Here is a 112,647-nt window from a genome sequence, read left to right as displayed (position 1 = left end):
CTTTACTACAGAAACAGCAGCAAAGGGTTAAACTTTAAACAGCATGCCCCGGAAGGACAACCCCCTCCAGGTCTGCTCCAATCATCACACAATGTCACCAATAAAAGTCCCAGAAGTTCTCGTCACTTCCTCTTTCTTTGCTGCTGCAGCAGCGAGATAAGTGACTTTATATTTCTTGTTTTTATTGTATGCTTATTAATTGATGTTTATGTTGTAATGTACAGCGCGCTGCGCTGAATTTGTTGTGCTTCGGTTCGCGCGTTAGCTTCACTGGGGTTTGCGGCTTTGCTGCCCTCCCGACATGCGCGCTTGACTTTTTCCTTTCCCAACGCGCGCTGCACTGTATTTACTGTATTTGTGCATGCGCGACCTACCGTAAGGAGCTTGAGGCTTCGGTGCCCCTCAGCCGTGTATTTTGCTTTGGGGGCGCTGGTGAGGGAGCGGAGCTTCGCACTTCGGTGAGCGAGGGGAGCAGGCATTTTTTCAAAGCCCCACGTTCTTCACTGTGCGCATGCGCGGAGAGCCAGTTTCGTTTTCAGTCACCGGCTCTTCGAGCATGTTGCCAGTTTTGCCTGTCAAATCCCCGGCTCGTATATAACGCTTACCGGAGCGCATTCCGCAGCAGTGCTTGGCACTAGGGGAGTTACAGGGCGAGCTCCTGCCACCAGTTTAAGATTACCATTATAATATTTAGATATATTTAGATATTTTATTTTACAGACACTTGCTGAGACCAAGGTTATTCTGTACTCAGATAAACCTATAGGGGGTCTTTTTGCCCTTGGGTTACTCCCCCCCCCCAGAATCTCCTTATTTATTTATTTATTTATTTTAGTCTTATATAGCGCACGGTTACCCTTGAGCATCCCGGCGCTTGTCAAGGAATCCATCAGACCAAAGCAAAGCTGTTCAGCGTATTTAAGATGGAAAGAGATGAGTTTTCAGAAGCTTCCGAAAACGAAGAAAGCAAGTCTCACGACGCAACTGCAAAGGAAGTGAATTCCACAGGGTGGCTGTGTGCACCGAAAATCTTCTACCTCCAGTGCGCGCCTTATGAACTCTGGGGACCTGTAACAAAAGTTTTTGGTCAGAGCGAAGAGCTCTATTAGGTTTATAAGGCACCACAAGCTTCCTTAAAGAGGGGGGTCCTTTCCCTTGAAGAATCTTATGAGCCGTACAGAGAGCCTTAAATTTAACCCTCTCTCTTACCGGGAGCCAATGCAATGCTTTTAAGGCGGGCTTAGCTGATTGTCGCCTTGATGTATTAGTCAGCAACCTAGCCGCAGCATTTTGCACCTGCTGCAGCTTACTGAGTGTGGCTTCCGGGGCACCAAGGAAAATAGCATTGCAGTAATCAAGCCTGGAGATAATTAACCCCTGGATGAGTAACCTCCTTGATGGGAAAGGGAGGAGGGGCAAGATTTTACGGGCTGAGCGAAGAAGCCCGAAGCACACCCCCGCTGTTTTCTTGGCCTGAGTTTTAAAAGAGAGATCCTGCTCCAGCCAAACTCCCAAGCTCTTGATCTCCTGCTTGGGGCTGGGGCGCTCCCCCAGGCAGCTGGGCCAGACGGACATGGGGAGAGAGGGAGTCTTATGCCCTAACAGCATAATCTCCGTCTTAGCACCATTAAGCTTAAGCGACGATTCACTCATCCAGGTATGTACGTTTGTCAGGCATAGGCGCAGCACGTCTGGATTCTTCTCCAGTTGGGATAAAGCAACCACCAGCTGGGTGTCATCAGCATAGCTTATAATTTTTATCCCAAAAGGGGCCACCACATCCTCCAGGGGGGCCATATAGACGTTAAAGTAGGGCTCAACGAAGAGCCCTGTGGCACACCACACTGGAGGGGGATAGATGGAGACTTCTCGCTGCCTTCCCAGACCTGATAAGTACGGCCGTGCAGAAACGACCTGAGCCATTGCAACGCAACTCCTGTGACCCCCACATTGGACAGCCGTTGGATCAGCACTTGGTGGTTTACAGTGTCAAAGGCAGCACTGAGGTCCAGGAGGATCACTGCCACTGACCCTCCTGAGTCCAAAATGCTCCTTGCTTCCTCCACGACTGCCAAGAGGGCGGTGTCTGTGCCCTGCCCTGGCCGGAAGCCAGTTTGAGAATCCCTCAGCAAGCCATTGGATTCCAGAAAGACGGATAGTTGTCGATTAACCAGTCTTTCAGCGATCTTACCCAAGCCCGGCAACAGAGAGATAGGCCTGAAGTTGGCCAGATCTGACGAATCTAAATTGGGTTTCTTCAGAAGCGCCTTTACAACCGCTCTTTTCCAGCTTGGCGGCACCACACCCTGAGTGAGTGATGTATTAATCAAATTCGCTATAGGAGCTGCAACAACAGATGTAGCTTGTTTCAAAAATCTCATTGGGGCTGGGTCCTCTGGTGAACCACTCTTCATGGATCCCAGCTCCTTTGCGACTTCATCTACAGAGATTGGACCGAAGGTATCCAAGCGGAGGCCTTCTCCTGCTGTCTGATTTCCTATCTGTACAACCTGTGCGACTTGTGGCAGGGCAGCTATGATGTTCTCAATTTTTAGATGAAAAAATTCTGCTAGCTCTCTACACTTCACCGTAGGATTATCCTGTGATGGTGGAGGCTCCGGAATTTTGAGGAGTTCCTTTACCACTGCAAAGGTCTCTCTCGAGGAATTAGAGGCACTTTTTATCCTTTCTTCAAAGAATTGCGTCTTAGCACTGCGAAGAGCGTTTTTATATGATCTTATTGCAGTGCGATAATCATCCCGGCTTGCCACCTCCCAATTTTTCCTCCAGGTTCTCTCCAGTCTCTTGCATCCTTTCCTAAGGCTGCGTAAGTCCGGTGAATACCAAGGGGCGGAACCCATCCTTTTACCCCTCTTTGCTACTCTTTTTTTGGGGAGAATAGCATCCAGGGAGTTGGTTATCCACAACTCAAAGTCTGTATCGGCTGTAGCCGGATCAGCTGCTACCGGGGGGCATGAGCTCTCAAGTCTCGCAGTCCAATTATCTACTGATAGCCTGGACCAGGCCCTCTCCAGAGTGCATACTCTCGGAACGGGGGCCACTCTCGGGTCAACCTGCAGGCTAACCTGGACCAGAAAGTGGTCGGTCCAAGGCAGCGGACAAGCGGGCAGAACTGTGAGATATGACATATTCGTGAAAATGGGATCAAGAAGGTGGCCCTTGGAATGGGAAGGTCCCAGGTTTTTTAGGGTAAGATTATAGGCTTTCAGATCACTCAGCAAATCCGCCGCCACAGAATCCGTTTGGTCATTAAAATGGAGATTTAAATCTCCTAACAACATAAAATTAGTTGTCGCGGAATCCAACTGCGTAACTGTTTCCATCAAAGAGCCAATAAAGCTCCCTAACACTCCTGGAGGGCGATAGATCAGGATGCCTGACACAGTCACCGTAGGGGACACCTGGATAGAGAACTGGCAACTCTCACAATCCAATACGTCGCTGTTCTGCGCCTTACACACCAATGTGTCTCTATATATAATGGCAATACCGCCAACCCGCCCCTTAGGTCTATCGAGATGGTATATCAAAAAGCCTGGGGGAAGGGCTTGCACCATGTCTACGCCTGAGCTGGCAACAATCCAGGTCTCCGTCAAGAACAGGATGTCCAGTTCGTGATCTTGTATCAGGAAATTAATTTCCAGAGCATGACACGGAAGAGATCTACAATTAAGCAGCGCCATTGAGAGGGAGCTTTTTCCCTTAGATGGTTGCATAGTAAGGCATGTCCTACAGGCAGTGTAGGGTGATGAACCCTTATAGGTGTACTTACATGAAGGCTTTTTTGGAGCTCGTAGCGACAAAATGTCCTCTCGGGAATACGTTATCGGTGTTTCGGATGAAACAACCAGCGAATCAGGCCCTAGGCCCGTCTGGGCCCGGACGGACACAGACGGGCTGGACTCTGGTGTGACTCCGGCGCAATTACGGCGTGCCCGCTGCGCGTCACCGCTGCGCGTTTCCATGTGAGGATTACGTAGGGAGCTCGTGTGTCCAGGCGAACACTAGACTGCTGCCTCGAATGGCCAGTCACGTCCCAACCTCCACCCAAGATGGCCGACACGCTTTCCCCAAGACCAGCAACCCGCTAATGGCCCGCCAAACAGCGGTGAGGATCACCAAGTTAGAGTGCAGGTAGGCGCTCTAATAGCAGTACAAAAACGGCGATTATGGCAGCAAATACAGCGCGTTAAAAACTGGGGCAAAAAAAAACAATACAACTTAAGATACAAAACAAGGGGAACAATTTAAAAGCGCAAGCGCCTAAAATGCAGTAGCTATACTAAGAAACGCTGGGAAGAGCAGGGCAGCGTCATGCAGGGAGCCTTGACCAAGGCCGACTCAGAGCACTAGCTCGCCTTAAGTAGGGGGCTCGTGTGTCCAGGCGAACACTAGACTGCTGCCTCGAATGGCCAGTCACGTCCCAACCTCCACCCAAGATGGCCGACACGCATTCCCCAAGACCAGCAACCCGCTAATGGCCCGCCAAACAGCGGTGAGGATCACCAAGTTAGAGTGCAGGTAGGCGCTCTAATAGCAGTACAAAAACGGCGATTATGGCAGCAAATACGGCGCGTTAAAAACTGGGGCAAAAAAAAACAATACAACTTAAGATACAAAACAAGGGGAACAATTTAAAAGCGCAAGCGCCTAAAATGCAGTAGCTATGCTAAGAAACGCTGGGAAGAGCAGGGCAGCGTCATGCAGGGAGCCTTCAGACCTCCTATACTGCTCAATGGCGTACTACGCCGAGGAGGATGATAAGTGGGTAGAGTTTAATGAAAATGAGGAATATCAGGAGCCTTATGAGGATGAATTGGAGGAGAACCTTGTGGAAGCCCAGGATACCCACATCCGGGGTTTGGTGAATAAGGCGCTTATCAGGGCCTTGAAGCCCCTGGCGAAACCCCTTAAATCTTATGGGAAAAGAAAGTTTGGGTCATCTCGTAAGGACACTTCTGCCCCACAGGCTTCGGCTGAAGTCCTGGCGAAAATGGCGAGGAATGTTCTGATGGACCATGGCTCCCTGGCAGGCAGGGATACGCAAGGAGAGTCTTCTCCGGCTACTCTAGATACAACAGATTCCGATGAAGGTTCCGTGCAGCCCAAGAAGAGGGTCAAGAAGACCAAACTTATGTTTTATGATGCACAGGAGGATATGGCACCAAAGAATCTACTCTTTAATCCACAGAACTTGATTCACCCTAGGTCCACTGAATGGGTTCCCTGTGTTGAGGTGACGCACTACGTGCAACATAATTTGCGACATAGCTTTGAAAGTCAAGTCAGGGCCACCTTGCGATCGAAATGTCCCCGACCATCGCTGTTGGGGAAGGTGGCGGATACGCCAGAATTGGATCCAAACATGGCGACATTCATGCAAAAATTCACCAAAGATCCCAAAAAAGGTTTGGATAGGGCCTGGAAAGGGTGCCAGGACAAATTGTTAGATATCTCGGGTCCGCTAACTAAGATCTTAGATGCCGCGGTCACAGCCAAGGACAAGGGTGTCCCCTGGATTCCTCCGACATTATGGAATGGGCGCAACGTGCCATGTGCTTTCTGGGCAATGCCAACGTGGCGTTATCCACGGAGAGGAGGAGGTCTTTTCTCATGCGAATTGACCCCCAACTGGCCGAGATGGCTACTACGGAACCGGGTTACATGGCAAATGGCATGCTGTTTAGCGATCAGTTCGTCAAAGAGATGGGCAAATATGTGGCCACCTTTTCTGCCTTGGATAAGGCACAGGTCAACATCAAACGGCTATTTCATTCAGGTGTTTTTAACAGGGCCGGCCGTTACAGAGGTCGAGGGTCCGGCCGAGGTGGCAATCAGACCTCTAGAGGTGCAGAACAACGGGGCAGAGGAGGTCCCCAGAGATCAAAGTTCTACCCGTCCCGCAACAGAGGTGACAGGGGTCATGGAGAACGAGGAGGTTACAGAGGCCAGCAGTTCCAGTCTGGAGATTCCTCCTATGCAGGTACCCATTTTACATTGTGGAGATCATATGGTGGGAGGTCGTATTGCGCAGTTCCTTCCCAGATGGGAGGCCCTGACTCCCGACCCGTGGATAGGACAGACGGTACGGGGTTTTCACATCGAATTTTATGCGACTCCCAGGCAATCGGTGACTCCCAGACCCCTACGTTTTTCCCCAGTAGAAATGAGTTTCATCGACGAGGAAGTTCAATCGTTACTGAGCAAAGGGGCGATAGTGCAGACGGATCCACATCCGCACGGTTTTGTGAGTACGATCTTCTTGGTGCCCAAGAAAGATCAAGGTTTTCGTCTGGTTCTGAACTTGAAAGAGTTCAATGTGGGAGTAGTATACCGCCATTTCAAAATGGAGGGAATTCATCTCTTGAGAGACATGTTGTTAAGTCAGGATTGGATGGTCCGGTTGGACCTGATAGACGCCTACCTGGCGGTCGCCATTTTTCCGCCTCACCGGCGCTTTCTACAATTTCAATGGCGCAATCGATGGTTCGAGTTTTCGGCTATGCCCTTCGGTCTCTCATTGGCTCCATGGTGTTTCACGAAACTCATGAGACCGGTAGTTCAGTGGTTAAGGGAGAGAGGAGTCAGACTCATAATCTAACTGGACGATATTCTGATCATGGGTCAGTCGGTCGAGGTGGTGGAACTCCATCTATCTTGGACTATCCAACTCCTCCAGGAGTTGGGATTTCTCCTCAACGTTCCGAAATCTCTTCTGGTACCTTTGCAAGTAATCAATTTCTTAGGCTTTCAGGTGAATTCCTTGACCTCTCAACTACTTTTGCCTCTCAAAAAGAGGATAGCGATCAAGAAAGAATTGAGGAGAGCGCTTGCCTCTCAGACAAGATCATTAAGGACGTTAGCCCGCCTCGTGGGTTTGTTGGCGGCGTCCATACAAGCGATTTTTACCGGCCCGTAACATTACAGGGCCTTACAGAGGTTGAAGATTCTGCATCTCCGCAGAGGATTACACTATGCAGAGCAGTTAACGATCTCGCGGGAGGCGCGCTTGGAGATGAATTGGTGGTTAGTGCACATGGATGCTTGGAATGGCAGGGCCATCTTTGCGGCGAGTCCGGATGCCATCATAGAGTCCGATGCCAGCCGGTGGGGCTGGGGAGCTCGTTGTGGGACAATGGAGACCGGGGGACGATGGTCCCAAGAGGAACTGCAACTGCGACTCCATATCAACTGCCTGGAACTCTTGGCAGGGTCCTTTGCGATTCGAAGTCTGTCTCCACAGCGGGCGAGTTGTTGTATTCTACTGCATCTAGACAATGTGTCCGCGGTACGTTATATCAGCCGCCTGGGCGGTACCAGATCCCGACTTCTAGCGGAAATAGCCAAGGACTTTTGGCACTACAGCCTGGCTCACCACATTTCAGTGACGGCGGAATACATTCCGGGTTCGTCGAATGTGTTGGCAGATTGGAACTCCAGATTTCTGAGGGACTCAACCGATTGGAGACTTCATCCCAGTGTGTTTCAGGCATTGAATTCCAAATGGGGACCGTGTGCGCTGGATCTGTTTGCGTCCAGACTCAACAGACAACTTCCCCTGTTTTACAGTTGGCGTCCGGATCCGTTAGAGATCAGCTCGGACGAATTTCTTCAATTATGGATGACGGGCATTCTGTATGCCTTTCCCCCTTCGTCATGATTCCGAGGTTGTTAGCGCAGACGCACAGGCAAGGGGCGGAAATAATCTTAGTATCCCCATGTTGGAAGGCGCAAGCTTGGTTTCCGGTGGCAATGAGCTTATGTGTGCACCACTGGTTCGGATCAGGTCATTCCTAGAGTAGTTGACGGATCCGGTGGGCCTTCATCATCCCTTAGTCCTGTAGGGTCAGTTACCTCTCATGGCGTGGAGACTTTCTGGCGACGCTGGCAAGTGCCGGGAGTTTCACAGGACACTCTTTTTTCTCTCTCAGTCTTGGGCACCTTCCACGCACAAACGATACGAGTCCGCTTGGCGACGATGGATGCGTTGTTGTGGTGAACAACAGAGTGGTCCTTTGGGATCGGGTATCCCTGTGATCGTAAATTTTTTATCCAAATTGGCTAAATCAGGCATGGCCTACAGGATGGTGAACAGTTTTAGATCGGCCATTTCGGCGGGACATCCACATGTGGATGGTAGACCAGTGGGGGAACATCCCCTGGTCTGTAAGATAGTACGGGGTATCAGGTTGGTGAATCCTCATCAACCTAGATACCAGGCGTTATGGGATGTTTCCATAGTTCTGAGGTATTTGAAAACATAGCCAGTCAATGAAGGGTTGTCGCGCAAACAATTGTCTGCCAAATTGACACTTTTATTATGCCTTATTTCATGCAGACGTGTGTCGGACGTCCGTGCTCTGGATATAGCAGGTAGAGTGTTTACTCCGTCTGGAGTTTCTTTCACGATTTCACTTCGTACTAAGACTCATTCTAAATGCATTTCTTATCCTGCCTTTCCTCATCATAGCAAACTGTGTGTTGTGTTTAAAAGTCTATGAGGATTGTACCAGAGAGTTCAGGAATGATGTGGCAGGTCAACTGTTGATATCGCTTCAGTGACCTTTCCACCCAGTCTCTTCCGCTACTCTGGCCAGGTGGATAACCTGGTTATTTGGTGCTCACTCGGTGAGAGGGTCCATGGCCTCGAATGCCTTGGCGGCTGGGTCCAGGTTATAAAATATTATGGCTGCCGCGGACTATTCCTCTGAATCAACTTTTAAGACCTTTTACCACAAACCTATTGTGGATGTTGCGTCTGTGGTGGTGGAGCAACTTTAAACTAGCATAATTTGAGCCTCCGTGGACTGACATAGAATGTAAAATTTTCTAGCTAACGCGACAAACAATTTTCAATTCTATTAAGGACACGGAGGCGAGAATTATCCCACCCAGGATTGATTACTTACCGTAGTACATGTTTTTCATGATCAATATAATGATAATTGACTGTATATTTAAATGTTAATGTTTTGACTTCTTATTTTTCCCACCCGATTTGTCAAATTATGACTGTTATATTCAGTCTGAGATTGGTTGTTATGGGTGTGTTTCTTGTTTCAGGCGACCAAGGAAAGCAGCCCTGAAGTGTGAGCTGTTTCTGCCGATACTTTGGACCGGTCTGCTACGGTTAGAAGAGGATGGTCGCTAACGCGGTTCTGCGTCAAGTTTGGGTTCAGTCATGTTACAGTTGATGGACATTCGCAAAGAAAGAGGAAGTGCCGAGAACTTCTGGGACTTTTATTGGTGACATTGTGTGATGATTGGAGCAGACCTGGAAGGGCTTGTCCTTCCAGGGCATGCTGTTTAAAGTTTAACCCTTTGTTGCTGTTTCTGTAGTAAAGATTGAGCAGCATAATTCTCGCCTTTGTGTCCTTAATAGAATTGAAAATTCTTTGTTGCGTTAGCTAGAAAATGTTACATTCGACGGAACATATGGCCAACATTGAATGTAAGGGGTTGTTGGTGTATTGGATGAATTAAGGTGCAGCTATGGCAAGGGGGGACTTCCTGGCAGTGTAAGCTCCCAGTAAGGCTTGGCGGTACATAGAAAGCGATCCTACATAAACATAACATTTGCTGATGGGAAACAGGCCACAAACAGATAAAAAAGCCGTCCATGCTATGGCCCCGTACAAGAGAACTAGGGGGTACTTGACGCTAACAATTGTCAACGGAAGGGTAGGTAATTCAAATGGGTATACATTTGTTTAATTATCAAATAGTAGGAGGTATTCTCTGATATTAGGTCATGGGAATAAGTGGCCTGTATAAATGATATGTATCACTTCCCCCGCAGAACATATCTAGTTCAAAGAGTCGAGACCAGGACATGATCAACACCCCGTAGACAGAGGGAAACCACGGGGAAAGAGGTGCCTTGATTAATACGAGGTATGTATAAGAGAGTGGAGGGTTTGAGACACAATAGAGGCTTAAAACTAGAAACACATCGTAAGGAGTCCTCTCATATTTATCCTCATTAGGGGCCCTTAAATGAGATAAGCGACCTACTCCATAGAGTTTATAAAACAGCCAGCATTCGAAAAGGAAATTAGAAATAAAAGAAAAGAACTACTCATCCATCCGCTTTCAAGTAAAACGGTAATGTAAGACCCTCCAGTCTTTTGATCATGTTCAAAAAGAGAGCTAAAGACGTTCACTAATGTAAAACAACTGTTACCCATATATCAACTTATCCCATTATTAGATCCAACTCCAAATCTGAAGATTACCCTGATTTGTCTACTGCAGTGTATGGTTAAAAGTGAAGAATTAACCAATACAAAAACTGGAAGGATTAAAATCCTCATATAAGAGGTCAGTATAAAAATGGGAGTGGTACGAATGATACACTGAAAAATTGGTCATTGACTAAAATATAACGGAGGGACCAGCCACCCAGAACGTTAGATGAACATTGAGAAATCATATGGAATGGGGAATGTGAGACATATAGAACAGATGGTATTAGTGCCATTATGTAATGGTACATGAATACGGGCGGGGATATTTATGCCCCAATATATGCATCATTGTCAGTAAGCGATATAATATTATAATATTATGCTGAATTGTTGACAGTAATTTTATAGTATGACGTCAATATACATACATCGAAATGTATTGATTGATATTTCTCTAACACACAGATAGAACACCGGTCTAACGAACCAGATGACCTAAAGTAAATCTATCTTGTCCTGATGAAGGTGTGACCACATCTACGGGTTTTAACACCGAAACGCGTTGACGCACTTTTTTCATAATAGAATTCAAACAAAGCCATAGAGACTCTAGATGTATTGTATTCTGATAGATATACTAGAAGTCTGAACTAAATTGTACAAAGGCTATTGAATCTGATAATCTGTAGCAACAATAGGTGCTCTATTTATAGTAGGGGGTTTCGTTTGTTTATTCACTTGTAATTGATTGTATGACTATTTCTGATGATTTATAAGAATGTATTTTTCTCTTTTTTCTCATATGCTGTACAAATGTAATGTTATCATTTTTTTTTATTATCTTCCTTTTACTATCAAATGTTTTTATACCTTATGTTTTCAGTAGAATCTGACTGACTCCATACTGAAATTTTAATCATTTCCTTAACTCCTTGGGAGCTTCGTAAACATACCTCCCCAGTGCTGCGCTGTCCATTATCCGGTGCTGAACTGGACGTCCAGCGGTCGTACGCAGCACTGGGGAGGTAGTGCCCGTGACGACCGTTGGCCGACGGCAGCACTTAAGGGGTTAAATAAAAAGACTATAAACGTTATAATTTAGTTCATGACCAGTGATTTGAGTAATAGATTGAATACATGCGGTGAGTGAGTGAGATAGAATTATTGTAAGTTGGGTGTCAGTATTCTGTGATACAAACCTTTCCAGGGATAGTCCTTTGACTTTTTAGTGTTTTGAGTACCCTGTTCCCTGGAACCAGTGGGGTCTTCTCTCAAACCTTTACACAAACAGATAACAGTCAGGACACAGAGGGTACTGCCAGGCTACCGCAATGGCCTTGGGGGTTGAACCGGAAGAAAAAAGTCAAGGGCAGCGCCCGTGGCCCGAAAGAAGTTTTGAGGTGTGTTAGCACCGGAAGTGTAAGGTCACCCAGTCGGGTTGGAAGCAGACACTTACCCGGAAGGAAAGGCATGGCAGTACCGGAAGTGAGAGGTCACTTGGTCGGGTTGGAAGCAGGCGCTTAACTGGAATTAAAGTTGTGGCTGCACAGGGAGTGAAAGGTTACCTGGTTAGGTTGGAAGCCTGCGATTACCCGGAATGGAATGTGTAGTGGCACCGGATGTGCAAGGTCACCTGGTCGGGTTGGAAGCAGACGCTTACCCGGATTGAAAGGTGTGGTTGCACCGGAATTGAAAGGTCACCAGGTTGGGTTGGAAGCAGACCCTTACCCGGAATGGAATGTGTGGTGGCACAGGAAGTGAAAGGTCACCCGGTCGGATTGGAAGCAGACACTTACCCAGAACGAAAAGGTGTGGTTGCATCAGAAATGAAAGGTCACCCGGTCGGAGCTGGAAGCGGACTCTTGCTCGGAATGGAAGTGAATGACAGCCGGCGCTGAATGTAGGGCACAGTGCTTCTGGCTATGGTACAGAGGTCACAGGCTTGCCGAACAAATAAAGTAATGGATGTTCAAGGATCACTTGTAAGTTTAAAACTGCCTTAACTGCGGCCTCAATTCTGCCAAAGCGTGAAATTGGTTGGGTATGAGTTTTGGGGGGATCTGGGGGAGGGGCAGGTGGGGGTGCCTCCTCTGTGAAGATTACCGACAAGTAATTGACCATTTCAGTACCTTTTACACAATATGTAAGAGTCAAACAAAACAGTAAGGTGCAATACTCTAGAGTGGAGGTCCTAAAGAGGCCTGTGCTGGGAGCATCAGTGTTTGCTCCCAGAAACCTACGCCAATGCGTATTTATTTATGCATTTTTATATAGCGCGGACTTTACCCGAAGGTGTCAGAGCGCTTCACAATAGGAACAGAACTGATACATGAGAACATTACAAGTGAGCAAAATACAAAGGCAAACGTTACATTAAATGAAGCAAAATTACAATTGTGCTCCAACAAAGTATAAGAGGTAGTAAACGGTGCATTACAAAAGTGACAATCGTGAGTCAACAAAATACAAGAGGTAGCAAACGGTGCATTGCAGGAGGAAAAAGTGACGTGTGTAGGTTATAAAAAGCGTACAAAATAAATATAGAGGTATAAAACTGCAATATATGGAGGACACTCCAGCACAAGAACAAACGTTACGTAGGCACTGGTGGCACTTGTGCAGGTGTCGAAACAAACAAATGTAGGAGGTAGAAAACAGTGTGTTACCGGAGAGAGTGACGGGTGCAAGTCACCCACGAGTCCCAGACACAGGAGGAAGGACAATACTGCAATAAGAGGCAGATTGCTTGTCCCACAGATCCACCAGGGCACAGAGGAAGGTACAAGCCCCGCCCATGATGGCTCCCAGGCTGCTGCTATCAATTGAGCAAGAGTGCGTTCCAGTCGTTCTATGATGTAATGTTTGACAGCGTCATCTGCACGTAAACATTAAACGCACCGTACTGCCTCGAACGACAGCGTCAGAGCGGCGGCCATGCCAGAGTCAGGCGAAAAGGCAATGCTGCTCTACGGACGCGCGAGGCAGGGAAACGCGCAGGACTCTGACGGTTTTGCCTGTCCGTGGACGCTTGCGGCTTCGACGTCAGTCGCTCCATCCACGCACAAGACGCCGTGCCGTCACGTCACGCCGCGGCGTCGCATCGGTTGCTCGGCGCTCCCTCCCTCCCTGGCTCTCTTTAGCTCCTGCGCCGTCGCTCGCTCGGCGCTCGATTCTGTCCAACTGAATCAAAATGTCGGACGGCGGCAGACGCGGCGGCTCCTCGGCCCGGGGGGAGGCCGCCAAGGGGGCCGCGCCGGAGGCCAAGCCGGAGCCGGCCGCCGCCAAGGTGAGCAGCGCTGGCAAGCGCACGCTGAGCAAGAAGGAGCAGGAGGAGCTGAAGCGCAAGGAGGACGAGGAGGCGGCCGCCGAGATCTACGAGGAGTTCCTGGCCGCCTTCGAGGGGGGCGACGCCAGCAAAGTCAAGACCTTCGTGCGGGGGGGCGTCGTGAACGCGGCCAAGGAGGAGCTGGAGGCGGACCTGAGGCGGGGGAAGCTGTACACGCCCCCGTCCCGCCCCGCGGAGGCCAAGGCCCCGCCCCCGAGCAGCGACAGGCCCCTCCCACCCCTGGCGGTGCCCCCGGGGGGCTCCTCCAAGAAGCCCCCCCTCAAGAAGGGCGAGAAGGAGAAGGAGAAGAGCAACCTGGAGCTCTTCAAGGAGGAGCTGAAGCAGATCCAGGAGGAGAGGGACGAGCGGTGGAAGACCAAGGGGCGCACCAGCCGCTTCGAGCCGCCCCCGGGGGCCGAGGCCGACGGGCAGCGCCCCTCCCGCAAGAACAAGGGGGCCTCGGGGGTGCTGGACATCTACTCCCCGGGCACGCACGACGCCGTCGACTCCACCACCACCAACCTCTACCTGGGCAACATCAACCCCCAGATGAACGAGAAGATGCTGTGCCAGGAGTTCGGGCGCTTCGGGCCCCTGGCCAGCGTCAAGATCATGTGGCCCAGAACAGACCAGGAGAGGGCCAGGGACAGGCACTGCGGCTTTGTGGCCTTCATGAACAGGAAAGACGCGGAGAGGGCGCTGAAGAACCTCAACGGGAAGCTGATCCAAAACTTCGAAATGAAACTGGGCTGGGGGAAGGCCATACATATCCCTCCGCATCCGTACTACATCCCACCGTCAATGATGGAGCACACGCTCCCACCGCCGCCTTCAGGATTGCCGTTTAATGCCCAACCCCGGGAGAGGTTGAAGAATCCCAGCGCGCCCTTACTGCCACCGCCCAAGAACAAGGAGGATTTTGAGAAGACTCTGTCGCAGGCCATTGTCAAAGTAGTCATCCCAACGAAAAGGAATTTACTTGCTCTCATTCACCGAATGATCGAGTTTGTGGTACGCGAAGGGCCCATGTTTGAAGCCATGATCATGAATAGAGAGTTAAACAATCCCATGTTCAGCTTTCTGTTTGAAAACCAAACACCAGCCCACGTGTATTATAGATGGAAACTCTTTACGATTTTGCAGGGAGATACTGCAACCAAATGGCGGACCGATGACTTTCGCATGTTCAAAAATGGTTCCTTATGGAGGCCTCCGCCTTTACACCCATACCTTCGTGGGGCATCTGAGGAGAAGGAGGAAGCCGAGGAGTTTATTGAAGAGCCCAACAAAAAGGGGGCTCTTAGAGAAGATCAAAGGGACAAGTTGGAGGAAATTCTGCGTGGATTGGCACCACGGAAAAAGGATATTGGCGAAGCCATGGTTTTTTGCCTTAATCATGCAGAAGCTGCTGAAGAAATTGTAGATTGTATCACTGAATCGTTGTCCATTCTTAAGACTCCACTTCCTAAAAAGATAGCTAGACTGTATTTGGTCTCAGATGTGCTATACAACTCTTGCGCTAAAGTTGCCAATGCTTCATACTTTAGAAGATTTTTTGAAGCAAAACTCTGTCAGATATTTGCTGATCTTCATGCTGCTTATCGAGCAATACCAGGTCATTTACAATCTGAAAACTTTAAACAGCGGGTAATGACTTGTTTTAGAGCATGGGAAGACTGGACTATTTACCCTGAGCCTTACCTGATAAAGTTGCAGAATGTTTTCTTAGGCCTTGTAAATGTTGTAGATGGTAAAGAACCAGAGGAATTGCCGGATGACATTGATGGTGCTCCTATTGAGGATGAGTTAGATGGGGCACCATTGGACGATGTGGACGGTATCCCCATTGATGATATTGACGGTGTTCCTATTAAGATGCTTGATGATGATCTGGATGGAATGCCTTTGGATATTCCAGAGGAGCCCAAGAAGAATGAGTCCATGTTCAAAGTTGCACCATCAAAGTGGGAAGCTGTTGATGAAACGGAATTGGAATCGCAAGCTGTGACAACATCGAAGTGGGAACTATTTGACCAGCAGGAAGAGTCTGAAGAAGAAAAAGAAAATCATAAACAAAAAGAAGAAAGTGAAGAAGATGATGATGAGGATGACTCTCAGAGCTCGAAGTCTGATGAGCAATACTATTCCAATCCGGTGAAGGATGATGTGAATGAAACCAAATCCTATATCAAGTTTACCGAAATGATTGAAGAGAAGCGTGCCAAACTGCGGGAAATTGAACTGAAAGTGATAAAGTTTCAGGACGAGTTAGAATCTGGAAAGCGTCCTAAGAAATCTGGTCTGAGCATACAGGAGCAAGTTGAGCACTATAGAGACAAACTGCTTCAGAGGGAAAAGGAGTTGGAAAGAGAAAGGGATCAGAAGGAGAAAGAGAAACTGGAAGCCAGATTTAAAGACAAGAAGGAAAAGGATGACACCCCACCTCCAAGGAAAGAAAAGAAAAGGAGACACAGTTTATCTCCTAGCCCTTCTCGTAGCAGCAGTGGTAGGCGAGCAAAATCCCCCTCACCAAAATCAGAGCGCTCTGAGAGATCTCACAAAGAGAGTTCCCGTTCCAGGTCCTCTCACAAAGACTCTCCAAGAGATGTCAGTAAAAAACTCACAAGATCACCATCTTGTTCCAGAACGCCCAAAAGATCGCGGCGGTCACGGTCCCGATCCCCTAAAAAGTCCAGGTCCCCATCACGATCTCCACACAGACCTCACAAGAAGTCAAAGAAAAGCAAACACTGACAAAACATTGACTTTTTTAAAAACAAGGCTGTCTTACTGGAAATGTTTTTTTTCTTTTTTCCTTTTTTGTACCTTAAGAGTGCATTAAAAAACAATTAAAAGCATTCCAGACACTTTTGGGTGAATGCACTTCCATACTTGTCAGTAACTATTGTACATCTGTACAACCGTCATATTAATATTGATTATTTAGATTGATTTATATTTGTGAAAATACCTTTAGTAAAATATGTCATGTTAGAAATATCACTGTGCTTTAACTGAGTCCTATTTTTTTTAACGTGTCATACAAAACAATACCTAATAGTATTTGTGAATCATTAACCATGGTGTTAGTGTGGCATTAGATCCTAAAATAATAGCTTTCCAAGACCGTGAGGTAAAGTTGTAATTTTGAGGCATTTGACCGTGCAAGTTTGCTTGTGTTGGGTGCAGCTCAACAGCATTTTGGCTTGAATGTATTTAGTTTGTTATAAACATTAATTGGTGGTATGGTAGAAGTATATGCCAAACTACAGATCTAGTGAAATACAAACCGTTTGCAGTAACTTTGTTTTGTCTGCCTTTTACAATATCAGTACTTGATAGGATTGTTGAGATGGGCAGACTGCTTTATCTTCACAAATTATCTTCACTATAACATGTACACTGTTGTACCTTATATAGTCTTCGTGCCTTATTGTTCAGTTGATGTACTTGACTTCAGATTCGTTGCTTTTCAAAGCATAGTAAGTGTTTAAACAAGCGAATTACTTTTATTGTAGCTACTTATCGACTCTTTATACACCCAACCAACGATTGAGCATTCATTCATATATTACACCTGCGTGACATTCCTTTTGTAACTGCATTATTGGCATTTGAGTGCCAGGAATGGACATACATTGCATATCTAAATGGGCATATGGAGTGAGTGTGAAAGTATAGCTATCACCTCGGAGTCGAATGTGTCACTGATTTCTAAGACGTGCTGCAGTGCATCATTCTATTTCAGGTAAAACGTGAATAGTTTGGTTTTTCGGTGGTGTCGGATGTAGTGCTGAGGTTGATGTAACGGGGGCACGGTTGGCGACGAGAACAAAGTGGAGTGAAGAAAGGATCCCCTGGATAGGCCGCCGCCTGAGTGAGCAGCGCTCCGTTCCAAGATGGCCGCCGTATTTGCGCCCGACAGTCTCCAGCCTGCTGAGTGAGTCCCTCTTTTCTTTCGTTGCGCTGTCCCGAGATGCTGCGCGGGTGCGTCCTGCGGCGTGGCGCATGCGCAGAGTCCCGGCGGAGCTGTGGAGCTGGAGCGCGCCCTGCACGGTAAGGAGCGGGGGTGCCCCGGCGGGGGCACGGGCGGGTCCGTGTCCCTCGGGCCCGCACCCGCCGCATTCAATGCGCGCCCTCCCTGCCACCGTAGCCCCAGCCCGCCCAGACCCGGGGCGAGGGGCGCTGGGGCCGTGCACCGGCGGCCATCGTCGCCTCAAGTACTATAGCAGTGCGTCCATTGTAAGCCTGGCCGGCCCATGGACTCGACGCTGCCACTAACTGACAGGGTTTCTAGATGTAGGCTGCTCTCGAGTGTGCTTTGTACTTGGACCATGTATGGCACCAGTGCAAGCTTCTTTATCCTTAAAAGGAGCAGGCAGCATTGGTGCAAGCTTCAACCACAGAAGGAGCAGGCAGCATTGGTGCAAGCTTCTTCAATCACAGAAGGAGCTTGCAGCACCAATGCAAGCTTCTTTATCCATAAAAGGAGCAGGCAGCACCAATGCAAGCTTCAACCACAGAAGGAGCAGGCAGCATTGGTGCAAGCTTCTTCAATCACAGAAGAAGCTTGCAGCACCAATGCAAGCTTCTTTATCCATAAAAGGAGCAGGCAGCATTGGTGCAAGCTTCAACCACAGAAGGAGCAGGCAGCATTGGTGCAAGCTTCTTCAATCACAGAAGGAGCTTGCAGCACCAATGCAAGCTTCTTTATCCATAAAAGGAGCAGGCAGCACCAATGCAAGCTTCAACCACAGAAGGAGCAGGCGGCATTAGTGCCAAGCTTCCTTCATCCACAGAAGGAGCAGGTAGCACCAATGCAAGCTTCCTTCATCCACAGAAGGAGCAGGTAGCACCAATGCAAGCTTCCTTCATCCACAGAAGGAGCTTGCAGCACCAATGCAAGCTTCTTTATCCATAAAAGGAGCAGGCAGCACCAATGCAAGCTTCAACCACAGAAGGAGCAGGCGGCATTAGTGCCAAGCTTCCTTCATCCACAGAAGGAGCAGGTAGCACCAATGCAAGCTTCCTTCATCCACAGAAGGAGCAGGTAGCACCAATGCAAGCTTCCTTCATCCACAGAAGGAGCTTGCAGCACCAATGCAAGCTTCTTTATCCATAAAAGGAGCAGGCAGCACCAATGCAAGCTTCAACCACAGAAGGAGCAGGCGGCATTAGTGCCAAGCTTCCTTCATCCACAGAAGGAGCAGGTAGCACCAATGCAAGCTTCCTTCATCCACAGAAGGAGCAGGTAGCACCAATGCAAGCTTCCTTCATCCACAGAAGGAGCTTGCAGCACCAATGCAAGCTTCTTTATCCATAAAAGGAGTAGGCAGCACCAATGCAAGCTTCAACCACAGAAGGAGCAGGCGGCATTAGTGCCAAGCTTCCTTCATCCATAGAAGGAGCAGGTAGCACCAATGCAAGCTTCCTTCATTCACAGAAGAAGCTTGCAGCACCAATGCAAGCTTCTTTATCCATAAAAGGAGCCGGCAGCACCAATGCAAGCTTCAACCACAGAAGGAGCAGGCGGCATTAGTGCCAAGCTTCCTTCATCCATAGAAGGAGCAGGTAGCACCAATGCAAGCTTCCTTCATTCACAGAAGGGGCATGCAGCAGCAGTGCAAGCTTCCTCCTGCCACAGAAGGGGCAGGCAGAGCAAGCTTCCATCGTCGGCAGAAGGGGTAGGCAGCAGCAGTGCAAGCTTCCTCCATCCATAGAAGGAGCAGGCAGCACCAATGCAAGCTTCCTTCATTCACAGAAGGGGCAGTCAGCAGAGCAAGCTTCCATCGTCGGCAGAAGGGGCAGGCAGCAGCAGTGCAAGCTTCCTCCTGCCACAGAAGGGGCAGACGGCAGCAGAACATACAGAACAGTCATGCCAGGTGTACACACACACAATGCTGCTGCTGCTGAACCCCCCCCAGGCAGCAGAGCCCCAGAGTGTTGGCTTATTGAGGTTTAACTTTGACTGAGTGGTGGAGCAAGGAAGTACAAGTACAGTTTTGTGTATGTCACAGATCCAGCCTGTCCTTCTCCGACTCTTTCTTCCTGTTTTAGAAATACCTTCAATCACTGTTTAATTCATATACTGAGCCTCCCTTGCATGAAATAAATTGCATGAGTATATCTGGAAACAATTACTAAAAGCCTAACTTTCAAAGTAATATTTCTGATATGTTGGTGCTTTAGAGTTTTCAGTTGTATTATTTATGGTTGTACTCGGTTATGCTTGCAAGACTCACAGGATGAATCTAGTGCCTACTTTAATGTTGGTACTTTTTTGACTAAATGCCACTGTTTCTTGCCTTTTCTTTTCATGTGCGTTTCTCTGTATATTTTAGCCAGTCGTGCACGTTGTTTAGGATTTCTAGTTTTTCCGCTCATCAGCGTCCACAAAGTAGTAACGGCCAAGATTACTCTCAGACACTTAAGTATATTTCCCCTTTGTTTTACAATACATTGAAAATGTTTAAGTTTCCCAAAAATATTGGAGAACTGGGTTTGGTGTCAATCTACTCCCTGCACTGTTTGAGGGAAGGTTTCCCTTTCCCCAGACATTTCAGGAATGGAGTTCTATTAGTTAATTGCGTGCCCCAGTGTTCACAAAACCTTTGCAGTACAAGGGCGCTGTTATAGCCAGGAAACTGAGTCTTTCATGCAGGATGTCTTGCCTTTTAAGCATCCTTCAGCTACGTTTGTCCAACATACAAACTGAAACTTCTTATGCTTTGGACTACAGAGGTAGTTCTTCTGAAAATCCACTGCTGGAAAATAAAGGTTCTTTGAACGACCAATGTATTATCCAATCCTGAGTGACTAATCTTATTTACATTGAAAGAAGTAACATGATACTCCTTGTCTACTCCTCACCTTTAAAGTATAATCTTCAAGACTTTTTGTGTATTTTTTGGGGGGCAACATTACAATAGCAAAGAATACTATGACCTCAGCAAATGGAATGGGAGGAGTGCAGTAATTGCAGTTTGATCTGTTTTGAGTGTTCATTTGACTGGACAGTATTTTGCTTTCAGTGGTATTTTCATTGGTGGATTCATAAAATATATAGCGGTTTTGTTAGAAAAACTGTTGAGGCCTTGATATGATTACACAACTTGGTTCATAATTTATGATGGGCGGCCTTTTCGATAATTTCTCTTTTCACTATTTTTTTGTATTGATGGTGTTTTTTTTCTTTAACTATCAATGATTTATTATAGTTACTGTGAAACAAAAAAGCTCTTGAATAATTAACTTAAGGTTTTGCAGTGTTTCTCCATAATGCAAGTTACAACCTATTTGCATGCACAAGTTCTCCTGTAAGAATCATTATAGTGACACTGACTGTATCAGTCAGTCATGACAATGGGACTCTTAAAACACTGGTGTGCTGTTGTATAATGTAAATAGAAAAAGGGAAGCTTTGCAAGTAGAGCATAAAGCAGATCATGCATGTGTGCGCGTGTTCATGGTCACATTTTCCATGTCATAACTAATGTAAATTTTTTAAACTGATACACAGAATGGAAAAGTTTTTTTGTTGTAGATTACTTTCTATACCGGCAAGAACCATTAGCCCTTTTCTTTAAATAGGTTTTGTAAAATCATATATATGTTACCAGATCTGCAAGTCTAGTGACTTGATTAATCTACTCGACCTAACTGTAGCGTACGTAACCCGTAAACTGGTCTCAAATGGTGTGATCCTAGGTACATTTGTGTTCATTATCACATATGAGAGTACCTTTAAATATGAGTTCATATGCACATAAAGGGTACACATGGCTCCTGACTTGCCTCATAGTTCGCTATTACTTTACCATTGTCGTCAGAGCGGGGCTCCGTTCATGTTTAAAAACTCACCTTCACTAAATATTATTAAAGCTTGATATGGTAGCACACTGTCATTTATAGACGGCACCTTTTCTATTGAAATGGGCATAGACTTTCCCACTAACATACAGTTTCACTGATAAAACTATATAGTGCACAAATGATGTGTGGAAATCAGGTTTCTATGTTTCGTTTGCACATCCCCAAGGAAAGTGTTTTGATTTGTTTTCGTCTTAATAAACTTTTTTTTTTTCATCGCAAAGAATTTCAAAAAATTCAGAACTACTGAAATATATTTTTAAATGTTTGTAGAGTTCACTTACAAACTATTTCAATATTGTGTTTGCAAAAAACCTGACATCCTACAGCCTTTCATTTCACTCTTTGTACAGGACGGTTGTCAGACAGTTCACTATATAAAATCCTCTACCTTTGCAGTCAGAGCAAGAAAACTAAACCCCAACCGTCAGGATAAAATAAGGAGCAAATTGTTAGAAGACGCAAGGCGACATTTCGCTTCTGTCTCTGAATGTGGAGCAAATATGACAAGATAAAAACAGGATTTAAATTAATCTGTATTGCTTATTTACTTTCTGGGTGAACAAAATCTCTGTTCCATATCAGCTCAGCAGAACGGGCCAGTAGGTCTTAAAAGCAGGTTGTCCTGAAAAATCGAACTCGTCAAAGCAAGTGGATGATTTAGGTTTCTCAAGGCTTGTATCTTGCCACCACAAATTTCTTTGAATTGTATCTCCTGTATTGTCAGCAATTTACAACTAGCATGTTAGTCTCAAATCGAGTTCCCTGCTCGCTCCATGCCAGGCTCAATTGCTCTCGAGCTAGACCTGTAATTTCTCATGTGATTTGTGATGTCAATGGTTTCCTGAGCAGCTATTTAGACAGTTTATGGTGAAGGCTGGAACTGGATGGGCAGCCATTGGCTCAATTTGAATTCCTTTAAAACTGAAGCAATGGACCTCGGCCCGAGTGTGAACCTCTGTGGCTTAAGTCCTGGGCAAAAAAGTTAAGCATCTGTCGTAAGCCTGTACATTCAGTTAAAAACTTGCGTTTAGACTAACATTGATCTTAAATTGATGTCTGTGAACTGTGCCATCTTCCCAGCTTCTTTATTTCAACTAGAACTGTTCACAGGATTATGTTGGGACTTGGGGGCATTCTGCAGTCTGTTATTGGCTTGGGAGAGATTGCAGTAATAGGATAGATCATGTTATTGCTAAGGGCTTCTGTTGGGCCTTCTGGTGTGACAAATCTTCTGCTCAAATTGTGGTGGGTGCTAACACATTTGTTCTGGACATCCCCATTCTACAAAAGCTCCACTGACTTGGGGTCACAGCTTTCATTTGTTTTAATGTACTTTGGATTGCGTATTGGGTTAGTTTAAATTGGACTGATAAGTTATACGCCCAGACATACCTTGTGTTCAGCCAAACAGGTTTTATTCCTGGCATTGTATTTTTGTATTCAAAGGAGTAAATGGTGATCCTTTATTATCCTAACTAATTTTTAGTAGAACAGTTTTCCTTCTCCGCTTAACCAGTCTTTTCTCCTGCTGGGAGCAGTTGAAACATTGGCTTGCCCTTTCTTGCTATAAGAATTAGGGCTTCCTTTCTCTGCATACCAAGTGCCAGGAAACCTTGGGTGTAGGTGAAATCAATGAAGGTCGGCTGTAAAATAACATTAGCTAAAATGTTATTTTAAAAAGATGGATAAACTCAAGATATACAGATAAAGAAGAACCACTGTACTAAATTGTTGACCATTCACTCCTGAATAAAGGATGTTAGCAGAATATAATACTGGTTTTTGGTTAATTTGGTAAAATAAGTTCCTGCATTATTTCATACCAAGATTGTTGGTGTTGCGGTTTTAGTTTTTTTTTTTCTCGTCACAATCTATACTAAAATGATCATTGGTCAACAGTACCATGAAGATGGTGCTAATCTGCTTTTCGACTTGCGTACCCTAGCATTTTTTTAGCCCCGCCCTCCCATTTTGCTCATCTACCAGTGAATACTATACCTGCTTCGAAAGTAGCATTCTATCTTTTTGAGATAACAAATGTTTTGTTTTTCTTGACCCTTTGGTCATTTTGTGCTCATTAGTCTTTTTCTTCCTAAATACATACCACTATGGTGCTTGAAGTCACATTTAATCCTTCCTAGATTCTTCCTTCCTAGACGTAGGGCATCGAAAGACAGCCAAACAAACTAACATATACTCATATTTTAATTGTGGCCTCCTTTTTTTCTTTTCTTTTATGACCCATGCCAGATCTTCCTCGATGGTGTCAAGACAAATCAAATGCTCATAACAATAGTATTGTGTTACAAGTTCTTTCACACTGCAGACAGACTTTCCAGAGAAACACACACACCCTACAGACGTTTATGTGTAGTTGTAGACACTGCAAACAAACAAACAGTCCCTGCTGACACCTGCGCTCTGCAAACACACATTCTCATTTTGCGGGCATGTCATTTGCAGTGGTGCAGGTTGCTGCTTGGATGTGGGGATGACACAGGTCAGTCACTATGACTAACAGCCAGCCCGAGGGTCGACAGGCCTGGCATATTTAGAATTTTTTATTTAGGTCCCCACAGCCAAAATCAGAGGTATGAAACACCATCTGTGCAACTACAGTGCAATGAAATCTGCTTTGCAACCATCCCCTATTGTTGTAGGGAGGCTTCTTACTAAGTTATTGCTGTTTCAGTGCAGGTTTTCACCGGATGGATGCTCCTCAGTAGTCTCTATAAATAAGGCTACAAGCATTGGCAGTGCCAAAAGGCCTGGTTTAAAACTGGAAGTGCCTTTTCAGTCAATTAATTTAGGAATTCAATAAGGCAAAATACATGCAATCTCTCACTGATCCTTGCATTGATACACCCATTAACCAGCCACAGACTTAATCACCCAATTATCCATCTGCAATAAAAGACACACAAACTCAGAAAGCATATGGAAGATACATTTGAATCAAAGTAGAAAAGGGAAACAAGTCGCACTCAAACGTGCCTGGCATTGCTTGCATATAAAAAAAAAAGTTATCCCTAGTAGTGGGTGCCCCTTTTCTTGTGGTGCTGTAGCAAGTGTATTGTTTTAAAGTTCCAAATACCTGCTACCTTTGGAGTACTGCATTGGCCATCTTGGAATGGTAAAACAAGCATTAGCAAAGGCCATAGGTCCCACCTTTGAAACCTACTGGTTTTGGCAGTGCTTTCTGGTAATGCTGAGCAGTTTCACTAAATAAGAACAATGCTTTTTGCTGATGCTACTCAGCATCCGCAAAAAAGAAAGACACGATGGTGCAGCATGCGTTCTCCTGTAATGAGGCTGATGCCATTTTCTTTTTTGTTGACCAGTCTAAGAAGGCAAGCATCACTTGATCCTTCAATATAAAAAAGTGCACAAAATGCTTTTGTGGCTTGACAGCAATTTGACTGCCTCCCCCGAAAAAATATATAATACATTAGCTGTAGCCACTGTGTAGTTACATGCAATACAGAGTTTCCATAGGAAGAGTTGTTTGCTTTACTAATAACTTTGGGTCCATTCGACAAATCTTCACAAAAAAAAAATCAGGTCATCCACCTATCCTGCCTGGAAAGTTTCGGGGTGATCTGTCAAGCAGAGCTGAGAAAAAGGGGGTGGCACAAAACCATTTTCCCCATGCATTTTGGATGGGAAAAAATAAGACCATGGTACAGAAAAAACAGCTGAAAAGAATTGCACCAAATTTTACAGAAATCCTAATATTTAGCCCGAACAAGTGCTTTTAGTGATGTGGTGTACCTCTGTGCAAGCATTGTAGAGAAATTAAAGTTGGATATCTGTTGCAGGCCTGCGGGGGGAAAACTTCATCACGTGCAATCTGATTGGTCAGGCCTGTGGGACAGCACAATGTGATTGGTGGCTGCAACATGAGGACAAATATTGCAGCCTGCAGCCACAATGAAAAGACTCAGTCCCCCTAGTCCTGAACAAACACATATAAGGGGCCATGGTAGGGATAACCTGCCCTCATAGACCTTTGGGTGGGGGTCCTAGAGGGACTTGGGGCTTGCTGTGGGCCTGCGGGAGGCCGCCAGCCCCAGTGGGAGTCCTACAGCACCCAACAAACATTAAGAAATGAAAATTAGGGGGTTGGACTTGTTGCTCGTTGGCTGCTTACAGGGAGTTCCGGCCTGGGGGGAGGTCGGAGGGGAGGTGTTATGAGGCTTGAGGGGGTTTGACTGCCTATAAGGGCTTGCACTGCTGTGCTACTCTACTTATGACCTCACATGTTACATCATTGATAACATCTAAAATCTATGGCAGAGCAAGTAATGCTTATGTCAGTTACGTATGACTGACAAATGTCACTATTTTTTCTTTATTTTAAAATGGTGCTTTTTAATTGCATTTCTAAAGCTCCCCTTGAGACACATCCTATTGGCCCTTAGAACTCAGACCTACTCCTACCCCCACTACGCATGCTGGGAACCTGGGCATCATTTTAGACAAGCGAACTGACACAACTCAGGTTAACACCATCCCCTGCTTCTTCATCCTCCGTATGCTTTGCAAGATATTCAAATGTTTACCCCAAAGCTCAAGATGCACCATCACTCAGGCCCTCCTCTCCAGCTAACTGGACTATGGCAATGCTCTCTTCGCTGGGATTGCAGCTCACCTCTGATGACTACAGACTGCCACAGCCAGACTCGTACTGGATCTACCTACACAAGCCTACATCACCCCCTAACTCGGGGAGCTCCACTGACTCCATGTACAGAAAAGATGCCAGTTCAAGCTCCTGACCCATGCATACAAGGCCCTACACAACTGCGGACCCACCTTCTTTAACCACCACCTGAACTGCCATCAGCCCACCAGGCACCTCATTTCTGTAACCCCCTCCCTGGCATCCAATGTACCAGATGCATAACGTTGCCCTTTCTACTAGCAACGAAAACCTAGAACAAGCTACCCTTTCATAAACGGACTTCCTTATCTCTTCCAGAGTTCCGGAAGTCCCCGAAGACCTGGCTATTTAGCAAATCAACTGAACCCTGTCAGTGCCTGGATGCCTTCACGGGTGACAGGAAGTGCTCTTCAACTCTACTGGTAGATAAAAGGTTCTTTTAAACATAAGTTAAAATCTTTCTACGTTCCTCACTTATAACTCCACTTTAACCTTTGTTATTTTCAGTAAATATATATGTATATGTAACGTAATGCAGTCTCAATTTGTGCTACGCTTTCTCAGCTGGTGCCGGCTCAAGGCAGAACGTTACCTTCATTTTCCAAGAAAGTTCGCAAGGATCAGCACTGCCAAGAGTCCGCAAAGAAAAAGATGTCCACTTTATTTGGTGCAAAACGGAGATATAACAAAAAGCTGATGCGTTTCTACCCTATAGGTCTTGTCTTGGTCATTGCCAAATTAGTCCCCTTTTTAGTTTTTTCATCTACGTGTCCCATCATGTCTATTTGTGAAACAAAGTACCAAAATTACGATCAATAGCAAACCCTGATGCCACTTTCATACTGGCAGCAGACCCGTTTTTATGGCAATTGCACTTGTGCAATACAATGTTTTTCATATTGCAACCGACGAGAGAGAAAAATATTTTGGAAAGAGCTAGCAGATACTCCCAAAACTCACTCCAGTAACGGTATATTGTATTTGGATAAAAACCAAAAAGATTTACAGCGCTGAGAATATTGACTGAAAACAACAGCTTACCATCATTTTAAAATAATAGTTAACCCTTTCCATGTGCCCGTCAGTCAACGGCCGTCGCGAGCACTACCTCCGTAGTGCTGCGCATGTCCATTGGCTGACGTGGCCCCGCCCACTCAAACCGCCGCACCGCAGCAGAATTGCCGCCGCAGTTAATACGGCTGTATGGGGCTTTTGTTTAGGAAAAACCTAGAGGCTCTTGCAAAGCTATCGAGAGCTCAGCTACTACTCGTATCCTTCACTTTGTTGGCTCCACAACCAAATCTGTTTACACAAAACAAATTCATAAGAGGTAGATTTCAGTTGCTACCCTTGAAGTCTCTCTACCTTGGACAGGAATTGTTCTCAGTTCACATTTCAAAACTCTCACTTTGAATAAATATATTACTAAAGCATGATGTGGTGGTGCACTGTTATTTACAGACAGCACACTCCCATTGAAATGGCCACAAGCTTTCCCGTTGACATGCAGTTTTACTGACATCTGTCTTTGATACCATCAAATGTAGCACAATATTTAAAGGTATCTCACTTTCTGAATGAACAGAACACTTGTTCTTTGTCAGCTGGAGTCTCTTGCCAGACCGGTCCAATAGTCCCAAAAAATAGATCACCTTGATTAAATCTGACTCGCCATAGTGAGTAGATTTCTCGAGGCTTGGTTTGCCAGGGTTTTTTGGTCCAATGAAGGTTAGTTAAGGAGAGGTAGGATGGTGGTATATGGCAGCGGTGAAAGAGTTGTTCAATATCATGGTGTGGAACTCCATGTGGCCCACTCTGCCATCCATTCCACTGGTGCATATTAACCCTTGGTGAACTCCATGTGGCCCACTCTGCCATCCATTCCGCTAGTGCACATGAACATTTTCTGAGCACTCTGCCGCCCACCCATCCATCCATTCCAGTGGTGCACATGAACACTTGGTGAACGCCATGTAGCTCAATCTGCCATCCATTCCGCTGACGCACATGATTTAATTTTGAACGTCATGTGGTCCACTCTGCCATCCATTCCATCAGTGCGCACAAACACTCGGTGAACGCCATGTGGCTCACTCTGCCATCCATTCCACTGGTGCACGTGGACTGTTGGTGAACTCCATGCGGCCCACCTTGCCGTCCATTCAACTGGTACACATGAACTCTTGGTGAAGTTGTTCTATCTTGTTTCCTTTCTTAATTTACTGCCATGTACTCTATTTTTGGAATATTATCTTGTATATTTGCAAACATATATATTGCTAGTGGTGCATCATGTGTGTCCCCCCCTTTTGTTCTAACCTTTTCTGTCGCCCATTGGAATGTTGAATATCTCATATGACAGTTTGGGTTATCTGTTGAGATTGGATATGGATGTTGTTCTGGATTAATATCTTGTGTTCGCTACCAGCTTGTTCCTGTTTAAACACTGGCGATGACAACTTAATAACAACATTCCCTGCTGAGGCATCTTGCCTTTCATCTAATCCCCAAGATGCATGAAGAGGAAACGCCCTGGTCGACGTTGGCTAAGGGGATTTATCACTTGAATCGTGGTGCCCGACTTTAATTTCATCTGCTCGTCCTGCTGACGTTGTGGAGTTTTTATATTTCAGCACTCTCCACACAATATTGTCATATAACGAATGAAAAGCCTACTCTTTGCATGGTTTTCAGTAAGCGGCTTTTCAGAATTTTGGCACATTATACAATATTGTGGCATCTGAAGGAAAACATACTTGTTGCAAGCGTTCTTGGTTGCAGTTCCGAGCCGTGGCGGGGTGTCAGAGTCCTTCTCACTGACACTCCTTTTAGTCAGGCATTGAGAATCATCAGGCACTGACAACTGCCACTTTCCAATCAAACTCCTTGCCTTTTTATTTATTTATTTATAAATTTTATTGAATATATCACAGTTTGTCATGGCAGTATCAACATAAAATAATACATTCAGCTTTGTGTTGTCTTAATTAATATATAGTTATAACAGACAAGAAAGAAGAAACAAAAGGGATGTCAAGACAATGCAAAATGCAATTCCGGAAGGCTAGTGGCAAAACCATAAGAGATAAAAGAAGAAAAAAAAAGGAATAAAGGAATAAAAAGGGTGAAAAGAATAGGACAAAAACAACAGGTGATGGACAGAATGCAGAACATTGTCATACATTCACCCCAGTACAGAGTTCTGGGCCTAAATCCATCGTTTTTTTGCACTCCCCACCATCCCAGGATATGGAAACATAAGAGAAGAGGAAAAGCCTTTGATAGGCTTTTCCCAATTACCTGACCCTATTTACTCAAACCATCTAATAATTGGAGCCCATATTTTTTTGTCCCAATTCCCGTCTCCTATGCCCTCTCAGACGATACAAACTCCTTGCCTTTCTGTTGTGATCGCCCGCAGCGGAGTTGCTGTGAGTCCCTCAGCAGTTTTTTCCGACGTGTGAAGTATCTGGACCATCGTACATTGGACACTTTTCCTGTTCCCTGCCACCTCACCGTTTTGCTACGCTAGTTTAGAAGAAAGTTGTTCACTTGAACCTTCTCCACTGAATTTGGACAAATAGCGAGTGCTGATGATATTCACATTTACAGTATTTCATTCAGAATTATCATGAGTCAGCAATCCTGTGTTTTGTGTATAGTGATGAATGATATTCATAGAACTATTATTTATTGCTACTTTCTAAAAAGTTGAGAATAGTAGAATAGTGATTCATATACTGTTTTATTTCATTTATTTGTATCTTCTTTTGATTTCTCTCAGTCTATATGATTACTCTTTCATGTCTACGGCAAGTATGAATCCACCTCCTTTATTTCTATCTGACACGTGAACCTATATTACTGTGGAAAAGATGGATACAATAATTTGAGTCTTATTTAATTGCTATTGGTGGAGCTAACGTTTCGGCTGTCAGGAAACAACAAATTATTACACAACCATGGTGTTGAGGTTAGGAAAGTTTTTTAAAGTTTTCCTGAACCTGATGACAATGGTGGTGGTTCTGGGTATACTAATGTAAATATTTGTACCATTAACAAGTTAGAGCAACAATTTGGAGAAAAGGTAAATGTCCTTGAGAGACATACTTTTTGGCAGGTCTCAAGGGAATACATAATGAGACAGTAGCTAATTATATTGCTGTACTAAGAGGTGTAGCCAATAACTTGTGATTCCATGAATTAACTGACTACCTTATTAGAGATCAATTGGTGCGCTGAAAGAATAATTCTAAGATTCAGGAGAAACGTTTAAATTTAAAAGACGCCATAGATCTAGCAAAAGATGTAACACACGCAGCAGATTGTATTAAGGAGATAGTTATCTAATGAGAAATCCTAAATCAAGTCCGAGATTATAATAAAGTTTTTAGAAGTTAAGAAAGGGAGACTCAAAGAGATTCACAAAGGTAAATATAATCAAGAGTACAAAATGAAATGTTTCAGGTGTGGAAGTGCAGGGCTTTTAGCTAATAGTATGAATTGTATAGCAAAAAACAGCTATGTGTAGGAAGTGTAATCGCAGAGGTCTTTTTGCACGAGTGTGTAGAGACCTAGGTAATAAGTCGGTCAGTAGTGTTGTAGATAGTGAGGAAGATCAGAAGAAGTATTTTTTCCGATTGAATGACAAAATTGAGGACTGTGATACTCTCCATGCCGATTTTGATATACATCTGTAATTCAGAAACCTAATGTAGTGCCTGTGGGTTACAATAAATATCCCATTCCTCTTGAGGGACTGGTAACCATGAAGATTTCCTTTAAAAATTGAAGTACTGTAGAAAGGATATATGTGGGAAAAAGGGGTTCCAACCTTTTGGGATGGAAGCATCAAAGGGATCTAGGAATCCAATTAGATTCCACATCAGCTGAAACCGTTATGTTTTTGGAGAGATCAGTATGTGGCATGAAATTGTGTGATAAATTCCCGGGGGTGTTGACGAACAAGCTAGAGCATTTAAAAAACTTTCAGCATAAAATAAAACTAAAAGATAATGCCAAGCCTGTGGTACTTCAATGCAGAACAATACCCCTGATAATGGAGGAACCTTTAGTTCAAGAACTGGAAAAGTTGACAATATAAATAGTGATTGAACCTATAGAGTGTGCAGAATTGGTCTCCCCTACAGTCAATAACATCCAAATCAAAAGGCAGCTCTATTCCCCTAAGGGACCTTAATGCTAACATTTGGGTAGATCGTCATCCTCTACCAAATATTAACGAAATGCTAAGTGTGATAGGTGAGGCAGAACTCTTCACTGTAATTGATCTCTCTTCTTCATACCACCAGGTTGAGGTACATCCACATAGTAGATCCTTGACTTTGTTTGAAACAGTTTTTGGAGTGTATAGGTTCTGCTGGATATCTTTTGCTCTGCACCTACTGTTACAGTATTCCAAAGGGTGATGCAGCAAATTTTTTTAGGAGTTGAAAATGTATTCTGTTTCCAGGATGATCTGTTGATTAATGGAGAAACGAAAGAGAAGCACAATACAGTACTTTGAACGGTATTCAATAAATGAAAAGAAGCTGGGCTTACTTTGAAGAAGGAGAAGTGCCAAATTGGGGTGGGATCAGTTTCATAATCTGGACATTTGCTATCAAAGATAGAGATAAACCCTGTAGGAAGGTAGATCCCTGACTATGGTTGCCCCCAACTTTTTGCCTGGTGTTTTGCTGGTTTTCTGACTTAGTTGACCTGGGGCCCTGCTATTCAGGACCCCAGGCCTACTGCTCTCTCTGTAAAATGGATTCCATGTACCTTAGGTACATATCTAATTGGATACTGAGTCACCTTATCAGTCCCTGTACAGTGTACCTTAGGTACCCAGGGCATAGGTGTACCCAGGGCCTACCAGGGGCTGCAGCATGTATTATGCCACCCCTGGCTGGCCATCCAAATCTGACACAACTGGCTGCACGACAGCTGGGGCAAGGTGGTGTAAACACCCCTTGCTTTAGATATAGTATTCCTATATCTAACCCTAAAAATGGACACATATATTCCTATCAGTCACTCCTATGGCAGGCCTTATCAATCCTGAAGGCAGAGTGCTTGGAATAATGTGAAATGGTGCTCTGGCATGAGCTGAGCCCGTTTGCAGCTTGCGGAACCAAGTCCTAATAGCTGTTCCATGATAACGCATACCATATACTCTTAAGTGCATTATAATCCTCGCGGTTATATGCCAACTCTGGTATCGCTTTATCAAAACATGTCGAGTAAGGTGTCATACGAATTAGAATACTAACCCCTCGCCAATTCTGGCGACGGGGTTAGCATTCCACCCTTCTAGAGGGACACGACATGTATGTAACCTGTAACCCCGGTTAAAGTCAGACATAGCCTCAGCTCCACAAGATGGATGCTGCCACCGAGACCCAAGTCTGCCCTCCTGCTGCTGGGAGTCCTCCCAGCACAGGAGGCAAGGACAAAGGGTTTCCTGCCAGGGGCGGTGCCAGCACCGTCCCAGACAGGGTTTTGTGTATCGTAGGTAGGCAGGGCTGTAGAGGAAGGTGACTGCAAGTGGCACCCCGGTGCTCACTGTGCATAGGCCGGCTTGAACCAGTTCCAGGGGCACTCCAGCCCCTGATCTGGGGAAAGCCCGCCAAAGGAGAGGGGTGTAACCACCCCCCTCCTAGTCCCACCCATAGGGCAGGACTTAGTCGCGTGCCAGCCCCCTTTTGCAGGATAAAGGTAGGAGCAGGCCCCCTTCCAAATTAGATCAATCTTTGAATCCTGAACCGACTTTCTACGAGAGGAACTCAAGACTCTTCCTAAGATTTCTCCCTTGTGACTAAGGAGTAGTCACCCTGCAGCAGCAGGCACCAACCAAGCATCGCGGTCTGCTGTAAGTCTCTCCTCCGGATCAAGACTGCCCAGCACGACGAGAACCGGCTTCCCTGGCACCTCTGACCTCAACCTACATCATCAGCCCAGCTGTGATCCGTGGGTGTGACGAGACCTCGAGGGACCGGCCATCTTTGAAGACTGCACGACGCTTGTCCAGCACGACCACCGAGTGACCCTCGACTGAGTGCTTTGGGGTAAGAGAAGCCCCGACCCTGAGCAGCTCCAGCACCGAAGTTCAGCCCCCCTGCATCCACGAGATCTGCGTGGGGCCCTTCTGCTCTTTGCTGCTCACCGCGTTGTCCAGGTCACTTGCCCGTTGGCTAGTGACCCTCTTACGACGCTCCACGACGACAAACACCGCTGGTCTGGTTGCTCCAGACTGGCCCTTGCTTCCCTCCATCAGAGAAGCACCCTGGACCCTCCTGGTCCACTCCAGACGCCATTTTAGGTCCACCGCGTGGGCCTTGCATTTGCCAAGACTTGTTGCCCCAATCCTGGGTCCAGCGACGTCGACAGCAGAAACCTTCGTGGGACAGCTCGCACCTCCATCCTGGTCGCCGACAACGCCTCCTGGTCCGAGAGACTGCAGAGCCCAGCAGCGCCCACTCACCTGGTCGAGGTGACTTCGTCCGGTGCCACCCTGGTGCCCATCTAAATCACTGGCTAGTGATTCAAACTTGGTCCCCTCTGCTTTCAGGTCTTCTTCTTCCCTGATCCAGGCTTGGATCACCACGAACTTCTTCACTGGCCGCCTGCCAGCAACTTCTTTCTTCAGGCTCCTGGTTCTTCAACGAGGGTTTCCGACGCAACTTGAACCCTATGCAGCCGCAGCCCCTGGGCTAGGTAAACCGAGTACTCCGGTGCTCCAGCATAGTCCAACACCCTAAGTGTTCGGATCCACCCTTGTTTTCGACCCACCTAGTCGGGTTCGCCCGAGAACAGTAACTTTGCAATTGCTAGTATCCATAGACTTGTTCCCGCATCACGCGTGAGAGTTCCCACTCTGCACACGGCGTCCCTAGGCCTCCTGCTTCTAATCCAAGGGTTCAGCATTGTAGGCCTAGCGTTTCTACAGTCTAGAAAAGTATTACTTACCTGCTAGTAATTTCGCATTCCACTTCTTGTGTATATGGTTTTTCGTGCCCCTCGGGCACTTGTGTAAATTGTGCGACTTTTAGTATTTTCTTAAGAGTATTGTTGTGTGCTTAGCTCCCTGTCTCATAAAGAGCCAGGGTAGTCCTGTTATAAATAAATATACTTTATTTTTGATAACAACTTGTGTGGTGTCCTTTCACTTGGTGTTCAAGGGGTAATGTGATGGTAAAACAGCTGGCTTAACACGCCCTCTAGAGTCTTAGCCTTAGACTGCTCGTATCCATGCTACTAGGATAGCTGGTCTATAAGGTTGACTTACAACCAATCATCAATAAGGGTTGTTTGGACTGATACATAGTGATCACTAGAATAGTGAGCACTGCATATCAGGCCAACTTCTCACAAACCCTAACCATGATTTCTTTGATGCCATAAGATAAGCTCCGTCTCCCAATGACAAGGAGGAAGTCAAATCATTTTTAGGACTCAGAATATTATTTGAAATGTGTAAAGAATTTTGCTGATCTTATTTATTCCTTCAGAAGATTGTTTAAAACATTTGAAATTGGGTGTCAAGAAGCCTTTGCTTTGTTTGGATTTTGATACCAAGAGAAATATTAAACTGATAACTGATGCTAGCACCAAAGGGACAGGAGCCACCCTCAGTCAAATAGTGGATGGGAAAGAAAGAATTGTTGCATTTGCCTCCCGAGCATTGTCTGATGCAGAGTATAGGTATTTGGTTGTTGAAAGAAAGGCCCTGCCGTGTTATCGTGCAGTGCATCATTTAAAAAAAACATTCTTTGGGGCATCCTTTTTATCTTAAGGGCAGACCACAAACCATGGATTTCTGCCTTTTCTATTAAAAGCATTGAAAGAACCACACTAAGGATTTCCAGATGGTTCCAAGGGTTAGAAGGATTTAATTTAAAAATATTATACATTCCTCCTGTATAAATATAGCAGCAAGACTGTCTTTCTAGTTTGCCCCTTTCCAATAAGGGTGGAGAGAAAGACTGCAGAAGAATTTGTAGTGACACCTATCACTGATGGGCCTAATCTAAACAAGTGGAAGGTAAAATATGTAATCAGATGAGGTATTACACAGGGTCATAAAGCTGATAATAAAAGAATGGCCTAAAATAGGTTCAGAACTAGACAACTCTGTGAAGGAATTTTAGGGGGTTCTTCATGAACTGTACATTAATGACGGAAATCTGTATAGAGGGGAAAAGTTAATTCCACTAGTAAAGTTGTAAGGAAAATTATCAGCGTAGCACACGAAGGTCACGTAGGCTGCAGTTTGACCAAGAACAAGACGAGATTCCATTATTGGTGGCACCGCATGGATTCCATGATTAAAAACAGCGTAAAGGAGTGTATAAGCTTTGCATACTCTGACAAAAGTAAACAAGTCAAGAAAAATCCTATATTGGTAGTAGAAGCACCATCTACCCCTTGGAATAAGATTGCCTTAGATATCATTGGACCAATGAATTGAGTTAGTCTAGGAGGAAGGTTTATCTTGAGCTTAATTGATCATCTTTCCAAGTGGGTTGTGACCAAAGTAGTGGACACCATGAACACTAGTGCACTTATCAAATTTCTGCTCCTCTTTTGGGCAAATCTGAGCTTTGACCACCTGAGGTTGCCTGACGTTATAAAGCTCCAATGTTTATTTATGCCTTTTTCAATGATGTTGAAGGCTGTACAATACATGGTAACATACGTTAGGATGTTGTCATCCGTGATCTTTGCATGTTCCAGGAGGTTTTCTCGAATCTGGTTCCTGGCTCTCAATTTCCTGAGCAGTCAAGAATTTGCAAACTGCCCTAGAGCAAATGGTTTGACCGAGAGCATTAACAGATTGAGCAAGGAGTGTTTTCAGCTCAATCTGGCCAATGGTACCACTATTAAGAAAGCATTAGATTTCATGATATGGTTGTATCGTGTTACACCCGACTCAGCCACTGGGGTTTCTCCATTGTATCCTCAAATTAAATCCAGGAACACAATTTGCCTCTCAGTGGTTAGCTGGAAGTAAAGCAAATGTCAATAGAGAGAGTATTATGGACAATGTACACACTTATCAAGAATAGTATGGGGATTAATATAATAAAGTGTGTAGAAATCGAGCATTTTGGAAAGTAGGAGATGTAGTGAGAGTCAAGTTGCCTAGATCCGCTCAAGCTGAGTTTTCTTTTCCCAGGAAAGTCTGAAAAGTCATGAGAAATTTTATTTTCTACAATGATCACATTTTGAGTATGGACAAAATTGTAAGAGATAAGTATGTTGAAAGGGAACATTTAATTGCAGAAGAAATGTATGACAAACCTAATTGTAAGAAATCTGTTTTATTTAAACGATGCAAAATACCTGTGTGGCACAAGGATTATATGTGGAGCTAGCTGTTTACATAATTTCAGCTTTTTTGCCAATCCATTTATTATTTTAAATGTAGAGTCTTATGTTAGTGTCATTGTTCCTATATCGTTATAGCATGTTTGTTTGTTTCTATGGAAGGAGATGTGTTGTATCTTGTTTTCTTTCTGAATTAATTGCCATGTTCTCTATTTTTGGTATATTATATTGTAAATTTGTTATATACATATGTATATATTCCTAGTGGTACATTGTGTGTTCCCGCCCTCTTTCTTCTTACCCTTTCTCTCTCATTGGAATGCTGATGGTTGAATGGACCCGTTGAGGTTGGATATGAATGTTGTTCTGGAATAAAATCTTATGTTCGCTACCAGCCTGTTCCTGTTTATTTCGTAAACAATAGAAGTCCACGCGGCCCACCCTGCCATCTCTCCGTCTGCCGCTCATGAACTCAAGGCGATTTCTAAGTGGCTCAATCTTGTGTCCCTCCGTTGGATGAACTCCTGGTGGTTCCAACTGACTCACAATGCTGCCCCTGCACAGACTGCGCAAGAATACCTGGTAGCCTTCCAGTGGCCCGCTCTGCATGAGAGACCCCCATCACCCACGCTGTCGCCTCTCCAGAGGCTGCTTGTAGACTGCTGGGGAGGTCTGTACGGCCCTCTCTGACATTAGTCCAGTGTCTGACTGTGGACTCTTGCCGGTCTCCAGATCATCCATATAGACACCTCTCCACTGGCTGCCCATGGACTCGTGGGGTCTGTGTGGGCCTCTCTTCCCTGGCTGCCCGTGGACTCGTGGGGTCTGTGTGGGCCTCTCTTCCCTGGCTGCCCATGGACTCGTGGGGTCTGTGTGGGCCTCTCTTCCCTGGCTGCCCATGGACTCGTGGGGTCTGTGTGTGGGCCTCTCTTCCCTGGCTGCCCGTGGACTCGTGGGGTCTGTGTGGGCCTCTCTTCCCTGGCTGCCCATGGACTCGTGGGGTCTGTGTGGGCCTCTCTTCCCTGGCTGCCCATGGACTCGTGGGGCTTGTGTGTGGGCCTCTCTTCCCTGGCTGCCCATGGACTCGGGGGTCTGTGTGGGCCTCTCTTCCCTGGCTGCCCATGGACTCGTGGGGTCTGTGTGGGCCTCTCTTCCCTGGCTGCTTGTGGACTCGTGGGGTCTCTGTGGGCCTCTCTTCCCTGGCTGCCCGTGGACTCGTGGGGTCTGTGTGGGCCTCTCTTCCCTGGCTGCCCGTGGACTCGTGGGGTCTGTGTGGGCCTCTCTTCCCTGGCTGCCCGTGGACTCGTGGGGTCTGTGTGGGCCTCTCTTCCCTGGCTGCCCATGGACTCGTGGGGTCTGTGTGGGCCTCTCTTCCCTGGCTGCCCATGGGCTCGTGGGGTCTGTGTGGGCCTCTCTTCCCTGGCTGCCCGTGGACTCGTGGGGTCTGTGTGGGCCTCTCTTCCCTGGCTGCCCATGGACTCGTGGGGTCTGTGTGGGCCTCTCTTCCCTGGCTGCCCGTGGACTCGTGGGGTCTGTGTGGGCCTCTCTCCACTGGCTGACCGTGGACTCGTGGGGTCTGTGTGGGCCTCTCTTCCCTGGCTGACCGTGGACTCGTGGGGTCTGTGTGGGCCTCTCTTCCCTGGCTGCCCATGGACTCGTGGGGTCTGTGTGGGCCTCTCTTCCCTGGCTGACCGTGGACTCGTGGGGTCTGTGTGGGCCTCTCTTCCCTGGCTGCCCATGGACTCGTGGGGTCTGTGTGGGCCTCTCTTCCCTGGCTGCCCGTGGACTCGTGGGGTCTGTGTGGGCCTCTCTTCCCTGGCTGCCCATGGGCTCGTGGGGTCTGTGTGGGCCTCTCTTCCCTGGCTGCCCGTGGACTCGTGGGGTCTGTGTGGGCCTCTCTCCACTGGCTGCCCGTGGACTCGTGGGGTCTCTGTGTGTGGGCCTCTCTTCCCTGGCTGCCCATGGACTCGGGGGGTCTGTGTGTGGGCCTCTCTTCCCTGGCTGCCCGTGGGGTCTGTGTGGGCCTCTCTTCCCTGGCTGCCCATGGACTCGTGGGGTCTGTGTGTGGGCCTCTCTTCCCTGGCTGCCCGTGGGGTCTGTGTGGGCCTCTCTTCCCTGGCTGCCCATGGACTCGTGGGGTCTGTGTGGGCCTCTCTTCCCTGGCTGCCCATGGACTCGTGGGGTCTGTGTGGGCCTCTCTCCACTGGCTGCCCATGGACTCGTGGGGTCTCTGTGGGCCTCTCTTCCCTGGCTGCCCATGGACTCGTGGGGTCTGTGTGGGCCTCTCTTCCCTGGCTGCCTGTGGGGTCTGTGTGGGCCTCTCTTCCCTGGCTGCCCATGGACTCGTGGGGTCTGTGTGGGCCTCTCTTCCCTGGCTGCCCATGGACTCGTGGGGTCTGTGTGGGCCTCTCTTCCCTGGCTGCCCATGGACTCGTGGGGTCTGTGTGGGCCTCTCTTCCCTGGCTGCCCGTGGACTCGTGGGGTCTGTGTGGGCCTCTCTTCCCTGGCTGCCCATGGGCTCGTGGGGTCTGTGTGGGCCTCTCTTCCCTGGCTGCCCGTGGACTCGTGGGGTCTGTGTGGGCCTCTCTCCACTGGCTGCCCGTGGACTCGTGGGGTCTCTGTGTGTGGGCCTCTCTTCCCTGGCTGCCCATGGACTCGGGGGGTCTGTGTGTGGGCCTCTCTTCCCTGGCTGCCCGTGGGGTCTGTGTGGGCCTCTCTTCCCTGGCTGCCCATGGACTCGTGGGGTCTGTGTGTGGGCCTCTCTTCCCTGGCTGCCCGTGGGGTCTGTGTGGGCCTCTCTTCCCTGGCTGCCCATGGACTCGTGGGGTCTGTGTGGGCCTCTCTTCCCTGGCTGCCCATGGACTCGTGGGGTCTGTGTGGGCCTCTCTCCACTGGCTGCCCATGGACTCGTGGGGTCTCTGTGGGCCTCTCTTCCCTGGCTGCCCATGGACTCGTGGGGTCTGTGTGGGCCTCTCTTCCCTGGCTGCCCGTGGGGTCTGTGTGGGCCTCTCTTCCCTGGCTGCCCATGGACTCGTGGGGTCTGTGTGGGCCTCTCTTCCCTGGCTGCCCATGGACTCGTGGGGTCTGTGTGGGCCTCTCTTCCCTGGCTGCCCATGGACTCGTGGGGTCTGTGTGGGCCTCTCTTCCCTGGCTGCTTGTGGACTCTGGGAGGTCTCTTTGGGTTCCTCTATTATTGCTCCATGGGTTGCTCGTGGACACTGAGTGTTCTGTGGGGCCTGCCCTTCCATCGCTCCAGTGGCTGCTTGGGGTCTCCTGCAGTCTATGGTTCGCCCACCTAGACTTCTCTCCAGTGGCTCCTCTGGGTCTCTGCCCCCCCCCCCCCAATCTCTCAGCCAGCTACCTTTGGACTCCTAGTGCTGTGTGTGTGTCTCTTCCTGTCATCTCTCAGCTGGCTGCTCATGGACTCCATGTATGTGTGTCTCTCTCTCTCTTCCTTCCATTTCTCCAGTGTTCATTTCGCGTTCAGTTTTTGGTTCAACTCAACAATTGATAGAACAGACACAAACATTTTAAGACGTCTATGAAAAGCCCTGTAGTGTTAATTCTTTCATTACCCGACCCACTAGATGGCGCTGTAACATAACAAAATGTACCATTCGCTGCATCTCAGTAGAATAACACCATTTGTGTCTCCAGTTTTCATTGTGGACGCACTTGCTCATATGAATAGAGGACAGGCCTAAACTCCCCTCTGTCCACACCTTTGAGGAGCATTTGCTGACGGGGAATGAACAGCCAGGCAGAGCCCAGCAGTGGAATGGAATGTTTAAAGCTCAGCTGAGCAGTGTTCTGTTGTGATTGGAAAGTTGGGTGTGCTGTGAAAGCAGGCTGTAGCGCCTCGAGCATTGCTGTCAGGGGTTTGTGAAGTTACACAGCCATGGCTAGACCTTTGACCTCCGCTGCCCCCTGGGAGGAAGCGGGGTATCTGTAACGAGGCATTGATGGTTGTGCCCGTGGCAGCCTCGGGGCCTATAACACCCAGTGCAGCCCTGGGCCGAGGGCTGTAAGGCCACATTAGAACACTGGAATGTTGAGAGCTCCATTGAAGACAAAGAAGTGGCTGCAGGCCAGTAACCCTTGGCAGAGACCTTCGGCTCTCATGTTTTTTTAAACACCTTTATTTCTCATTTTGGTTTAAAGAAACGCTCATTGCATAGTCCTCACACACATCGTTGAAGACCAGTATCGGGAGGAGATTGGCACACGTCATTCCCATAGATCGGATAAAAGGGTTCAGCCAGCAAGCACCAACTTTGTTCCCCAATTCATGAAGTTTCATAAACCCTCCCTCACGGCCAGATTTGAACATCTGCTCCTAGTTTTAGTGCATGCCTTCCATTGTTAATGTTTATGATGAGGTGCTGAAGTTGGGTAAACTTCCCCCATCTGTAAGAAAGGCAGGTATCACAGAACTGCTGAACCAGGAACGCCTAAAATGATTTCACGCTATACCTTCTGTTATCGTAAACGAATCTTGATAATAAAATCCTTGCAAAAACGATAGCTGAAGGAATCCAACCCCACATGAGAGGTATGGTCTCACCCGAGCAGGCAGGCCTCATACGCAGCGGGTCAACATTAGCTCACCTCTGCGCCTTCTTTGCACCCTTTCAACAGATGCTTCTGGTTGCCCAGGAGGCGACTGTTTCCCTATCCTGGGCATGTATCTTTGAAACACTCTGGGTGGGGGTGGGCGGCGGCCTCCTTGGATGGATAAGGTTTCTTTAAACTGAACATACTACTAGGCTACCAATCACTGGCTGGCTCTCCTCTCCTACTGTAGTGGGAGGATAGGAAAGGTGCTCCCTGTTGCTTTTGCAATGGGACTGGGGAGAGGTTGTAGCCTTACGTCTAGGGCGGTCGACTTTGGACCTGGGGAACCGGGTTCGAGTTTCTGCAACAGCGCTACACATCCTGTGATTCTGGGCAAATGTTATGTTATGTTATGTTAGGTTGGTCTTCTATAGCACACGGCTACTCCAAAAGAGTGTCCCGGCGCTTTTTATTAGTGACCAGAAAGACAAACGGCACAATGAACAAACAGGACAGCTACAAAAAGAATAAAGGAAATCCAGCAATGGAGAAAAAGCACTCTACCGGGCAAAGAGCCATGTTTTAAGGCCCTTCCTAAAAGCCAGTAGATTAGATGTGCTGCGTAGTGTCAAGGGAAGAGAGTTCCAGAGCTGCGGAGCTCGCAACCTGAAAGAGCGGCCTCCAATGCGGACCTTTTTGGGTTTCGCCTGCCGAAGGCTGCGCTCTGCGCAGCTTTTCGGCGCAGGTGAAATCCTATGTTGACCATAAGGACTTCGGGAACGTCCCCCGGCTCTCATTGGCTAGCTCCATAAATGGAGGCTAGCCATTGAGTGCCGGATCTGTCCGTCAAGGCCGGACCAGATTCGGGGGCGTTCCTGAGATTTTTTCCCTGGGCGGAGTTACGGTTTTTCCGTTCCCTCCCCTTTCACTGAAAGTGATTTCAGATGCGCTGTCCATTCCCGCCCCCTCCGTGTGCCTTTCCGACCCCCCTCGCTGTCCTGTGCACGTTTCCCGCCGTCCGTGTCCTCTCCCGCCCCCTCCCGCCGTCCGTGTCCTCTCCAGCCCCCCTCCCGCCGTTCGTGTCCTCTCCCGCCCCCCTCCCGCCGTTCGTGTCCTCTCCCGCCCCCTCCCGCCGTTTGTGTCCTCTACCGCCCCCCTCCCGCCGTTCGTGTCCTCTCCCGCCCCCCTCCCGCCGTTCGTGTCCTCTCCAGCCCCCCCTCCCGCCGTTCGTGTCCTCTCCCGCCCCCGTGTCCGTTCCCGCCGCGCCCCCCCCCCCCCACGGAGGAAGCCTTCCCGACCCCACCACTCCCGCTGTCCGTTCCCGCCGCCCCCCCCCCCCCAAAGGAGGAAGCCTCCCCGACCCCACCACTCCCGCTGTCCGTTCCCGCCGGTGGGAGGGGGAGGGGCAGAGATGCGGGCAGAGAGGGCAGCGCTGGGAGCAGCGAGAGATGCCCAGAGCTGCCAGTGTGCACCGAGGGTCCAAAGCGCCCTGAAGCCGCCCCTCTCTGAGGATTGCACTGATGGGCACGAGCATGGCGCACGGTATGGGACAGGAGGAGGCCTCTCGGCTGGGACAGCAAGGGGAGCCCGCATCTCCCGCACACAGGTACGCCTATGATTAATAACTTTTACATCACTTGTACAGCGCGCGCCCCCCCCCACGGAGGAAGCCTTCCCGACCCCACCACTCCCGCTGTCCGTTCCCGGCGCCCCCCCTCCCCCCCCCCCCAAGGAGGAAGCCTCCCCGACCCCACCACTCCCGCTGTCCGTTCCCGCCGGTGGGAGGGGGAGGGGCAGAGATGCGGGCAGAGAGGGCAGCGCTGGGAGCAGCGAGAGATGCCCAGAGCTGCCAGTGTGCACCGAGGGTCCAAAGCGCCCTGAAGCCGCCCCTCTCTGAGGATTGCACTGATGGGCACGAGCATGGCGCACGGTATGGGACAGGAGGAGGCCTCTCGGCTGGGACAGCAAGGGGAGCCCGCATCTCCCGCACACAGGTACGCCTATGATTAATAACTTTTACATCACTTGTACAGCGCGCCCCCCCCCCCCCCCACGGAGGAAGCCTTCCCGACCCCACCACTCCCACTGTCCGTTCCCGCCGCCCCCCCCCCACCCCCCCAAAGAAGGAAGCCTCCCCGACCCCACCACTCCCGCTGTCCGTTCCCGCCGGTGGGAGGGGGAGGGGCAGAGATGCGGGCAGAGAGGGCAGCGCTGGGAGCAGCGAGAGATGCCCAGAGCTGCCAGTGTGCACCGAGGGTCCAAAGCGCCCTGAAGCCGCCCCTCTCTGAGGATTGCACTGATGGGCACGAGCATGGCGCACGGTATGGGACAGGAGGAGGCCTCTCGGCTGGGACAGCAAGGGGAGCCCGCATCTCCCGCACACAGGTACGCCTATGATTAATAACTTTTACATCACTTGTACAGCTCTTTTCTGCCTCATGATGCGAGTGCACGCGTGCTCCTGGGCGACGATTGTTTCCGTGCACGAGGGACGATGCAAAGGCCAGTATCCTAATTTAATTCACGCCCTCTGTATTATCTGAAGGAAGTCCTCCCATTATAGGAAATTCTGTTCTCCATGACTATAGGAGTGCCTTCCCAGTGTGTTCTTGTAGTCTGAGTGCCTGCCATTTAGTGCAGTGTTATACTTCTACTTGCATTGTGCACTTTTTGTGACATGCACACGTCACTTTTCCTCGTGTAATGTATCCTTTGCTACCTCTTGTATTGTGTTTGCCTCTGATACATGCACAATTGCCACCGTTGCCTCATGTAACGTCTTTTTTTTGAGTATCTACCTTTTATTGCAGTTTTATACCTCTACTTGTACTTTGTACGCTTTTGTAACATGCACACAGGTCACTTTTTTTCCACGTGTAACGTATCGTTTGTCACCTCTTGTATTTTGTTTGCTCTTGATACACGCACAATTGTCTCTATTGCCTCATGTAACGTAACGTAACGTTTGCCGCAGTGTGAACACATTACTTTTTGTGGTCCAGCCCACGTAGTTTAACTTGTCTGATTGCAAAAGGCCTACTGTGTGCCTACAACCTGTCCATTGCTTACCATTGGTTGTGTTTTTTGTCAATCTCATTTATTTGCTTCTTATTCGATGACTTTTTTTGTCTCGGATTGTACTCCGTGAGAGTGCATAGGTTTATCAGCTCTTTTCTTCTTTCCCCAGTGTGATCCCCATAAAATTTCCACCCCCCCCCTATGTTCAATGTTTCTCTCTCAGAGCTGTTGGCAATGTAAATAACAATGCCATTTATTTATAAGTAAAAAAAAAAAAGGAATTTCATGAGCAATGCCAATAGCTCTAACTTTTCCAAAGGCGAAACCATTGCATTGTAAATGCTTGTTTACTCGGGGGACCACAGCCAGAAACAAAGACTCAGATCTCAGGGAGCGGGCCGGGTGATAAAAGGCTAGCCTCCTTTGGAGATATTGAGCTCCTGAGGCATGCAAAGCCTTGTGGGCCAGTGTCAAGGCCTTAAACACTATCCGCTTCCGGATAGGCAGCCAATGGAGCGACTGCAAAAGGCTAGAGGTTCTGGTCCGCCTATGGAGGCCAAAGATGGCCCGCGCGGCCGCGTTCTGGACCACCTGCATACGTTGTAGGAGATACTCCGGCAGGCCAAGATATAGTATGTTGGAGTAATCTAATCTTGAGCTGATTAAGGCCTGAACCGTGGTCCTCCTATGCTCCTCAGAAAGCAGAGGTAGGAACTCCCGGAGCATCTTGAGAAGGCCAAAACAGGTTCCCGAAAGCGCCAGAACCTGGGATCTTAAAGTCAGCCCATTGTCAATCCTAATTCCCAGATTCTTAGCTAACTGGGACGCGTGCGCTGGAGGGAACATATCAGCAGGCCACCATTCATGCCACTCTGGGTCAAGTGAGCAACCGAAGAAGAGTATCTCAGATTTATCGGAGTTGCACTTGAGGCTGTTAAGCTGGAACCATTTAAAAACAGCCCCAAGGCACTCACGGATACTCTCTCCGTCGAAATCTTCTCCTTTCCGGCAAGTAAAGAGGAGCTGGTATCATCGGCATAGGATATGATCTGGGCCCCAAAGGACTCCGCCAATGTCGCCAGAGGGGTCATGAAGATGTTAAAGAGAGTCGGGCTCAACACGGAGCTCTGGGGGACTCCGACTCCCAATCAGACCCTCCTGGATATCGCGATTTGCCGCGAAATCGGCACTTTCGTGAAAATGCCGCGATTTTTTCAAAAGTGCCCGCGAAATCGGCACTTTTGTAAAAATGGCGGGATTTTTACTAAAGTGCCCGCGAAATCTTGACATCCAGACCCCTTTCAAGGGGGCGGGGCCGGCTGCGGAGGGGTGAGGGCTCTAGTGGAAAGAGCCATCTGGGGAGGGGCCGCTCTGTGAGACCCTCCTGGGGTGCTCTCTGCTGATCCCATGATCGAGGGGAGAGGGCCGAGTTGCTCAATAAACTTTCCAGTCCCTGTATATAGTGGTCGGTGGATAAATAGAAGCTGTGGTGGTTTCCATGCGGCAGTGAAGTGAAAGCAGATTAAAGTCTGTAAGCTAAAGAAATGGAAAACACACCGCCATAAAAATATCCCGATTCCTGCAGATGCGAAAACCTAAAACCCCGCCTTTGTCCATAAAAAAACTCGCTGACCACAGGCATTAGAGTTTTGCTGTCTACGGAGGCGAGACACAATTAGAAGCCTGGGAAAATGACACTTTCACTGCCGCTGGAGATCAGCAGGGGGCGCCATGTGCCTGGTGTGTAATTTCTGGCGCACTTTGGGGCAGTAGCACTGTAATAACGCCAAACAGTACTTATACAGATGCAGATTAGGCCGTTGGCACCATTTTTTTATTATTGAAAATGTGCTTCAGTTCTTTCTTCTGGGTTGGCGCCAGGAACAATATGTTTAATGTTGTGATCCATGCTAATTCTTTTTTCACATCCTTTTAGAGCATTTTCGATGACCGCTTCAAAAGGAAGTAATTCCCTTTTTTACTCCTGCAAGTAAATATGACGATTTCCACTTGGCATCTGTTATTACTTGCATAAATAAAAACCTGCATTGCATGCTAGGAATATTATTTGTATTTACCTGGCGAAAGTGAAACATGGTTCGTACATTTGCCAAGCTAAAACTATTTGCCAAAGTGATCACAAAGCATCAACCCAACAATCTCAGGTGCCATCTGAAGCCCTTGTTAGGAACTGCAGGATGGAAACTCCACACCCGTAATTATCACACACAGACCACAAACACACTGGAGCCCAGCACACACAGACCACAAACACACCAGGGACCAACACACACAAACCACAAACACACCAGCGACCAACACACACAGACCACAAACACACCAGCGACTAACACACACAGACCACAAACACACCAGGGACCAAAATACACAGACCACAAACACACTGGAGCCCAGCACACACAGACCATAAACACACTGGGAACAACACACACAGACCATAAAACACACCAGGGACCAACACACACAGACCACAGACACACCAGGGACCAACACACACAGATATCTGTGTTTGTTGTAGGAAAAACCGCCAAATAAAATGCCGCTAAATTGCCGCTAAATTTCCATATTTGTGCCGCTAAATTTCCATTTTTGTGCCGCAAAATTTGCTAATCCATGCCGCTATATCCTGGGGGGTCTGCCCAATGGCGGCATCTCGGCGGAACTAGAAGAGGCCCAGATCGTTTGTCGTCGGTCAGCTAGGAAAGATCTGAACCAGCTGAGCACCGTCCCCCTCAGACCGATCTCATAAAGTCTGGCGAGGAGACCCTCATGGGGGACGGTGTCAAAAGCCGCCGACAGATCAAGCATGACAAGCATGGCTTTGTCTCATGAATCCAGCGACTCTTTAATGGCTTCAGACACCTCCAACAGCGCCGTCTCGGTGCTTAAATTGGGGCGGAAGCCAGATTGGGAGGAATGTAACAGATCGTGGGACTCCAAAAAATTGGCGAGCACGATATGTACATGTTTCTCCAAGATCTTAACCAGTGCGGGAAGGAGCGAGATAGGCCTGTAATTGGCAGGATCCTCAGGGGCAAGGCCGGGCTTCTTAAGGAGGGGAATGGCCATTGCCTGCTTCCAAGCCTGCGGGACCACCCCTCGACTCAGAGAAAGATTCAGAAGCGGGTTTGCCAAAGGATTTACGATAACCGCCATTTTCGCCAAGAATTTGGCCGGGCAAGGATCAAGGGGCGATCCAGATTTCAGATTAGCCATAAGTGCCAAAGACGAGGATGTTGAAAATGGCGGAAACACCGCCAGGACTGGACCTGAGGGAATCAATGGTGCTGGCCCATCCACGAGGCTGGGAAAAACATCAATCAGCCTCTTGGGAAAAGAGTCCTGGATCAGCTTTATCTTAGTAGTGAAAAAATTACTCCCGTGCCTAACAAAAAACTTTTTTTGAAATGGTGTTCATCTGTAACGAAACGGGCGCTCATGTAAAGCGCTCTGATACCCGATGCCTCGGGTCTAGTTCGCGCTAGATAAAACTATAAAAATAAATAAATAAACCCTCACTAGCACACTAAAGATACACGCCATCATCGTGGCCCATATAATGCAGGAAGAGTTCTCTTCTCTCCCTTTATGCGGACGATATTGTGCTCTACATTAACAAGCTGTATGTCAGCCCTACCATGGGGGAAATATTATGATTGGCTACTTACTCTGGACTGCACATTAACTGGAGGCAATCCCAGGCTATCCCTCTCCTTACTCCGTGGGACACACAGACCCATTGTTGAATATCCACCGCTGCAGCGTGATGCTTCAACAAGATACCCGGCTCCATGGTTCCCAGTGGCCCGGCTTCAGTGGTCCAGGCAAAGTAGGACCCGGACGTCTGGACAATGAAAGACCAAGCGGAGTGTTTGAGAACACTCCCCCAATGACATCAGCAGGATGAATCGCTGCTCTGAAGATGGTATTCCTACCTGGCTACTTTATTAAAAAATGTATCCTTACTCCTCAGTAGAGCTTCTATCAACACTACACTTTATTTCCTTGAGCTTTGAGTAAGCCATATAACATCCTAGGGTTAGGTGCGCAACACTGACGCTCCCTTATGCCAGAGCAGGATTTTCTGCGCTTTATCTAGAACACCATGACTGGTAGCCCAAGCCGTATACCTATTTAAGTGAATACATCCTGAATTCAAACTTTAGCATATCAAATTGAACAAGATATAGCTGGGAATGCGTCATTGACCATTTTTTTTGCTGGGAAAGCAGCATGGCCCGTAGCGCTCAGATGTAGTTACAGGCACAACAAACGCTTGCACTAACTGGCCTGCAGCGGTAATTCAGGATTTTTTTCACCCTGGCTCTCCAAGTGCAGCAACCCTGTACCCCCTCTTTCCTATGAAAGGACGGCCCAGAGGCAAAGGCCAAGATGGGGCGTAAGATCTTGTGTGATTTTTGATTTTATATAGATGGCCAATTTATCTTGCAGAGTTAAGAAACTCTAAAGGCACAATTTCCTAATTTTCCAGCCACATCCCACACTCTTCTGCCACTCAGCCTAACGTCGGTCTCTACACTCCCTCGGGGACTGATATAGTTCAATGCACTGTCAGTGGCGTCAAAAACCCACGAGCTGCAAGCCAGAAATAAATGGGACCAGAGGTATGGGAAGCGCTAGCAGATGGCAGCGGGAGATGTAGCATGCACACCCCAAAGGTATCCTGCAACAGCGGGCACAGCTTACTACAAGTGACCACACCCCAACTGTCCTGAGAGCCAGAGACTTGCAGTCCCCTCCGCGTGTCCTAGATTCCCATCCCCCACAAGGCTATTTCCATCGAGCATGGACCTGCATCCTCAAGCAATCAGGGATTTGTGAAGCGCACTACTCACCCGTGAGGGTCTCAAGGCGCTGGGGGCAGAGAAAGAATCCCTAGCATCCTGTTTGAGATGTGGATACAGATGACCCCGTCTCTGAATCAAGCCTCGTTGAGTTGTATTAAAGAGATCCCATTAACTTGGGTAGATCCAGCGCCTCGGCTCGCCTCCTCGCGAAGGAGTCTTGCTCTAAGGCGGGCCTTTTCTTTCAGAGAAAGAGTGGACGGAGGATCCTATATACTGCAGCGACAGGATGGATATGCATGCGTCTACTTTACCCCAGTTCATGTCCTAGGGACATCTGACGCCCGCGTCCATGTCTGCATGGACAACAGCCCCTGTCCCGTTGAATGCTCCTTCTTGTAATATTTGTTTTACGACTCCACCTCTGTATAGAACCTAAGGGCCAATGGGCTTGCTTTCTGTATTACTTTTCCTCATTGACGCCCTCAAGTGCCATCCTATTCTCTGCCTCTGATGTTGGTGCATCTTGTAATTGTTGACTATCTCTACTGCACTAACATTTTATAAACAAAAATTTACACCAACTAATAAAGCATATTAGAATTACTCTTTCGGTGGTAGTCTCTGTAGCAATAACTGGAAAAATGCTTCTGCCTAGATGTCATTATCGTGTCTGCCAATGTCTTCCTTATAAAAGTGATCATTGTTCTCAAAATAATCACAGGTCTCCCCGACAAACCTGCGTGGCTTTCTGTTCCTGTCTGTTTATTTTACACCCTGCCTGGATGGGGGGCTCTGTCAGCACCGTGGCCCTTTGGCCTCCAGCTATAAAGGTTGTTAAAAGCCCTGAACCCGAGTTATTGGACCGACCCGCGGATGAGGACCTGGATTGAGGGAAAAGGCACTCATTCACTGAGCTCTCAGTAGCCAAGCTGTCTTGCCTCCCGAAGCCTTCTCCCTTGGCACACCAGTGGCGCGTGTCCTTGTGTCCCTACTCCTATGTTACCCTTTCCCTACACAAATGATCTCGCAGTAACTTGGACACGACTTATAAATTCAGACTTTGGGTGAGGCAAAGAGAACCCTCTTACTTCTAGAAAAGCGCCTCCGATTAGTCACTTCTGATTGGATCATAGTGACGCCTGTCATTCACGGAACTTGAATTGTCCAAGAGTTGTTTTAGAAGAATCACCTCAGTGGTCCAAAGCACAGGAAGCAGTTTCATAGCTGAAGAAAGCTTTAAAGGCAGGAAGTGCTCTATGAAAGCACAACCATGTGCAGAGAGTGATGACCCCCCCCCCTCTCTCCAGGGGCCCATCTCTTACAGATATTCATTGGCCTTGGACTGACCGTGGGCATCCTGAATGTTTGGGGGTCCCCCTGCACCGCATTGTCCACTTACGTCCCTGTGAAAGATCTCCCCTGATGTTCCTGGCCTTATCAGCCTAAAAATGGAGGCCACCAGGGCAGGTCATTGACTAAACATTTGGAGAAAAGGCAACTTTCTCAACATTAGTGCCGGGGGCTCATTTACTCTTCTAACCCCACTCATGCATTATTTTTGAAGAAGATAAGCATTTTCGAAATATTGTAAAACGGGATAGGATTGTGTTTTAGGGTCTGGAAGCAATCGCCATGTTTGCTGCCCCGGGGCACTGTGGAGGGCAAGCGGAAGAAACACCTAACAGTACTTTTGAGGAAATAATGAAAAGACCGTTTTTTCTGGTAAAAAATACATTATATTTTAGTGTTGCGAGAAAAAAAAATGTTCAGTTTCATCAAAATGAAATAAATATATGTTAATGTTTCTGCACTAATGCACATAATGTGAGAATGGGTGGGACGGGGTTTTCTCTACACGACATGTAGATTACTGTAGCTTTTACTCCCATGGACCAATAGATTATTTTAAAAAATCCACTTCTCTTCAGAAGGATTTAGAGATTTGAACAGAGAAGACTGTGTAGGTGGCCTGTAGCTCATGCGTAAAAGCCTGATCAGGGGAGTACCCACCGAATAAACTGAATTCTAATTAGAAATAAACATGGGACTGGTTCTAGACAGCAAAGAAATACTGGCCCAATCTCGTCAAGGCATCCAATCCATTTTTATATTTAGCAATGATGCAACTGAGTTCCCGCTGAAGCCTTGGTGCTCCCTCAGTTTTCACTAAAACAATATTATCGGCCAGCTTTTTTAAAACTAAGTCTAAATGATATCTCTTGGGTGACTCGACAATGATGCCCAGGTATAATGCTGGCTTTTGCTCGTCACAGGGAAGACATGATTGTCAGGCTTGAAAAGAAGCACCTACGTTGAGTTAATCTGGAAAAACTCCAGAAGTATTACATATCTCATTTCAAGGAATACATCACTTTATATCAGGGTGGTTGGGGGGGTGTGTATTGTAGTTAAAAAAAATCCATTTCCATGGAGCTATGAGGGTTCCCCACTGCTCTCTGATTACACTTGCAATCAATCCTTGCTGTAGATTAAACTACCTGGCAAGACCTGAAGTATTTCTGCCTAAGTTTTGAGAGAGAACAAGAACTCTCAGAGCTGCAGCGAGAAAAGACTCGCTTGATGGGGTTTCGAGAGCACCTCATAATAAACTGTAAGGAAACAGGCATTTTACCAGCTGTGGCCGCTGCAGGTGATGGCAGTGGGGCCGACTGGGGAGGATTTCGAGAGACGTCCATAAGAGAACAAGCATTTACAATGCAATGGTCTCGTCTTTGTTAAAGTTAGAGCTATTGGCATTGCAAAGGTCATTTTTTAGGTCTCGCGACCTATCAATGCGCGCAAGCGCATTGAGCGGAGCGAGAATTCAAGTGCTCGAAATCCTCGTCAAACCAAGGGCTTCTTGGTGAGGTTTTCTTTAAGTTCACGTGAATCACGTGATTAAACAAGCACGCGCATCAGCCTCCCTCCTAGTTGCATTTTTTCACGGCCGCACAGCACATCAAAGGGCTTCTCCCAGCGTGTGCTGTGCGGCTTCTCCTCCCCTAATTATTCATGGCTGGCCGGCCGGCCGTACTTTCAGTTTCCAGGCCGCTCATCTTCTCGCTTGTTTTTTTTATTTTCATTCCCGTTCGCCAATGCTTGTTTATTTTTATGTATGCTTTATAGAATTTGCGAACACATGCATAACTTTTCTCTGGTGCCGTGCTCCATGTTTCAGCACAGCGCCTGCTCCGTCGTCAGCTTTATGTGACTCCATCAATTAACTGCTGATAAGAATGCTTGTCGATTCTTTAGCTTCCATTCCCCACCCTCTCATTCTCCATGTTGCTTTCATTGCCGCTGCCTCTGCAGGTCACATTTTTGCTTGCAGAATGGCAAAGAACTGGCCAGCCGATCTCATGAAATCCACTCGAGCATACTGCCCACTAGCCTTGCAGGCCAGCGCACCTTTTCGACCGTACAAGCCATACCTCACCCCACTGCCTGCGTCTCACCAGCTGAGCTACTCTTTATTATATCTCTTTTGCCGTACACAAGTCAGACCTGTCGCTGCTGAAGCATGAATCTCTCCACCGCTGAGCAAGAATGAAAGTGCTGCCTGAGAAATATGTTCTTTATAAAAAAGCCTTTAGGTCTGTAGAGCAGGCCAAAGTATGTCGGAGAAACCACGTCCAGTTTCTTCTTTCAGCGCGATGCTATTTTATACAGCCTCATCCGAGTCACAATAAAAATTTGAGTGATTTTGAAATCCTGGTTTAGTAATATTAAATTATATGCATCCCAATCTTTAATTCCTGCTTGATAGGCTTTTAACTGTACGTGCCATTGAGTGTGGGTAGCAACTCTTTCCATTACTAACGATATTGAAACACCTCCCTCTTTCCAACAGTCTCGCCACATGATGTCTCCCTGCCCTCCGACTCCCAATCATCATCTCTCCACACCTGAAGCTCTCTCGACATCTACCCCCTCCTCTCCCTCTGTGCACGTGGTGTTCCCCTCTCTTCCTGCCCATTCTGCCTTCTCACTAGGATTTGTTTTCCTCTCGTTTAGGTTGCCCGTTTGCTCGAGCGAATGTACCCTTAATTCAGCTGTAAAGAATATCACACAATGCTTTGTTTTCGTCATTGTATTTTTACCGCGGCTCCTTTGATGTGCGTACATTTGCCATCAGCCACTTAGCCACTTTGTGTGCGCGCGCCGCCTCTGCTGCCAGGCTTCAGCACACCAGGCTGCACACCCCCTCACCCCCAGTCACTTCATCCGCGCCCACTTCGCACGCGCTCTGCAGGTCATAAACAGGACCATCTGCTCCACTCCCAGCGCTGCATGACCGTCTTCAAAGCAAGCTTGTAACACGAGCTGCCCTCAGACGTTCCAAGACACACACTTTTCATGCTTCTTAGGTCCATAACATGAGCCCCGTTGCATTGACACACACTGCCCTCACACACACACAAGTTACTGTCACACACACAATGCTCTCAGACACACAGGCTGCTCACACACACAGGCACTGTTCACACACAGGCACTGTTCACACACACACAGACACTGCTCACACACACAGACGATGCTCACACACACAGGCACTGCGCACACACACCAGCACTGAGCGCACACACAGCCAAGGTTGCCAGGGAAAACGTATAAATAGGGATGGTTTTAAAAGAAATTTGCACTTGTTGTGCCTTTCTGTCCTCTGCATCACCAAATCATCACTCAGCACCACCACATTATCACTCAGCACCACCACATCATCACTCAGCGCTACCCCAGCATCATTCAGCACCATCCCAGTATCACTCAGCACCACAACAGCACCACTCAGCATCACCACAGCACCATTCAGCACCACCACAGCACCACTCAGCCCACCCCAGCATCAATCTGCGCAACCATTCAACAAAAACTGGTTCAAATATGTTCTCTCAATGTTTCAAGCTTTATTACAAATGTCACAAAAAGATGTTAATATTTCACTTCTGTTCTTGTTAATATAGCTCCATACTCAGCTGGTCTAAAAAGAAAACATTACTTTTTATTCTTGCTCGCAGAAAAACCACACACACAACCACACACCCAACCACACACACAACCACACCACACACACAATCTCACACACAACCACACACCCAACCACACACACAACTACACACACAACCACACACAACTACACACACAACTACACACACGCAACCCCACACACACAACCCCACACACAACCCCAAACACCCACACACCCCCCCAAACACCCACACAACCCCACCACCATACACGCATACAACCACTCACACATACAACCACTCACACAAACAACCACTCACACATACAACCACTCACACATACAACCACTCACACATACAACCACTCACACATACAACCACTCACACATACAACCACTCACATATACAACCACTCACACACAACCACTCACACATACAACCACTCAAACTACACACACAACCACATACAACCGCACACACACATACAACTCTACCACCTACCACACTGCTTTGCTCGCGCTGCATTAGCGCTGTGTATTTTTAAGCTTCCCTCGTTTTGTATCTGGGTTACTTTTGTGTTTACTTACCCCTGCTTTTAACCTTGTTGCCTGCAGCCCGCGCACCGCTCCCCACACCGCATTTAAAAAGGGCACCTTGTGCCTCTAAAGCACCACCACTTTGGTGGGTTTGGGTCCTGGGGGTCAACTTCGGGCGCCATCTTTGTTTGGGGCTTCTCATCCGGCGGCGGCCGCCATCTTGGAGCGGACTCGCGCGCCAAGGGCTCACTGGAGAGCCTATTTAAAGTCGCTCCCCACGCGCAGCGGGACGCGCAGGTGGACGCCCTCGCTTAGCCTGAGTCGTGCCGGAGTCCTGCCCGTCTGCGCCCGTCCGCGTCCCGGAGGCGGCGGGGCGGCGGAGAACGACGGTCCGGCCAGGCGTGGGTGAGGATGATCCACTACACTTCGGCGACGTTACGCGCCATGCGTACTTTATCTTGCTCGTGTCGCTCAGTATTTCCGGGGCGCCACAAGGGCAAACGACGCTGTCCCGCCTGCGGCTGGGCGCCTACTGGGATTCCGGTCGGCGTCCATAGGCCAGCCGAGGCGCGTGTGAAACATCTTTGCCTGCTGCTCAATACGAGGTCAGTAGGAAGCCATGCCCAGCACATTTATGACCTTCTTGTCAGGGAAAATCCTCTATGTCTCCTTTTGACCGAGACTTGGTTGGGAGAGGCGTCCAACCCGGACATCTTTACTGCCATCCCTTCTACATATAACATTTTTCGGCAGGACAGAGCTAAGGGAAGGGGGGGTGGAGTCGCTGTGGTGGTGAAGAAGAGCATTTCTTGCACAGTTCTTTCTGTGAATCCCATCGAGGGCTCTGAGTCCCTTGCCTTTCTGCTCAGACTATCTCCGGGCCAAGCGTTTAAGGGGCTGTTGGTTTACAGGCCACCCGGCCCGGTGGGTTCTTTTTTGGGAGGACCTACAGACAGCCATTTTAGAGCTGGCGCTGTCTGCACAGCACTGCCTGCTGGCAGGTGATTTCAATTTCCATCTTGATGACCCGGACAATCCGGATGTGATTAAATTGCTGGACATTACATCTCCGCTTGGCCTGACACCGTTTGTGTCAGGGCCTACACATGAGAAAGGGCATACCCTCGATCAAGTGTTCTCGTCAGTCCCAATTGCTGACATTGAAACGCTGCCGGTACTCTGGACGGATCATAGACTGATTAGGTTTTCCGTGTTGGAGAATGGGCGGTTAGACAACTGTGCCCCCACGGTGCCTAGATCAGCCTCGAGAGTGTTGCACAGAGTGACGCCTGTTATGCTGGAACAGGCGCTCATGGAACATCCTTGTCATCTTTCGGGGGATCCGGAAAGAGACACTGAGGCTCTGCAGCGGTGGCTGACTGAGAGGCTGGATGATCTTGCCCCTAGGGCAACCCCCCGGTCCACGGCAATACGGCAATCTGCGCCGTGGTTTACGGAGGCGCTGCGTGTGGCTCGCAGCCAATGCAAGGTTGCTGAGCGGGCCTGGCGCCTTCAATATGACGGGGAGGCTAAACTTGCCTACAGGTCGGCTGTGAAGACCTATCACCGTGACATTCTTGGTGCCAAGAGGGAATACCTTGCCAGGAGGATTGAGGCGTCGGCGAACTCCTGTAAGGAGATCTTCACGATAGTGAAGGAGTTCACGACCCCGAGCTCCTACTCACCCCCGCCAGTACCATCAGATGCGTGTGACCTTGCCACTTTTTTCACCGACAAGATTAAGGCGATTCAGGCCTCCTTCTTGGAGAGCTCGGAGGAGGGTTGTTGCGGCCCCGGGGCAGGACATGGAACATCGTCCACGTCGACGGCAGTGCTGGTAGACTTTCCACCGGTCTCCAGTGATGCGTCCCGGGTGCTGTTAGCCAGTCTTAAATCTGGCTCGCCACTTGACCCTTGCCCTGCCAAATTTTTGGCTGGGATGGCGGCGGTGGTGAACCCTCTGGTGAACCCGATCCTCAATGCCTCCTTGAGGGAGGGGAGTGTCCCACGCACCTGGAAAAGGGCGATGGTGATCCCCCTTCTGAAAAAGCCTGGTCTTGATGCCGAGGTTTTGGCCAATTACAGGCCAATTTCACTTCTCCCGGCTTTGGCGAAGATCACTGAGAAGCATGTTCATGGCGTCTTGTCGAGCTTCCTTGAGGCCAACAATCTGCTCCATCCATCCCAATCCGGTTTCCGTCCCAATTTTAGCATGGAAACGGCGTTGGTGGAGGTCTCAGAGATCATCAGGGAGACCTTGGATGCGGGTGGCAAGGCCATGTTAGTCATGCTGGACCTGTCGGCGGCCTTCGACACCGTCCCCCATGAGGCGCTCTTGGCCAGGCTTTATGACATCGGCCTAAGGGGAACGGTGCTCAAATGGTTCACATCTTTCTTGGATGACCGCCGCCAGACGATCTGGGTTTCCCAGAGCTCCGCCGAGATGCCGCCATTGGGAGTCGGGGTTCCACAGGGTTCTGTGTTGAGCCCGTCGTTGTTTAACATCTTTATGTCCCCTCTGGCGGCTGCGGTGGAGGCTTACGGAGCCCAGATCGTGTCCTACGCCGACGACACGCAACTCCTCTTCACATGTGGTAAAGATCAGCCATTTGATGGGGAGAGAATTCGGGACTGCCTGGGTATGGTTTTTGGATGGTTCCAGCGGAACAGTCTGAAGGCCAACTCCAGCAAGTCGGAGGTTTTATTCTTTGGCTGTGCCACCGACCCCGAGTGGCGGCAATGGTGGCCGGCCACTATGTGTTCCCCGGCACAATCCTCTTTGGTTGCCAAGAACCTTGGCGTTAAGCTGGATAACAAGCTCTCATTGAGAGCGCACGTTCTTGGCCTGTCCGGCACCTGCTTCGGCATTATGAAGATGCTCCGCAAGTTTCTTCCTTTATTATCTGCGGAGCACAGGCGGATTACGGTGCAGGCGCTCATCGGATCCAGGTTAGACTATGCCAATGCCCTTTTCTTAGGCCTCCCGGATTACCTGGTCCAGCGCCTGCAGGTGGTACAAAACTCTGCAGCCCGTGCGATTTTTGGTCTGCATAGGCGAGCACGAGCCTCTGGGTTGCTGCAGACGCTCCACTGGCTGCCGACCCGGAAGCGGATTATGTTTAAATCCCTGACGCTGATGCATAAAGCATTGTTTGGCTCAGGTGCGGGATATTTGCAGAAGAGACTGGCTTTCTATCGCCCTGCCCGCTCACTGCGGTCTGAATCCCTCTTCACTGCTGTGGTTCCGCGTGTGAGGAAGGCCCGCATCGGGGGGCGCTCTTTTGGCCTCAAGGCCCCCCAGTTGTGGAATTCGCTCCCGCTGGCACTACGCAGCACCCCCAATCTGCTCCAATTCAGGAAAAATCTGAAGACCTGGCTTTTTAATCTTTCTGTTTAGTGGGTGTCTTTTTCTTTTGAGTTTGTCTTTTCTTGTTATGTTGTTCTACACTTGAGCTGCCTGTGGAAAGCGCCGGGACACTCTTTTAGAGTAGCCGAGCGCTATATAAACGCAATTTAACATAACATAACATAACATAACACACAAACACACACATCTGTCGCCCTCACTCTATCTATTCCCCTCACTCTATCTATTGCCCTCACTCTATCTCTCTACCGCCCTCACTCTCTATCAATCTATCTATCTATCGCCCTCACTCTATCTATCGCCCTCACTCTATCTATCGCCCTCACTCTATCTATCGCCCTCACTGTCTATCTATCTATCGCCCTCACTCTGTCTATCGCCGTCACTCTGTCTATCTATCTATCGCCCTCACTCTGTCTATCTATCTATCGCTCCACCACAGCATCACTCAGGGGCACCACAGCATCACTCAGCACCACCACAGCATCAATCGGCACTACCACAGCATCACTGGTTCAAATATGTTCTCTCAATGTTTGAAGCTTTATTGCAAATGTCACAAAAAAATGTTAATATTTCACTTCTGTTCTTGGATTTTAGTCACTGAACATAATCTTCACAACAGTTATTTACAAAAGTTTAAGCTATTGCCATTAAAAATTACAATCACTTTTATTTAAGTATTAATTATTTAAAAAAATTAAAAGCCAATGTTAATTGTAATATCAATACATCTAAGTAAAGGCAATACAAAACATGTGACATTACAAATACTTAAAGTGTCACATATGCTAAAGTTAAAAGTATTGGCATTGTAAATCACAAAACATAAATATAAAATGTCATTTACAAAACCAATAGCTCCAACTTTCCTACTGCGAGACCTATTGGCAACGCCAGTGCTTGTTCCATTTCTTTTTTTTTTAAACCGATAAATATATGGTATTGTCATTTACAATGGCAATAGGTAAGCATTATAGAGTAGTAGAGAGGAATAGCTTAATCTCTCGCAAATGCGAGACCTATTGCATTTGCACCACACATACACAGCCACACTCACACACAGAGCCACACACACACAGAGCCCCACACACACAGAGCCCCACACACACACACAGAGCCCCCCCACACACACAGAGCCCCCACACACACACACACACACAGAGCCCCCACACACACACACACAGAGCCCCCACACACACACACACAGAGCCCCACACACACACACAGAGCCCCACACACACAGAGCCCCACACACAGCCCCACACACACACACAGCCCCACTCACACACAGCCCCACACACACAGAGCCAGACACACACACACGCAGAGCCCCCCCCACACACACACACACAGAGCCCCACTCACACACAGAGAGAGCCACACACACACAGCCACACACAGAGCCACACACACACACACAGAGAGCCACACACACAGAGAGCTACGCACACACACACAGAACCACACACACACAGAGAGCCACACACACAGAGAGCCACACACACACAGAGAGCCACACACACACACAGAGAGCCACACACACAGAGAGCCACGCACACACACACACACAGAGCCACACACACACAAAGAGCCACACACACACACAGCCGTGCAGCCCCGCAGTACAGAGCTGGGGGCTCTTAGGATTTAGCTAGTAGTTTAGCCACCTACAGGACACACATGAGTATTTCCCCTCGAATTTTTTTTATCGCTAGGAGAACCTCTCATATAGACAGAATCCTGATGCTGGGACTCTTCATCTGAGGCAGCCATGCGCTCTATAAACCTAATACACATATGGAATGAGCAGCGATGGCAAAGGGTTGTGGGAAGCAACCATTAGTGAAGCAATGATGTGAAACCTGATGCCAATGGGGGATATCATTACAGTTACAATGGTTGCTAGTGAAATGGAAAGGGTCAGCAGGCAGGGTGGTGGGCAACAGAAGACATGATGACAGTTGCTTCAATAGATGGAAATAATGTAATACGTTTGACGCCTCACCCTGTGTGTCCCCATGACTTACCGTGTGGTTGACTCCCCACTTAAGGACGCTGAGGAGGGGTTCACTGGCTCTGAAGAGCTTCACCTTCTGACATACGAAGTGCTTCTTGGTTTTGGTTTTACTGGCGCTGAGTGCGGCCGCCGCCGAGGAACTGCAGTTTGCTGGCATGGCTCCGAGATTTTGAGGGAGGCTATAGCGGAATGTATGAGCCCTAAGCAGTGATGCCCTACAGTCAGTTACAACGATGGAACTGCAGATCGGCAGCAGAGATCAGGATAGAGGGAGTCCCAGAGCCCTGGTGCAGGTAAAATTGGTGAAACTACCAAATGGCAAGGGTGGCACCGGGGGTGGGGGAGACCAAATGGCAAGGGGGGCCAAAGTCTCAAAAACTGATTTAGAGCCTGTGGAAGACAGATAGGATTTGTGGGGGCGGGGCAGAAGGGGGAGAGGGGATCGTGGCCAGCAGGAAGGTGGATTCTTGGCTACGGTACGCCTGACAGTCTCTGATTGGAAGAACAGTGCTCGGTGTGAAAAATCTGACACTGAGAGCGCACCCCAGGGAGGCAGCGTACAGATGATGTGGCCAGTTTCCGCTATGTGAAGCAGGACCCAAATGGGATTAAACACTCTGGTCGAGCTGGAGTGGGAAGGAGGGTCACTTCTGAAATGACAGTATTGCAGTAGGGCCGGTAACAGCGGGCAGTCTCCGATAGGAAGACAGAGCCCAGGAGAGGGCTAGCAGTATGTAATAGGGGCAGGGAAGTCCGAGAATAGCAATCTTCAGTAAATGCAAACCAGGAGGTGGTTGGTGTTTCCACAATTAGCTAAGACGGAGCCCAGCGTAGATGCTTTTTTTCCCGTGAGGCGGTCGCAGTGTATGAGCTGAGGACTTCCGTGCCCGGGTGTTGGTGGGGTTTCCCGTAGGAGGGCGGAGCTGGGGACCTGGAGGGCGGAGCCCCGGGGGCTGCTCAGCGAGCCATGGCCTCCTTTGGCTCCGGCCACCTCCCCGCTTTCTCCCCGCTCCTGTCGCTGGCTCCACAGCCGTGTTGTATCTAGGAACAACATAAATATCAATTTTTAAATAAGGAATTTATTATTAGATTATAAAGTTGAAATTACAATAAATAATCAAAGAACGCTTTGGATGAGTTGCTGTTCAGTCCGTGTCCAGCAGAAGAATGCCGAACAGCAACGCATCCAAAGAGAACTTAGAATGCAGAACACAGAATACATGCAAACACAAGCAATCTACAGGATTAAAGATATAGGATACAACAAGCCACCTCCCTCCTTCACTGACGCGCCAAGATGGCGCCCACCCACTGCCACCTAGAAATAGATAAGGGACATTCCCATGGGCCTAGAAAGAGGACGATGGTAGCCCCGCCATCGCCGCAAGGAACGGCCCTCACCTTTGGCACTTCAACTTGGAGTTGAACAACGACGAGTGTCATATATATTTCTTAGTCTGCAACACAGTTTAAATAAAGGCAGAGGGCCTCGTACTGTGGGCACATCATGCAGAAAAGCCCTCTTTCGAAAAGGGGTGGCTCCTCGGTCACTTCCCAGTTGTTAAAGAATTACGACGAGAAATTAAGTTGTTGACGATCATACGCCTCGGGAGGTGAAACCCTCCACACTGCTTGGACCTGCGGAGGGGCACACACACAGGTGCTCAGATTATGTGCCGGTCAATTACTCGTGTTAAAGGCCAGTTGGCTCGCCTCCCCGGTGCATGCTCTTGCCATCGGATGTGGGAGCGCAGGTTGTTTCCACACCCTACATCCTGCTGCCAATAGGACGATTATCACTCGCGGTCATGATCGGTGCTCTACACTTGGCATGACCTCTACGAGAATCCCTCATCACTTCCCCCTACCTAGCCTCCAAAATATCACCAGAAGGAATCAAGCATCGGAGATTAGTTTATGAAAATATAGATTATTTCTCGAATCGTAGCCAGCCGCCGTTAGTTATACGCAACCTAAAAGAAAAGGGATAAACAAAAAAAAACATACTTTCAACACTTGACTCCTAAGAAGCGTTTGGGCAAACAATGCTACCGTGCCATAGAGGAGCGCTCCATACGCCCATGTTTCTCCGAGGCGAGGCAGAAATGCCTCGGAGAAACACACGGTCATTTTGGGATTCGGGGGTGTGGTTTTCTTTCTCTCCTCTTCCCATTGGCTGGAAGGTAAAATTCCAGCCAATGGGAAGAGGAGACAAAGAAGCGAAAAAACACACCCCCGAATCCGAAAAAGACTGGACTTGAACGGAGTGACGCCCGTCTCCTCCAATGACTGGCCTCCGTTTAGGAATCCAGCCAATGGAGAAGAGGGGCGGGTTCAAGCCCCCATATTGTAGACATAAAGTCTCGGGCGAGACTGCGCAAGCGCAGCCTTCGCAGTCCGAGACCTAAAAATAAATAAAGAATTAATTTTCTCTCATGGTTGTCTCTCAAAATCCCCCCCCCCAGCCGGCCCCACTGGTCTTACCTGCTGCAGCCGTGGCTGCATTTGACTGCACTGAACTCAGTCTAAATCTCCCCTTTTTTAGGTCGAGCCTGGGCAGCTCATGCTGCGAGGCATGCTGTATTAGAGTCTAGACCTGAAGCCCCGCTCACTCTCCGACCATATTTGTCATTGGCTTGAGTCATTGTCCTTTGGAAATGCTGGATTCTGATTCGTTAATAGGCTTGTTAGTCCCTCTTTAGTACCGCCTTATCTTCATTTCTAACCTCCCATGAGGACTGGCCCTTTCACATCGGTTGTTATACAGTATATTTTTTTTAGTCTGTAAGCACTCTTTTCTTTACTGAGTTTCTCCTACTGCAGGCACGACGTGCTTTCCTGCAGCATTCAGAACACCATGCGCGCTTTCACTTTCCAAGCAGCCCGGGACAATGGCGGCTGCTACTTTGAAGTGAAATAGATCTCACATTTTTTTCCAATTTATTGTAATGATTTTAAATATTCATTACATTTTTCTTCCTTTGAGTCCCATGCCTGGGATTGACAGAAAGATTTGGCTGCCTCAGGAACACATGTTCGACCATCGCAAGGAGACACAGCTGGGCATCAGTAGCAAGCAAGCATCCAGGTCACCTGTAAATCACTTGAACTATGCAGGGAGGCATCACTGAAATATGAACCTGGACATCACTGGAAGATGCAAGGCGGATTCATCCAACCACCCTCGGTCCTGGGACTGTCCATCAATGGCTGAAGTATGCAGCCCAGTGTCATTGCAAGGCTTCAGGGGAGGCTGTTGAACACGACCACTACAACTCTTGTAGCTTTTCATATGTATGTCCTCCTTGGACCGTTAAAAGCAACACCTTGGCACGATGGCGAAGAAAGGCCAGTCTCAAGGCAAAGTCTAAGCCGTTCTCTGGCACTGGTCCCTTTTCATTCAGGATTGATGGGGTCTGGCCAATGGGCAAGGGATTGACTTCAACCTGCACTTTTCTATGGAAGGAATCTCCCTGACAGCATTTTAGAGTCGGTTTCAACCAGAGAAACACTTCCTGACTGGACATTCCTCAGAGCATGTTCACGTTCCTTCCGCTTCATTGAGTCCTTAAGACACTGCGGTGTCTGCATGCTGGGGCCACGGCGACAATTCCATATACTCAAAACTCTTTACTTGCCGTTATCATACAGACCCTGTATTGGCAGCACAGGCAGGCAGTCCTGGCTTTGTGTCCATTCCATTAGTGCATTCTAATAATGGACCAGGGTCCTCCTTTTACCAGCAGCATTTAAGGGCAGGAACACGAGCGTGGTCTCAGGACAAGCTTCTGACCGCCCCTTCCCCAAGGGCTGCGAAAATACTGCCCAAAAATGAGGAGAGAATGTAGTAGAAGTATTGGCCAAGGTCATAGGTCTCTTCCTCCTTGTCGTGGCTATGAACAGTGTATGTGTGAGTGGATCAGGTTTTACTCATCCCCTGTGTGTTGTAAACTAGTTTCCCTTGATTTCTTCTTCTGCATCCGTGACATAAAGTGTCCTGGAACAACACACCTTTTATTGAAGTGTCTTGTGTGGAATGGCATAGAACTACTTCCTCAGACCTCAAAGTGAGAGTCCAAAGTGGTCCAACTCTTTTGTTCTCCTTCTTTTCTCCAGGTGTTGACCATGGATCCGTGCAGTCCGACCGCCACCGCTGAGGGTCCCACAAGGACTGAGGCAAACCCAGAGTACCTCCAACAGTTGAAGGACTTGGATATCCCGGAAGAAGAAGCAAAGAAGGTATGAAATCAGATTTATTTGTGTTGTTGCTGCTTCATTTCCTTGAAGGGCCTCGAACAATCATGTCTGAAGCAAGGAAAAGCGCAGGAGCTGCTCATCTCTGCAGGACATTTAAAAATATGACCAAGGCTCATCACCGATGCCCTCTTTCTTGTCCGCTCCTGGTCCTTTGTTTTCTTCTCTCCTGAGCACATCTGCACCCCTTGTCTGCTTTGAGTTGATTGTCAATAGGTTTGAAGAGTACAAATGACCAGTACTGCATAATTTTATTGTTACTATGACTGGAAAAAATATGTATATCATTCAGAGTTACTCAACTCTTTAATGGGGTTTCACTTCAAAACCACACCAGTCATGATGGAAGTCCTCCCAATTACAAATAAATTCTCCAGAATTGTGAGGTTCAGCGAGAGGTGGCTTTGGATGATGGCAAATATGTTTGGTACAACAGTAAGACCCTTGGAAATTGAGCATTCGTTTCATGGGCCGGTATTTGTACTTCAGGTATGCTTGCGTAGATTACCCTCAAAGCTGTCTCAAAGATTACAAGTAGCAGCACCTGAGTACACAAAGTGTTGCAAGAGGACCCTAAAAAACTTCTGACAGTCCTCCAGTTTCAGGCTTACCTGTCACAGAAAGTACATATAACAATGTCCCTTTAAAATCCCACACTCTATGCGACTAACGCAATGAGACAAAATAAGTTTGACCTGCCAGAGCATGGGGCGGCGAAGCTGGCAGCTCTCCAGCAACTCCTCTTCACAACTGTGGGCCATCTGGACGTGTGAGCCTTCTAGTTCGAGTAGTTTAAGAGGAAGTAGGCTGACTTTTTGTCAGAAAGGTTAATTTTCAATGTACAATATTCGATCCATTTCAGTAGTCCTGTGAGATATTACACCTGGTGGCCTTCACTTTGACAGTTGAAGTTCTGCCACATGAGCCCTAAGAGGTCCTTTTAAACTTGATGCAGCATCCCGCAGAGGCCATCTCACGGTTATGTATGTACCTCCTAGAGCTATGAATTATCTCAAAATGTTTCCCACTGGTCCTCTGTCAGTCTGCCCTATCCATGAGAGCATTTCCTTTACTTATTTAACACTGAGAATGTAATCTTGCCTGCTCTCTTAACAGCAGATACACTAGTCTAAATGAAGTGTTAATCATGTGGAATCTGTCTTTGCAGGCTTGGCTGCACCTGACCAGTCAGTGACTGTTAGGGAATCTAAAAAGGTTAAAAGGTTGATAAACTCTGTTTCCAGACAAGGCATCATGGTTTCTCAAGAGTTACCATAGAGGAATCTTCCATTGGTGGGTTTAAAAGATCTGAAAAAAGTAAATTGGCTGCTCAGCCTTTCCTTCATTTCACTGATCGTTTGAGTAAAGGGAGGAAAGAAGGCTTTGTTAGAGGCATGGCCTGGAAAGACAAGATGTGGGTGAGTTCATTCTACTCTCCTCCTTTTAGTATTCTTGGTAAGACTCAGAACTGATGTTTGAGAAGAGGAGAGTCCCGCGTTTAGAAGTAGAACCCCTCTATAGTGGCATCTGTGCTTTTAGGCTCGGTCTCTCCTGTCACTATTATCCACCCTTCTTGCAGGACCTCTCCTGTCACTAGTATCCACCCTTCTTGCAGGATCACTCCTGTCACTAGTATCCACCCTGCTTGCAGAACCTCTCCTGTCACTAGTATCCACCCTGCTTGCAGGATCACTCCTGTCACTAGTACTCACCCTTCTTGCAGGATCTCTCCTGTCACTAGTATCCACCCTGCTTGCAGGATCTCTCCTGTCACTAGTATCCACCCTGCTTGCAGGATCTCTCCTGTCACTAGTATCCACCCTGCTTGCAGGACCTCTCCTGTCACTAGTATCCACCCTTCTTGCAGGACCTCTCCTGTCACTAGTATCCACCCTTCTTGCAGGATCACTCCTGTCACTAGTATCCACCCTGCTTGCAGGACCTCTCCTGTCACTAGTATCCACCCTGCTTGCAGGATCACTCCTGTCACTAGTACTCACCCTTCTTGCAGGATCTCTCCTGTCACTAGTATCCACCCTGCTTGCAGGATCTCTCCTGTCACTAGTATCCACCCTGCTTGCAGGATCTCTCTTGTCACTAGTATCCACCCTGCTTGCAGGATCTCTCCTGTCACTAGTATTCACCCTTCTTGCAGCATCTCTCCTGTCACTAGTATCCACCCTTCTTGCAGGATCTCTCCTGTCACTAGTATCCACCCTTCTTGCAGGATCCCTCCTGTCACTAGTATCCACCCTTCTTGCAAGATCTCTCCTGTCACTAGTATCCACCCTTCTTGCAGGATCTCTCCTGACACAAGTATCCACCCTTCTTGCAAGATCTCTCCTGTCACTAGTATCCACCCTGCTTGCAGGATCTCTCCTGTCACTAGTATCCACCCTGCTTGCAGGATCTCTCCTGTCACTAGTATCCACCCTTCTTGGAGAATCTCTCCTGTCACTAGTATCCACCCTTCTTGCAGGATCTCTCCTGTCACTAGTATCCACCCTTCTTGCAGGATCTCTCCTGTCACTAGTATCCACTATTCTTGCAGGATCTCTCCTGTCACGAGCACACACCCTTCTTGCAGGATCTCTCCTGCCACTAGTATCCACCCTTCTTACAGGATCTCTCCTGTCACTAGTATCCACCCTGCTTGCAGGATCTCTCCTGTCACTAGTATCCACCCTTCTTGCAGGATCTCTCCTGTCACTAGTATCCACCCTGCTTGCAGGATCTCTCCTGTCACTAGTATCCACCCTTCTTGCAGGATCTCTCCTGTCACTAGTATCCACCCTGCTTGCAGGATCTCTCCTGTCACTATTATCCACCCTTCTTGCAGGATCTCTCCTGTCACTAGTATCCACCCTGCTTGCAGGATCTCTCCTGTCACTTGTATCCACCCTTCTTGCAGGATCTCTCCTGTCACTAGTATCCACCCTGCTTGGAGGAGCGCTCCTTTCACTAGTATCTACCCTTCTTGCAAGATCTCTCCTGTCACTAGTATCCACCCTTCTTGCAGGATCTCTCCTGACACAAGTATCCACCCTTCTTGCAGGATCTCTCCTGTCACAAGTATCCACCCTTCTTGCAGGATCTCTCCTGTCACTAGTATCCACCCTGCTTGCAGGATCTCTCCTGTCACTAGTATCCACCCTGCTTGCAGGATCTCTCCTGTCACTAGTATCCACCCTTCTTGCGGGATCTCTCCTGTCACTAGTATCCACCCTTCTTGCAGGATCTCTCCTGTCACTAGTATCCACCCTTCTTGCAAGATCTCTCCTGTCACTAGTATCCACCCTTCTTGCAGGATCTCTCCTGACACAAGTATCCACCCTTCTTGCAGGATCTCTCCTGTCACTAGTATCCACCCTTCTTGCAGGATCTCTCCTGACACAAGTATCCACCCTTCTTGCAGGATCTCTCCTGTCACTAGTATCCACCCTTCTTGCAGGATCTCTCCTGTCACTAGTATCCACCCTGCTTGCAGGATCTCTCCTGTCACTAGTATCCACCCTGCTTGCAGGATCTCTCCTGTCACTAGTATCCACCGTTCTTGCAGGATCTCTCCTGTCACTAGTATCCACCCTTCCTGCAGGATCTCTCCTGTCACTAGTATCCACCCTTCTTGCAGGATCTCTCCTGTCACTAGTATCCACCCTTCTTGCAGGATCTCTCCTGTCACTAGTATCCACCCTGCTTGCAGGATCTCTCCTGTCACTAGTATCCACGCTGCTTGGAGGATCGCTGCTGTCGCTAGTATCCACCCTTCTTGCAAGATCTCTCCTGTCACTAGTATCCACCCTTCTTGCAGGATCTCTCCTGACACAAGTATCCACCCTTCTTGCAGGATCTCTCCTGTCACAAGTATCCACCCTTCTTGCAGGATCTCTCCTGTCACTAGTATCCACCCTGCTTGCAGGATCTCTCCTGTCACTAGTATCCACCCTGCTTGCAGGATCTCTCCTGTCACTAGTATCCACCCTTCTTGCAGGATCTCTCCTGTCACTAGTATCCACCCTTCTTGCAGGATCTCTCCTGTCACTAGTATCCACCCTTCTTGCAGGATCCCTCCTGTCACTAGTATCCACCCTTCTTGCAAGATCTCTCCTGTCACTAGTATCCACCCTTCTTGCAGGATCTCTCCTGACACAAGTATCCACCCTTCTTGCAGGATCCCTCCTGTCACTAGTATCCACCCTTCTTGCAGGATCTCTCCTGACACAAGTATCCACCCTTCTTGCAGGATCTCTCCTGTCACTAGTATCCACCCTTCTTGCAGGATCTCTCCTGTCACTAGTATCCACCCTGCTTGCAGGATCTCTCCTGTCACTAGTATCCACCCTGCTTGCAGGATCTCTCCTGTCACTAGTATCCACCCTTCTTGCAGGATCTCTCCTGTCACTAGTATCCACCCTTCTTGCAGGATCTCTCCTGTCACTAGTATCCACCCTTCTTGGAGGATCTCTCCTGTCACTAGTATCCACCCTTCTTGGAGGATCTCTCCTGTCACCAGTATCCACCCTTCTTGCAGGATCTCTCCTGTCACTAGTATCCACCCTTCTTGCAGAATCTCTCATGTCACTAGTATCCACCCTTCTTGCAGGATCACTCCAGTCACTAGTATCCACCCTTCTTGCAGGATCTCTCCTGTCACTAGTATCCACCCTGCTTGCAGGATCCCTCCTGTCACTAGTATCCACCCTTCTTGCAGGATCTCTCCTGACACAAGTATCCACCCTTCTTGCAGGATCTCTCCTGACACAAGTATCCACCCTTCTTGCAGGATCCCTCCTGTCACTAGTATCCACCCTTCTTGCAGGATCTCTCCTGACACAAGTATCCACCCTTCTTGCAGGATCTCTCCTGTCACTAGTATCCACCCTTCTTGCAGGATCTCTCCTGTCACTAGTATCCACCCTGCTTGCAGGATCTCTCCTGTCACTAGTATCCACCCTGCTTGCAGGATCTCTCCTGTCACTAGTATCAACCCTGCTTGCAGGATCCCTCCTGTCACTAGTATCCACCCTTCTTGCAGGATCTCTCCTGACACAAGTATCCACCCTTCTTGCAGGATCTCTCCTGACACAAGTATCCACCCTTCTTGCAGGATCCCTCCTGTCACTAGTATCCACCCTTCTTGCAGGATCTCTCCTGACACAAGTATCCACCCTTCTTGCAGGATCTCTCCTGTCACTAGTATCCACCCTTCTTGCAGGATCTCTCCTGTCACTAGTATCCACCCTGCTTGCAGGATCTCTCCTGTCACTAGTATCCACCCTGCTTGCAGGATCTCTCCTGTCACTAGTATCCACCCTTCTTGCAGGATCTCTCCTGTCACTAGTATCCACCCTTCTTGCAGGATCTCTCCTGTCACTAGTATCCACCCTTCTTGGAGGATCTCTCCTGTCACTAGTATCCACCCTTCTTGGAGGATCTCTCCTGTCACTAGTATCCACCCTTCTTGCAGGATCTCTCCTGTCACTAGTATCCACCCTTCTTGCAGAATCTCTCCTGTCACTAGTATCCACCCTTCTTGCAGGATCACTCCAGTCACTAGTATCCACCCTTCTTGCAGGATCTCTCCTGTCACTAGTATCCACCCTGCTTGCAGGATCACTCCTGTCACTAGTATCCACCCTTCGTGAAGGATCTCTCCTCCCACCTACATCCCCAAACCTCCTCTCAGCCAGTCATGTGAGCAGAACATAGTAACTGCTTAGCCTTGCACACCCACACCACGTGCGTGCCTGAAACAAGTTGGCACACAGCTTTGTTCCAACATCTTTTAAATTAAGTTTACAATTTCCCTATTGTGGTGATCATGGCCACACACAGCATTAGGGGCCAGCCTGGGCCAAAAGTGACCATAGAGTGAACTTCCTTTGGTGTGTTTGAAAGACATGAAAGAAGTAGATTGTCTGCTCAGCCTCTCTTTCATTTCACTGATCAGTCGTGTGTTGCTTTGTTTGCCCCACAGGCCTTAATTCTGACAGGAAACGTGTCTGCAGAGGAGGCCGCAATATTCTACTTCGACAGCTTAGAAAACCAGAATGTGGTAAGAAAACTCCTGCTGAGCAGATCTTGCCACAGATTATAAGTCACATGAACCCTCCTCAACCCCCTCTTTGTGTCAACTGTGTATCAGCACTGCTGACCTCAGGGTGTCATTGTCAGTAGGATGCTTAAAGGTTTCTTGTGCATGCAAGCCTCTGAGGTCAGAAGCTCCATGGCTGATTCTTTCACCTTTCGTGTTTCTGTGCAGGAAGACGAGGAGGAGGATGAACGCTATTACAAAATGGTGTTTGTGGTGAACATGGAGCTCTCGATGGGGGTTGGCAAGGTAAGAGTGTTGGACTGTGTGTAAGGTTGACGCGGATAGCTCCTCTTCCAGATTGAGGCTTCCTAGGAAGCGTACCAGAATACCAAAGTTGTTGCTGGAAAAGTTACACATTTGTATTCCCCAAAGGCTGTTCAAAGATTAAATAAAAGTAGCTCTCTAAGATTTAAACACACATGGACACATCTGTCTGACTCTGCCCACTGCTATGCTGTTCTGCACACCCTTTCTGTGTTCTGACTTGTCAGTGACTCTTTCCTAGCACTGCCTGAGCCTCAGGGGCATTGGAGAGGCTTGGTGTCCCTGCTGGCCTTGCATCTGTGTCTTTGTGGAAAAGCTGCTTAGATAGCATATCCTGTAACTGCAGGTTACCCTGGGGCTACTTAGCAACACATCACCTAAGAAAGTAATTGATCACAAGTCCTAACCCACAGTGCTACCACACGTCTGCGCCGAGGAGCATGGTTCCCGCCCATTACAGCTGCACTCTATATGTGCATGCAACATCTCTAAACACATTTTGAAATTCGACAGCAAAGAACTAAGGGGCTTATTTATGAGGGCTCTGCGTCACCTTTGCACCACGTAAAGTGGTACATGCATGACGGGGGGCTCTCATTTTGATTCATGAAGCCACACAAAGCCCCCCTGCATGACTTTGAGTGGCCTCATAAAGCATGAGTAAGGCGACTCGGGGCAAAATCGATGCGTCGCCTTCCTTTGTGCCCGGGGGGGGGGCATTCCGTTGGCGTAGCGGTGGGTTTTCCCACTCAACACCTATGGAATTTGACGCTGCCCCAGATTTACAAAGTGATATCAACCTGGGGAAGCGACAAATCCATACGCCTCCCGAGGTGAGGGGTAAGAAATGCGTTACTTACCTGTAACCGCAGTTATCCAGTATTGGTGTCTTTCATAGATTCACATGCCTGAATCATTCCCCGTCGTTGAGACGGGAGCCTCCGGTACATAGAAAAGTAATGTCCTATAGACATACATAGAGAATAGAAGGCCTAAAGGCCTCACCTTAGTAACATATCCATGTCCTTTTGTAAAAGGACCAAACTCTAAACATCAGCTATCACCTCCCTCTAGAACCTTCCTGGCAGGAGCCTCAGTCCCTCAGATTTTCGTACGCACTAAGCTAAGTAGGCGTATCACTGAGAGAGTTAGGTGAGTCCTTCCAGGGGAGGCGGGAGGGTTGCATGTGAATCTATGAAAGACACCAATACTGGATAACTGCAGTTACAGGTAAGTAACGCATTTCTTATCCAGTATTATGGGTGTCTTTCATAGATTCACATGCCTGAATCAGAGTAGCAAGCAATGCAGAGTGCACATTTCTGATGGAACAGCATATACTATTCCTTAGATAATACACATCATGCGAGCATGAACCATCATTAGACCTCAACAATAAGTATTAGTAAAGAAATGTGCATACCAGAGTAGGATGGAGGGACGGAGGAAGGCTCACCTTACCGAAAGGGACAATCGATATTTGCCCGGCGGTATCGCCTCTTTAACCCACGAAATATTAATCAATTGAAGAGGCAGGCGCTGGAGACGGGAAGGCAGGAAACAAGGTTTATTCTCTCCGGAGGAGAACACATCAGTTCAGACAGCAGGTATCGTCATGAGGTGCTCTAACCGCATCTCTGAGGCCTGGCCTCTTATACACAGGTTTATTGCTTTATTACATACAACACATTCTTGGCAATGCTTTGATGTACGGAGGGATATCCTCCGAATCTCCCCTTCAGGCCCGTTCCCACACACATTTACAGTTGAAGTCCTCACCCCGGTCACAACAGGTGATGACTACCGCGCAGCTGGACATTCCGCCGATTCATGGAATGTGGGGGTTTGGTCGGATCTCATAGGGTGAGGGCTTTGATCAACTCGGGGGTCCTTTGATGAGGGAAGCTTTCTACTGTACGGGGAGGGGCAAGGAACAGTATCGGCAGAGCTAGGTGTCGGCCTGGGAACGAGGAAGACAAACGGGCACACAGGAAAAGGGGATTTGTATCAAAAAAGGGCCTGGGACCATGAAAGGAAGGAAGGGAGGTGTCGCGCTGGGGACAGGATGGGGTTCTGAGGCAGAGCTGCGCTGAAGAGGGGTTTATGACCCAAGGCATGTGCGAGCGGGGGTTGTCAGAGTGCGGGCTTTGTGAGGGAGGAGGGCTATGCTGGGGGCCAGTGGCATGCAAAAGGGTTGTTCTGATCGAGGCACCTAAAATGGCGGGTGCGCACGACAAAAAGTGTGGCATCAGGGGAAAAAGGCAAGATGGCGCAGATAATGTTTACCAGACCGTACTAATTTTCCACAGTCCTCCCTTTAACATATCCAAGACATCTTGCTGGCCTATTTCCAATTCATGTCGACTGTGGTGGTCATAGGAAAAGAAGTAGGTACCCAGGTGAAGGAGTTATAAACATTACATTTTAAAATCTTTCATCTTAGGAGGCGGGTCTATCGATAAAAACTCGTTTGCAGGAAAGTCATAGTAATGCAATAACAGACAAAAAAATGATTCTGTAGTGAGAGCATTGAGTACATTTCATAGCTACTTATGGTCGTTCGGAATGTAAATTGATAGGTCATTACATATGTGAGTTCTGTTCATGTTTGGTTGGAGCATAATTAATACAATGGTGGCTGGGAGAGAAATGAGACGTAGTAGAAACGATAATTGAGGGTGTCAATGTTCGAAGTTAATGAGTTCTCAGCATTCTTTGTCGTCTTTTGTTGGCGCTGTGGAGCACCGGCGGTGGAGCTACGGGTCCGGCTCTATTCTAGGTCCCGCGTTGCAGGGCACAACCTTTTCCTCGCGTTTCTGGTCAAAAAGGTCCTTTTCGCCCTGTGTCCTTTGAGTTGATTGTCAAAAAAAGGTTCAGATGGAAGAAATGTGCGTGTGAGCAGTCCTTTAGGGTAGGTCGGAGAAAAAGGGGGATGGAGCAGGGCCAGATCGGGAACAGACTAGGGGGACGGAAAATTTCAGGTAGGCGGGCTCATGACCGAGTTTAGAGAGCGGGGACTTTTCGGCATACATTGAACATCGAGCAAGGGCATCAGGTCAGCCCTTTCCTCTCGTTTTGTCGAAAACAGTGCCTCGTCCTGCAGCTCCTTACTGTCGCGGTCTCGCCTTGGCCAATGTCGCAGATGTTCCATAGTCTGTAGTCAGGCCACGTGCTCCCACATCCGGTCCTTCTTTCCTCCGACAGTCGGACCCTTAAATGAGTTTGAAAAGACAGTCTTTAGAGAATTGGCAGAGGAAGGTAATCACATAAGTCTATTTCTCTCCCAGCTCCAGGCAAAAAATGGAAACGTCCGTTATATTAGGGTTCGCAACTAACATATAAATGATTGATGATGGGCCTGCTGGATTTACTATAACTTTCCTTCACAACTATTTCTTTGGTGTTTGTTGGTCGTGGGACGAGATCTGGTACCTTTTATTGCATTACAGTTACGTCAGTTCTTCTGACGGAGACCCACCTTCTTAATACGAGCCTTACGAAGCTATACCGTTCTCCAGGGCTTTATATTTAAAAAGGGTGTTGTGTGCTATCACCATGGTCTGACAGGTATCTTGCTGAGGGACGAACATAGGCTAAACATTTTTCATTCTATCAATGCATCCTGCCTTTCAACTAAACGTTTTCGCTTTCAACAGGGTTCATTGCAATGATTTCATCGCTTCGGTCTAATCTTTAACTTTGTAAAACATCATTCTGGTTCCTACGTAGCCTCTTACGGCCTGACTACTTAATTAGAAAAGACAGGGGTCTTATGGGAAACAACTAGGGACATAGAAAACTGTGGTAAGGGCGTAAATCGACCCATCTTTTACAACCGGGGGTGAGGGACAGTTTTATAACTCTCGTCTGGGGCAGCTGATACGAAACAGGGGGCGTTCCGGGAACATGAGGATGTTTCGATCACCTTTACTGTTTGGGTATTGCGACAATTCGGGACGGGGAAGGTCGCGTTATCTGAGGCATCTTTTTATAACACAGGAGCCGCTGACATGTAGTTCCCTTATTTCGGGTCAGATTAGGGAACCTCAGTCGTCTTACCTGTCCTTTCCCTTATGGCCAAATCTCGGTTTCATCAATTTTTAGCAGAAAGGAGAGGTAGTGACACGGCGTCAGGGTGATTTTTATTTAGGATAAATTTTGAGCAAATACTTGTGGTATTTGGAGCCAATTGGGTGGTGCACTAGGGGTGGCGGTTTGCCAATTTAGGTGCTAGTCGTTCGGAAGAGCGAGAGAGAGAGAGAGAGAGAGAGAGAGAGATGTGCAACAACAGGCTAAATAGTACACGTGCGACATGGGGAGTGGCCGTGCATTAAGATAGGCTATTCAGCGCATTACACAACATAAGACATTACGGGTCTGTGTTAGAATTTTGAAAGCATGCAGTTTGGGATGGACGAACATTAGGCCGGGTACAGGGGACATACATCGAGTAAAAAGGGCACCATTGTGTCGCATTTCTTGCATTCTCGGTCCTTTAACCAGTTAAGTCAACGCGTCAGTCATACACAAACATCATCTCATAGTTTCGGACATACGTGACAGGCGTCCATTCACGCAACACGGATTAAGGGTGATCGCTTTCATCATGTCATACAATTTATTGGCTCTTTTGGTACAAGAGCAGTTTGTGGGTGTGTTTAGGAGCCACCAGGCAGTGTTAGTCCGCTTCGTGTATCAGACATGGCGAGGCTTCAGATCTTCACCATACCTCGGTCGTGATTCCGATGTGGCCTGCAGGGGGGAAAAAGGAGGGGAGGGGGACAACATTCGAGCATATCAAAAGCACGGGTACGAAAGTCTTTTACTTACCTCATACTCGTCTTATCTCTTTGGGATAGAATCCCTGGGGTTGTGGTTTCTGGAGCCAAGGGGGGGGGGGCAGTGTGTCCTTATAGGCTGTGAGTAGGAAAACGTTAGAGAATCAGAAGCACTTAGCGCGAGGTTTCTAGTTGGTAGGTGTATTTAGCTATCGGGGTCCTTAAACCTCTTTCAACGCTGTGATGTTTTAAGGTTTATCAGCTCTTCGGTCAACTCTGTTCCCTAGTACCTTTGAGTGTCGTATCATTATAATATTCTATCATTTACATCGTTTCACTTGACCCATCCTTTATATTCCATCTTTTACACCGTTTCGCTTTTACCCGTCCCCAGAAGTCGAGGTCTTTCTCCATGCGCGAGTCCCTGAGTCAGTCGCATATTTGACGGCAGAGTGTCGTGTCTTAGATTCGATCCTCCATCCGGGGCTGGGCAACCATCTTCTATTAACCTTAAAGAGAGAGCAGAGTAGGGTGCACAGAAAAAAAACTCTCCCGCCGATCCCACATTTAAATAAAGCATGCAATACCCGTTCATAGTTTCGAAAACCTTTATTTTCACAATCGTTCAGCATGTTGATAGGACAGTGTGATCGGGGTTGGCCGGATACGGCAATGGCTAAAGTGCGTACAGTAGAGGGGGGGGGGGGCTATCTTGTAGGATTAAAAACATGTTTAAAAAGGTTCATTCATTCATTTGCAGGGAACTAAAAGCGTCTATCGAATAGTTGAGGGACCAAGGGGCATTCATTTCATAATTGGAAACACAGTTGGACTAGTTGTAATCAAATTCCTATAGGTATACCATGGGAGTGTGTCATAAGCGAGGTTACTTGTCAGACATGATAATATCATAATGAATCGTACATTGAAAAACATTTTTCACGGGGTCCTTTTATATGTTCGTCGAGTGAATCCTCCCTCTTTTCCGTCAAGTGTACAAAGGATCATAACATATCTCGGAACATCGAGTCTTTTTAGCAAAAGAAAACACCACGAGGCGTTCGTAAGTTCCTATTGTTACCGGCGCCATTTTGGGCGGGGCCGGGTTCGTCCGGAAGTAGTATCAAGGAAAAAAATGTTTCCTACAACCGGCAGTTGGACCAGAGTCCTTTTCGGCAGTTCGAGAATTCATGCTAACAGAACGAGTGGCTATGTCATGCTTATTTCGTTAGCGATCAAGGCAGTTGTCCCTCACCGGAAACCTGCAGGGGCCGAGGGCTCCTGGGACTTTTGGTGTTGGGTGACTTTAATTTTTGGCCTAACCATCCCGCTGAAAGCCCCCTCTCTAAAGAATTTACCTGCCTCATGACCAGTCTTAACTTTTCTCCCCTCGTCCACAGCCCCACCCATGTTCATGGCCACTTGCTTGACCAGGTTTGGACCCTAAATATCCCCACTACTCCCCCTGTCATCTCCCCTTGCTCTTGGACGGACCATTTCTTTATCTCCTTCTCTCTCGCGTTAGCCCCAGTGCCTAAACTTCCTCTTTCCAAGAACACCTGGGCTAGAAAATGGGGTAAGGCTGACATGCCATCTTTCTGCTCATCCCTAGCCTACTCCTGCCCTGACCTCTCAGGCCTCGCCGCCCCGGACCAGCTGACTACCATCGATGGCTGGTTGACCCGGGCAGGCGACGACTTTGCTCCCCTGAGACGGATCACGGTGAAGCGTGCCCATGCTGCCAATCGCTGGTTTACCCCCGACCTTAAGGAGAAGAAATTAGCCGCACGCAGAGCGGAGCGTGCCTGGAGAAGAGAATATTGCCCCGGCAAAAAAACCATCTACCTTTCTGTGCTCAAAGTATATAAACAAAGCATACTTGATGCCAAGACCCTGTTTTATTCAAACAGGATACTAGCAGCTGAATCTCAATCTAAAGAGATTTTTGCCACAGTACATGAGCTTGCCTCATCTAACAGAGCCACGGCCTTGATCCCTCCTTCTCAACCGCTCTGCGACTCCCTCAACGATTTCTTCGTTGATAAGGTCGCAAAAATCAAGGCTAATATCTCTCCCCCTTCCCCTGCTTTCATCAATCCCTCCCCTCCCGCCACTACTTCCAAATTCACTTCCTTTCCCCCTCTGACCACAGCTACACTTTTTCCCCTGCTCCAAAAGGTAAAGTCAGGTTCCCCCCTAGACTTTGCCCCTGCCCGCATTTTGCGAGAAGTCTTCCTACACTGTCCTACCCCCCCCTCACACTTTTAAACGACTCACTCAAATCTGGAGTGGTTCCCACTGCCCATAAATTTGCGGCAGTCATCCCTATCCTTAAAAAACCCGGTGCCGACCCCTCAACCCCTTCCAATTACCGTCCCATCTCCCTTCTACCTTACTTGGCCAAGGTTCTTGAGACCTATGTAACCAGCATCCTGAGTACCTACGTGGAAACCAACCACTGCCTCTCCCCCCGGCAGGCGGGCTTTCGCCCCCTCCACTCTACGTAGAAGGTAGTGATCTCAGTGATGGACAGCCTACGCGAGGGCATTGATACCAACCTCCCCCAGGCCCTCATTCTTTTAGATCTATCCGCCGCTTTTGACACGGTGGACCACTCCATCCTCCTCACCCGTGTCAAGGCGGCGGGCATAGAGGGCCTGGCCCTCGCGTGGCTTAAGTCCTTCCTGAGTGATAGGGCTCAGGCTGTCCACCTTGCCGGTTTCACCGCTGCCTCTCGTAAGGTTGTATGTGGAGTCCCCCAAGGTTCCTCCCTCTCCCCTCTTTTGTTTAATTTATACATTTACCCCCTTATTTTTATGTTACAGCAGCCCGAGGTCACGGTGTTTAATTACGCCGATGACCTCCAGCTAATTTTTACCCTTTCCCACTCTTCCTCCTCCGCTTCAAATGTCCAATCTGTCATGCTGCTCATCCAAGACTGGATGAACTGCAACCACCTCAAACTCAACCCGGACAAGACGGAGTTAGTCTTGACCAGAGGTGGTTGCAGTCCCTGGTCCCCTTCTCACTGGCCCTCCTCACTTGGTGTTCCCCCGCTCCCAGTCCCCAAGGTCAAGACCCTCGGCATCTTCTTGGATCCCTCACTTTCTGTTCACTCTCAGGTTAATTCGGTTGTTTCCTCCTGTTTCTTTTCCCTCCGAATCATCAGGAAGATCTCTCGTTTTTTTTCTTTACCCGCCCTAAAAATTATAGTGATGGCTATGGTGCTTTCGCGCCTCGATTATGGGAACATCATTTATAACGGCGCTCCAGCTTACGCCATTCGCCGTTTGCAGCTGGTGCAGAACCAGGCTGCCCGCCTGATTCACGGCCTGCCCAAATACCATCGAGTCACCCCCCTATTGCAGGCCTTGCACTGGCTGCCGGTGAAAGAGCGTGCCCTGTTCAAGCTTGGTTGTACCACTTTTCAGGCTAAAATGGGCACCGCCCCGGAATTTATTTGTTCTGCCATCACCCCCTACATACCTGGACGAGAGCTTAGGTCTACTCATCAGGCTCTGTTAACCATTCCCCGCTTCAGCAAGAAAAAGACTGGCGGTACGAAATTCGCAGTGCTTGCTCCTGCGTTTTGGAACTCCCTTCCCTCGGAACTCCGTATGTCATCTTCCTATATCGAGTTCAGGAAGGGCCTCAAAACTTTCCTCTTTTCCCGAGCCTACAATGCTTAAATCCCCCTCCGCTCCTGCCTGCTTCCTCACAATCCAACAGCGCCAAGAAACCGCATGGTAAAAGTGCGCTATATAAATGTTTTTAAATTCAAATTTTGTAGAATCTTCAAGGCTGTGGGGGTGCTGTCGGAGGTGGGGGCTCGTGCCCCGGTGGGCAAGCGCCCGAGTTACATTGCTGTTCAAAGTTACTCTAGCGGCCGAGACCCGCCTTCCAGGGGGCCCAGACGCCATTTTGAGGCCTGCAGCAGCCGCCCTTCGTCGAGTCTGCAAGGGTGGAGGAGACCTTTTGGAGTGAACCCATGTCCAGTGCTGCGGAAGTATGGCCACCTGCGGTGCATGTTCGGTGCTGTGCGGGTATTGGCGCAGCTGTTGCATGTTCGGTGCTGCGCAAGTATCGGCACCGGTGCATGTTCGGTGCTGCGCAAGTATCGGCACCGTTGCATGTTCGGTGCTGCGCAAGTATCGGCACCACCGCCTGGCTGGAGGAGTTCGGCGCTGGGCCGGGGGCTGGGAAACCTCCTATCCGTGGAGGTGGGAGAGGCTCGTCCGCGTCGCCTCTCCCTCCCAGCCCGACCTGGACTAATTTTCGCGGAGGTATGTACAAGACATCCCCCCTCCAGAGTTGTCGCAGCCATTATTCAAGAAAGAAGTGGCGCCTGGCGTGTTGCTGCCGCCATTACGGAGGAGAAAAGAAAGAAGTGGCGCCTGGCGCGTTGTCGCTGCCATTACGGAGGAGAAAAGGAAAAAATGTCCCGTCCGTCTCTGGGCCGGGCTTCCGGTGGATGTCGGCCGGACGCCCCTTGCTCTGGCCCCATGAACGGGTTCCTTGGCTCATCGGCTGCAGCCGGATCCAGTTGGCCCCAGTCCCTGGCCATTGGTGGCCGGACCGGGAAGACATGTGGCGGGACTACCTGAAACTCCCACGCGCCACCGTGGCCGGACTGGGGAAGAGAGAGAGAGAGGGGGTCGAGGACATAGACATTCCCCTCCCTACAACTCTCCGGTGTGGTCAAGGTGATCCCCTGGCTGGGTCCCGCTGGCCCTTGTCTCTCCTCCGGCTCCACCCTATGTTACGATTTCCTGGCCGACTGTTGGCAGCAGGACCCGCCTTATATGGGTTGCTGCCGGCTGGGCGTAGCCGTAACCCTGCCCTACCTTGGAAGGTTCCAGAGTGGGGGGGGGGGGCGAATGTTCTGCTGACTTTCATTTTCTAGTTTACCGTTCTTGTTTCAAACGTTTTCTGTTGTTAGGGCATTATTAGGTGTTATTATTACGTACTGTTATTTGTTTCTTGTTCGTTATGTTAAATAAAAGTTCAAGTTCATCAGTGGCCTACGGATTTCGTTTTCCCATTCCTTTCTTTCCAGGTTGTTCCATGCTAAAGCTTCTGTTAACAGAAGTTTAAGTAACAGGGAAACACAGGCAGAGGGATGACGCAGATTCATGCATCACGTACACACAAACTCAGACGGGGAGACAGTACAAGTATTATATACAAAAGACCCAAGACAAACATAAAACAGTTATTATTATTATTATTTATTTATTTTTTTTATTTTTTTTTTGCCATAATTATCTTTTTCTGTATGCTGCGCATACTTATCGTTAGAGCAATGGGGCAGGCTTTAGTTATATGCCTATAAGGATGCGGAAGAAAGGAGGTAGTAGGTTTTCAGACATTGGCAATATCCCTAGTCCTCTCGGCGAAGGATACTTGTGTAACCCTTACCTCGAAATACCCTAAACTTTTCCCTACTTGGCTAAACGTAAGGATGCTTGATCATGTGTGTACATTATTCTTTCTGCTTTATTCGGGGTTTGTCGTCTGTTAATTTAGAGCTAGACTGGGTTTCCCGTCTTAGCGTTGTTTGGTCTATGAGGACTCGAACATGTCGCTGAAATCGGCCTGGCGAAATCTGTGCCATCGGGCATAATCGAACGTGGTGGTTCTATCTGGCCTGTCCATGTCAGTCTGATTCGTCTTTGTCTCGCGCCTTTTCCCTTTCTGCCGGCCTGTTATTCCTGTCGGTCCTCTGCTCCTACTCACGTTCAGTAGAGTCGGGCATTGGGCTTTCCAGTGCCCGGCATATCTACAAAAAGCACATTGGTTTTGCCCTAAGTCTGGCCGTCCTGTGCGTAGTGTCGGGGGATTACTTTCGGGACGTTGTGTCCTGGGGTCGTCCTGTCGATATGTTCCTTTACCTGCTCTGTCCTCGTCTCTTTTCTTTCGTTGCATTGCTTCTTTGCGCCACATACCGAGGCAGTCGAGCATAATAGGCGTTGTCTTATTATCACGAAGGGCTATTTCTAACGTTTCTATTTTATCAAGATCGAAGGATCCTATCAGTGGCCACTGTTTCTCTTGACTTTCTTTGGTATACCTGTGCCACAGTTTACTATAGGCTATGGTAACTAATCCATAGTTTATGAACATGTCTTTATTAGGGGTGCCTTCCAGCGGAGCTAGATGATCCACCTCTAATAAACGGTCCGGGCTGAACCAGCTATCGACCAGTGGGGAGAAGACAGACATGACAGCTCACAACGAGGGACAAAAGTCAGCACTGCCTATCTTATCACTGTGCGCAAAGACTAGACAGAATATTTCTGTAGTAGGGGATCTCTGTGTATAGTCATAATCTAGTGAATAGTCCCGCCCATGTGCGTGGACCCCGGAGCAATCAAAAATAATCTCTTACAGTGTCAAAAAATGCAGAAAATGCATAGACACTTAAGAGAGAATTTAAAGACAGATAATGCAGCCAAAAGGCTACACTGTCCAGTACTTCAACTAGAAATTTCCACCATAAAATCCACAAAACAGCAAAGCCTGTACAGATTTCCCTTGCTTAACAGCAAAATCCCTCAGGAATGATAGAGAGAAGAACCTGGACAGACAAGCCCCATAGGCTGCCATTATGTGGCTTAATTAGGATACTGTGCCTTTAAGAGAACCTTCCAGAACCTTCTCTCAGTATCCCAGAATGCATAGCAGGTCCAACTTAGCCTCAGTTCTTTTTTCCGGCTCCTGCAAGCAGGACCCTGGAGCATTGAGCTCTCCCTTTCAAGGGTTTTTGTTGGTGTTTTACACTGATTTCGATTTTTGGTACTTTTAAAGTACTCTGGTGACTTTCTTTCTGTGTTTCTGCACTCTTTTTTGTCCAATAATGCCTGCATTATTCGACAAGTGCCCTGAGTGCTCAAGAAAGAAGGCCAAGACAGACTCCCATGAGGTCTGTATTCTCTGCCTTCCCTCTTCCCACATCCCTGAGGAGTGTAGGATCTGCAGAAGCTTCTCTGGAAGGACCCTGAAGGAGAGGAAGAAGATCAGGCTTCAGGGGCTTGAGGAGAGGAAGCTGAAGGCACGAGGTGGGTCAGGAGGGGCTCCTTCTACCCATGCTGAGGCCTCTGGGGGGCTCCCCAGGGGCAGGAAGACCAGCCCGCGCCCAAGGTCTCCGTCTGGGTCAGTTGCGCTGACCACGACGTCGAGGGGACGGTCAACGGCCAGTTCCAGGTCTCCCCAGGGCTCTGGGTCGAGAAAACGTCGCCCGTCGACGTCGAGGAACGTGTTCCGGCCGCCGTCGAAGCCGGTGTCGATATCCTCGTCGTCGCTGTCGGCGTCGAGTGATCGACATCGGAGGGCCCGGCGTCGGCGCTCGCCGTCGAGGCGACACCGCCGTTCGCCGTCGAGGACATCGTCGTCGAGGGGATCCTCGTCGTCGAAGTCGCCGTCGAGACAAAAGGCATCTCCGGCGCCGAAGAGGTCGACGTCGAAGCATTCCAAAAGGCCGACGTCGAGACGGTCGAGAAGATCGACGTCGAGAAGGTCGGAGAGGTCGACGTCGAGGAGATCCAAAGGGTCGCCGTCGAAGCGATCCAGGAAGTCGACGTCGAGACCGGCGAAGAGGTCGAGGTCGCCGTCGAGGCACCATCGCCCGTCGTCGAGGTTTCGTGGCTCGTCGATCTGGTCGGGGTCGACGTCGAGACGAAGACACGGTTCGACGTCGAGGAGTGTGATTCGGTCGACGCCGAAGGACCGTTCGACGTCGAGGGGACATCGGTCGTCGTCTGGACACCGGTCTTCAGCGTCTGTAGGCCCTAAGGACAGGCCCAGGACTGTGGGGGGCTCCCCACTCTCTGGTAGAGGTGATGGCTCGCCGGGACCGGCGCATTCCGGGGTGGATACTCCGATGAAGCCGTCTACGCCTCCTCCGCGGCCTGCTGTGCCGAAGGGTCCTCCTCCGAAGGCCCCTACCCCGCCTCCGAAGCCGGCTCCGCGGGACCCGCGTCCGGTTGCCCCTCCACCCCCGATCCCACCGAGGGAGGTGTCGATGCCTAAGTTCCCGACGCCTCCGAAGAAGACTCCTAAGAAGCCTGGAGCTCCTGACCCTGGGAGGCCGAAGGAGCGTCCGAGGCCCAAGAGGTCGAGGTCTCGCTCGGGGAGACGGGACAGATCGAGGAGTGGCCGCGGATCTTCATCACGATCCAGGCATCATCACAAGCCTCCCCTGCGTCCACGGTGCCTCCGGACAAGGAGAGCCGGTGGATCGATTCTGCTGGTCGCAAGGCGTGTGGGACATCCGCCTCGTCCATGAAGGCAGCCAGTGACTCGGCTTTGCTGGGACGTTACGACCGGTCCCTTTGGGACTCGATGGAGCAGTTCGCAGACCTCGTCCCTCGAGACCGCAAGGAGGACTTTGTGGAGATCGTCAAGGAGGGGATGTTGGTCTCTAATCAGGCCATCGGCGCTGCAGCAGACATATCGTTGCTGTCCGCGCACGGATATTGCCACGGGATTCACCAGAGACGCCATGCTTGGCTCAGGTTGACATCGTTGAAACCGGAGGCACAGCAACGCGTGGCGAATCTCCCGTTTTCCGGAGATACCCTCTTCGGGAAGCACGCGGATGATGAGATGGCCAGGATGAAGGCCGAAGCGGAGACCCTGACGGCAGTGGGCCTGGAAAAGCCCAAGGAAAAGAAACCCTTCCGACAGTACCAGCGTCGGTTTGGGGCGCAGGGTCGTGGAAGGGGGCAGTCTGCTGGTCAACATCAACAGCGGCAGCAGCAGCAGCAGTACAGGCAGCCCTTCCAGAAGCGACAGGGTGGTAGAGGTCGTCAACAGTCCTCTACCGCGACCAAGGGCCCGGCCGGGTCCCGTCCCTGAGCTGTTACTTCCCCCTCGTCCGTTACCCGCTCCGGTGGGGGGAAGCGTTCAACTTTTTCTGGCAGAGTGGAGAAAAATTACTCAGGACAAGTGGGTGCTGAATATTGTTTGCAATGGATACAGTCTACGTTTCACCAGCCCTCCTCCATCGATTCCTCCCGTCAGCTCGCAGTATCAACTGCGCGAGCTTCAGACGGAGGCGGACGTTCTGCTAAGGAAAAGGGCGATCGAAGACGTACCTCTGTCTCAAAGAGGAAGAGGTCTGTACTCTCGGTTCTTTCTTGTCCGCAAGAAGGACAAAAACGAGTTCAGGCCCATTCTGGATTTGCGGCAGGCAAACAAGTGGATTCGCAGAGAAAAGTTTCGCATGCTGTCGTTGCATCAGATCTACCCTCAGCTGCAACGGGGAGACTGGATGTGTGCCATAGATCTACAGGACGCATACTTCCACGTGCCCATTGCATGCAAACACAGAAAATTTCTGCGCTTTCAAGTCGGCACCAATCACTATCAGTACACGGTGCTACCCTTCGGACTGAAGTCTGCACCCAGGACATTCTCAAAATGTATGGCAGTGGTAGCGGCACACCTGAGGAAGAACAAGGTGTTTGTCTACCCGTACCTGGACGATTGGTTGATCAAAGCCTCCTCCTTCTCGGAAGCTCGAGCACACTTCCAGAAGACGTGCGTTCTCTTGAACAGGCTGGGGTTGCACATCAACATGTCCAAGTCGGTCCCGATTCCGGTGCAGTGCATCCAGTACTTGGGGGCCTCCATCAATACGCTGTCAGCAAGCGTGTCTCCTTCGGAAGAGCGACGTTTATCACTCGTTCGGAAGGCTCAGGCTCTCATGAAAACTCCGTCTACGACGGTGAGGACCGTGTCTTCTCTACTGGGATCGATGGCCTCTTGCATTTTTCTCACTCCTCACGCACGGCTACAGATGCGTCCTCTGCAGGAGTGCTTGGAGGATCAGTGGGACCAGAGGAGAGGTTCTTGGGACGACAGGATACGACTGTCTCTACATGCTCTTCAGTCTCTGAAGTGGTGGTGCTCGAAGGAGAATCTCCTCAGAGGCGTTCCCTTCCACAAGGACATTCCCACACAGACCATCGTGACGGATGCGTCTCTCCTAGGTTGGGGGGCGCATTCCGGAGATCTGCAAATTCAAGGGACGTGGTCCCCGACGGAGTCCACGTACCACATCAATTTCCTGGAACTGAGAGCTGTTCACTTGGCACTGAAGGCCTTTCATCCGTCCTTTCAGACCAACTCTCTGCTTGTTCAGACGGACAACACGACTACGATGTATTACCTCAACAAGCAGGGGGGCTCGAGATCGCGCACTCTGTCGCAGGAGGCGCAGGCGATCTGGCACTGGCTTCTGGCTCGAGGACTGTCGATAACGGCCACCCATCTGCCAGGTGTGCAGAATGTTCAGGCAGACGAGCTGAGCAGAATCGTGCAGGAAAACCACGAATGGGTCATAAACGACGAAGTACTAGGAGAAGTCTTCGCAAGGTGGGGAACTCCAGACGTAGATCTGTTTGCCACCGCCGAAAACAGCAAATGCCGAGGCTTCGCCTCCAGGTACTACCAGCCAGGGACGCTGGGGAACGCGTTATGGATCAACTGGTCGAACAGCTTTCTGTACGCTTTTCCACCAATTCCCCTGATTCCGGCGGTTCTCATCAAGCTGTCTCAATCCAGGGCGAGAATGATTCTGATTGCCCCGGAATGGCCCAGACAGTGGTGGTTCACGGACCTGCTTCACCGATCTCTCCTTCCTCACATGAAGCTGCCGTGCAGGCCGGACCTTCTCACGAAGTTCGGGGGGCGGATGGTGCACCCCAACCTCTCGTCTTTGAGTTTGGCGGCATGGCTCCTGAAATAGTGCAATATGGCCATCTGAATCTCCCAGAGGATTGTATGGGCATACTGAAGGAGGCTAAGCGACCTTCCACTAGGACTTCCTATGCTTACAAGTGGAAGAGGTTTTGCATCTGGTGCAAGTCTAAGAACTATGACCCTACGTCATGCAAGGAAGATGTCATCCTTCCATATCTGCTTCATCTGGCGCAGTCGGGCCTTAATGTCCATTCCATTAAGGTTCATCTGGCTGCTTTGACTGCCTACAGGAAAGGCCCTTCACAGACTTCCTTTTTCCAGATCCCTGTGATCAAAGATTTTTTGGAAGGCTTGAAGAAAGTGTTCCCTCCTGTCAGGCTTCCTTCGCCTTCATGGGACTTGAATGTGGTGCTGTCCAGATTGATGAAGGAGCCTTTTGAACCCATTCATAAGGCTTCGTTGCAGCACCTGTCCTGGAAGGCGGCGTTCCTCGTGGCCATTACATCGGCCCGCAGGGTGAGTGAGATTCAGGCATTGTGTTGCCAAGAACCTTATACTGTATTTCATAATGCTAAAGTTGTTATGCGTACTCACCCTAAGTTTCTTCCCAAGGTTGTTTCTGATTTTCATATCAATCAGACTATCACTTTGCCTACGTTCTTTCAGAATCCTTCATCTCCGGCGGAAAGGTCTTTACATTCCCTGGATGTGCGGAGGGTGCTGAAGTTTTATCTTGATAAGACTAAAGATATTCGTAGGTCAGACCAATTGTTCGTCAATTATGGCTCAGTCAGGACAGGTCTTGCTACCTCTAAACAGTCCATCTCGAGGTGGATTGTGTCCTGCATACAGTTGTGTTACTACAAAGCTAATAAGACCTTAGGAGGTAAGCCTAAGGCTCATTCCACCAGGGGCAAAGCTGCTACGACAGCTATGCTCCGTAATGTTCCCATTGCAGAGATCTGCAAGGCGGCCACTTGGAAGTCGGTCCATACCTTTGCTAAGCATTACTGCCTGGACACTGATGCCAGGGCAGACGCTCAGGTTGGGCAGGCTTCGCTGCGGAATCTGTTCGCACAGTAGTGGCGTTATTTTATTCTCCACCGCCGCTTGGTGTGGGGATGGGCTTGCCATTCTATTCACTAGATTATGACTATACACAGAGATCCCCTACTACAGAAGGAGTAGTTTCTGTCCTGTAACTCCAGTTCTGTAGTAGGGGTATCTCTGTTATAGTCATAAGCGCCCTCCCGCCTCCCCGGTGGAGTGTTGTTCATGATCATAATGCTACAGGTCTGGCGTTTCCTACGCCCTCGAAAAGAACTGAGGCTAAGTTGGACCTGCTATGCATTCTGGGATACTGAGAGAAGGTTCTGGAAGGTTCTCTTAAAGGCACAGTATCCTAATTAAGCCACATAATGGCAGCCTATGGGGCTTGTCTGTCCAGGTTCTTCTCTCTATCATTCCTGAGGGATTTTGCTGTTAAGCAAGGGAAATCTGTACAGGCTTTGCTGTTTTGTGGATTTTATGGTGGAAATTTCTAGTTGAAGTACTGGACAGTGTAGCCTTTTGGCTGCATTATCTGTCTTTAAATTCTCTCTTAAGTGTCTATGCATTTTCTGCATTTTTTGACACTGTAAGAGATTATTTTTGATTGCTCCGGGGTCCACGCACATGGGCGGGACTATTCACTAGATTATGACTATAACAGAGATACCCCTACTACAGAACTGGAGTTACAGGACAGAAACTACTCCTTCTATTCTACGTTGTTTGCAGGCAGTGAATACCTAATGAACCAATATCAAAACAATAAATAAACGACCAGTGGGGAGAATAAGTAGATCCGCAAAGGTCTGCGTCCTCTACCCTTTCACTATCTGCAAAGGGGAACCTGTTCTTTCCTGTTTGTAGACAGAGAATCTCCAGAAAACAATCCGCGAACAGTAGTTCGAGGTCAAAAAACCGTTAATCAGTGTGGGAGGGGGAAATCTCCCGAAAATAATTCGTGAACAAATGAACAATCAGTGGGGGAGAAAGATAGGCACGCTGGCTGCGTTACCTATCCTTCACTGTTTGCAAAGAGAAAGAGCCTACTGTTTCTTCGTGTGCAGACAGTGAATCTCCAAATAGGTCAACAAAGAGTAATACTAGTATTTTCTGAACAATTAAACAATTATTTCGTGTTTCGTCGTGTCTACACGACCTTACCCGGACCGTATGGACAGTTTCTTGTCTTCCGAATCCAGCGCCCGATCGTCCTCTTTTCTTTGTATTCCTCGCAGCACTCCTGATGGTTCCCAGTCAGGACTGTAGATCACTCGGGAGAGGTCTGTTCGGAACCAGGGAAGTTCGGATGATCGGCTGCCAGACGAGGGTCTATTGGGCAAGAGCTCTCCCGATCGTTGCAGTCGTTCACTCTGTCGTCAGGACCTCTCCCACTGGATCCACGAGTCGCTGATGGGCCCCACGCTTGGGACGCCAATTGTTAAACCTACGTCAGGGACAATCGATATTTGCCCGGCGGTATCGCCTCTTTAACCCACGAAATATTAATCAATTGAAGAGGCAGGCGCTGGAGACGGGAAGGCAGGAAACAAGGTTTATTCTCTCCGGAGGAGAACACATCAGTTCAGACAGCAGGTATCGTCATGAGGTGCTCTAACCGCATCTCTGAGGCCTGGCCTCTTATACACAGGTTTATTGCTTTATTACATACAACACATTCTTGGCAATGCTTTGATGTACGGAGGGATATCCTCCGAATCTCCCCTTCAGGCCCGTTCCCACACACATTTACAGTTGAAGTCCTCACCCCGGTCACAACAGGTGATGACTACCGCGCAGCTGGACATTCCGCCGATTCATGGAATGTGGGGGTTTGGTCGGATCTCATAGGGTGAGGGCTTTGATCAACTCGGGGGTCCTTTGATGAGGGAAGCTTTCTACTGTACGGGGAGGGGCAAGGAACAGTATCGGCAGAGCTAGGTGTCGGCCTGGGAACGAGGAAGACAAACGGGCACACAGGAAAAGGGGATTTGTATCAAAAAAGGGCCTGGGACCATGAAAGGAAGGAAGGGAGGTGTCGCGCTGGGGACAGGATGGGGTTCTGAGGCAGAGCTGCGCTGAAGAGGGGTTTATGACCCAAGGCATGTGCGAGCGGGGGTTGTCAGAGTGCGGGCTTTGTGAGGGAGGAGGGCTATGCTGGGGGCCAGTGGCATGCAAAAGGGTTGTTCTGATCGAGGCACCTAAAATGGCGGGTGCGCACGACAAAAAGTGTGGCATCAGGGGAAAAAGGCAAGATGGCGCAGATAATGTTTACCAGACCGTACTAATTTTCCACAGGCCTCACCTTAGTAACATATCCATGTCCTTTTGTAAAAGGACCAAACTCTAAACATCAGCTATCACCTCCCTCTAGAACCTTCCTGGCAGGAGCCTCAGTCCCTCAGATTTTCGTACGCACTAAGCTAAGTAGGCGTATCACTGAGAGAGTTAGGTGAGTCCTTCCAGGGGAGGCGGGAGGGTTGCATGTGAATCTATGAAAGACACCAATACTGGATAACTGCAGTTACAGGTAAGTAACGCATTTCTTATCCAGTATTATGGGTGTCTTTCATAGATTCACATGCCTGAATCAGAGTAGCAAGCAATGCAGAGTGCACATTTCTGATGGAACAGCATATACTATTCCTTAGATAATACACATCATGCGAGCATGAACCATCATTAGACCTCCACAATAAGTATTAGTAAAGAAATGTGCATACCAGAGTAGGATGGAGGGACGGAGGAAGGCTCACCTTACCGAAATATATAGCTGAACACTGCTTGTCCCACTACTGCATCCTTCCTCAGCTCCGTATCCAGGCAGTAGTGCCTAGTGAATGTATGCGGCGACTTCCATGTTGCCGCCCTGTAAATGCCAATGACTGGCGCCCCTGCAAAGAGTGCCTTAGAAGTGGACATAGCTCTTGTGGAGTGCGCTCTCACTTTGGAATGCAATGGCTGTCCAGCTTGGTCATGACAGAAAGCAATGGCTGCAGAAATCCATCTTGAGATGCTCTGCTTGGTAAGTGGTAGACCTTTCCTAGGTCTGCTGTAATCTACGAAGAGCTGGTTAGATTTCCTGAATGTTTTCATTTTGTCAATGTAAAACTTCAAGCTTTGTTGTGATCCCTAGAATGCAGCGATCTTTCAGTTGCCATGCTTGGGTTTGGAAAGAAGGAACGCAGAACCACAGGTTCATTTAGGTGGAAGTCCGACGGGACTTTTGGGATAAACCTAGGATTGGTTCTCAGGATTACTCTGTCGTTTTTAAAACTGTAGAAAAGGATCCTGGATTGAAAACGCCTGTAGCTCACTGACACTCCTTGCAGATGTGAGCGCCAGGAGGAGTGCTGTTTTCCACGAGACATACTTCAGATCAGCTCTGTGTACTGGTTCGAACGGATGTTTCATGAACTGGTTAGGAACCGCATTGAGATGCAGGCAGGTGGCAACACACTCACTGGCGGGAAAGATCTGTATAATCCTTTTAGAAATTGCTTAATCGACCTGCTTGACCAGAGAGATTGACTCGTTGAAGTTCTTTTATAACGAGATATTGCTGCTAAGTGTACTTTAATGGAGGAGTGGGCTAGGCCCTACTGTGCCAGATGTAATAGATAAGAAAAGATTTGCTCCGGTGAGGAGGAGAAAAGCCGAATGTTTTGATCTGCACACCAAACACAAAAGCGCTTCTATTTCAGGGAATACGTTTTGGTCGTTCTATCTGCCCTTGTTCTAGCAAGAATGTCCCTACAGTCTTGTGGAATTATTCAGATTGTGGAACTCTCGGAACTCGGGAGCCCGGTAGCTAACCTGAGAGACTTCAGATCCGGATGTTGTTCATTGTGAGCAGAGATGGATACTGCCTCAGGTGGATCTGCGGCTCCAGGGATAGACGCTGGAGCTCTGAACTAATGTTACCTCGGCCAAGTTGGGGCTATTAAAATTAGAGTACAAGGCTCCACCGAATTTTTCCTGAGGACTCTAGGAAGCCTCGGGAATGGCGGGAAGGCGTACTCAGAGACGCTTGCGCCAGGCGATGGAAAATGCTTTCCCTAGAGACCCTGACTGGGGATGCCAACCTGCGAAGTGTGGGCATTTGGCGTTCATTCTCGTCGCAAATAGATCGATTTGCGGCGTGTCCCATCTGGAGAAGATCTGGTCGATAATTTGTTGATCTAGCTCCCACTTGTGTGACAATGTTTTCTGCATGCTCAACGCGTCGGCGAGCACATTGTCCGCGCCTGGGCCATATTCCGCCCTTAGGGTTACATTGTGGAGTATGAGCCAATTCCAGATTTTTATGCGACTCGCGAGAGAGTGTCAGCGAGCGTGCCCCTCCCTGTTTGTTGAGGTAGTGCATAGTCGTGGTGTTGACTGTCCGGACGAGCACCAGGGAATATTTGATTCTTGGCAGGAAAACATGAAGGGCCAGGAAGACCGCCCGCAATTCGAGCAGATTGATATGTAGTTTCTTCTCCATAGGAGACCACTACCTGCTTATCTGTAGCTCTTGAAGAAAAGCTCCCCAGCCTTCCAAGGAGGCGCCTGTTGTGGCAATATGAGGAGTAGCCGGAAGCAGGAATGACAAGCCTTGAGACAGGTTTTGAGATGACATCCACCATTGAAGGGCTCCGACCATCTGAGGATTCACTTTTATGTGGCCTTCGAATGACCCTGTGCATTGGACTCACTGCTTTGAGAGCGCCTCCTGTAGATTCCTCATTCGTAGTCGACAGTGAGGAATCAGGAGGATACACGCTGACATCATCCCCAGGAAGGATTTGAAGAGGCGAACTGTCAAGACTTTCTTCGAGGCTATTATAGCCGCTAGTGCAAGGGGCTTGTTCATCCTCTCTCTGGATGGGAAAGCTTTTGCCGACCGTGTGTCCAGGGTTGCACCTAGGAAACTGATGCACTGAGAAGGTTGTAGGACCGATTTTTTCCTGATTGAGGGTGAGACCCAAGCAATCGAAAAGCTTTAAACAGGCGTTGGAAGACCTGGACGCATCTTTTAAGGATGAAGCCTTGACCAGCCAGTCATTTAGATACGGAAAGACTTGGTGATGGCACTGTCTCAGACATGCCGCCACCGTGGTACGACATTTCGTGAATATGCTCGGTGCAGACTTGAGCCCGAAGGGCAAAACTGCAAGTGTCTGCCCGCTACTGCAAATCTCAAGTACCTTTTTGTGATTCCTGTGGATTGGGATATGGAAGTAAGCGTCCTGTATGTCTACGGACGCCCTAAAATCCTTCTCTTACAGTAGTCGCAAGACCTCCTGGATCGTTACCATGCCAAACAACTGCTTCTTAGGAATTTGTTGAGGGCCCTGAGGTCCAAGATTGCTTTCCACTTCTTGTATTTTTTCTGGATCAAAAGAAGCGGGAATAAAACCCTTTTCCCTTCCGAGATGGAGGTACGCTCCCTATTGCTCCTATCTGCAGCATAATCTAGATCTGTCATAGAAGCAGCCGTAGATTTTTGTCATTTCCGCTGTCCTTTACCATGAAAGGACTACCTCCCAAAAGAGGATTGCTTGTTTTGCTGTTGTTGGCGCTGTTGGTATTGCGGTCTACTCTGGCCTGAAGAGCAGGAAGACTGTATTGATAATTTCCTCTGTAGGAAGACTGTCCTCTTCCTCTATTTCTACTAAAGGACTGGTTCTTATACTGAAGAATGCCCAAAGCTCTCGCAGTGTCTGCTTCGTCAATTTTTTGTGCCAAATAGTAGCTGGCTATCATATGGCTTGTCCAAAATCTTTGTTTGCACCTCAGGACTGAAAGAGGTTGCCTTTAGCCATCCTTGGAGCCGCAAGACTGCTGCTCCAGCCAACTGGCGGAACCCTGTCATAGCGATATCCATCGCGCAGACTATAGTTTCTGACGCCGATGCTTCACCATCTAGCAGAATCCTTTTTACTTCCTCTTTCGATGAATTGGTAATTCCGACAGGTATGGGGCTATGTGTGCCCACCATTGTCCATGATAGCGTCCCAAGAGCGCTAGAGCATTCACGGTTTTTACCGTCATTGCCGACATTGAGGAAAACCTGTTCCCAATTTTGTCCACTCTTTTTCCTTATCATCAGGAGGAAGCGACAAAGGGGCCGAAGGATTCCTGGAGTTCTTCTGGGCCGCCTGTGTCACTACGGAGTCCGGCGTAGCATGTCCTGTTAAACACGCCGGTGCTGTATCTGGCGCCCTATACTTGTTATCCAACTGAGGGATCACTGGTGATACAGAGGAGGGGTTCTGCATGACCCTTATCCCTTCTGACTATAGGTAATTGATAATCGGTATTAACCTTACTGCCTTCTTGAGAGATTCTATGAAGTCATACAAGAAGCAGGCCTGTTCTTGAGAGGTCATTGAGATCTTAAAACGTGGAGCAGCCCTCTCTACCACATTATAAGAAATTCCAGAATTGGCGGATTTTCCCTCGCAGATCGCCGTCATAGACTATGCCGTCGTAGACGAGCAGTCATAGATGAGGTAGTCATAGATGAGGCAGTCATAGACGATCCGTCGTAGACAAAGCCGCCGACGCCCTCGTAGACTAGCCTTTGTAGACAAGGCCATCGTAGATGAGGCCATCGTAGATGAGGCCGTCGTAGACGAGGCCATCGTAGACGAGGCCATCGTAGACTAGGCCATTCTATACTAGGCCCTTGTCGACGCCGTAGACAGACCGTCATAGACGAGCAGTCATAAACAAGGTCGTCGATGACTATGCCGTCGTAGACGAGGCCCTCGTCGATTCCGTAGACAAGCAGTCATAGACGAGCAGACATAGACGAGGCCGTCGTCCACGTTCTCGTCGACGCTGTCGACGCTCCCGTCGTCCACGCTCTCGTCGTAGTCGACGCTCTCGTCGACGACGCTGTCGTCGTCGACGCTCTCGTCGTTGTCGACGCTCACGTCGTTGTTGACGCTCTCGTCGTCGACAAGCCATCGTAGATGACGCCATCGTAGATGAAGAGGCTGTAATAGGCAATGATGATGGTTTTTTCCGTCGACGATACTGTTGACGATGTTGGCTTCTTAGTCTTTACCTCAGGAGGCAAGGAAGACGCCCTTTCTGAAGGGTCCCATGATCAGAGGAGGTGATTTTGACGGCTCAGAAGTCGTCTTTTTTATATAATTTTTTTACCAAAAGCAAGTCCTTTACTCTCCTTTTCCACAGAGTGAGGAGATTTTGAAGGACTGCGCCCATAAGACCCATGAGTGGTCTTTTTGAGGGCCTTCTCAGGACGTCCCCCTGAGGAATCAGTCTGAGGAGATTCTCTTCTCTTTTGTGGTCTCCTAGACGTTGAGGGCAACGCCTCATCACATTAACTGGAGAAAATAAAAAACCTCCTTTCTGGTCTTAACCATATTAAAAGTCGCCCTTCACGACATCTCAAAAACTTACTTGAGAAAGTGCGACATACCTTGCAGTCTTTGGCCTGCGGTCAGTGTGAGAAACAGAGCAGAGCAACTTCTTGGAACAAGAAGCACAGGCTCTAAAATAAAATTCTTTATTCTCCTTACCAGACCTTCTTTAAAGAATGTATTTGAAGATAATCCATAGTAGAAAAGCAAAGTTATTTAATGAAGTGAAAATAAACACAGAATCTGAGCAGAGCTCAGAGGAGACTCCCTTAGCACAACGTGCGGTAGAAAATCTGAGGGACTGAGGCTCCTGCCAGGAAGGTTCTAGAGGGAGGTGATAGCTGATTGGCTCTTGTTTAGAGTTTGGTCCTTTTTACAAAAGGACAAGGATATGTTACTAAGGTGAGGCCTTTAGGCCTTCTTTTCTCTATGTATGTCTATAGGACATTACTTTTCTATGTACCGGAGGCTCCCGTCTCGACGACGGGGAATGATTCAGGCATGTGAATCTATGAAAGACACCCATAATACTGGATAACGAGGAATGTGTTTATTTCTCCTTGTTTTTTCCTCTTTCTGCATTCTGCAGCACACATAGAAAAAGGAAAACGCCTATTAGGATTGGTTTTGTGCAGCAATGTTTCCCTTCCTGCATGAAACCAGTCCTGCATGCAACGGCGGCCTCCTTGCACCAAGGTGCAGGGGTACCTACGTTGGCTCTAGGCTGCCGAAACGGCACAGGTGCAGGGGGAAAGGACAGGAATGCACCGTATTGTGTAAGTGTATTCCTGCCCTTTCACTTTGGCATAGGGCAGTGCTGCCCGGTTGTTTTCTACCCTGCCCTATGCCAAAATCCCAGATGAGCCCCTAAATCTCCAGCAGATTGCTTACTTTGAATGCGCAGTCCAGAGGCTGTGTTGCTGCGCCTAGATAGCTTTAACCGTGGTGGTGCACCTGGGATATGTATTTTCTAGTGTAAATTTGCCTTTAAACAGATTTTTTGTATATTGTTGTTTTTATTGTATTTCCATTGGTTCTTTTTGATTGATGACGAGTCAAATCATGGCATTTCCCTTCCATCCTGCCCTCCATTGATCCCATGGCTGATAACTACAAGCTGAATTGCAATGCGGCGAACAGTATTACGATAATGCAAGCAACATTGCCATACTGCATAAAGTATTAGGATGCTGCAAGCATTATTGCAATGTGGCAAGCAGTATTGCGATACTGTAAGCAGTATTGCGATGTGGCAAGCAGTATTGCGATGCTGCAAGCAGTGTTGCGATGCAGCAAGCAGTATTGCGATACTGCAAACAGTATTGCGATAATGCAAGCAACATTGCAAGACTGCAAGCAGTATTGCGATAATGCAAGCAACATTGCAAGACTGCAAGCAGTATTGCGATAATGCAAGCAACATTGCAAGACTGCAAGCAGTATTGGGATGCCGCAAGCAGTATTGCAATGCCGCAAGCAGTATTGCAATGCCGCAAGGAGTATTGCGATGCTGCAAGCATTATTGTGGTGCAGCAAGCAGTATTGCGGTGCTGCAATCAGTGTTGCGATGCAGCAAGCAGCATTGCGATGCCGCAAGCAGTATTGCAATGCCGCAAGGAGTATTGCAATGCTGCAAGCAGAATTGCTATGTGACAAGCAGTATTGCGATACTGCAAGCAGTATTGCAATGTGGCAAGCAGTATTGCAATGCGGCAAACAGTACTGCGATACTGCAAGCAGTATTGCAATGCCGCAAGCAGTATTGCAATGCTGCAAGCAGAATTGCCATGCGACAAGCAGTATTGCGATATTGCATGCAGTACTGCGTTGCTGCAAACAAAATGGAGATGTAGGAAACAGTATTACGATGCTGCAAGCAGTATTGCGATACCGCACACAGTACTGTGATGCTGCAAGCAGTATTGAGATGTGGCAAGTAGTTCTTGGCTGCTTTCCACTCAAGGCCTAGGTGTTTTGAACCAGCATCTTATGCCTTCTAGGTTGGAATTTTTCTGGGGCCGCTGAAAAACTGCCTGTAGTATATTTCCATGAAGGTGGCCATTACCAAAAGAGTTCTTGTGCTATTTGACAAAGCAGAAACTATTGAGCTAAGATGATAGACATTATGTACTAGGCATAGTATCCGAGTCACGTGTTGCAGTCCATCTTTCAGGCCACTTCATGCCAAGCTTAGCTGACTTCCTTTCTGTACTCTGTTTCAGATAGCAGCTCAGGTGGGGCACGCTGCCGTCGGCCTGTACCAGCTAATGCAGGGAGAAGCCAAACATCGAGAGATCGTGTGCAGATGGGACGAACACGGGTAAGTTGGGGTCAGAGCTACTATGAGGAACGGAGCCCGTGTCTTGTGTGCATCTCTGAGAGGGGGTAGAATTAGGCCTTTGAAAGGTTTACTGGTTGATTCCCCCAGATGCTGAGTTTCCACAGATGAAACAACCTGCATTGAGACAAGATTAGATGGAGTTTTGTGGCCTCATTGTGTGTCTGATGGGGGTCGGTTGTGGTGATCTAATACGTTATTCTACAGGCAGGTTTTTTTGTAACTTTGGAGCAGAGCTCCCACGAGATGCTCAGCCTCCTCTCACTGTCTTATAATGCAGGCGCGTCCACTGGGGTCTCCCTCCAGTAACTCGCTGTAGCATTCCCCTAAGTCTATTTCTCAATTCAATTCAATAATAACTTTATGTCTGCCACTAGGGCCATAAAAGTGCATAATTAAAAATCACAGCAACAATAAAATACATATAAATAGTAAGCATTTGCAATTATATATTCCCTGTATCAAAATTGCCTACTTGGGACGGGATTCTCCAGCTTCTGCAACGATGAGGCAATTAAAACACAAGTGTCCTCATACACTTTTAGAATCCAATAAAAGCACTCATTTGATAAAAACACAAGCTATAATATTTACAGAATTGGAAGAATACAAAAAAAACAAAAGAGAAACAAAAAACATATAACCTGAGACAGAGAGCCCTAATCGTGTTTGCAGTGAGGTGGACCTTTGCAGTTCCTACACGTAAAACTCCCCAGGGTGGTTCTTAATCAAACCCCGCCGTATGTGCCACATATGGTTTAAAAAGCGTGACACGGCAAACACAATTGGGGGGTGCGTATCATATTTTAGCACTCTGTATGCCTCTCTGTGGCGCACGAAGACTACGTTTCTGCAAATTTGGATCAACCAGCGTTTGCGAGGCAAGTGATATGCAGGGCAGAAAAACAGTACATGTACTTCGGACTCAAGCTTGTAATTACAGATAGGACACTCCGACGTATTCTCTCTGTCCCATTTGCTTGTGTGTGCAAATAAAGGAAGATTCCCTAGTCTAAACTGCACATGCAGTTTCCTGGCCAATGGGGGGTGGATCACACCCAGGAAGAGTTCCTTGCTATATACATCTTTTGCGTCTATTTCTTATCACCAGCTAGGCTGCATGCCTTGACATGTAAGAAAAAAAGAACATACAGTTCATATGCAAGGCACCGTAGGAAAAATGTTAACTGATGTCAGGTTCCCTGGTTCAATCTCTAGCGCGCCTTCATTATCCCATTTAACCTGCACCACAAAAGCCGTTGTAATACTGGTGCAATCTTAATTTTTGTTTTCTCTTCAATCGTGCTCTGACTTTCGTCTAGATCCATCTTTCTTTAAGTTCAGTCAATAAATAAATTATATAAAAAATGTCAGTTCCCTTAATCCAGTGGGCTGGTTCTCTCTGGGGTACCTGTTCTCATGCTCCAGAGCAGTCCTTACAGCTGACTGTGTTTCCTCAGCCTTGAAGGAGCTGGCTATAGCTACACCAGATACTGTCCTACAGGATTAGCTCCAATTAACATTTAACTCAGATCTTGCTCATATCTGGGCCGTGTTAAACCTCCCACGCGAGGGAATAGCTTACGAAACAGCAGGTATCCCAGCCCCTGACCGCACGTCTGGACGACCCCAAAGTCACTCATGTTACTTCATCGTACCTACTGACCTCCATCGTTTATTACTTTCTTTGCCCATTTTCTAAAGATCCTTTCTATAGACACACAACAGAAGGACAAGAATCAACCTTTCTTACATGTGCAGATTGCAGCTCCCCCTCCTTCCTTTCCTTCCTTGGCCTAATCAACACCTACATTATCTTCCCAAAACCAAGGATTACTCACCCCTAATACATCTCGGACAGCTTCCCACGTCAGACACTTCTAAATATACTGAACTGTGATTGCATCTGACAAGCTGTTGTGTTTTATCTTTCTGCAGCCTGCAATAGACATGCACACAGCTCGCTTTTATATTACTGTAAAAATGATGATGAAAGAGCAGAAAAAATGAATTACCACCAAAGTTGTTTCTTTACTCATGATTGGTACCAACATTGATATAGTCCACAAAGCTACATTGAGTTATTTACGACATCGCTCAACACAGAATCAAATTGATGCCACACAGCATTGGTTTCCGTAGGGCTGTTTTATTCATTTATTTATGTGTAATTCTTCTGTGTGTCTGCAGCAGACTCGTGACAACACTCTTGAAAACAGCATAAGAGCATAGAGCACAACAGGCAGAGGCACAAACAAACCCAGATATTTGTGGAAAGGAGCATGAGGCAGACAGGCTTCTAGGTCAAGGGTTTCTGGGCTGACCTTGGACATGCGGCCAAGCGGCAAGCCCCCTGTGTCTCATAGTGTAATGCAACACTAAGCGTAGGAACGGATGACAGCGACAGAATGGGTCATGGTCCTTTCGTATGTGAGAGGACTCAGAACACTCCAAGTGGGCCCTGGGTGCCCCTGAGTTACCCTGATTTTCACTCTATGCTGATCAAGTGGCGGTCCAAGGTTTAGCATCAACAAAGGTGAGGCTCAAAAGCAGGACACCCCTGGGGCACCCCTGGGGCACTCCAGCAGAAACCTTCCTTCTGCTAAAACCAAAACGCCACAACATTTTCAAAAACTACTATGTCCCAGATATTTTTGTAGTATTCTTATGCGTGATTTGTTTTAGTATGCTCAACTACAGTTCTATTCAAATTAATCTTGTTTTTTCCTATTGTGCAAGTGCAAATAACAATTTTGTTTTTGACATTATGCTGCATGTCTCTCTGATATTCAGGAATGTTGAATTCATAATTCAGATCCAGATTCCACACTTCTTAGAATAGCTGGGCGCGTTGTGCTTGCAAGAACAGCCATGGCTGCCTGACAGGTGTCTTGACTCAGACAGATGTGTTGCTGGGATTCAGAGAAAAAACCTTACTCATGGAAAGCTAATCTTCGGCTTCACTGCCACAGGGCTGTAACACGGAACAGAGGAGTCTTATGAGCCGACATTGCGGCGCATTCTTTGTATCTGTGCATGCTCAGACTTTTCGGATCTAGCAGCCAGCTGGAGACCCCCCATTCCTGGGACCTCTAACATCACAACTTCAATGAAGGAAGAGCTGCGGTAGTCTGCTTTGCGACTCGTTAGACCACCTTTTATTTTGAAGGGTGTTTACTTTGTTAGAATCCAATCACATCCTACCATACGTTGTACCAGGACTCAATGCATAGCCAGTCTTGTGACTACCTTAAGTAATCATGGGAGGCAAGCATTGATCTGTACAGTTGCTAACCCGCTGTGTTTTTGTTTTAAAGTGCCAAGAAGGTTGTGCTTCAGGGATCCAGCACCGCTCATCTACTGGAGCTCCACGCCCTCGCCTTGAGCCTGGCGCTGCCGTGTTATATTGTCCAGGATGCTGGGAGAACGCAGGTGAGCACATCTTTAACTCTCCACTCACCCACTCCTCTGGCCTCTGCTGCCTTGGATGAGGGGTTGCCTGGTGAAGGCATATGTAGGAGGTGCTGGAGGAAGATTAGCGTTTAGCACAGGCATGAGTGCGAATTAAATGGTGGTATGGTTTTAGAGAGCCGTAAGTTGGTATTGCTGTGGGAAGGACAAGATTTGTTACACACAAGTATTGGGAGTGGATCGAGCAGGCTTGCATCCAGACATTGTTGACATGATTTTGTTAGACGCAGCCAGGAATAGGTTTCGGTGTGAAAGGGACTGGATTGGTCTAGAGTGAGTGAGCATTGTTGTTGTAAGGGTTGCGGTAGATCCTTGCAGTTGTAATGGAGAAATCCAACATAGGTCTGGGAGTACCGGATCCATGCCGGCGTTCCAGGATATCCACATAAAACAAATTTTACGTACAGTGAATTTAAATGGAAATCATGTACAAAGTCAGGGGTTGTGCTGGAAATCTGGCATAGATTAGCCTTTCCAGACACGCTTTGCTGTAGACTGACAATGTTTAGTAACAACACGACTGAGTAACTCTGGGGAGGAACAGTTTGAAACATGAGTGGGTTTTGCTAGTGTGAGTACCAGGGGTTGGTACAGGCATGAGCGGTGTTACTTGGATAGCAGCAGCATTTGCAAAGACATGAGTGGATATTACTGAGGGTAGTTTTTTAAAACAAATATTAATGGCTATTGCTGGGGGAAGGTGTGGAATAGGTGTTGGCAAAGACATGAGTGGACATAGTGCCAGGTTAGGAACCGATATTAGTGGGTATTGCTAGAACAAGCGGCTGGGACATGTATGAATGAATATGTATTATTATTTGAACGTTTTATATAGCGCGAACAAGATCTTTGCAGATATCAGAGCGCTTTACAAAGGCAAGGGGTAAGTACAGGAGAGTGCATAACAATAAGTGAGTGGTAGGGTAGGTACATGAGGGAGCATAGTCAGGCAGGTAAGTCAGAAATACAAATAGTACAAATAAGAGGAAGCATAGACAATCAGGTAAGTCGATAATACAAATAATACAAATGAGCAAAGAGATCAGACAATTAGTACAGTATTGCAGGAAGAACAGTCCTCGTTATAAACAAGTCCAAGTGGCTAAAGGAGAAGGTTACTACACACTATAGAAGTAAAAAAAATGAAGAAAAAAAAACAAACAAACAATATTAAAACTAAAAAAGAAACAAATTATAATAGGGGTTCAATTTCACCAATATTAGGTAAGTGTTAGACTCCAGGAATATTATCTATTCTATTGCCACTCCAGTTAAAGCTACAGTAGGAAATGTTTTGGACTTTGCAGGAGGTACATTTACTATTCTCACTCCAGTCTTAGCAAGAGTAGGGAAAGTGTTGAATTACAGCTGAGTTAGATTTACTACTCCCATTCCTGTCAAATCAATAGTAGGGAAAGCAGTGGACTTCAGAAGAGTTGAATTTACTATTCCCACTTCTGTCTTGACAACAGTAGAGAAAATATACCTATTTATTTCTGTATACTGTAAATTAATAATGTTTAAGTGTTCAAATAATTTTACTAAACTAATAGGATTTGTGTGTATATATATATATATATATATATATATATATATATATATATATATATATATATATATATATATATATATATATATATATATATATATATATATATATATATATACATATCTATATATATTCTGTCCACGAGGTTGCCCTTGAGGATTCGCCACACAAACAGGGGTTGCTGCACTCGACGCCCAGGAGGAAAAGTATCAGCATGCCTCCAAGCCTTTAGACTCTGCCATACGCGTTTCGAGCTGTAGAAAGCTCTTGTTCACTGGCTCAAATGAATGACGGAAACAGGTGAGTATGGAACAACTAACTGCACTCGACGCCCACAGTGTATATTTGGGGAAGCAATCAGCGGTGCAGCCGAGGCCTTTTACCCAACCGGGTTTTACATTTTAACAGTGCATGCGTATACAGCGCACTTGCAAAAAGGAACTTGTTCAGAGTCATTAGGCATACCAGCGGACTATATTATCCAGAATGCCTTACGAAACGCCCATTTGGGCGGGACTTCAAATTGAATAAATTAGTTGTTCCATACTCACCTGTTTCCGTCATTCATTTGAGCCAGTGAACAAAAGCTTTCTACAGCTCGAAACGCGTATGGCAGAGTCTAAAGGCTTGGAGGCATGCTGATACTTTTCCTCCTGGGCGTCGAGCGCAGCAACCCCTGGTTGTGTGGCGAATCCTCAAGGGCAACCTCGTGGACACAAAATATATATATATATATATATATATATATATATCTCCCGAAAGCATAGAACTCTGGGTAGGTCTCAAGTTTAGGTGGAAAGCAGCTCCTGTTTAGAGCACCCTCAACACTAGCGACACTCTAGATCTGCTCACTTCAAAAGTCTGCTTTTCTATCAAAGTCTTTAAGCATAGGATTAGCACAGTGCCATCCACGCAGAGAAAGAAAAGGGACAAAATCTTCTACCAGTTCTACAGCAAAGTCTTTAAGCATAGGATAGGCACAGTGCTATCCATGCCGAGCTGGAAAGTGGCCAAAGCCTTTTACTCCAGGCACAGTATTACAGCTTCGGATTGGTATAATACCATCCAAGCCAACCATAAATGAATAAAAGTAACCCCTGACACGTTTCGCTCTCATTAGAGCTCTTCAGAGAGGTTTAGCTTTGTTCAGACACAAGGACGCACCCAGTATAAGTAAAAAACAAAACCCTTTCATGCTCAGAGTGACGTGTAAATTATGCAAAAAAAGAGGGTTCTTTATACAGGAGCTGCTTTCCACCTAAACTTGAGAACTCCAGATTTACAAAATAAGCAGCCCACACACAGCATGTTAGTTTCAAAGGATTTTAATGGCAACGTGTTTCAACCAAAACTGGCCTTCGTCACAGCCTAGATTCAATGAATTGCGCTCAGTTTTCCATAAAAAGCAAAGGCAGTGATCGACATGGCAAAAATACTAAATCACAATATACAAATAGCAGGAGGAAATGCATGATATGCACTGGCTCTCATGCAAGCTTTATGTCACTGTACATGAGATGTTAAAAATTAAACCGCTTGATTATGGAATTATTTTTAGGTTTTTTATCTTTTAGGTTTCCTTTTGTGATGTAATTAGTTTTAGTTTTTGAATTAATTATTGTAGTTACTTTATTATCAGTACAGCAACATTCTTATGTTTAGCAACTGGTGAAGAGGTAAGTCTTTTTTGCACAGAATAGCTTGATGGCTGGGATGCCATGCCCTTCAAAGTCGGCTGTCGAAGGATCACCTCTGGCACGCCTGTGTAATTCCTGTATCGTATCGTTCCATAGTCTGTGCAGTATTTGCAAATCAAGGTTTAGTCGCTAGTACAAGTTGTACGTGATTGGTACAAATATCTGCTAATGTAAATTTGTAATGTGCTGCTCAAATAAATGTCCGTGTGCGTCCCTCCATGCCAGATCGCCGCTGGGTCGCATACTGTCCTTTCCATCATGGGAGAAGAAGAGGAGGTGAACAAAGTGACAGGAAGACTGAAGCTTCTGAACTGAGGGAGCCATCCTTTGGGGAGCAACTCTTCTCATCTGTGAGGAGCTCTGTGCTGACATCTGATACTGTGTGTGCACCATCATCACTCTCCCACCTCCAGATCCAAGAGCTGCTGAAGGACAAGCAAAGCCAAGTGTACAAACCCAGGACAGGAGGCAGTGCGTGGACCTTATTCTTGCAGTTTCACGTGACGTGGCCTGCGTGGAATGAAACCTAGCTCCTTTGTTTGTGCAGAACTCTCTCAGCACAGGTGAGCAGGAGAGCAATCACTCCTTGCAAGTATAGTGTGAAAAATCAGCTTTGAATTTAAAGCCAAAATGTCTCCAGCTGTAGAGCAAACGTGATATATACCCTTGGACCTGGAGTGTCAACAGCTGCTCAGTAGATATAGCATGTCATGCCCTGAAGAAAAGGCACAGATCCAAGAAATGACAAAACGTTGTATTTTAAAGAACACAGCAGTTCATGTGACTTGACCACGGAGGAGTATCGTGCAAAAAAAAGCTGAGGAACTTTCATCTTATAAGAGCGGTGTGGCACTTTGCCCAAATTTCCCAAAGCAGTGCCTGCGTATCACCCATTGTAATATGGTGATTTCAGCTGCATTTTGTTCCACGAAATGTTTCCTTTTGTACAAGCTCACAAGAAAGTCACAGTCTAAGGCTCCCTTGGTTTGTTACCTGCATAAAAAAATAAGGGGGTCCTAACAGCACTTCTGCTGTGTATCTTCACTAGAAGCTCAGCGGCTTGTCATTTATGCGTGTACGAAAAACAGAACAGTTGTGTTTGAGGCAAAGAGTTAAACTGAATTCACTGCTGCTGTGTTGCTAGTATTTCTTTTTGTATATTAATGCATGGTTGTACAATGAATTCAGCAGCCAGAGTGAACAATTCAACATGTGATGGATGTTTCATTTTTTATTACATGCTCAATATTTTAGCCTTGTTGTACGTTTTCTCCTGCATATCTTTTTCACTTCAGTGCTTGCCAGTATTTTCATCTTCCCAAAATGCAATCTTTCTGTTGTGCTTTAGAGTCGCTACTTAAAAGGTGGAGTTCCTATTAGTTAACTGAAGGTTTCCTTACCTTTGTGGTTCGGATGGGGAGATGGCCCTTGCTCACATACAGGTGTTAAGCGTAAAGCTCACGATACGTTGATGCATAGCGCATGCACACGTGCGCGCGCATACGCACACACACACTCTCTCTTGTATTTTTCACTCCACTCACTATCTTTTTAATCATATGTCAACCGAAGCTACATAAAAATTGATCTCCTTAAAAATCCAATAAGCAATGGGTTTACAATGGTGTCAGCTTGAATCGTTTTATATTCCAAAGAAAAATGTGTGTGTGCCATCCTGCTTTTTGAGTATTCCTCAACAAATGATTTGTGTAGAGGGAAATGCACTATGGGTGTCTAATGAAGCTCTGAGTGTTTATCTCATACCATGGGTGTTAAAAACATAAAGTTAAAATGTTTTTACTTTGGTCTTTTCTCCACTCAATCGATTCCTAGGCAGGAGAATTATTGTGTTTTGGTATTTGTGGACAGGGCGCTGCTGTAAGTACATTGTGAGTGGCTCAGTAAAGAATTTGTGGCGTTGCGAACTGCACAGGGAGGGCGAACAGAGAAGCATGGGAGAGCTATGTGGACAGTTGCACCGGGGCACTGAAGGTCCCGCCTGCCTCCACTGCGACAGGTACTGTTCTAGCTAGGATGCACCTCGTGCTAGATAATTCTCTCTGTACCATTCAGTAAACTCTGCAGCATGAATCTGTTTAGATTCACGTACTGTGTTTAATTGTCATTCTTAATTAGAATTTCTTTAGCGCACAGTTCACCTTTAAAAAGGCATTGCAACCCATGTCAGTAGTCCTGGGATAAGACTTTTCAGACTTCCCATCACAAACCAGAGTCTAATTTGATTTTGTGGAATTTTCAGTTATGTGGGGTGAAACCAAAGGGTTGTACCAGATTGATTTCTTATTTTGTTGGTTGATCCAGTGCCCAATGCCAGATAAAAATAGATGACTGGTAATTAGATGATATTAGCCAGATCTGTTGGACCCCTTGTTAGCTAGTTAACTGTTTATTTGGGATGTGATGGGTGAACATTTAACTTAATGCGTACTTTTGTAGGAAGATAAGTTTTGAAAGCTACTACCTACTGATTAACTCTGCAAGATCATTTCTTTTTTTATCAGAGGTTGTAAAATTGTAAGCTCCAACCCTGGGTGTTTCACAATATGACTCCTTTATGATGTTTACTACCCCTACAGCGCCACATGAGTCGGCGTTACCTTCATATTTCTTTCCCACCATCGAGTTTTGCCAAGAGAGAGCAGAGATGGGACATTGCCACCAGAACTCAAAGACTCACACTAACTTTATTCACACCGCCCCTCTGCGTGGTGTGGGGATGCGGTGCCGCCCGCCCGCTTGGCATTATGTTTTTCTTCCTGTGGAGTCCGCAGTCTGTGGTCCCACTGCGGAGGGTCCTTGTTTCGTCAACAGAGCTCAGGTCTGCCAAAAGGACCCGAATACAAAGGGTGCCTCCAGCTGTAGTTGGCCGCCTCCCTAATACTAGCGGTGAGATGACAGGCAGAGGTGACAGCAGGCAATGTTTCAAAGAAACAGGCCTTTGCAACCATAGCCCAGTGTGGAAGTTCCTGCAGGTGCTGCCGGGTAATGCTGTGTGTTTGTGCACACATATCTATCGGAGAAAAGACATCATTGCTCTCCTATTCTCTGAACAAAACATAGGCGATGCACTGGGACTGTCCCTCGAATGGTATACAATGTGTATATCTGCCCTAAGTGATCAAACTGAAAGTCAAACTGGTATACCTAATTGTTTCTGGTCCAGCTGGTACACTGATCCAGTGTGTGTTGAAGCTCCGGCCTGTCTATGGTAAAGCCAAGTTCCAAACACTATTCTTTGACCCAGCGGGGCACACAAAGCTTGCTCTCCGGAACAACATGGGACCATCGCCCACGTCGTGAGTTGTTGGCATACAGCAGTGAATGAAGTCAGTATACTAAATGAACCAACCTTTGGCGATTCAAAGTCCTGAGAATAACTTTTTTCTGTTTAAGAGGGTTTGCGGCTTAACAACTCTACGCATGCAACTTTCCACTGAGTTGTAACACCCAGACCACTCCGCTGGCATGTTATGTACATGTCAAGTGCGCCGATGCATGGTGATCTGCGATACACGTATGGTAACAAGACTCCGTGTTTTGTGAGAGTCTGATTGCTGGGGCCTGTGGGATCCCTTTTAGATCACCCCTGTTTTGGCACGGTACAAGAAGGAGGACGAATACAGCTTCCCCAGACCGAAGAAGTGCAGTGCTGTCATTCCTGTGACAGAAACTGAAGTGATGGAGAGTGGAGACAGGGCTACCTTAGGAAATTCTACAAAGACCTTTTTCGTGAGGGATTGCAGATTAGTCCTGCCTGAGCACTGCCATTTGGAGAACTTTAGGTAGGGCCTGCTCCTGATTTCTACCAAAGTAAGACTGTTGACAGCCAGGCACAGAGACTTCAGCCTCATTGTGCACATGTTTTTTGGAACTTGTGCTTGGAGCCAGCATTTTCACTACCTGTTAAGTGAGCCATCACCTTCCACAAAGTTTGTTATAGCACTGCAGCCAGTGGCACAGAATTCAGGAGATGTCTACTCACCTGAAGTCTATGCAAATTGCTAGAAAAGCTGTGGGTTTACCTGTCTGCCTGCCCAGATAGGCAAGGCCCTGCAGGAGTAGCCTTGCCTTGCTGTGGGGAAGAGGTGTGGCGCCGCGGCCAGGGCGACTGATGCTGGAATCTGGGGCCCACGGTTCAATCCCCGGCACCAGCGGCAGGTCAGCCCAGCACCATGTGACTCTGGGCAATAGCTTGCTTAATCTTCCCGACGGCCCCCAGCGCCCGGATGCCTCCGGGTAACTGTTCGCGCTTTACAAATACTGGATTTTCATTTACATTTACTATCAAGGAGGGGAAATTCAACTATGTTCTTGGAGTGTGGAACACCCAGAAGAAGCAGCTTTGTGTTTGGGACAGTGCCCGGTGTAAACTCAAGCTGAGAGGGGGTCACCCGTCCTCTCTGCGTGGTTCAGGAAACAAAGTATGTTGAGTAATATCAAATGTATGTACCAACGTATCATCTGGCATCACAGGCGTAACCTGAGAAGCCGTGGAATTGAAGGGATGGAATTTCACGCGAGTCTGGAGCCCTTTGGGTAGGAGGTAAGTTCTATATTTCAGGTTAGTGTTGTGTTAGGTTCAATTGAGGTCTGGAGGCAACGCAGGTTGATTCAGTTTTATTCACAGCAAACCTGCAAGGCAGCTTCTCCTTCCTCTCCACAATACCACTCACTCTCCAGATCAAAAAACAACGAATCGATTCAAGAATAGAACAACAAAACACAGCTGCGCCAGGCTTTGCATGCAAAGAACCTGATGCAGCAGTGAGACACCTAGGTTAAAGTCACAGCCTGAGAGGTCCTGTTGGGCTCCTTCCTTCCTCCAATCCCAGAGCTCCGCCAGCACACAGACACCCACATTCTAACAGCAACCACGCTCCACATTCTACACCAATGGTTCGTTACTTTTTGACGTCTGTGGACCACCACTTAATCATTACTGGAATTTGGGGAGCAGCACGGAATCAATATTGGAATCCGGGGGCCCCACTGAGTCTTTACTAGAAGCTGGGGACCTTGGCTTAAGCAATGTGGATGGCTTGAACCTCACAACAATGCACACCAATACAAAAACAAGTATTCATCGAATAAACATACAAATAATTGAATATTTTATTTCATTTACAAATATTCAAAAAACGAATTCCTTTTAACAGGACGGTTGGGTCTTTTCTAAATTCAACTGAGGCTGCCGATTATCCATACTATATTCTGTTCGATGCACTTGCACTGTTCCATGAATCATTCTGAGGACGGTAAATTAATTGTTATTATTCAGTTGCCAATTCCTTCACATTTACTTAAGGTTTTTAAAGTTTACAGTATGCTTCTTTATTTATGCACACTTTATTAATCTGTTAATATTATTGAATTGTATAAGCATTCGTAGACTCCTTGACTAGGCATCGCCACCCCCACGGGTCCCTGGACCACAGGTTAAGAACCACTGTTCTACACCATGCCCACTAGCACAAACATACAGACATATTGTGTCACTACATCTTCACTTGCCAGACATCCCATGTCACTATAACCTGCCTGCTGCCGCGGAGCTGTGCTTCGAGACTTTGCTGCGCTGCAGCCCAGGGCTTCCAAGATGGCTCACAGGCCACAGTTGCCAAGGAAACGATGACCACTGCCTTCTGGCCTGCTGTGCCACAACTCCAACGTGACCTGAGAGTAGGGGCTTCTCCTGCGGCCCTGTTTCCACTAATGGAGTCTCTGTTGTGTGACCCCTAAGAGCACAGTATTGCTAAGCATCCCACCGCACAGACTGTTAAAACAGAGCCTTGTCCAAAAGACTGAACCTGATTTAGATATCGGCAGACAGGTTACTCCCTCTCAACAGTGACAGGTATCCCGTCCGCTGAAATATAAATCCCATAGGATATAATGGGATTTATATTTTGGTGACCGGGGTATCTGTCACCGTTATGACTAGGGCTCCCGGTTGTATGGTATTTTTTTTTTTTAGCATTACCCTCTGTATTTATCCATTTTCATTTTTCGTCCATCTTATTGGTATTTATCCATTTTTATTTTGCACTCATACTTTGCTGCCTGTCGTGTTTTAGCAAATTAAGCAGCCAAATATAGCAAAACACTACACCTTAGTGTAAATATGAGCATTATAATACACATATATGTTACCATACACCTGCATTTAGGGAAATCTCAACCTATTTTTAACTTCCCATGCTGCCTAGCTGCTCAGGTGTTGTCCTAGAAATCACGAAAACAGCATGGAGTCACCCACAAGAAGCACACTTTTCTGTATTTTTCCGCTTTCAAAAATAAATACAGACAGGAAACACTTAGTTTTCTGTCTGTAATTATCTGTAAAAATCAGTAAAAATGGAAAAATGTGAGCCTTAGTTATGATGGAGTAACCCTTTTGCAGAGATCTAAATTTGGCCCTCTGTCTTGCCCTGGAATTGCATCCTGCAATGCAGCCCGAGCGGCACGACAAACTCTGTGGCAAGATGCAGTTTGAACTGACCTACGGTCCCCTGCATTGCGCAATCACCTGCCCAACCAAATAATGTATTCACACCAAGCTGATTCTTTGCCTGAGTGTCTCAACAGTAAGAGGTCCCATTAGACCAGTGGGAGATGCAGCCACAGTCCTGGGTCTCTGTAATAGGCTGAGCATTAGTACCTCTGATTTACAACCCATGAGGTGGGTGCTTGAGCCTTACGAATGCTGAGACTGACCCCCTTTCCTGTGTGTAGAATTATGTCGTGTTGTATTAAAGTACTTCTCATGTTACAAGAAAAGCACCGGGCTGGACAGCATGTTATTGGATCTGTTGGTTGACTGTTTACTTTTGAGTTATTTCCCGCTACGGTACCGCCTCGAGAAGCCTGTGCCTACTCACCGTCGCTACCGTGAGAGTAAAGTGTGGAGGAGATGTACACCACCCAGTTTACAAAGCAGTTGTGGGACAGACCACAGGACATCAGAAGTTACCCCCCAGCTGTGGCCAGGTTGCCCAAGTATATGCCAGATTAGTAGCAGTGATCACCATAGTGTACCAGGCAAGGCTGCCAGCAGTAATGTAAAAAGGCTGTGTCAAAGTAGAAAGCCACGATGGGTGTAGTGCATAAGAGCAATGCTGCAGTGCCACTGACACCACATGATGTTTCTTATACGTCTCCTCTATGCCACATGCTTTATCACTAAAATATCAATCCATGCGTTCTGAAAATACATACATTTTCATCTCTTAATACTCAATTTTGATATGAACATATTAACTAGACTAAGCACAAATTCATAATTTAGTAGGATGGGTTGTACACTGGAGAGCTACTAACAAGTAGTTGGAGATCTACAAGTGACTAGTTAAGAGAAGTCTGCTTTAAATAACCATCTCCCAGCCTGTATGGGACCCCCTCAAGCAAGAGAGTCAGTACTCTGGTCCTAGGCCTGGAAAGGAACTGAACTCCTGCAGCTAACTGCCAGGAGATGAAGAAAACCTCTTGGTGGGTGTTGAAACACCTAGAGGTCAGATTCAACGACTGCCTAGGCCTTCAGAAAGATCCTGCAGCCACAGCCCAAAATGTTCAGGCTTCAAAGTCCCAACGTCAGGTCGGACAGGCGAAGGCTGGACAAGGCAGGTGAGTTTAAAGTTAATCGACCCACCCGGAGCCTCCACAATGAGATCTCCTGTAAGTGCAAACCATGGAAACCCCTTCACTGCCATCCGCAGGGCTGGAACACAATCACTGGCTCCCTCTGAATCTTGTGCAGCTTCTGAGGGATGAAGAACAGTGAAGATGCACCTAGGAGCCCCTGAGGCCAGGGTGAATCCAGTGCATCCACTTCCCAAGCCAGAGGGTTGTCAAACCTGGCACAGAAGCAAACTCATGGCAATGTAGGAGACTTCCAACAGTCCTCCCACGCGCCCAACCCTGGACAGCCCCCCTTGCTGCCATGCCAAACCTATACACACTGTCTATCTAGGATAGACAAACAAGCAGGATGGGCATCTCTTATCCTCACAGGTTATGGACTGGAGAAGGTTTGGCACCAACCCAGGGGAACGAGCGGGGCAGAAGGAGGAGAAAAAAGACTTATGCAAAGCCGGTCAGGTGCTCCGAAGAACTATCTACAAGCAGCACGATGCACTATGGGGCCTATTCTCAAGGACTTATTGCCGAGTTAGCATTACTTTATCGCAGCCAAAGTGGCGATAAATGTATCACCCTATTCACAAGCTGGTGCCAACAGCCGATATCATCAGTTTCCCTGCTATAGCAGCCGCAAAAAACATCGCCACGGATGACACCGGCAACTAACGCTAATGAGATGTAGAGTAGGCATTCCATTGCAAAAAGCAGCGACAACACCACTTTCCAACATTCTCAACGACCAGCCAGATCGGCGATAAGATCACAAAACATGTAATAAGGCCCGTTAGCAGCAGGGATTTAACACCTGCTCTTACCTGGTATTAAGTCAGACGACAACCTGCACCAGAAAAGGGTGCCCAGCCCAGAGCCACACCTGAAGAACAATAGATGCCATGGAGCTACTGATCATGCAGCTCGGACACCCAAGAGGGCCACAACACCCACCGCACCACCCATAGACCCGCCACTCCCCCCACCCTCCCGGACTACCACAGAGGCAGCACAGACAAAGACAGCGTACCTTCAGAAAACGCACCAGCCTCACAGACTGAACACCAGAGGATGTCATTGCCCACTATAGGCTCAAAAGGACAACCATCCTTCGCATCCTGACCATCATTGCCCACAGGCTGACGGTACCAACACAGCGGACAACCAACATCCCTCCGCAGACAAAGCTGCTGGCTGCGCTGCACCGGTTGATCTCTGGGACCTTCCAACCAACAACTGCCAGAGTTGGAGGAGTCTCACAGCCAGCCCTAGCCAAGTTCCCCACACCTGTCTTGGATGCCATCATCAGCCTGGTACCCCAGTATCTTCACTTCCCTAACACTGCACAGGAACAGCTGGAGACCCAGCATGGCTTCTACGCCATAGCTTGATTCCCGCACGTGTTGGGGCAATCGACTGCACGCATGTACTCTTCGTGCCCCCTGCCGCAACCGCACACACACACCGCAACAGGAAGCACACGCATTCCATCATTGTGCGGGCTATAGTGGACCACCTGGGACTCTTCACCTATGTCGTCGACAACTACCCAGGCAGTGTGCATGATTCCTTCATCTTCTGACAGTCCATTATCAACCAGCGCTTTGAGGCTGGCACCTATGGGACTGCATTGCTCGTTGGTAAGTGCCAAATGAACACACGTCACTCCACATTCTGGCAACTCACAACTCTGGGAATGCACACATTACAAACTCGCATACAACATGCCACACAACA

At 48.0% G+C, this 112,647-nt stretch overlaps 1 protein-coding gene and 1 pseudogene across 4 annotated transcripts; both read left to right on the top strand.

The window, feature by feature from the left end:
* Positions 1 to 13,297: 13,297 nt before the first annotated feature.
* Positions 13,298 to 16,835, top strand: LOC144782481 (U2 snRNP-associated SURP motif-containing protein pseudogene; annotated as a pseudogene). Its single transcript, XR_013601157.1, has one exon. The product of XR_013601157.1 is annotated as a U2 snRNP-associated SURP motif-containing protein pseudogene (transcript).
* Positions 16,836 to 16,962: 127 nt separating this feature from the next.
* LOC144782482 (putative peptidyl-tRNA hydrolase 2) lies at positions 16,963 to 105,063 on the top strand. 3 transcript variants are annotated; one of them, XM_078661868.1, is made up of 7 exons: positions 16,963 to 17,589; positions 63,808 to 63,930; positions 69,923 to 70,000; positions 70,208 to 70,285; positions 96,431 to 96,528; positions 99,864 to 99,978; positions 103,489 to 105,063. In XM_078661868.1, the coding sequence occupies exons 1-7, from the start codon at positions 17,542 to 17,544 to the stop codon at positions 103,576 to 103,578; spliced, it is 630 nt and encodes a 209-aa protein (XP_078517994.1). In that variant the 5' UTR covers positions 16,963 to 17,541; the 3' UTR covers positions 103,579 to 105,063. The 3 variants fall into 3 exon arrangements, with proteins under 3 accessions (XP_078517994.1, XP_078517995.1, XP_078517993.1); XM_078661869.1 differs by lacking the exon at positions 16,963 to 17,589 and adding an exon at positions 26,403 to 26,490; XM_078661867.1 differs by lacking the exon at positions 16,963 to 17,589 and adding an exon at positions 59,853 to 59,984.
* Positions 105,064 to 112,647: the final 7,584 nt, after the last annotated feature.

The sequence above is a fragment of the Lissotriton helveticus genome, chromosome 9 (assembly GCF_964261635.1).
Source record: "Lissotriton helveticus chromosome 9, aLisHel1.1, whole genome shotgun sequence".
NCBI lineage: Eukaryota > Metazoa > Chordata > Amphibia > Caudata > Salamandridae > Lissotriton > Lissotriton helveticus.
This window is presented reverse-complemented; position numbering and strand designations above follow the sequence as displayed.

Bases quoted from the DNA above. Each gene is read 5' to 3' on its own strand.
- LOC144782482 (XM_078661867.1), top strand. From the start codon at position 59,925: ATGGAACTGCAGATCGGCAGCAGAGATCAGGATAGAGGGAGTCCCAGA. The intron at 70,286-96,430 runs GTAAGAGTGTTG...ACTCTGTTTCAG, and splicing joins TCTCGATGGGGGTTGGCAAG to ATAGCAGCTCAGGTGGGGCA. The intron at 99,979-103,488 runs GTGAGCACATCT...CCTCCATGCCAG, and splicing joins AGGATGCTGGGAGAACGCAG to ATCGCCGCTGGGTCGCATAC.